Source organism: Peromyscus maniculatus, chromosome 2 (assembly GCF_049852395.1).
Source record: "Peromyscus maniculatus bairdii isolate BWxNUB_F1_BW_parent chromosome 2, HU_Pman_BW_mat_3.1, whole genome shotgun sequence".
NCBI classification, from domain to species: Eukaryota; Metazoa; Chordata; class Mammalia; order Rodentia; family Cricetidae; genus Peromyscus; species Peromyscus maniculatus.
Genome location: NC_134853.1, coordinates 151,294,087 through 151,435,750, shown reverse-complemented (window position 1 = coordinate 151,435,750; position 141,664 = coordinate 151,294,087). Strand labels below are relative to the sequence as shown.

General features: G+C 46.0%; 3 protein-coding genes, 1 long non-coding RNA gene, 2 other non-coding genes and 2 pseudogenes across 9 annotated transcripts; 5 read left to right on the top strand and 3 right to left on the bottom strand.

Moving 5' to 3' along the window:
- Positions 1-12,311: 12,311 nt before the first annotated feature.
- LOC143272090 (U6 spliceosomal RNA) lies at positions 12,312-12,413 on the top strand. The gene has a single exon (XR_013049539.1). It is a non-coding gene; the product is annotated as a U6 spliceosomal RNA (small nuclear RNA).
- Positions 12,414-18,675: 6,262 nt separating this feature from the next.
- Positions 18,676-32,532, bottom strand: LOC143272008 (uncharacterized). The gene is made up of 3 exons (XR_013049372.1): positions 32,249-32,532; positions 24,977-25,562; positions 18,676-19,993 (listed from the first exon to the last, which is right to left on the bottom strand). It is a non-coding gene; the product is annotated as an uncharacterized LOC143272008 (long non-coding RNA).
- Positions 32,443-57,977, top strand: Fam76a (family with sequence similarity 76 member A). Of its 4 annotated transcripts, XM_076565323.1 has the most exons (10): positions 32,443-32,887; positions 34,268-34,332; positions 37,302-37,356; positions 38,346-38,498; positions 43,314-43,471; positions 45,506-45,592; positions 46,277-46,405; positions 51,822-51,957; positions 54,550-54,651; positions 55,830-57,977. In XM_076565323.1, the coding sequence occupies exons 1-10, from the start codon at positions 32,807-32,809 to the stop codon at positions 55,914-55,916; spliced, it is 1,053 nt and encodes a 350-aa protein (XP_076421438.1). In that variant the 5' UTR covers positions 32,443-32,806; the 3' UTR covers positions 55,917-57,977. The 4 variants fall into 4 exon arrangements, with proteins under 4 accessions (XP_076421438.1, XP_076421437.1, XP_006975669.2 ...); XM_076565322.1 differs by lacking the exon at positions 46,277-46,405 and having other exon boundaries at positions 32,449-32,887; positions 51,795-51,957; XM_006975607.4 differs by lacking the exon at positions 46,277-46,405 and having other exon boundaries at positions 32,462-32,887.
- LOC121827726 (U6 spliceosomal RNA) lies at positions 47,895-47,993 on the bottom strand (annotated as a pseudogene).
- Positions 57,978-71,789: 13,812 nt separating the features above from the next.
- Positions 71,790-73,904, bottom strand: LOC102926081 (prostaglandin G/H synthase 2 pseudogene; annotated as a pseudogene).
- On the top strand, positions 73,717-106,952 carry Stx12 (syntaxin 12). The gene is made up of 9 exons (XM_006975606.4): positions 73,717-74,020; positions 88,436-88,505; positions 91,517-91,616; positions 95,823-95,960; positions 96,308-96,351; positions 99,224-99,329; positions 101,213-101,285; positions 103,094-103,176; positions 105,450-106,952. The coding sequence occupies exons 1-9, from the start codon at positions 73,903-73,905 to the stop codon at positions 105,540-105,542; spliced, it is 825 nt and encodes a 274-aa protein (XP_006975668.1). The 5' UTR covers positions 73,717-73,902; the 3' UTR covers positions 105,543-106,952.
- An 8,215-nt stretch (positions 106,953-115,167) lies between these two features.
- On the top strand, positions 115,168-137,073 carry Ppp1r8 (protein phosphatase 1 regulatory subunit 8). The gene is made up of 7 exons (XM_006975605.3): positions 115,168-115,320; positions 117,453-117,513; positions 124,400-124,553; positions 126,116-126,336; positions 128,861-129,005; positions 133,617-133,681; positions 135,738-137,073. Exons 1-7 carry the CDS (start codon positions 115,265-115,267, stop codon positions 136,089-136,091), a joined length of 1,056 nt encoding a protein of 351 aa, XP_006975667.1. The 5' UTR covers positions 115,168-115,264; the 3' UTR covers positions 136,092-137,073.
- Positions 119,695-119,860, top strand: LOC121827764 (small Cajal body-specific RNA 1). The gene has a single exon (XR_006070065.1).
- Positions 137,074-141,664: the final 4,591 nt, after the last annotated feature.

Below are 141,664 nucleotides of genomic sequence, written 5' to 3'. Positions count from 1 at the left end.
CACACCTGGAGCACAGTGACACATCTCCCCCTTTGTCCAAATGGACCGCAGTGAGCATGACTGAGCTCCAGAGTTCCAGCAGTCCTTATGGCAGATCTCCTACTTAGCTTCCAGAGACTTCCCACAGAATTGTTACCTCTACAGAGACCCCAAGAAACTCCTACTCACAGGATCTTAAAATCCAAAGTGCGCTGGGCGGTGGTGGCGCACGCCTTTAATCCCAGCACTCAGGAGGCAGAGGTAGGAGGATCTCCGTGAGTTCGAGGCCAGCCTGGGCTACAGAGTGAGTTCCAGGATAGGCTCCAAAACTACACAGAGAAACCCTGTCTCAAAGAAAAAAAAAAAAAATCCCAAGTGCATCGGCATGTCTTATGATCTGAACTGATCTGAACCTCTTAGGCAGCCCTCTCTTGATACAGGTACCACTCAAAACTGGCACCTTCCAGGCCACCTGATAAAATGGAGAACGATTTCTACATGTAAAAGTTCTGCCTCCTGGGCTGGAGAAATGGCTCAGAGGTAAAGAGCACATACTGCTCTTGCATAAAACTCAAGTTCAGTTCCCACCACCCCTATCAGATGGCTCACAACTGGCTATAACTCTAGCTCCAGGGGATCTTACGCCCTCTTCTGGCTTCTGTGAGTACCTACACTCACACACACACACACTTCCTCCATGCACATACACATCATTCAAATTAAAATATATCTTTAAAAAAAAATCTGCCACCAGCCAAGCATGATATCGAATGCCTTTAATCCCAGCACTCAGGAGGCAGAGGCAGGTGGATCTCTGAGTTTGAGGTTAGCCTGGTCTACAGAGTGAGTTCCAGGACAGCCAGGGCTACACAGAGAAACCCTGCCTCAACTTCCACACCCCCAAAATTCTGCCTCCGACTTGGAAAGGAATGCACCAATCACTCTTTCTTTTTTGAAAAAATGGTTTTAGATTCACTTATTTATTTTTGGTTTTTCAAGACAAGTTTTCTCTGTGTAGCCCTGGCTGTCCTGGAACTCACTTTGTAGACCAGGCTGGCCTCGAACTTACAGAGATCTGCCTGCCTCTGCCTCCCGAATGCTGGGATTAAAAGTGTGGGCCACCACTACCTGGCTAGATTCATTTATTTTTTATGTGCATGAGTGTCTTTTAGCCCCCTTGGAGGCAGAGTCTAAGTATGTCACCCAGGTGAGCCTTGAACTTGCAGCCCTCCTCTGTAAGCATCCTTCAGCACGGCTTCTGTCCTAATCATTTTTGTATGTCTAGACACTGTGACCAAGGCAACTCATAGAAGAGTTCAACTAGGGCTTACAGTTTCAGGGGGTTAGAGTCTCTGACCACCATGGTGCGAGCCATGGCAGCAGCCAGGCAGGCATGGCCCTGGAGCAGTAGATGAGAGCTTACATCTTAATCCACAAGCACAAGGCAGAGATATTCTAGCTAACTGGGTATTGTGCGGGCTTTTGAAACCCCCGAGTCAATGACACACCTCCTCCAGCAAGGCCACACCTCCTAACCTTTCCCGAATAGTTCACCAGCTGGGGACCCAGCATTCCAATCTATGAGCCAACGGGGGCCGTTCTCGTTCACAGCACAGCGTCTGTGTTTTCACAGACCTGGACAGTTCCGACTGTTCTTTTTCCAATCACAGTGACCCTAGCGCTGGCGGAACAGGGTGCCATTTGTTGTCTATAAACGTGGGGCAGCTGCATGTGGTGGCTCAGGTTTGTAATCCCAGCCCTTGGGAGGCGTAAGCAGGAGGACTTCAAATTGGAGGATGGCCTGAGTGACACAGGGAGCACCTATCAAAAGAGGGAGGGTGGGGAGGGGTGGGGTGTAGCTCAGTTGATAGAGTACTTGTACAAAGTACATGTATGAAGGCCTGGATTTGATCCTTAGCAGGAAATAAAGCAGCTGTGGTACATGTGCTTATGATCCCAGCACCCAGGAGGTATAGACAGAAGGACTAGAAATCAAAATTATCTTCCGATTCATAGGGAGTTTGAGGCCAGCCCAGGCTAGCCATCCTATTTTTTTAAAAACTGGAGCTGAGCATGGTGACACACACCTTTAATTCCAGCATTGTGAGGCAGAGGAAGGAGGATTTCTCTGAGTTCGAGGCCAGCCTGGTCTACAGAGTGAATTCCAGGACAGCCAGGGCTACACAGGGAAACCCTGCCTCAAAAAGACAAAAGCAAACAAAAAAACCAACCAACCAAAAAACCAACAAAGATCCTTGGGGCTTAGTTCTTTGGCCGCACAAAGCCTGCCATCTGGTTCAGTTGGTGTTTGGGGAGCTGAAGTGTCCAAGATGTCCTGCTCCTTGAATAAATGGTGTCTCTGCTGGGACAGGTGCAAGATGGGAGCGTGTCTCTGCATGGCTAGCTCCCACCTCCCTCACTGTAGTGCCCAAGCTCAAGTGGATTTCCTCCATGGTGCCAATCCTCCTAAAAGCTCGCCTGGAACTGGAACGCCATTGTGTCTATTGCCTTTTGTTGGTGAGGGCAAGTCATAAGGCCAATCCAGACACAAGGACAAGGAGAAATAGTCTCTAAAGCTCCATCGCTCTATATCACTAGTATTCATCTCTCTCTCTCTCTCTCTCTCTCTCTCTCTCTCTCTCTCTCTCTCTCTGTGTGTGTGTGTGTGTGTGTGTGTGTGTCTACATGTGCATGGGTGTGCTTATCTAAGCACACATGGAGATTAAAGGTTGGTGTTGAGATAGTCCCTTTTTCTCAGAGGTGGAATGGCAAACTGAGGATTGAACCTAGGACTTCACACATTCAAGCCAAGTCCTGTACCACTGAGCTACATCCTGGCCCTAGAGGACATCTCTTGGTGTGGGTGTAGCATGTGCACAGAAGAGAAGGACTTGGCCATCTTTGCAAAGTATCTGTGAGAGGCCAGGCCTAGACTGTCGTGGAATACTCCTTTACACTGTGAAGACATGTCAGTGTGATTGGTTTAATACAGAGCTGAATGGCCACTAGATAGGCAGGAAGAGGTTAGGCGGGACTTCTGGGGACAGAGAGGACTCGGAGAGGAAGAAAAGTGGGGTTGCCAGCCAGATGCAGAGAAAGCAGCGTAAGCAGTATGGAGAGATGAAGTAACAAGCTACGTGGCAGAACGTTGGTTAAAATAAATGAGTTAATTTAAATTATAAGAGTGAGTGGGACAAGCCTAAGCTAAGGTCAAACTTTCATAATTAATAATAAGTCTCAGTGTTGCTATTTGGGAGCTGGCAGTACAGAGAAAGCCTTGATACATATGGTGTCCAATGTGGGGGCTTGAATATCCAAACATAGGACCCGAGAAAGCTAAGGAAAGTTCTGGATAAAGAGCCTGATGTAGGGATGGCCCAGAGGTTAATGAGCACTGGCTGCTCTTCCAGAGGTTCTGAGTTCAATTCCCAGCAACCACATGGTGGCTCACAGCCATCTGTAATGAGATCTCGTGCCCTCTTGTGGTGTGCAGGGATACATGCAGACAGAACACTATATACATTTTTTAAAAAAAGGATTTTAAAGAGCCTGATGTAGCTTCCTAGTCCTGCACTCTCTCAGGCAGGCTAGTGCTCCCCGGCATACAGAGGTGTGGCTACCAGCTGCTGTCTGTGGGCTGGAGCCAGCCTCGAGTGCCAGGCACTGAGCTGAGTCATGTGGTCTCTGACATGGCAGTTTGAAATTTGTCTCACATAGTCAGAGAATACTGCAGATGCTTAGTAAAGCCAGGTCCAGACAGAGAACAATCTCTAAAAAGGCACAGGATGTTTTAAAATGTGCTTAGATGCTGAAGAAAAAAGAAAATGGATATAGACAGTCATAGAAAAGTAGTTTAAAAATAATAGTAGGGGCTGGAGAGATGGCTCAGGGGTTAAGAGCACTGGCTGCTCTCCCAGAAGTCCTGAGTTCAGTTCCCAGCAACCACATGGTGGCTCACAACCACCTGTAATGAGATCTGGTGCCCTTGTCTGGCCTGCAGGGATACAAGCAGGCAGAATACTATATACATAATAAATAAATGATCTTTAAAAAAATAATAGTAAAGTTTTTTTTTCTTTTCTTTTTTTTTTTTTTTTTTTGGTTTTTTTGAGACAGAGTTTCTCTGTGTAGCTTTGCACCTTTCCTGAAACTCACTCTGTAGCCCAGGCTGGTCTTGAACTCACAGAGATCTGCCTGCCTCTGCCTTTCAAGTGCTGGGATTAAAGGCACCCGGTGTAGAGTAAAGTCTTTAAAGAGAGTAAAATAATATTTTTAAAAATCCACTTAAAGATGGGAAATACACAGGGCATCTGGATCCTATATGGTGCTTTATTGACTTCGAATTTTTTGAATGCTATGAACAGACAACAGCTGCTAAGAGAGATTGGATTGTGGAAGGGACTGCTGAATTAAACCAGCCTAGATACTTTAGGGATGTCGTGGCTTCAAAATGGAAGTGACAATGTGTTGCATTGGGGGAGAGGTTGTGCTTTTGTTTCCACAGGAACTGAAAAGCTATGGATTCCTTCAAAGTTAATCGAGATCAGATTTGATCAGGGGAGACCTCCGACATCAGGGAAAAAGCCAAGAAAGACTACAAGACAGGTGATGTATAAACTGATCCCCTGACATAGGAACAGCTTTAAGACTGGATGAGACACAATAAATCTTGTTGGCTGCAGAGTCCTCATGTCTTATTATTACATGCTGTACTCTCATATGGAATGGATAGAGGTTTGTATTACGGTCTGGTTATAGAGTCCAAATAGACTTATAAAGTTAACAGATGCCTTTTACCTGCTCAAACATAAAACAAAAAATCATCTTTAGCTGACATATACACCATACATTCCATACTGTGCTAATACAGATATATATGTTACCTTTAAAAATGTGTGTGTTTTCAGAAAAAAAGGACCAGGCACCAGTAAAGACAAGTAGCCCAGGTGATCCGGCCTCTCAGAATGCCTCTGGCGCAGTTTCCTCAGAATTCTGCTTGCAGAACATCTTCAAAGTTCCTACCTGAGATGATCCAGCCTCACAGACTACTCTTGCCAGGACTTCAGACAAGCCCTGCATTTTCCCATTATGCAGAGACTGGACAACAAATGATACAGCTAGCTCTCCCAGTACCTGACCATTGTCTCAATTTTCTCAGGGTCCCCTAAAGATTCCATTGCCCTCAAACAGCAGGAAGCAATTTTAAGGACATGATGCCCACATCCCCAAGATGTGGGATAGGTAGGTTTTGGTTGCTCACGGATGTTTGTCATCATTTACAGGAGTTGGTTACAAGTTGTTATTGGTCACGGTCAGGGAGGAAACTAAACAAAGGAGATTAGATTCAGGAATCTGATTCTGAAAAGACAAAGGGGGATCAGAAATGATAGGATAAAAGGGTAGATTATTGTATCTACTTTCAAACTAAAAAAGCAACTATTAATCTCAAATATTTTACATTGGTATGGATTTTTTTTTTTTTCGAGACATGGTTTCTCTGTGTAGCTTTGCACCTGGATTTTTGTATATTGATACAAATTTGAGGTTATTTTTGTTATACTGTATATATGTTTCTACCCTTGTTTAAGATATTTTTGTACCCGGGCGGTGGTGGCTCACGCCTTTAATCCCAGCACTCAGGAGGCAGAGGAAGGCAGATCTCTGTGAGTTTGAGGCCAGCCTAGTCTCCAAAGCGAGATCCAGGAAAGGCACAAAGCTACACAGAGAAACCCTGTCTTGAAAAACAAAACAAAACAAAACAAAACAAAACAAAACAAAACAAAACAAAACAAAAAAGATATTTTTGTATATTGTTACAAATTTAAGGTTTTTTTGTTATACTGTATTATGTATTTCTATTTATTGTTTAAGATATTGTATCTATGCAGCTCATTTAAAATGTAATGTAAAATTCTAGTCCTTAAAAGCTATTTAGGATATTAAGAAATACAGGTTAGTAGTTAGTCATCTATAACAATCAAACTTATAATCTTGCTAGGTATATTTTTAAGGTCAATCAGAGACATATTTTAAATAGATAGATGTCTTCAAACACTTCAGAGACTTACAGAATATGGCATTTTAATTTTTTTTTTCCAGAGACAGGGTTTTTCTGTGTAACAGTCCTGGCTGTCCTGAAACTCACTCTGTAGACCAGGCTGGCCTCACAGAGATCTGCCTGCCTCTGTCTCCTGAGTGCTGGGAGTAAAGGTGTGCACCACTATCACAGGGCACATTTTAATGTTTTAAGAACATAAGGCTTTTCTTGACAGTGAGACACATCTGCCCCTGGCAGCACCTATTTACTTCAAAAGAGGATGATGGGCATCGAAGAGCCTCCATATGGAGTTTGCTTTCATTTGTGGCAAAGTTAGGCACTGGGCAAAGAAATTATGCTTGCTTCAACTGCTGACAGTGTGCTATCCAAATTAAACAAGCAGGACACACAAAAAAAAGGTGACTGCTGAACTTTGCCAAGAGGTAGGGCAGTCCTTCAAAATTCCTACTTCACTAAAAAATCTGCCATATATTTCTAGGCCTGTAGGCTGAAGATGGATGCCCCCCCGTGTTAGAGAGGAACCTTGGGCAACTGTCCAGGTAGCCAGCTGTCTCTCTTGTTCCTTAGTTTTGGACGTTACTTGCTTTGCACTTCCTGTTTACTCAGGTAATATTATATCCTTCTTGGGTTGAAGATTAGATAGTTCTCCTTAGTTATGACAGAAAGTGATTTAGGTACAAAACTTTGGACTCAACAGTTCCTCTTTTTTTTTGTCTCAATAATAAGAAAAGGTTTTAACTCGAACATAATAAAACTATAAATAATAAGAACAATTATCATGTAAGAATTACATTCACGCCAGGTGGTGGTGGTGGCGGCGGCGGCGGCGGCGGCGGCGGCGGCGGCGGCGGCGGCGGCGCACGCCTTTAATCCCAGCACTTGGGAAGCAGAGCCAGGTGGATCTCTGTGAGTTCGAGGCCAGCCTGGTCTACAAGATCCAGGACAGGCACCAAGAGAAACCCTGTCTCAAACAAACAAACAAAAAAAACAAACAAACAAAAAAAACGTTTGCAAGAAAGTTGAATCACTGAAGGTGAGTGGTCCCAGTAGATGCCTTCCCTCAGACCTTATCTTAGTCTTATCTGTGCTTAAGGTCTTAATCTGCTTAACTCATAAGTTGCTAGGAACCCAGTTATTTGAATGTGGCAGAAATAGATCTGAAGAAAGACAAATGGCCCCTGCTTTGCACAAGACCACTGTGTACTCTGGGAGAAGAGGAAACTGCTTTTCCCTGGAAATAGGGGAGGAGCTGCCTCTACCACCTGGAAACCAGGAGCCTGAGAGACTTAGGTTTGCCCATGTCAATGTCCTTATTTGTAACCTCAAGGTAAACATTCCCTACTTAAATGTGGCCTTGGAAATGGAAGACCGCAGAGAAAGTCTATTCAGAGTCCTCTGAAGCTACTACAGAGGCCTTTATCAGGAAAAGATTGAGTAATTAGGAGGCCTAGCGGGGTGGTGGTGGTGCACGCTTTTAATCCCAGCACTTAGGAGGCAGGTGGATCTTTGTGAGTCTCAGGCCAGCTTGGTCTACAGAGCGAGTTACAGGATAGCCAGAGCTACACAGAAAGACCCTGTCTTGGGGAAAAAAAAAAAAGATGCCCACTGAAGGTCAAGGCTATTCTCATTCCTACCGTCAACTATGAGGTACTTGTTTGCTTCCAAATTGCTTTTCACAACCCTCAAATCACACCCTGAAGGTCTCTTTTGATGCTAAATGTCAGCCTAGGTCCCCAGGAAGCAGACCCTGAGCTCAAAGGTGTATCTGAATGCTTTCTGGAAGCCGCAACCCTTAGGTAGCAACTCTGCACTTTGGGACTGTTAGCTCATTTCACTGGGCTGTTGCCAGGGAAACCAGTACCTCACAGGTTCAGTTGGGTCAAAATCCAGTGCTGGAGCTGCTTTTTTCGGTCCCCATTGTCACAGGCTTAACAAAAGTTCTTGACCAACTCTAACACTTGACTCCCAGTAAGGCCTGAGATAGCCTGTGCTGCTTGGCACCAAGGCAGCCATGCTGGATGCTGAGGCCTTGGACTGAGAGGTGTCTCTGCCGAGTCGGAGCCAAATGCGTGGTGCTTGTCTATAATCCTAACACTAGGAGGGCTGAGACGGGAGGATTGCTGAGAGTTGGAGGATAGCCTGGGCTCCACGGTAAATTCAGGCCAACCTGGAATCCATAGCGGGATCCTGTCACAAACAAACAGCACAAACAAACAAACAAACAAACAAACAAACAAACAAACCGAAGCCTGCGTTAGTCTAGGGATGGACTTGAGCAGTTACTTATCATCTGGTAGGAGACTGGGATCCAGGGAGGCGGCTCGGTTAGTAAAGTGCTCCCTGTGCAAGCATAAGGACCTGAGTTCAAATCCCCAGGACCCATGTGAAAAGCTGGGCGCCGTAGCAGACCTGTAATCCTGCCCTGGGGATGTGAGGACAGACAGGAAGACCCTGGGGCTCACTGGCCTGCCAGTCCATGGAGCTCCAGGCTCAGGAAGGACTCTTCCTAAAAACTAACAAAAGCAATTTAGGGAAGAAAGAGTTTGCTGGGGGCTTATAGTTCAGAGGGTGAGTCCTCGGCCATCACGGTGGGCAGCATGGCAGCAGGTGCATTGGGCTGCAAGAATATATTATAGAGATTCAGCTGTGTATTAAAGCTATACCTAGAAAAGTCAAGAAGTATTTGGTGTTATTTAGCTTTTAATATATATCAGCTGTCTTCCTCTATGAGATTCTTGTGCGCCCATATACTATTAGGCCATATGATGACAAACAGTTTAGTTTCTCAGACCTGCTGCTGATCCACTAGGTAACATCCCTGCAGGGCCTAGGAGGCAGGCCGGCTGTAGATACATAGCTTTGTTTCTTGTGCAAATGAAGCTCAGACCATCCTCTTCCTTCTGGCCTAGTAGCAGGGCAGAGCGGTTGAATCAGGACAATAGGGCTTTTTGCATAACCAGGCGCGGTAAGACTGGAGCGGAACTCCTGGCCCAGGCAGAGTTGTGTGGCCAGGGAGAAGAGAAGGAGGCAGAGTTTCTCAGAGCCAGGGGTAAGGAGGAAGGAAGGAAAGATGGAGGATGAAGGAACAGAGGACGGAGATGAGGTCGAAAGCACAGGAGCTTAGTTAGGACTATGACAGGCAGGCCCAACAGGCACAGAGAGGAGCTGAGTGTGAGGGTGGAGCTGAAGCTGTGTGCATAGAATTTTGTCTTAGAGAAATAAGCGCATGAAAGAGCATGGTGTACATAGATTATTTTCCCTCAGACAACCTGCCAGATGTAGCGACTTCCCCAGCACCCTGGGAGGGATTCCCTCAGGGCAGGCCCTTGGTAAAATTCCCTTAAGCAGGCAGGCAGGCATGGTGCTGGAGCTCACATCTTGATCCACAGACAGGAGGCAGAGACACTAGAAATGGCATGGCCTTTGGAAACGACAAAACCCACCCCCCAGTAGCATGGCATACCTCCTCCAGATTCTATAAAGGAGCCCTCCAAGCCCACAGTGAAAACCAAAGGACCCCTTTAATCCCAGCACTCGGAAGGCAGAGGAAAGCAGATCTCTGTGAGTTTGAGGCCAGCCTGGTCTACAGGGTGAGTTCCAGGACAGCCAGGGCTACACAGAGGAAACCTTGTCTTTGGGGAAATGGGCAAAGGAGTACAGTTGTTTCTCCAAAGAAGATATTCAAATGACCAAGCAGGAAACCCACCAAAAAGATGTCCATATTATGTGAGTATTAGGTGAATGTAAATAAAATCACAATGCCACACAACTTCACAATAAAGTAGGTATTATCAATGTAAGGATTGTGTCCTTAATTGCATCATCAGCCTGGGACGGCGACCCAACCTCAAAAGTGGGTGGGCCCTCTGTGTCCCCTCTCTTTCCTTTCCGCTCCTTCCTTCCATCTGGACCTCCTTCTTCTCTTTTCTCTCTCTCTCTCCCTCTCCCTCTCCCTCTCCCCCCTCCCAATAAAGCTCTAAAAAGGTAACTATGGCTCGTTGCCGCCAGCAGAGAGCAGCAGTGCCATTTAACCAACATTGGTGCCGTTCAGACTCGGATACACCACCAAACACCGAGGACCTGCTGTGACCGCTTCCTCCTCCATCCAGCGAGACCATGCGCATCCCTTGCCGCCTCTGCTGGACCCCCATACAACTACCACTACTGATACCGCCATGATTCTTCACAGTGAGTCTGCCGTTCTCGCAGCTGTAGTCTGAGCTATATTCTTTGTGATGGACACCCCGGGGTTGTCCTCGGGCTGTGCTGACAAGGGCAGGTACATTTTCGCTCCTGACAAGGAGGTCAATGGTGTCTAGGGTTCAACGGTGGACCAACTGCAGTACAGCCGAGCCCTCACCTTCCCCTGACGAAGAGGAATGGTGACTTGAGCTGATTCATGGATCTCTCTCTACTCTTTGGGGACGCCCAAGATTGTAGTCTGATCCCAGTTTGTTATTTTAATTTTTTATTTTTCTCTCGGCTACAGCCATGAGACAAAGGGGCGGATACATTTACCACTTACATTGGCAGACAGGGGTGGGCACCAGAAAACCTGGCCACATAACAGTGTCGCGGGAACCTCTGCCAGCGAACGGGCAAATAAGAGTTACTTTATCTCCAAGCTTTCTGCTAAAGCTCTAAACCCTTCTCCTTCCCCATTTCTGCCTCTGCCGCGTGCAACCTTTTCTGTCTGACTTCCGCCGGCAGTGGGCGGGCTCAAGTGGGCGGGCTTGGGCTGTTTCTATGACTGGCCCTAACTCACCTTAACTCTGCCCACTCATTCTCACGTGCATACAGACAGGGCCCTGATCTCTGCCTTGTCCCTAATTCCAAGAAATAAGTTCTCATGCACCACAAGCTTTTCTCTTCCCAGTTCCCTCTTCTAACTCACTGTTCAGCCAATGGTTCAGGACCACCACAGAACCAGAGTCCAGAGAGATCATCAACATCTTGTCAAACAGAAAGTTCCCAGCCGCAGCCAAGAGGGGTACATATCTCTAGAGCAAACGGATGACAAACAGCATCCCACAATGTATGTCTACCTCAGAAGACTCCCCCAAAAGCCAACCGACATCCAATTGTCAGCTGGAAGCAGTTTTTGAGAGGAAGGACGCCACTATTCCCATCTACCTGCTTTTTTATAACAAGTGAAAGTCTGGGATGTAAGGATTCGGTCCTTAATTGCGTCATCAGCCTGGGATGGAGTCCCCTCTCTTTCCTTTCCGTTCCTTCCTTCCGTCTGTCCTCTCTCTCCCTCTCTATCTCCCCGCCTCTCTCCCTCCCTCTCTCTCTTTCTCTGCCCCCCAATAAAGCTCTAAAAAGGTAACCATGGCTTGTGACTCTTCCGACCAGCACTCTCTTCTGCCAGCATGGCCCAGCCAGCCACGAGCAGCGCGCCATTTAACCAACAATCAAGGCAGAGGGAGGAAGGAAGGAATAAATATAAGGAGGTATGCTAGTAGGGATGTAAGAAAGACACAACGGCCGGGTGGCAGTGGCACACACCTTTAATCCCATCATTCAGGAGGCAGAGGCAGGGGGATCACTGTGAGTTCGTGGCCAGTCTGATCTAAAGAATGAATTCCGGGACAGGCTCCAAAGCTACACAGAGAAACCCTGTTATGAAAAACCAAACCAACAAACAAAAAACCAAAAAAACCAAAGGACACCCCCCCAAAAAACAACAACAACAACAACAAAAAACCAAAAACAATGACACAACAACTATGTAAAACAGTCTGACGTTCCTCCAAAAGGCACACGTGGGATCCGGCAAGATGGCTCAGTGGGTACAGTGCTTGCCCTGAAGGCCTGACAACTGGAGTTTGATCCCCAGAACCCAGTGGAACAGACTTCTGAAGGTTGTCCTCTGACCTCCGTACAAATGCCGTGAACCACCCAGACACACAGCAATCATAAAGAAAATAAATCCAGCTGGGCATGGTGGCACTTTAATCTTAGCACTCAGGAGGCAGAGGCAGGAGGATCTCTGTGAGTTTGAGGCTAGCCTGGACTACAGAGCGAGATCCAGGATAGTCAGAGCTATACAGAAAAACTGTTTTAATAAACAAACAAATAAACAATTAATTAAATGTAAAGTTCACACCACACACACACACACACACACACACACACACACACACACACACACGACACACAAACTAGGCCCAACTCTGCAATCCCAGGACCTGGGAGGCCAAGGCAGGAGGACTGGGAGTTCAAAGCCCACCCTAGATACTTGGGGAAATCCTACTTCCAGAAAGAAAACTGCTTGCTTTAGGGGTACATTTACTAAAAGTGAAGGGATACGAGAAGACTGGAATGGCCCTCACCCAAGGAAGACCCACAAATTCAAGAAGCATTTGTGTTTTTAAAAAACTGAAGGTTGGGTGTAGTGGTTCACACGCAGGAGGCAGAGGCAGGTGGATCTCTGTGAGTTTGAGGCCAGCCTGGTCTACATAGCATGTTTCAGGCCAGCCAGAGTTCTACAGTCTGACTATGTCTCAAACAAACAAACAAACAAAAAACAAAAACAAAAAAAACTGAAAGAATTTCAGACTTAAACACAACATAGCAGCATTACTCACAGTCACCAGAAGGTGGTGCTGTCGTCAAATGTGTTCCCTCCAAAGGTCAGGCGTTGAAACCATTACCCAGGAGCTAGTATTAAGATGGGTCATGGTTAAGAGGCCATCAGGTCCTGAGGGCTCCCTTCTCTTCGTCTGAATTAAGGGTCTTCTGAAAGAGGCTTCAGCTCTCTGATGCCCTTTGACCTTCTGCTGTGTGATGCCACAGTATTCCTCCTGTCTAGAGAATGCAGCAGCCAAGGGTACAGCCTTCATCAGAGAACCAAGGTCTTCATCTTTGGTGACACCAGTTTCTGTTTGTTTATTCGTTTTTGTTTTTGTTTTTTTGAGACAGGATTTCTCTGTGTAGCCTTGGCTGTCCTAGAACTCACTCTGTAGACCAGGTTGGCCTCAAACTCAGAGATCTGTCCGCAAAGGTGTGTACTACCACTGCCCAGCCAAATTTCTGTTTGTTTTTTTCCTTTGAGAAATTATAATTGTAAAATATGTTTCAAACACAGTTTTTATTATGTTTCCACTAATTGGTAATTATTGGGAAAACTATGTTTTTTCCCCGGTTTCATTATGAGATAAATACAAAGTAAGTGATATTATCATTAGTGGGTGTGATTTATACAATCTGTGCTAGAGTTTTTCTTTGTAATGAAATTCCTTTTCCCCCAAAAGGAGAAGATAGCACATTATAATTCCAAAGAAAAATTTTATTTTTAAAAAATTAAATTTCTTTTGTTTGTTTTGGCCTAAATTTGAGTTTCGTTTAATAATTTTTTTTTCTTTTACAGTCTTCCCAGTCTTAGATGCTTTGTTGCAGTAGGCACAAAGTGGACTAAGGTAGGCGGCAACCAGTCAAATGTCAACATATAAACTAAATACAGTGTATTCATGAATGGAATAGTAGGTAGGTGGAAACAACTCAAACAAAGACATATAAACTAAATAAATACATTGTATTCATGAATGGAATAGTAGGTAGGTGGAAACAACTCAAATGCCACATATAAACTAAATACAGTGTACTCAAAAATGGAATAGGACTTACTGATAATGAAAAAGAACTGAGGTTTGACACATTGTGCTGATATGGGTGGATCTTAGAAATTAGGTTAAGTTTGGGTTAGTGAGATGACTCGGTGGGTCAGGGCTCTCAACCAGCTTGAGTTCAATCAGCCGGATCCACACAGTGAAAGGAGAGAATGGCCCCTACAGGAAGTGTGCTTGAAAACACACACATGTGCACACACACATAAGTGAATGTACGTATTAAAATGTCATTCATTTTTTGTTTTTGTTTGTTTGTTTGTTTTTTGGTTTTTCCAGACAGGGTTTCTCTGTGTAGCTTTGCGCCTTTTCTGGAACTCACTCTGTAGCCCAGGCTGGTCTCGAACTCACAGAGATCCACCTGCCTCTGCCTCCCGAGTGCTGGGATTAAAGATGTGCACCACCACTGCCTGGCCTATTAAAATGTTTTAAGAGGCTGGGGTGATGGTTCAACAGTAAAGAGCATTTACTCATCTTGCAGAGGACCTGGGTTCAGTTCCCCAGCACTCATATCGGGCAACACTGTAACTCACTGTGACTCCATGTATGTGTCTGCAGACAGCACAAGAATTATCAGAGGGCAGGTTCTGGCCTTTCACCTTGTTGAGGCAGGGGGTCCTTTTTTCAGCATATTCCAGGCTAGCTGGCCTGAGAGCTTCCAACCCATTCTTCTGCCTCCAGCTGCCACATCCGTGTAGGGGTGCTGGGATTACAGATGTGCACCATTGCATCCATCTTTCTTACCTGGGTCCTGGAGACTGAATTCAGATTATCATATGTATGCAGTGACCACTTTTACCCTCTGAGCCAACTCTTCAGCCCCAGGATGACAGTTGTATCATGTATGTGAGGGCCTGCACATATCTATGTTCATCACATATGTGCCTGGTACCCAAAGAGGCAAGAAGAGGGCCTCAAATTCCCAGAAGCTACATTTACAGGTGGTTGTGAGCTGCCATGTGGATGCTAGAAACCAAACCCAGGTTTTCTGGAAGAGCAGTCAGTGCTCTTAACATCTGAGCCACCTCTCCAGCTCTATGCCGGAGTGACCTTTTAAAATATGGATTAGGGAGGCTGGAGAGATGGCTCAGTGGTTAAGAGCGCTGACTGCCCTTCCAGAGTTCCTGAATACAGTTCCCAGCATGCACATGGAGACTTCGAATGACCTGTAGCTTCATTTCCTAAGGATCCACCACCCTCTTCTGGCCTCTATAGGCTCTAGGCACGTAGTGGTGCTAAGACAAACACACAGGCCAAACATCCATACATATAAAACAAATAAGAATTAGCCAGGCGGTGGTGGCGCATACCTTTAATCCCAGCACCAGGGAGGCAGGGACAGATGGTTCTCTGTGAGTTCGAGGGCAGCCTGGTCTACAAGGTGAGTTCCATGACAGTCAGGGCTGTTACACAGAGAAACCCTGTCTTGAATTTGAACCGTCTTTAGCTCAATACCCTTCAGTGATCTCCTATAACCCAGAAATCTAAACTCTGTTTACTGTGGCTTTGAGAGTCCCAGAACCTTTGCCTTCTGCCTGCCTCCTGACCCACAGCCTACCTCCTTCTTTCCTCAGGCTACCTACAATGCCTCATAATTATGTCTCATAAATGCATAAATTCTTTCAGCCCCAGGTCCTCAGCACTTACCCTCATCTGGAACACTTTTCCCCATATCCTTCACTTCATTTACTGGCCACCCCCTCAGGGAAGGTTTTTCTCGTAATTCCGATAGAACACCTCTCATCATTCTTTCTCTTATTTATTTATTTATTTATTTATTTATTTATTTATTTATTTATTTATTTATTTTGGTTTTTCGAGACAAGGTTTCTCTGTGTAGCTTTGCGCCTTTCCTGGGACTCACTTGGTAGCCCAGGCTGGCCTCGAACTCACAAAGATCTGCCTGGCTCTGCCTTCTGAGTGCTGGGATTAAAGGCATGCGCCACCACCGCCCGGCCTATTTCTCTTATTTTTTGGTCTCAGCACTTTGGATTGTCTGAGGTTGTATTATACATCTGTTTCCTTTGATATCATCCATCTCCTTGACTCCTAGAGCAGGGACAGGTTAGTGTCTTGGTCATTTTCTTTGCTGTACCTCCAGGGCCTAACACTGTGTCTGATACTTATGACCATGAATTTTTGTCTTTAATATGTTGTCAATTTATTCTGTAACAATTTCATACATGCATATAATATATTTTATTGACACACACAGAGAGAGCACTCCTCTCTTATCCCACACTCACTGGACCTTTTCTTCCTTCCAGCTATTTTCACGTTTCTTTTAAAACCGTTGTTTCTGAGACTGGGTCTCACTGCATAGCGCTGGCTGTTCTGGAACTCACTATATATAGCCATATAGTTATAACCATATAACTCACTTCAACCTCTCAAGTGCTGAGGTTAAGGGATGTGCCACCATATTCAGCTTAAATTAATTTAAAATAAGTTTTATTGCTAAACCAGGCATGACGGCACACGCCTTTAATCTCAGAGTTGAGTGCTGGGATTAAAAGTGTATGCCACCATGTCCGACTCAAAAAAATTTTTTTGAACTGAAAAAGCATTTAAAAATACGTTTTATTGGCTTTAATCCCAGCACTCAGGAGGTTAGAGGCAGTTGGATCTCTGAGTTCCAGGCCAGCCTGGTCTACAGAGCGAATTATAGGCAAGCCAGGGCTACACAAAGAAACCCTGTCTTGGAAAAGAAGAAGAAGAAGAAGAAGAAGAAGAAGAAGAAGAAGAAGAAGAAGAAGAAGAAGAAGAAGAAGAAGAAGAAGAAGAAGAAGAAGAAGAAAAAGAAGAAGAAGAAGAAAAAGTTTTTTTTTTGCTAAGTTGTGTACTGAGAATTCAAGCTATAGAAGCCAGTTACCTTTGTGTGTGTGCGCGTACGTAAGTGCGTGCGTGTGTGTGCGCATGCTCCTGCTTGGTTTATGTTGTGCTGAGGATAGCCCAGGGCTTCCCAAATGTCACTCACGTCACCAGTGTTATTAAATCTGGAGGGCAGGCCGTCCTGAGGATTAAACCTGCGGCCTCCACATGCTAGGCGAGGCCCTGAGAGATCTTCAGCTCTGGGTCACTTTGTCCCTCAGTGGCTAGCAGAAGTCCGTAGACTTTGACAGAGGAACCATCTTTGACCCCTGATCACAAGTTCAAGAGGCCACATGGGGGTGGTTGGGGATTTAGCTCAGTGGTAGAGTGCTTGCTAGGAAGTGCAAGGACCTGAGTTCGGTCCTCAGCTCTGAAAAAAAAAAAAAAAAAAAAGAGACCTCATGGGATTTAGGTGGGACTCATGGAGGCTTCACAAAACCTTTTCTGTGCCTGGCCTTTGGCCCTCCCCTAGGAAAATATGGAGCAGGGCAAACGTCACCTGAGTATGACCCCGTGGGGGATGGTATCTTTTGAACCTTGCCTGACCGGCTGGCCCAGCTTCTGAATCCTCCCTTTTTCCTGTGACTATCTAGAGAGAATTCACTGGCCCTCGGGGTAGCCCACATCCATCCCTGAGGTACCTTTGAGCGGCAGCTGGGCCAAGCTGGACAGTACAGCAGGCAGCCTGGTAAGCCAGAGCCTAAAAGGACATGACAGCGAGACCTTTCCAGGGAGGACATGGCCTGGAATGGCTTGGGTCACACAGAGAAAGACAGACACCAAAACAAAATTTTTTAGACATGTATTTAAGACAGGATGGGTGTTCGGGGTGGGGGTGGGGGTTGCCACAGAGTATGTGCAGGTCAGCGCAACTTGCAGGAGTCTTTCCTTTCATACTGGGGTCCGGGGGCTCAGACCCATGTCACTTGTTTATTCATTAAGCAATCTCCCCAGCACTTGGGAGGCAGAGCCAGGCGGATCTCTGTGAGTTCGAGGCCAGCCTGGGCTACCAAGTGAGTTCCAGGAAAGGCCAAAGCTACACAGAGAAACCCTGTCAAAAAAAAAAAAAAAAAAGCAATCAGCAATCTCACTGAAGCTCTGGCCAGGAGGCCTTAACGTTCAGGACTCTGGATTCCTGAAGGCATTTCCTGGAGCACAGATCTGTGCTGTCCCACTGAAGCCATGTTCACCCAGCTTTTCTGTCACTGAGGAGCTGGTTGTCCTCATTCAGGCACTGCCTCTCCCGTGGCCACTTGAGGATGCCCTGGATGACACACTTCAGCTCCAATGTGTCGAAAGACTCCTCAGTTTCCACAAAGAGTGGTCTTGTGGTGCTGGATTATGAGAAGCACAGGTATTGGTAGCAGAGTCTATCTGGACACCACGGCACCTCTGAAAGACCCCCGAAGGCAGTCTTCCCTCTGGAGAGACCCTCGCCCAGAGATCACACGAGACCACAAGTCAGATGCAAACAGCAAGAGGCTTTATTCAGGAACACGGGTACCCGGGGCAACACAGTCCCTCAAGAAGCTCAAGAGACTGGCGCGCCCCCGGGCTGGAGCGGAGGGTTTTTATAGGGTCGGGCAGCAGGAGCACGAGGAGGGCGGGTTCAAACTCAGGGCAGCTCATGGTTTACAGGGCTCTGATTGGACGATTCAAATGAGGCCGGGTTCAAACTCAGGGCAGCTCGTGGTTTTTCCCCGAGCTTGACACGCCTGCTGTCTGGCTCCAAGCTGTTTTTCTGACCTTTAGTACCCTTTTCTGGGGCCAGGAGGCCGGCTGCAGACACCCTGCGCTTTTTAGACCTTACTTGAAATGGCGTTAGGCTAAGCTAGTATGCTGGGATCTTTCATTCCCCCATTTTCTTATCTCAGGGAATGGAATCCTCCATTCATGGGGAAGAATAGGGATGTGGCTCCATTTCCACCTGGTTGAGTCGTTGGTATTGTTGGGTCAATACCAAGGTCTGAACTATAGAAACACGTTCCCTGATAAATTGGACAAGTCTGTTTAGGATGTAGGGCCCGAGCGTCAGAAGGAGCAATAAAATCAGAAGGGGCCCTATAAGGGTGGAGATGAGGGTGGTGAGCCAGGGGGACCTTCCGAACCATCCTTCAAACCACCCCTGCTGTTCTTTAAAGAGTTCTTGTCTCTGTTCTGGTCTCTTTCTTAACTTAGCCATGTTATCTCTCACCACCCCAGTATGATCCGCATAGAAGCAACATTTTTCTCTAAGGGCAGCACATAACCCCCCCTCCTGCAGGAAGAGGAGGTCTAATCCCCTCCGGTTCTGCAGAACTACCTCAGACAGGGAGGTGAGTGACTTTTCCAAGGCACTCACGGATTCCTCCAGTGCCTGGATATCGGTATGCATGGCAACCTGGAGTTGTCTGAACTGGTTGGTTTCCATGAGGGCGGTGGATTCCGCCCTGTGCCTATTCCGGTGGCGATTCCTCCCATAGTTGATCCATCTAGTATTAGGGCCAGGGTTAGTGAGACTGGCTCTCTTTTTATACGGGGGACCCCTGTTTCATATCGGGCATAGATATCTTTAGGTGTATGATAGACTATCCTGAGGTACAGTTCTATGAGCACACAATAATCGCCATGTGCGGCTTTCCCCTTGGGTAGTCCTTTTTACCCTAATGAGGTCCCAAGTGGATGAAGGCTTTCAATAGGTATTGCCAGTTGCTTCACATCCCCATGCTTTACAGAAGTAACTTTCATAACCCCCACATTGGCTAATCAGCTTTCTGTCCCTACCATCCCGGGGGCAGACGTAGAAGGATAGTTGTGACAGGGCTGCCCTGGCTTCAGGGTGGCCACATCCGTATCTCCCGTCACTACATTTGCAAGTTCCCTTACCATCCTGACAGACGTCTGGTGCTCTGGGGTTCATGGGGTCAGTGGTAGGGATGTCCCAGTCCTCTGACCCTGCTGCTAATTGGCAGAGATCTGGATGTAAGTTAGGCCACCATGTAAAGGGGGTGTGAAAGGCGGTCGTTTGCCAGACCGTCTCCCCAGTTTGTGAGATGACCTGCCAAGTGAGCCTCTTAGCTAGGTGCGGGCTCTTTGCCGCCCTAGTCCCCTGGGGGTAGGTAGAGATTAAGAGGAGGGGGAGGAAGAGGAGCCGCGGGTCAACCTTATTTTTAAGGGGTTTCGTGTATGGCGCACTGTCCATGTTGACTTTCTGGATCCTGCTGGGTCGGGTTCCCTGGCAGCCTTCACATGAGAGGCGTGGATCCATGCAGCAATCCCGTCGACCTTGAGTGCAGTGGGGATGGTCAGCAAGACAGTATAGGGCCCCTTCCACCGTGATTCCAGGCTCTTGGTCTGGTGTCGTCGGACCCAAACGGAGTCCCCGATCTGGAAGGGGTGGGGCACCACCGGCTTGTCTCCTTGGCCAGGGGCTTCCAGACCTCCCTCTGCACCAACTGGAGGGCTTGAAGATGTGCTTCTAAAGTAGGGGTGGTGGCAAGAGAGGAAATATCAGGATGGAGAAAGTTTACAACAGGAGGTGGGGCCCCATATATGATCTCAAAAGGGGTTAGGCCGTGTGGGCCGGGGGTATTTCGGGCTCGATAGAGAGCTAAGGGAAGTAGGAGCACCCAATCTCTAGTGCCAGTTGCAAGCGTTAATTTGGTTAGAGTCTCCTTAATTGTTCTATTAGCTCGTTCTACCTGTCCTGAGCTCTGGGGGCGGTATGTACAATGGAGTTTCCAATCAACCCCCAATAGTTTGGCCACCTTCTGACTTACCTGGGAGACGAAGGCAGGCCCGTTATCCGACCTCAATATTTGAGGCATCCCATACCTGGGGAAGATTTCTTCCAACAGTTTCTTTGTTACCACGTTAGCCGTCTCATTCTTGGTTGGAAATGCCTTGATCCATCCAGAAAAGGTGTCCACGAAGACCAGGAGATAGAGTCCAGGTTTTACTTCTGTAAAGTCTATTTCCCAATGAACACCAGGACGATGGCCTCTTTGGCGGGCCCCCTTGTTTAGATGAACCTTTTCTGCATTGACTTGAGCACAGGCTGGGCAGGTGGAAGTTACCTGCTGGAGTACCTGATCCTGGTTTAGCAGCACTGCCCAGGTGTTTTTTCTGTCTAATAAGGTCTTTATTTTGTTTTTGCTCAAATGGGTCAATGCCTGTCTTCTTTGTTCCCAGTCCGCCCCCATTTTCTTTGCTAGCTCATGGTCTTCTGGGCTATAGGGCACGGGGTCTCTCTCAGGCTGTGGTCCCGAAATTTACCCGGTCTGAGTCCAGCAGTAAGGCCTGATAGTTAGTCATTCTGGCGTTAGAAAGCCATCTGTCCGGTGGTTGTCGGACCAAGGCCTCCACTGCATGGGAGGCCAGCACAGTCAATGGTTGTCCCAGAGTCAGTTTTCCGGCATCTTTGAGTAATACGGCAATGGCTGCCACCATGCGGAGGCATGGAGGCCATCCTGTAGCCATCGGGTCCAATCTCTTGGACAAGTACGCTACAGGTCTCCTCCAAGGTCCCAGTCTTTGCATCAGTACCCCCTTGGCAACACCTGAGTTCTCATCCACAAACAGCTCAAAGGGCTTGGTTAGATCTGGCAGACCCAGAGCCGGGGCCTCGAGTAAGGCCTTTTTGATCTGTTGAAACGCTTTCCGATGTTTCTCTTCCCATTGGAACATGGTCCCTGGTTTAGTGAGGGGGTATAATGGGGCTGCCAGTTCGGCAAAGCCAGGAATCCAAAGGCGGCAGTACCCAGCCGTATCCAGGAATTCTCGAACTTGGTGGGGGTTTCGAGGAGGGGGGATGGAGATTATCGTCTCCTGTCCCCGGTTTCTTAACAGGCAAGAGAGGGGTGTTCCAAGGTAACTGGCAGGGCTTTAACACCCCTTGGTCCAGGAGCCTCCGAATATGGAGCTTGATCCCCTCATGAGCTTCCCGTGACATTGAGTATTGTCTGATTGAAACGGGAGTCGCGGAGGCCTTTAGTGAGATCATCAGCGGTGGCTGATCGCATGCCAACCCCAAGCCCCCAGTCTCTGCCCAGGCCTGAGGAAACTCCCTCAGCCAGTTCTGTAGCTCCTCAGGTGACTTCTCCGTGGGTTCTGCCTCAAACAAACGGTATTCTTCCTCTAAACTGAGGGCAAGGATTTGTAGGGGGTCTCCTTTAGGACCTGTGACTCTTGGTCCCTTCTTCTTACAGTAAGCATATTGATCTTTATCAAGGGGTGGCCTCCTTCGCTCTCCCAACCTATCTCCCTCTCTCTGCTGTCCCTGAGACACAACGGTGGCCAAAACCTTTTTTATCTCCCTATGTTGTTTTCTTGTCCCTTTCCTCACGTTTCTGCCATCTCCTTTTCTCATTCTCCTCAAGAGTTTCTCTCTTACTGAACACTTTCTCTGTTTCCTTTAATAAATCTGGCAAGCCTAGCGCTTGCAAACTTTCCAACCGCTGCAATTTGGTTCGGATATCTGAGCTAGACTGGTATCTGGATCATACGGAGTGTACATCCTATAAGCCTCCTTCAGCTTCTCTAAAAATGCAGCGGGTGATTCTTCCTTTCCTTTCCTTTTTCTTTCCTTTCCTTTCCTTTCCTTTCTCTTTCCTTTCCTTTTTTTTTTTTTTTTCCTTTCCTGAGCCAAATTGGTAGGCCTTCTGGCGGCCGCTCGGAGACCCGCTAAAAGCAACTGGCGATAGAGACGTAGATGCTCCCTACCTTCAGGTGTATTGAAGTTCCAGTCTGGGCGGGTCAAGGGAAAGGCGGCATCGATGATATTTGGGAGTTGGGTTGGCCTCCCGTCATCGCCCGGAACCTGCTTCCAGGCCTCCAGGAAAACTCTCTGTTTTTCTTTTTCCTCCGAGTCCCCAGCGAGCGGGGTCATCATGGGGGGAGCGGCCGCTGGGAAGGTCGCGGCCGGCGCCGTGACAGGAGGCGCCGAGAGCGCAGCCGCCGGGATCGCGGCTGGCCCCATGACAGGAGGCGCCGCGAGCGCAGCCGCTGAGGTGGTCGCGGCTGGCACCGTGACAGGAGGCGCCGCGAGCGCAGCCGCCGGGATCGCGGCTGGCGCCGTGACAGGAGGCGCCGTGAACGCAGCCGTTGGAAGGGCCGCGGCTGGCGCCATGACAGGAGGCGCCGCGAGCGCAGCCGCCGGGATCGCGGCTGGCGCCATGACAGGAGGCGCCGCGAGCGCAGCCGCTGAGGTGGTCGCGGCCGGCGCCATGACAGGAGACGCCGTGAGCGCAGCCGCCGGGGTTGCGGCCGACGCCATGACAGGAGGCGCCGCGAGCGCAGCCGCCGGGGTTGCGGCCGGCGCCATGACAGGAGGCGCCACGAGCGCAGCCGCCGGGATCGCGGCTGGCGCCATGACAGGAGGCGCCGCGAGCGCAGCCGCTGAGGTGGTCGCGGCCGGCGCCGTGACAGGAGGCGCCGAGAGCGCAGCCGCCGGGATCGCGGCCGGCGCCGTTACAGGAGGCGCCGCGAGCGCAGCCGCTGAGGTGGTTGCGGCTGGCACCGTGACAGGAGGTGCCGTGAACGCAGCCGTTGGAAGGGCCGCGGCCGGCGCCATGACAGGAGACGCCGTGAGCGCAGCCGCCGGGATCGCGGCCGGCGCCATGACAGGAGGCGCCGCGAGCGCAGCCGCTGAGGTGGTCGCGGCTGGCGCCATGACAGGAGGCGCCACGAGCGCAGCCGCCGGGATCGCGGCCGGCGCCATGACAGGAGGCGCCGCGAGCGCAGCCGCCGGGGTTGCGGCCGGCGCCATGACAGGAGGCGCCGCGAGCGCAGCTGCTGAGGTGGTCGCGGCCGGCGCCATGACAGGAGGCGCCGAGAGCGCAGCCGCCGGGATCGCGGCCGGCGCCATGACAGGAGGCGCCGCGAGCGCAGCCGCCGGGATCGCGGCCGGCGCCATGACAGGAGGCGCTGCGAGCGCAGCCGCCGGGATCGCGGCTGGCGCCGTGACAGGAGGCGCCGCTAGCGCAGCCGCTGAGGTGGTCGCGGCCGGCGCCATGACAGGAGGCGCCAAGAGCGCAGCCGCCGGGATCGCGGCTGGCGCCATGACAGGAGGCGCCGCGAGCGCAGCCGCCGGGATCGCGGCTGGCGCCATGACAGGAGGCGCCGGGAGCGCAGCCGCCGGGATCGCGGCTGGCGCCATGACAGGAGACGCCGTGAGCGCAGCCGCCGGGGTTGCGGCCGACGCCATGACAGGAGGCGCCGAGAGCGCAGCCGCCGGGGTTGCGGCCGGCGCCGTGACAGGAGGCGCCGAGAGCGCAGCCGCCGGGATCGCGGCTGGCGCCATGACAGGAGGCGCCGCGAGCGCAGCCGCTGAGGTGGTCGCGGCCGGCGCCATGACAGGAGGCGCCGAGAGCGCAGCCGCCGGGATCGCGGCCGGCGCCATGACAGGAGGCGCCGCGAGCGCAGCCGCTGAGGTGGTCGCGGCTGGCGCCATGACAGGAGGCGCCGCGAGCGCAGCCGCTGAGGTGGTCGCGGCTGGCGCCATGACAGGAGGCGCCGGGAGCGCAGCCGCCGGGATCGCGGCTGGCGCCATGACAGGAGGCGCCGCGAGCGCAGCCGCTGAGGTGGTCGCGGCTGGCACCGTTACAGGAGGCGCCGCGCCTGGATGGAGAAGGATTAGACAAAGAACGCAAAACAAACCGACACCACAAACAAGAAACATTTTCGCTGCGCGGCTCCGGTGTAAAACCGAAAGCAAAAACTCAGATGGGGACACGGAGTGTTTGAATTCTCCGCCCCCTGCCAGCACCACGTATCCTTCTGATACGGGGGTGGCCCCGAAAAACCGTGCCCCAGAGGGGACTTCCCGTGCCCCAGAAGGGGACTTCCCGTGCCCCCGAAGGGGACTTCCCGTGCCCCCGAAGGGGACTTCCCGTGCCCCAGAAGGGGACTTCCCGTGCCCCCGAAGGGGACTTCAGAGACCCGTGGAACGTCTTCCAGGGTCGCAGTGGCGAAGTCCGAGCTCGTCAGCTCCTTCAGCCCCACTGACTCCAGACCGATTCAGGCGCGCAAACAGATAACATTTAACATTCAGACAAACCGACAACAATTTCCGTGCCCCCGAAGGGGACTTCGCGTGCCCCAGAAGGGGACTTCAGAGACCCGTGGAACGTCTTCCAGGGTCGCAGTGGCGAAGTCCGAGCTCGTCAGCTCCTTCAGCCCCACTGACTCCAGACCGATTCAGGCGCGCAAACAGATAACATTTAACATTCAGACAAACCGACAACATTTTCCGTGCCCCCGAAGGGGACTTCCCGTGCCCCCGAAGGGGACTTCCCGTGCCCCAGAAGGGGACTTCAGAAACCCGTGGAACGTCTTCCAGGGTCGCAGTGGCGAAGTCCGAGCTCGTCAGCTCCTTCAGCCCCACTGACTCCAGACCGATTCAGGCGCGCAAACAGACAACACTCTGACAGGACAGAAACGACATACACCAAGGCCGGCTTACCTCCTGACAGTGGGTCGGTGGTCCCGAGGTGGGGTCTCAGATCCCGGACGAGCCCCCAAATGAAAGACCCCCGAAGGCAGTCTTCCCTCTGGAGAGACCCTCGCCCAGAGATCACACGAGACCACAAGTCAGATGCAAACAGCAAGAGGCTTTATTCAGGAACACGGGTACCCGGGGCAACACAGTCCCTCAAGAAGCTCAAGAGACTGGCGCGCCCCCGGGCTGGAGCGGAGGGTTTTTATAGGGTCGGGCAGCAGGAGCACGAGGAGGGCGGGTTCAAACTCAGGGCAGCTCATGGTTTACAGGGCTCTGATTGGACGATTCAAATGAGGCCGGGTTCAAACTCAGGGCAGCTCGTGGTTTTTCCCCGAGCTTGACACGCCTGCTGTCTGGCTCCAAGCTGTTTTTCTGACCTTTAGTACCCTTTTCTGGGGCCAGGAGGCCGGCTGCAGACACCCTGCGCTTTTTAGACCTTACTTGAAATGGCGTTAGGCTAAGCTAGTATGCTGGGATCTTTCACCTCCTCATCTGGGTTTATAGTTCTGGCTGGTCTGGAACTTGCAATGTAGTCCTGGATGGCGTGATCCTTTAAGTAATTCAGATTTTTCTCAGGTTCAGTAGAGAGATATGCTGAGATGGAGTTCAGGCAAAATATCATTTAGTAACGTCTAGGACCCTGGGCCGGAGAACCTGGGGGGTGGGTATGGAAATCTACAAGTACCTAGAATCCCATATTTTTATACACTTTAGAGGGGAGGGATTTCTGAGCTTAACAGATTAAAGAAGGTGCTAGACAGGATATAAGGGGTGGCTGATCGCCTCTATAATTGGAGCGTCTATTTTGACACCAGGAACTTGCTGTGTAGCCAAGGCTGGCCTCCAACATACAGGGATCCAAGTGCCTCTGAGTCCTGATGGATGGGATTCCGGGCATGCACTGCCACACTAGGGTGTTTGTTTCATTTTTCATTTTGAGACAGGGTCTCATTAAGCTGCCTAGAGTTTCTTGAACTCAGTCTATAGTCCTGACTGGCCTGCAACTCTCCTGCATCAGCCTCCAGTGTGCTGGCATTGAAATTGTGTGCCACCAACTCCAGGGTCAGTCCTCCTCAAGCCTCTGTAGTGGATGGTGTTACGAACTTTGCATCACCAGGCCCTAATATATACGTGTATGTATATATGTGTATGTATACAATATATGTATATATACATGTATTTTTTTCTGAGATAGGGACCTTGCTATACAGCCCCAGGCTGATCTTGAACTCACCATCCTCAGCTTCCCCAGTGCTGAAGTTATAGTCCCTCATGCTACTATGCCTAGCTCACCAGTTGTGATTTCCATCAAGTCGTTGTCTTCCACCTGAGACCCACCCTCTTTAATATGATGACTTTCTCGAAACTGTGACTAAGGATGTAAAGCTTGAAGCTTGGAATTGCTGACCTACTGGAAGCTGAAGGTCTCCCCTCTGAATTTTCATGGTACCTGGACCCCAAACGATGTATTCACTCACTGACCTGTCACTGGACAGGTGTTTATTCAGAGACATGGTGTCCCACTCAGGTTGCCTTTGAACTCTCACCTGAGGATGATCTTGGACTTCTGATCCTACTGCCTCTACTTCCTGAGTACTACTACTCCCAATTTATTAGGTACTGAGGATCAATGCAGGGTTTCAAGCTAGGCAGGCACTGTATCAATGGAGTCATACACTCAATCCAATCTTTTTGTTTCTGTTTTGTTTTATTTTTGTTTTTTTGAGACAGGTTTTCCCTGTGTAGCCCCGGCTGTCCTGGAACTCACTTTGTAGACCAAGCTGGCCTCACACTCACAGACATCTGCCTGTCTCTGCCTCCTGAGTGCTGGGATTAAATGAGTGTGCCACCACCACCCTGCTATATTTTTATTTTTTTAGGACAGGGTTTTGCAAAATATCCCAGGCTGGCACCAAACTCACCATGATCCCGCTTCAGCCTCCTGAGATTACAGACAAGAATGACCACATCTGGCTTGGTATTTGCTTTCTTTACCCTTTTATCTTGCCTCTCTGAACAAAACCAATAAAACCTTTTTCCGCCAGTTTCCTCAACGGTACATCCAGCCATTGTTGCTAAAGACACAGAGAGGCTGGGTGTGGTGGTGTACATCTTTAGTCCCACCATACAGGAAAAGAAGGAGGAAGCAGGCAGATCTCTGTGAGTTAGAGGCCACCCTGGTCTACAGAGCAAGTTCCAGGTCAGCCAGAACATAGTGAGACCCAGTCACAAGACAAAACAAGACAGGATGGGTAAGGTCAAACTTTGACAGCCTAGACATTTAGCAAACACAGGCCAGGCCGGAAAACATCAGGCGCTATCTCAGTTCAGCCTCCAAGTAGCTGTTAACAAGGTTGACTGATATCTCTTGCTGTTCTCCTGGACTCTGACCGACCTTTTGTTTCGTTGTTCTGAGGCAGAGTCTGATGTCTTCTGGACTCTGTAAAACCAACTAACATCTCTTTCTGCATCATCTTCTTCTTAACTTATTTTATGTGCATTAGTGTGAAGGTGTCAGATCTCCTGGAACTGGAGTTACAGACAGGTGTGAGCTGCCCTGTGGGTGCTGGGAATTGAACCCAGGTCCTCTGGAAGACCAGCCAGTGCTCTTAACCACTGAGCCATCTCTCCAGCCCTTGCTGCATCTTACTCACAGCTCCTCTGTGGGTGTCTCCTCTCCAGCTGGACCTCTAACAGTTGGATAGAGTTACTTTTGCTTCTGCGATTTTATGATTCTATGATTCCTTCTATGATTCCAAGGTCTTATTTAGTTTCAGGACATTAAATTCCACATGCAGATTGATAAGCCCCTCAAAACTCTATCTTTCAGGGGCTAGAGAGATAGCTCAGCACTTTAGAGCACTTGTTGCCCTTACAAAGGACCCAGGTTTGAGTCCTAACATGATTATAGTGGGTCACAACTGTCTGTAACTTCGGGGGAACCAACACCCTCTCCTGGTCTCCAAGGGCACTAGGCAAACATATGGTATAGAGGCATGCATACATGCAGGCAAAACACTTATACACATTAAAAACAAAGACTTGGGGAATGTAGCTCAGTGGAAGAATGCTTGCCTAACTGCATGGAGCCCTAGGTTTGACCCCCAGCACCATATAGCCTGAGCATAGTGACTAAGGCCTGTGGTCTCAGTACTTAGAGGCAAGGAAATCAGAAGTCACTGTATGTTTTTGGTTTTGTTTTTTATTTTGTTGTTATTGATTTTTGTTGTTGTTTTGAGACAGGGTTTCTCTGAGTAAAAGCTCTAGCTGTCCTGGAACTTGCTCTGTAGACCAGGATGGCCTCAATCTCATGGTGTGTGCCACCACTGCCTGGCTCAGAGGTCATCTTCGACTACATAGAGTTTGAGGTGAGCCTGGAATACATGAGACCCTGCCTCAACACACACACACACACACACACACACACACACACACACACACACACACACACACACACACCTATCTCTGGCTGGGGATTACTAAAGGGGTTGGGAGCCTCCTGTGTACGAGACCTTGGGCTTGGTCCCTAGCACTGAAAAAATAAAAAAAACAACCCCTTCCGTCTCCATCTCACTTATAAGAGATTTAAAGAGCTCCTGAACTGGAGCTGGAGGGATGGCTCAGCAGTCGAGAGCACTTGTTGTTCTAGCAGAGGACCCAGGTTCAATTCTCAGCACCCAATGAAGTGGCTCACAGATTACTGTAACTCTAGGTCCAGGGGATCCAACATCCTCTTCTGGCCTCCTTGGAGACCAGGCATACTCATGAAGCACCTATATACATGTAAGAAAAACACTCATATACATATAAAATAAATAAAATCTTTTTTAAAAAAAATGAAAGAATCTACTAAGTAGATAGTCTCTCCATGGACGTCCCATGTGATCTAGGGTTTATCATGTCAAAATCTTTTTTGGGTTGGCACTAAAGTTACCTCTCTAATCTTCCCTTTGCCACAAGTACCACAGCACTCTTAGATGGGTATAGCTGGAGCGTTTCTCTCCAGCTCCCGCCAAGCCCCGGCCGTCCCACAGCCCACTTATAAAATACACACACAGACGCTTATGTTATTTAAACTGTTTGGCCTAATGGCTCAGGCCTCTAGCTAGCTGTTCTTATATCTTAAATTAACCCATTTCTATTAATCTATACCTTGCCACATGGCTCGTGGCTTACCAGTATGTTACATGTTGTATAGCATGAACCTTATTAATAATAAGTTCTTATTAATAAAATCAAACCTGAGTCAGGTATTGGGGTGAATGTTGGAAGATCAGAGAAGCAGAACAAGCCACAGCCACCTCACCTCGCCAGTTTCTTAGCTGATCCTGTTTCCTCAGACTGGAAGCCTCTGAGTCCTTATCTGAATGGGTCTCAGCTGAACTGCTGCTCAAAAGCCTAAAAGCTTTACCAGCCAAATGCTTCTAGTTTCTGGACTTCATCCCTTATATACCTTCCTGCTTCCTATCATCACTCCCTGGGATTTAAAGGCTTGCTTTCTGGGATTAAAGGCGTGAGTCACCAAGCTTGGCCATTTCCAGTGTAGCCTTGAACTCACAGAGATCCATGCCTCTAGAAGGCTAGAATTAAAGGTGTGAGTGCCACCATTTTCTAACCTCTGTATCTAGTGGCTCTTCCGTTCTCTGACCCCCAGATAAGTTTATTAGGGTGCACAATATTTTGGGGAACATAATACCACCACAATGTTGCTCGTCATGGCAGTGTCTGACAACGTCTCCTGACTCAGCCTTCCTCTGCCCAGAATTCTCTTCTCTGCTTGTCCCACCTATACTTCCTGCCTGGCTACTGGCCAATCAGCATTTTATTTATACAGAGATAGCCACAGCAGATGGGCATGTTGGCCATGATACCTTCTTTTCCCTCACCACCTCCCAAATGGAATCCATTGTGTACCCTGCTGATTCTAACACCACATATGTCTCGAATCCATGACTTTTCTCCACTGTAACCTTTAAACCATCACCTCTAGCCTAGACAACTGTGAGAGACTCCTAAAATGCTAGCTCGGCATTAACTCTAGCCTGGGGCAATCTGTTCTCTTCCTTGTTGCCAGGCAAGGTCTTATGGAAGCCAAATTAACCTCAAATTCACAGTGTAAAGGAGGATCATCTTGAATTTGTAATCCTCCTGTCTCCACCTCCTCAGTGCTGGGATTAAAGGCATGCACCGCTATGCCTGGTCGTTTTTTTTTTTTTTTTTTTTTTTTTTTTTTAAGTCATGGTCACAGCCAGGAGGTGGTGGCACACGCCTTTGATCCCAGCACTCGGGAGACAGAGGCAGGCGGATCTCTGTGAGTTGAGGCCAGCCTGGTCTATAGAGCGAGTTCCAGGATAGGCTCCAAAAGCTACACAGAGAAAACCCTGTCTCAACCACCCCCCCCAAAAAAAAACAAAGACTGGATCACAAGTATCTTAAGCTTGGTATGTATCCAAGGATAACTTTGAACTTATGATCCTCCTGTCTCTAACTCCCATGTACCGGGATTACAGGATTACTACTGTGCTCAATCTGCATTCTGTCTTAACTTTTCATAGCCCCTTTTGGCTGATTTGCTAAACCAAGGAAGAGATCATGTCTGCTTTTTGCTGTGGTTTTGGCTTTTGTGGTTGTTATTGGTTTTTTTTTTTTCTTCGAGACAGGGTTTCTCTGTGTAGCCCAGGCTTAAAGACGTGTGCCACTACTGCCCAGTGATCATGTCTGTTTCACTGACTGTGTGCCTAAGCCAGAATCGTCACATAGTAAGTACTCAATAAACACTTACTCATTGAGTGGCCAGAGAAATGGCTCAGTGGTTAAGAATGCATACTTTCCTGCCAAAGACCCTAGTTCTGGTCCCAGCACCCATGTCTGGTAGCTTACAACTGCCTGTAACTCCAGCTCCAGGGGAATCCATCTGGACTCCATAGGCACTGCACTCATGTGCACATACTCACACACATAAAATTCAAATTAAAAATAACACATCTTTGCCGGGCGGTGGTGGCGCACGCCTTTAATCCCAGCACTCGGGAGGCAGAGCCAGGCGGATCTCTGTGAGTTCGAGGCCAGCCTGGGCTACCAAGTGAGTTCCAGGAAAAGGCGCAAAGCTCCACAGAGAAACCCTGTCTCAAAAAACCAAAAAAAAAAAAAAAAAAAAAAAAAAAAAAATAACACATCTTTAATCTCAGCACTTGGGAGGCAGTGGCAGGTGAATCTCTGAGCTTGAGGCCACCATGGTCTATAGAGCGACTTCCAGGACAGCTAAGGACACACAGTGAAACCTGTCTTGAAAAACCAAATACATAAAATACATCCATCCATCTATCTATCTTTTTGTTGTTGTTTTTTTTTTTTTTTTTTTTTTTTTTTTTTGGTTTGTTTTTCAAGACAGGGTTTCTCTGTGTAGCTTTGCGCCTTTCCTGGATCTCGCTCTGTAGACCAGGCTGGCCTTGAACTCTCAGAGATCCGCCTGTCTCTGCCTCCCAGTGCTTGGATTAAAGGCGTGTGCCACCACCGCCCGGCACCATCCATCAATCTTTAAAAAGGTTTATTGTGTGAATGATTACCAACACTTTCTTTTCCTTTCTCTCTCTCCCCTCCCTATATTTTATTCCCCTCCCTTCCCCCCCCCCCTTTTTTTTTTATCAAACCAAACCCAAAGTCTCATACGTGCTAGGCAGTAGTGAAGGAACAGATCAGTTAGCTCTGTATTGAGGGAGAGACAGAGATGATTCAAACGGACATTGCCAGGGGTTACTATGAAAGGAGCAGTCTGATGAAAATGGTGAGCAAAACAGCGGAGATCTGGAGCTAGAAATAGAGGCACCAGGAACACCCTGGACAAGCAAGCGTATGCTGTGTAAACATGGAGGCCCTGTTTACACGCCTCAAATTCCTTTTTCTATTATATTTTACTTAGTGTATGAATATCTGCAAATGCACGTGAGGGCAGGTGCCTGCAGCGTTCAGAGGCATCGGGAACCCCTGCTGCTGGAGTTACAGGCGGTTTGAGCCACCTGATGCGGGTGCTGGGAACCAAACTCCTCTCTGCAAGAGCAGCAGCCCCTCGGCGCCACCTCTCCGCTGGGAACCAAACTCCTCTCTGCAAGAGCAGCAGCCCCTCGGCGCCACCTCTCCAGCCCACGGAGGAGACTCATCTTAATATCCTGTTTTCCCTCTTAGAGGGCTGAGCAAACAGCCTGCTCCGAGAATAGAATTTCCTTCTTGGCTGCCCACCTGGTTCAAACTCAGGGCGGCCGCAGAGTTCGAATCCGACGTCGCAGCACGGTCACCCCGATCCCGCCCTCTTTCGCCCAGCAGGAAGCTCCATGGCAACCCAAAACATCACAACTCCACGGAATATCGCGAGAAGCAGGAATGCGCCCGCGGCCCGGGAGAGGCGGGGCGAGGGCGGGGCCGCCGCGGGAGAGTGGGCGGAGCCAGGGAGCTTCCGCGATTCCCGGGGTCGGAAGACGCTGTCTTCAGGCGGCGCCCCCGCGTGACTGCGCTTTACATAATCGCGGCTCAGAGCGTCACAGTGGCGTAGCCCAATCTAGACCGAATCAGAGCGGTCGGGAACCCCACGTTCCGCCCCCTGCCGCCTGATCGACGTCTAGGCGGACCAGCGAACGGCCGCTCAGCACCGGAGAGCCCGCCCCCGCGCCGGCGGCCCGCCCTCGCCCGCCCGCCCTCCGCAGCCCGCCGCCGGCCGCCGCCGCCAGGTTGTGCCTGAGACTGTCAGATAAAGCGGCGGGCCGGCGGGCGGGGCGGCGGTGAGCACGGCCCGGGCCGGACATGGCGGCGCTCTACGCCTGCACCAAGTGCCACCAGCGCTTCCCCTTCGAGGCGCTGTCTCAGGGGCAGCAGCTGTGCAAGGTGCGCGGGCTGGGGCGGCGGCCGGGAGCTGGGGACGCTCCGGGCGCGGCTCGGACTTTCTCGGTCCTGCGAGGACGCCCGCCGGGGTCCCCTCGGGCAGGGTGTGGCCGGCCCGCTTCGCCGAGGCACGGCGCTCCGCTGTTCCGGGACTGCGGGGCACGTGGGGGAGCCCGGGGCCGAGTCCAGGCCCTGGCAGCCGGCGTGTCCCGGTGCTTAGCAACGGCGGGGTTCTCTTCTTGGACCCGGTGGGGTCTCGGGAGGGGACGGCGAGTCTCTTGTTTGTCCCCGACTGGCCCCCGGCAAGATCTGCCTGGACCGCCTTCTCTCCTGCCGTGATCGCCCTGGGTGCAGAAGGAGGGCCCAGGGACCTCCCTTGTCCCTCCTGAGATTTGAACCCCGGAGTCGGGTGCTGCCTGTGAGGAGTGTCTCGAACTCGGACACTTCATGGGTACTTTTCAGCCAGTCTCAAAGTTGGAGGTGGCAAGGCTTTACTAGGGAAAATGAAAAGAATTCACCAGCGTAGCCTTGGAACACACGAATCAGATGACCTTTTAACACCTAGTTGGTAGCCTAACCATTTTTTTAACCCCTGAAATGCCAATGTTTTTATTTGTTTCTTCATCCCACTTTGTTCAAGTGACTAGAGCAACAATTAAGTCACCAAGCTCGTGTGAAGTGGCGGTTGACGAGTTCTCAGATATCTCAGAATGTGTCTGATGTGTGTCGCTCACAAAAAAAGAAAGAAAAAAATGTTTACCTCTTTCCCTCAGCCACTCGTGTTTACCGAGTCTGAAAGACAATGTTACAGTATCCTTTGGACATAAAAACTATTATGTATATTTTTCTTTTTGTTTGTTTTCGAGACAGGGTCTCACTTGAAGCTCGGGCAGCCCTGGAACTCGCAGAGATCCGCCTGCCTCTGCCTCCCAAGTGATCGTATCAAAGGCATGCGTCAACAAGCCTGGCTTTTTTTTTTTTTTTTTCTCTCTTTTTAAAAAGGAAGTTCTATAAACAAAACGACTTTAATCTGTTGCCTTCATACCCCTCACCCCCACTCCCCGGTTATCCTTCTTGGTATCCCACAGTGGCAGATAACCAGCCCTGGAATCTGGAGACTGGTTACCAATCTGGAGCTTTATTCATGCATATATTTGTTTTACAATTTATGAGTAGTTCATACAAATTCTTACTCCCACACCAACAGCAGGGAAGTGATGCAGCTATTACAGAGGAGGAAAATCAGGTCCAGAAAGTTAAATGACTCACTTCAAGTGTAGTGGCTGTGCTAAGGGATAGTTAATACCCAGCTCGGCTGCTTCCTGTTGTTGGCTCTTTCCACTCCCCAGTGCCTTTCCAAATCATCACCTCCTTTCGTTTCAGGAATGCCGGATTGCTCACCCTGTTGTGAAGTGCACCTACTGCAGGACTGAGTACCAGCAGGAGAGGTAGAGTTCTGGTTGGCCGGGAAAGAGGTTTTTGTTTTTCTCGCTGTTTTGTTTTTAGTGTATTTGAGACAGTAGCCCAGGCTAGCTTTCAATTTGAGACAGTCTTTATCTTCAGCCACTCTAGGGCTGGGATTAAAGGCATGTGCCACCATGGCCAAGCTAGAACACACATTTTAAAAAATAGTAACATTAAAAAAAAAATAGGCCAAGGCTGGGCGGTGGTGGCGCACGCCTTTAGTCCCAGCACTCAGGAGGCAGAGGCAGGTGGATCTTTGTGAGTTCAAGGCCAGCCTGGTCTGGAAAAACCAAAAAATAAAAAATAAATGCCAAGCGTAGAGGCACAGGTCTTTAATCCCAGTGCTCAGGAGGCAGAGACGGGGATCTCTGAGTCCAAGACCAGTCTGGTCTAAAGAGTGAGTTCCAGGACAGCTAGGGCTACACAGAAAAACCCTTTCTCAAGAAACCAAAACAAATAAAATTTTAAAAAAATGCAAATAGACTTATTTCTTAAAGTTTCTTCTTGCATTTCATGTACACATAGGGCTATAATTATAATTAATTGTAGTTTTTTGGATGAGATCTTACTATGTAGACTAGAATAGTCTTTTTTTTTTTTTAAGTTTTATTTTTATTAAGTGCATTTGTGAGTTCAGGTTCCAGTAAAAGCTAGAGGTATCAGATGCCCCTGGAGCTGGAGTGAAAGGTGGTAGTGAGCCACCCTACGTGGGTACTGGGAACTGAACTCAGGTCCTCTGGAAATAGAGAAAGTGCTCTTAACCAGAACCATCTCTTCAGTTCCAGGATGGTCTTAATGCCCAGAGATTCACTTCCCTGTGTCTCCATAGTGCTGAGATCAAAGGCATTCACCACGGCACCCACCTAGAGCATACAGATTTGTAGTCAATTACATTATACACAGATTATATAGTTTCCTGTATATTAACGGGTATATAGTGTGCATGTATATTACCCATTTTCTGCTTAGATTTTTATTTTATTAGTGCAATTTCCTGCCACTTTGAAAGAGAAGTGGGAGCAGAGCATGTGGAGGTGCCGGTCTGTAGTCACAGGGACCGGTGAGACCCTGCCTCAAATAAACACCACATGTGAAATGATCAAGGATCTGAAAAGTGAATGACATGTGACTGTAAACATTTAAGCAGGCTGATTGAGCACACACCTTTAATCCCAGCACTCAGAGAGAGACCCTGTCTCTCTCAACACCCACCTCCTACACACGATAAGATACTGGCAGTCCTTTAATTGCAGCACTGGTCTGCATAGTGAGTTACAGGCCAACCACTAAAGCTATATAGTAAGACCTGTGTACAAAAACAAACTGTAACTCCAGGAAATGAGGGCCCCCTGAGGGCCCCTGCTCGCCCCTGCTCTCACACGTACTTACCAACACGGAAGACACACACATACGTGCAGATAGTTAAAAATTGCCCCGGCAAATTTTGGTTTGCATATCATCTCCTCCTCCTCCTCTTCCTCCTTCTTTTTTCTTTTTGAATGCTTGGGATCAAACTCAGGGCCTTACATATGGTAGGCAAGTGGTCTATCAGCTATGTCCATACGGCCTCACTGGGATTACAGACCCACACCACCATGTCCTGAGTTTCAGTTTAATTTAAATGTTCTCGACTCTGAGGTGTTTAATTTTTCTTTTTGTTCTTTTCTTTCTTTTCTCTCTCTCTCTCTTCTTTTCTTTTGGTTTTTCGAGACAGGGTTTCTCTGTGTAGCTTTGTGCCTTTCCTGGAACTCACTTGGTAGCCCAGGCTGGCCTCGAACTCACAGAGATCCGCCTGCCTCTGCCTCCCAAGTTCTGGGATTAAAGGCATGCCCCCACCATCGCCAGGCCTGACTCTCTCTTTTTAAGACAGGGTTACTCTGTGTAATTCTGACTGTCCTGGAACTCACTCTGTAGACCAGGCTGGCCCCAAACTCAGAGATCATCTGCCTCTGCCTCCCAAGAGCTGGGATTAAAGACGTGCACCGCTGTGCCTACCTTGTTGTTTTCTCTTTGAACTTTATGGTCCCCTCCCTAGAAACGGTATGGCAAAATAAATGACTCAGTTTTTATTTTGGTCTCACACCATTTAATATGTCTTTATATATCAATCAAACATTCTTTTGTATAAAGGGTTAGAGTGTGTGTGTGTGTGTGAGAGACATACTTTTACTCTGTAGCCCTGGCTGGCCTGGAACTTGCTATGTAGACCAGGCTGGCCTCTGACCCTGAGTAGTGGGATTAAAGGCATGTGCCACTATGGCTAATTTGGCTTTATCTGAAGATGGAGTTTCTGTAGGCAGATTGCTTAGTTCGAGCACTTTGGTCATATCATGACCTTTAGATCTTCACAACGCAAACGAAGTGTTTATCTGGTCAGTGGCTAACTTAGAGAAATCATAGATTAAGTGTTTGTCCATAGCATCTATTTCCCTGTGTCTGCTTTTCATACTCGTCCTTACAACAGAGAGTGTAGTCTTGAGTTCATATCCCAGACACACACATCTGATTCCTCACCTTAAAATGTTTCAGATACTCATCTGAAGTAGAGAGAATTCACTTCTTTTCTGGTATTTCACCTCAGTGTAACACCATGTTTTGAGGGCCTTTTAGTTTTATTTAGGGATACTTACAGATGTTATGATGAAAGCTGGGCACGGTGGTCTCACGTCTGGAGCCCTCCCGCACAGGAAGTCAAAGCTGTTCTCAGCTGCATAGTGAGTTTGAAGCCAGCGTGGGCTACATGAGTAGAATACCAACCTGGGGTGGGGGTGCGGCGAAATCTGAAGTAACTTATTCTCTCTTTACACTGGGGTTTCCTTATTAGTTTATCAAATGTCCAGTCTATACATCACCTAGCCCCTAGCGCCCTAGCAATGACAAATTCCTTTGACTTCAGAGGAATAAGGTTTCAGGTGTTCTAAGAGAAGTCTTGTTTCATTGTTTTCTTTAACAGTAAAACCAATACAATATGCAAGAAGTGTGCTCAGAACGTGCAGCTGTATGGAACGGTGAGTGGGATTTCTCTGGACCAAAATCCTGACAGGCGTGAGTACTCAGATCTCTTAGAAGCCAGCCTTCCAGGGCGGAGTGAGGGCTCAGTGGTGGAGAGTGCTTGGTTCAGCGGGGCTCAGTTCCCAGCTACTCATACGGTGGCTGACAACCACGTGTAACTCCATTTCCGGGGATCTGACACCCCTTTCTCTCATCTGCATGCAGTGTACCCAGGTAATGCACATACATATATGCAAACACCCATATACATTAAAAGTTTTAAAGTCTCTCTCTCTCTCTCTCACACACACACACACACACACATACACACCTTTACCTCCCCCCCCCCCCCCCCGCCCCCACCTTCCCTTTCCCTTCCTTTCTCCCTGCTTTCCTGCCTGCCTTCCTGAATATTGCTTATTGGCACGCATGCGTGTGAATGTCTGAGGAGCTCTGTGGAGTTGGCTTTCCTGCCTCTGTTCTGGGGTTGGCAGGCACCTTTGCCCACTGAGCCGTCTCTTGGGCTGGTGTTTGTTGTTTTGCATCAAGGGTCTCGCTGTCTGGCTCTGGCCGTCCTGAAACTCGTTCTGTAGACCAGGCTGGCCTGGAACTCAGAGATCCACCTGACTCTGCCTCCTGAGTGCCGAATTAAAGGCGTGTGCCACCATGCTTGGTCTGTTTTTGTTTTTCTGAGACAATGTCTCATGTATCTCCCAAGCTGGCCTCAAACTATGTTCTATTGGATTTTTGTTGTTGAAGTTTCATCATAGACACTAATGAGCTTTGGTTATTTGTTATTTTATTTATTTAAAAAGTTTATAATCATATGGGGATTACTTTTTTATGACGCTAAGGATTGGGCTTCATTTGAACACCGTAGGGCAATGCATGATGTTGGGAATACTGTGTTTGCCACGTGTCATGGGCTACAGAGTAGGACGTACGACCGTGAAAAATGGGCCAGTATGTTATGATATACTTACTTGATCTTTTTCTCCTCTTTAAGCCTAAGCCTTGTCAGTATTGCAACATAATTGCAGCATTTATTGGCAATAAATGCCAGCGCTGCACGAACTCAGAGAAGAAGTATGGACCCCCATATTCTTGTGAACAGTGCAAGCAGCAGTGTGCGTTTGACAGGAAAGACGATCGAAAGAAGGTAAATTGCTGGTTTGTCTTCTTTAGCTTCTTTTTTTTGGGGGGGTGGGGGGGGAGAGTAAATCAGGTGGGCGTGATTCAGAGTTCCTGTCCTGCTCCTGTTACTGACCTTAGAGAGTCAGATTGTGTTCTTCATTTATCAAATCTAGACCATTAGTCTAACACTTCTTTAAATTTTCTTTTGTTACATTTATTTATTTTGTGTGTATGAGAGGGACGCTTATGCTTGCCACAGTGTATGCATGTTTGCGTGGGGAGCGGTGGATAGGCTCTCTCCTTCCACCGTGCGGGTCCCAGGGACCAAACTCGGTTGGACAGGCTTGGTAGCAAGTCCCTTACCACTGAGCCATTTTACCAGGCCCATTTCTTTTTCTTTAAAACAGAAAATGGTTTTCCTAGCATTATCCATCTTTATTTGTATGTGGCCTGCTCTGTATATGTGTATCTTGTGTGTGCTTGGTGCTGGACAGGGTCAGGAGTGGGCCTGATACCCCTGGACCTGGAGCGGTGTGGGTGCAAGTCACCACGTGCAAGCTGGATTCTCTACAAGAACAAGGGTGCCGGGTGGTGGCGTCGGCGTCATTGTCGTCGTCGCATCCCTTTAATCCCAGCACTCGGGAGGCAGAGGCAGGTGGGTCTCTGTGAGTTCGAGGCCAGCCTGGTCTACAGAGTGAGATCCAGGAAAGGCACAAAACTACACAGAGAAACCCTGACTCATAAAATTAAAAAGGAAAAAAAAAAAAAAAGAAGTAAGAACAAGGGCTCTTAACCACTGAGCCATCTCCCCAGCCCATTTTCCTCTTCTCTTTTTTTTTTTTTTTTTTTTTGTTTTTGTTTTTTTGTTTTTTTGTTTTTTTTTTGAGACAGGGTTTCTCTGTGTAGCTTTGCGCCTTTCCTGGAACTCGCTTTGGAGACCAGGCTGGCCTCGAACTCACAGAGATCCACCTGGCTCTGCCTCCCAAGTGCTGGGATTAAAGGCGTGCGCCACCACTGCCCGGCTTCCTCTTCTCTTTTTAAGACAAGGTCTCTTTGTATCTGGTTAGTCTGGAACTCACTGTATATAGACCAGGTTGGCCTTGACTGTTGAGATTAAAGGTGTGTGCTCCCGCCGGGCAGTGGTGGTTTATGCCTTAACCCCAGCTCTCTCTTTTTTTTGATTTTCCAGACAGGGTTTCTTTGTGTAGCTTTGGGCCTTTCCTGGAACTCACTTGATGGTCCAGGCTGGCCTCGAACTCACAGAGATCCGCCTAGCTCTGCCTCCTGAGTGCTGGGATTAAAGGAGTGCACCACCACCGCCCAGCAACCCCAGCTCTCTTAATCCCGGATCTCTGTGAGTTCGAGGCCAGCCTCGTCTACAGAGTGAGATCCAGGAAAGGTGCAAAGCTACACAGAAACCCTGTCTCGAAAACAAAAAACTAAAACACACACACACACACACACACACACACACACAAAAGGTGTGTGCTCCCATGTTCCCTCTCCATGTCTTATTACAGTTACACTTCGTATATTTACGTCTGGGTTCATGTACCACAGGTACCCTGTGGAGGTCAGAGGACAACTTGCAGGAGCTGGTTCTCTCCCACCATGTGGTTTCCAGGTATTGAGCTGAGGTCATCAGGTTTGGCAGCAAGTGTCTTTACCTACCGCGCAGTCTTGTTGGCCCCTAACATTTTTTATTTATTTACTTTTTTTTTTGGTTTTTTCAAGACAGGGTTTCTCTGTGTAGGCCTGGCTGTCCTGGAACTTGCTTTGTAGACCAGGCTGGCCTTGAATTCACAGAGATCCGCCTGCCTCTGCCTCACGCGTGCTGGGACTAAAGGCCCGCGCCACCATGACCATCTTCCTGTAACACTTCTTAAGAATTTAATTGGGGCCTGTGAGATTGTTCAGCGGATAAAGGTTCTTGCTACCAAGGCTGATGACCTGAGTTCATCTCCAGAACACACGTGGAGGAAGGAGGACAGTGGCTTCTGTAAATTGTCCTCTGAGCTCCACATGCATAAATAAACCTCCTCCACATGAATAAATAATAATGTAATAACCTTTTAAAATAATTCAAATTATAGTGAGAAGTGCCTCATATGAGTGGTAATTGGCCAAAGTCTGTGTAAGTCTAAGAAGTAGAGATGATGATGGCGTAAGTGAGGCCATGGTGCCAGTACTACTGTGCAGCTCCAGACGTTTCTGTGTTGAAGTTAAAGATCCCAAGATCACATCACATAGAATGTGCCTGTTGAGTTCAGTATCTTGATGGATCAAAATGGTTTAGAGTTTGGTCATACTAATCTCTCTATTCTTAAAACCCCCTAGTGGCTTCCTTTTTTTTTTTTTTTTTTTAACTTTTTCTTTTGGTTTTTCGAGACACAGTTTCTCTGTGTAGCCCTGGCTGTCCTAGAACTCACTCGGTAGACCAGGCTGGCCTCAAATTCACAGAGATCCGCCTGCCTCTGCCTCCAGAATGCTGGGATTAAAGGGGTGTGCCACCACTGCCTGGCTGTGGCTTCCATTTCTACTTGGATAAAGCCCAAACTCTCCTCTGCCATGCTTGCCAGGTCTTACCCAGCGCTCAGTTTCGCCCTGCTCTCTCCTCGCCCGTGACCACCTTTCAGTCCTCAGGCCTCCCAGTTTTCTTCTCTCTCCTCTGCTGGTTCTTCTTTGCTTCAGGCAGCCTTTTCCAGAGAGTTCTGACTGGTTTCTTTGGTCTTAATTTGGATGGCCCCTCTTTACAGAGACCTTTTTCGGAGGAAGAGGAGGTGAGACAGGGTCTCATGTAGCCCAGGCTGGCTTTGAACTCCTTGTATAGCTGAGGAAGAATTTGAATCCTCTTGCCTCTGCCTCCCCAAGTGCTGGATTACAGAGGTATACCACAGCACATGCTGGAGACAGTCTTTAATTCCCTTGGTTACAGTTCCTATCACTCCTTTATTGTCTTGGAAATGTAGCATTATGAAACATTATCTTCTGTATTCTGTGTTTCTCACCCCATTAGGCTGTGAGCTCTTCCTTCATCTTTTTTCTCTGTGGCAGTGGCCTGGACATCGTCTGTGGTGGTCAGGAAATACTTAGGAACAGAGAATGTGTTACAGTCCTGAAACTCTGTCGATGCCCAGAGTTCTTGTGTGCTCAAGGCTGACTCCTGTTAACCAGAGGGACAATAGTGGAGGGACATAACTTTCACTGATGAGAATATTCCCGCCTGGCAGCTGAGACACCTTTCCCTAAACGAGATGTTGGAAAAGCTGTGTTAATAATCAGGAGGTCCCTTTAGTAGTGTTTTTCCCTGGGCTGCAGAGATGGCTCAGTGGTTAAGAACACTGGCTGCTCTTGAACCAGATTTGATTCCCAGTTCCCACGTGGCAGCTCACAACGGCCTCTTAAACTCCAGTCCCAGAGAATCCAAGGCCGCCTTTGGCCTCCGAGTGCACTGCACATCACTGGTACACAGACACACAGGCAGGCCGAACACCCACACATAAATAAAGATAAAGGGAAAAACTAGTGTTCTGTCCATCTCCAGGGGTAGGGGACAGTTTGGGCTTTGTAGTACCCTGAGTCCTTTCTTGTTCCTGGGGCTAGCTCAATGATCTTGGACAAGTTGTTCTCATTATGTGTCCATTTCTTTATCTTTTCTGACAAGAATAACAGCTATGTCAGAGAAACAGAGGGAGACTGAATGAGGTAGTTACAGAAAATACCTTTTTTGTTTTGTTTATTTGAGACAGGCTCTCACTGTGTAGCCCTGGATGGCCTGGAACTCTGTAGATCAGGCTGGCCTTGAACCCACAGCTGTCTGCCTGCTTCTGCCTCCTGAGTGCTAATGTTAAAGGTTGTACCACCACATTTGGCTTTTGTTCGTCTTTGGAGATAAGGTTTCCTGTAACCCAGCTAGCTTTGGACGCACTCGCTGTTTAGTGAGATTGGCCTGCACTCCTGGTCTCTGGGCCGCACCTCCCGAGTGCTGCTGAGATAGTAAAGATGTCTTACCACACTGAGATAAACATTTTTTAAATAAAATTTTATTTTTTATTTAAAAATATTTTAAATTATGCTAGACAGTGGTGGCACACACCTTTAATTTCAGCACTCTGGAGGCAAAGGCAGACAGATCTCTGAGTTTGAGGCCAGCCTGGGCTACCTAGAGAAATTCTGTCCCAGAAAAAAAACAAAACAAAAATTTAAACTAAAATATAATTACATCCCTTCCCTCTCTTCCCTTCAGCCTCTCCCATATTCCCTGCTCTCTTCCTCCTCCAAATTTCAGGCCCTCTTTTTCCTTGTTGTTAAGTACATACTTATAAACACACAAATATGGAAGTACACCTGCTCAGCCCACCAGTGCTGTTTGTGTGTGTATGAATTTAGAACGACAACTTGGTATTGGATAACCAGTTGGGGGGCTCATCCCTGGGGAACACTATTTAATTCCTGCTCTCAGCATTCCTTAGTTGCATGATAAAAATATGTATTTATTTATTTATTGTTTTTTTTTTTTTTTGAGACAGGGTTTCTCTGTGTAGCCCTTGCTGTCCTGGAACTCACTCTGTAGCCCAGGCTGGCTTTACACTTTCAGATCCACCTGCCTCTGCCTTCCGAGTGTTAGGATTAAACACTGCACTATAGAGAGGTCAGTTTTTATGTGTATGGCACCATACTGAGTGGTCTCTGTCCATTGTCACTACAGTCTGTGACCCGCTCCAGGCTCACACAGCTTGCAGGTGGCAGGGCTGGAGCTAACCTGAGTGGGTCTAGCCCAGGGTTTTAGGGGTCACGGTTAGCACAGACCTCACCTCCTGAACTGTGTCTCGTCTTTCAGGTAGATGGGAAGCTCCTGTGCTGGCTGTGTACGCTGTCCTACAAGCGCGTCCTTCAGAAGACCAAAGAGCAGAGGAGACACCTGAGCAGCTCTTCTCGAGCCAGCCATCAGGAGAAGGGGCAGTTCAGCCGCCTGGGTGGTGGCGGCCATTACAACAGGTAACCAGGTCCATGAGGGGACTGCAGGAGCCGGCAGGCCGGGAGCCCCGCTCCTCAGGCCGTCGAGGAGGGCGGCATCTCAGAAGTGTTCCTGTTGCTACAAGCCTTTAGGAAGTCTGGCTTGCCATTTCTGTAGTTCCTGCCTGCAAGGGCCAAGGAGGTTTCTGTATTAAGTCTTTAAGGTGTGAGGAACTTGGAAGTGGGATTCTCAACTCTAACTGTGCATACTCCCTTGGGGATTGGACGTTTTGTTTCCTGGCTATAGACCACATTTTAAATATATATATATTTGGACAAATAGTTGATTGGTATTCTAGACTTTTTCAGGGTGGGAGCCAGTTGAAAGATGTCCTTTTGTTGATGGCTGAAGCTTCTTTTAAGAGTATATACAGTGATGTTGAGAATTGGGCTCAGGTTTAATCCTGTCTCCAGCAAATTTTCTCGACAATGAGAAAGAGAATAGCTTTACCTCATGGGGTTGTTGTGAAGGCAAATTTTATAGTCCATGAATAGCAGTTTGTTTTCTAATGGCGGTATTCAGTGGGTCTTAGCTGTTTTTTCTTATTACCGTCATTATGGTTTGTTTGCTCACTAGGCATTATTAAGTACTCTCATGGGCCAGGGACTCTGCTGGGAATTCAGAGATGAATAAAAGCCATGCTGCTCTCAATGGTATGCCTTCTGGTAGAGAAGACAGATTTGTAATCAAGTCATCACAGTCTAATGCAATGGGCACCACTTTGCAGATTTGTCAAGATTCAGGTAGAAAGGCAGGAAAGCTGACTTGGAGAAGAGCTTGCTGTAACTGTCCCTCTATGGACTGAACTTGTCAGATGAGGACAAGGCAGGGGCTTCCTAGGAGAGGGACTAGCAGAGGACTAGAGGGCCTGGGAGCACACAGAACCCAGGAGAACGTCAGACCGTTTGTGTTGTTGGAAACTGGAGGAGGAGGAGAGGGTCTGCACACACGTCGGGGGCCTATGGGCACTACTGAGGGGCCTATGCAAGGGAAAGACCCAGCCTGTGTGGGCAGCAATACCCTGGCTAGTAGAGAAGGCACTGAAAGAAAGGGGAACTGAGGACTGGGGATGTCGCTCAGTGTAGTGTTTGCCTAATGTTTGCAAGGCCTTGGTTTATAGCGCTTCCCATCGGGGCTGCTCTTTTAGTGCAAGTATAGGTAAGCTAAGAAATGTTACAGAAACTTCATCTCGGCCTGGAGGTGGTGGTGCACTCCTGTAACACCAGCACTCTGGAGGTGGAAGCAGAAGGGTCAGGAGATCAAGGCCAGCCACGGCTACATAGGGAGTTCTAGGCCAACCTGAGCTACATGAAACCCTGTCTCATCCTCACATACCCCAACTTCTCCCACCCTCACCCCCACTACACACATGTAGAGAACCACCCTGAGGCACTGAGGCATTGAGCCCCTTGCGTGTGGCATTGGGACATCGTCCGAAGGAAGGGATTTCATGGCAGGGGCAGGCTCCGGGCTTTGGTGTTAGAGCCAGCTGTGAGTGACGGTACTACATCTAAACCTAGTTCTTCTGTGGGACTGCGGTCCAGCGTGCATTCACAGAGATGTCATGAGAAAGGCTAGGAGTTCAGGCGTGCCTGCTTGGCTTTTGTTACAGCTTTCCTGCTGACTCTCCTTGGGTAAGTCAGGTACTGACTTGTCGGGGGATGACTTGTCGGTCCTTCCTAGCGCTATGAGATGGAAGATGCATGGGGGATAGGAAATGGAAGAGACTTTCTAAACCAGAAAAGACATTTCTTACAGTTTGATCAGTTCTGTTTTCATAACTATTAATCAGTCAGGAAGTAAGTAATTAAGATCAAAATGGTTTTTGACCCTGTAGAAACTGGCTACCCATGCATCCAAGCATCCAAACCTATAAAGTACCTTGGAAGATTTTACAAATCAAAAATAATAAGCCGTTGCCCAGAACATTGTTGGCCCACTTGACAGACTTTCCTTGGAGTGTTTTATTAATCTTTGATTTCTAATGTGTCTCTCTCTCTTTTTGCCATCAAAAGCCAGAAAACACTTTCTACATCTTCAATTCAAAATGAAATCCCAAAGAAAAAATCCAAGTTTGAGTCAATCACAACTAACGGAGACAGGTGAGCCAGTTGGAGTATGAGTGCTCACGCACTTGAAATGCATACATAGTTCTTGACTACACTTGAGGTTACCTCAGAGCTAGCCAGGGTCCTGAGTGGACCTGTTACGGGTGCTACGCTAGTCACTTGATAGTTACGGATAAGCGCTACTGATAGCTGTTATCAGGTGAATATAAGAACTTAGTGGGCAATGCTGGCCTTGCCTGTAGTCCCAAAACTTGGGAAGTTAGTCAGAAGGGTGGCCAGGCCACAGAAACAAGATAGTGTGATGGCATACTCTTTTAATCCCAGCACTTGGGAGGCAGAGGCAGAGGCATATAGATCTCTGTGAGTTCAAGGCCAGCCAGGGCTACATAGTGAAACCCAGTTCAAAAACAAAAAATACATATTTAGAACTAGTAACTGGATTAACTGTAGTTATTCTTCAGTCCACTAAGGAAGTCTAAGAAGTGAGGAGATGAATGTTTTTCTGTGTGTTCTGGGCCTGTAGCCTCCAGGGGGAGTTGATTTAGAGAGAGCAGGGGCAGGGTGAAGGTAGGGCTGCATGTCTGCCCGGATATTCCCACTTCTTTGGAGTCTTCCAGGACATGCTGGGACAGACGAGAAGGAGATGGAGTTCAGTGGTTTGTTTCATTTGGGCCTGCCTAAATGCATATTTTCATTGCTCCTCTCCTCTCCTCTCAACGATGCTTCCTCTCATGAGCTGCTTTGTCCTAATACCCAGAGCCCGGCTGCGTTGGTGCAGTGGGCTGCCTCTCAACAGAGTCTTGGAGCCATCCATTTTCCTGTTCCTCCAGGCCCAGGCATCCTGAAGTGAGATCACCTGACCCTTCCCCAAAGTCCTTGGACTCTTCTCCATTCTGAGAACATTCGCAGCCCTCCCTCCCAGCCAGCGTGGCTGTGGGAGCCACCAGCCAGGGCCGTATCAGGGCCGCCTGTTGCTTTACCTCCCAGAATGCAAATCGTCTGTGGAGTCTCCTCTTCCTGCTGCATTTTTATTTATTTGATATCAGATCCTACCAGGGCAGTGTCTGTCAACACTAGTTTAATTGGTTTTCATCTTCTTGAACCTTCTGGAAATGCTTAAGTTTTTCAGGTTGTATGTGGAAAGAACCATGCAGACCAACTTTCTGGTCTCTTCGCCCATTCCTTTGAGCAGCCAGTTGGGCTGTTGTGAAGAAAACAGATGTGTCCATCACCTTTGCGTGATTCTGTAAAAACTGCTTCAAGGAAGGCATTTTTTTGAAAGTCCTAGAAAGCAGACCACTAAAGCCCAGCCCTGTACTTTCAGATCCACCATTCCCATCCGCTTCCTTATCCCCAGGCCGTGCTGATGGTCCCCGGAAGCTCCTTCAGAGCTGCATCTCTGCCGGCCCAGTCTCTAGCAGCTTTACCTTGGCCAGCTTGCTTGTCTTGAGGTTTCGCTGCTAGTCTACTGTCTGTTGCCTGAGATGTGCCAAGCTAAAACCTAGGTTGGCCCTGCAGATTGTTGACTCACATCCGGCCACAAGTAAGGATGGTTTTGTTCAGTGGGATGCTAGTCTTTCCTTAGGTACATGGTCTTTTATTATGTCCTCCAGAGAAGACATTAAAAGATCATTTTTCCCATACTGTTTTTGTGTGTATGTGATATTGGGGATTGAACCTAGGGCTTCCTATTAGGAAAGTGTTCTACCACTAGGCTGTATCCCTAGCCTCATACTAATTTTAGAAAGTTGTTGTTTTTGTTTTATTTGTGCAGGGAGGGGAGGGTTAGAGATAGTCTCACTGTAATTTTGGTTCTCCTGGAACTTGGTAGTAGTCCAGGCTGATCTCAGACTTGAGGTAGTCCTCTTACCCCAGCCCACTGATTACAGGATGTGCCACCATGTTTATCTGATAGTTTGAAAATGTAGGTAATTTTTTCTGCTGCCACAGAAATGTTCATCCATGAACACATTTCTTTTAAATGTCCCTGCATTATTAGTGCTCTTAATAATTTAGTCAACTTATTTGCATTTCTTTTAAATATTCATAACACAACATAAGTTGCATTTTGTTATCCTTTTTACTTTTTTGTGGTTTTTTTCCTGCTCTTTTTCTTTGCTTTGAATAAAGCATTCTGAAGCTAGGCTGGTGTCACCCGCCTGTCATCCCAGCACTTAGGAGGTGAGGCAGGAGAATCAAGAGTTCAAGGTTATCATCAACTACATAGGGACTCAAATAAGGCTGGAATGCATGAGACACTGCTTCAAAAAACAGTAACAAAAGAGGCATTTCTATAATTTTTATCCTCCTTTTTAATATTCAAACTATTTTATTTATACATATGAAATGCTTCAGGAATTTGCATGTCATCTTTACACAGGGCCCTGCTGATCTTTGTATTGTTCCAGTTTTAGTATATGTGCTGCCCAAGCAAGACTTCATATAGTGTGTATGAGTGTGTGTGTGTGTGTGTGTGTGTGTGAGAGAGAGAGAGAGAGTGAGTGAGTGAGTGAGTGAATGGGGAAGTGTAGAGAGGGTTTCGTGTATCCCAGGCTGGCCTCAATCTCTGTGTAGTGGAGGATGACCTTGAGCTTCTGAGTACCCCATCTCCCTCCTGAGTCCTGGAATTACAAGCAGGGACCACTCTTCCAGGTTTCTGTATTACTAGGGATCTGGCCCAGGGCCTTGTACATGCAGGGCAAGTACTGTGGACTAAGGTGCATCTCTAGCCCTGAAGTATGAATGTACTTACATGCTCAGGGCTGGAGCAGCCGGGGAGTCACTGGTGAGTGCTTCCTTAGCACAAGGCCCTTAGTTTCTATCTCCAACACTATTTTTTTGTTTTTGTTTTTTGAAACAGGGTTTCTCTGTGTAGTTTTAGTGCCTGTCCTGGAACTCACTTGTAGACCAGGCTGGTCTCGAACTCACAGAGATCCACCTGGCTCTGCCTCCTGAGTGCTGGGATTAAAGGCATGTACCACCGCTGCCTGGCAACACTAACTTTTTAAAATTTATGCTTTTACTCTTTAAATTTTATTCCTTATGTCTTCTGTATGTTGCCTCATGACAGTTGTATGTTGATCTTTTACTGCCATAATCTTATTTAATATTGAGGCACATTCTCTCTCTCTCTCTCATTTGAGACAGGGTCTCCCTATGTAGACCTGGCTGGCCTGGAACTTTCTATTAAATTGATAAGAATATTACTGCTATACTTAGCCTTTGCCAACAGACTAAGAAGCAGTCCTGGAACTTTCTGTGCAGACCCAGGCTGGTTTGGAACCCAGGGATCTGCCTGCATCTACCTCTGCCTCCCGAGCGATAGGATTAATGGAGTGCACCGCCATGCCCCGCCTACCCTCCTATTCATTGTCCCCCAGCTTTTCACGCTGTAGAACACATTATCTTAGCTTTCTCTGATGTTTTATACCTAGAAGGTGGCTTAGTCTATTTGTTTTTCAGTTGTCTACGAAGTCACAGCCCCCGCCCAATGTTTTCTAATTCCCTAGTTAAAATTGTGACCAGAACTTTCTGATTTGAGGAATAGGAGTTAGACAGTGTTTCTTCCTTGAGAAACTATGCCGGTCACTCTTCAGTCATACTGCTAAGTGCTCCGTAGGCAGTCCAGAATCCAATTTAGCAACGGGTGGCAGCCAGGCACCTACAGTTTGTCATTTCCAAAGGACTTTTTAAATTTCATTTTATTCTCTGCCTTTGAGCCTGCAGCCTTGGGCTTCCTTGTGGCCTTTGAAGATGGCCTCTGGGCAGTGTGCTCGTTACTGCAGCCCTGTTTTGCTTCAACTCAGGAAAAGAGTTGTTTGTCTTGAGGGTGGGCCTTGAATCTCCGATCTCCCTGCCTCAGCCTGCCTCAGCCTCTTAGCAGAGACCCTGTTCTTATGCTAGAAGCTTTCAGAAAAGGCAGGAAATGTCTTGGAGCAGCACTAAGTTCCCTGTGTGTGGAGGTATTGGAGAGACTAGCTTTCTGCCTTGGTAACTAGTCCTTGCTTTCTCTTCTAGTGTTGAGTGAGCTCCTGGCTTCAGAGGGATCAGGCCCATGCAGGATACACTGGGCTGGTTTTGCCAAGAGTTGATTGGTGTAAGATTAATTTCTATGGCTGGTGCTTCAGCTCAGTGGTAAAGCGTTCTAGTCTCATGCAGGAGGCCCCAGCTTCAATCCCCAGCACTGCCAACAGCAGCAAGAGAGAGAGAGTCTCCTGAGAAGCAGGCAGAGAAGAGCGTTTGGAGCTTTGGAGACAGTGGAGAGTTACACCACCCCCACCCCCACCCCCCACCCCCACCACACACACACACACACACACACACACACACACACACACCCGTCAGCCAGTACTATGCCCTTACTTGCTATAGTTAGGAGTTTAAATACTCTGTTGGGTTGAGGGAAGACATGTTTTGGTGGGTATTGAAACAGATACAAGGGAACTTCTAGATCTGAACTTGGAGAAGACTGATGGACCCTTATCCTGAACACCTGTTGTCTTAGTTTGCATTGACTCTTGCTCACCCCGAACTTGCACTTGGGGACATTCATCAGTTAGGAGAACATCAGTCCAGTCTTCCTCCAGTGCTCTGTTCCAGATGCTGCATGTGGATGGGCTCCAGCCCAGCCATAGGAGTATCTGACTTGGTAACCATGAGGGAGCGTGTGCAGTCGGAAGGCTGGTTGAGTGTCTTCCAACACTGCTTATTAGCTGCCATATAAGATTCCGGAAGGAGTCCTGTTGTTGCTCTGTTGACAGAGGATTGAGATCAGTATCCAGAGTTGTGTATTGCTTTAAAGATTGTGGAGAAAAGTAAACTTTTGGGAACTCCCTAAAAACAGACCGGAAGTGACCTTCTGGCAGTGGTTCCTGGTTTGTTCTGAGGCATCTCGGAAAACTTTGGATCCTCACCCAGAAAACCTCCTGTTGTAGACGCAGAAAAGATTTTGCATGTAATCTCAAGGCCTTACAGATTTCCTGAAATGGGAGAAATGAGGAGGGTCTGCTAAAAGGACATGAGCGTCACCAGTACTTTGACAAAGTGGAGAGTCGTGAAAAGCATGTGATGTGACTGGAGTTTGTCCCCTTTGTCCCTTCCTCCACTAAGCATCCCAAATTCTTTTTGTTTTTTTTTTTTTTTTTTTGGGTTTTTCGAGACAGGGTTTCTCTGTGTAGCTTTGCGCCTTTCATGGGACTCACTTGGTAGCCCAGGCTGGCCTCGAACTCACAGAGATCCGCCTGGCTCTGCCTCCCGAGTGCTGGGATTAAAGGCGTGCGCCACCACCGCCCGGCCAAAACCTCTTCTTTTTTTTTTTTTTTTTTTTTTTTTGGTTTTTCGAGACAAGGTTTCTCTGTGTAGCTTTGCGCCTTTCCTGGAACTCGCTTTGGAGACCAGGCTGGCCTCGAACTCACAGAGATCCGCCTGGCTCTGCCTCCCGAGTGCTGGGATTAAAGGCGTGCGCCACCACCGCCCGGCTCCAAATTCTTTTTGTTGTTGTTTGAGACAAGTCTCATACCGGAGCTCAGGCTGTCCTGAAATTCACTATAGCCTAGGTGGGCCCCAGACTCAGAAGTCCTCATGCCTCAGCCTGCTGAATATTAAGATTCTAGGCTGCCTTTGCAGCACAGAAGCTAGTCTTCCTGTACACCCCATCTTTTTAGGGGAGACTGCGTGCTTCAAGGTGGGAGCTACAGTTTCTTTTCTTTTTTTGAGACAGGGTTTCTCCCTATAACAGTCATGGCTGTCCTAGAACTCACTTTGTAGACCAGGCTGGCCTCAAATTCACAGAGATCTGCCCACCCCTGCCTCCCAATTGCTGGGATTAAAGCTGTGCACCACCACCAGCCAGGTGGTGTCTCAGTTTCTTAGGAGCTGAACCTCATCACAGGACTTTAGGGCTGAGCGTGCGCTCATAATAGATAGTCTATCGAGGATTCTAGGACAGTTCTCTAATCACAAATGTGGCTGGAGATCTTCAATGAGCCTGCGGTAATAAGCTTGGCTTTTGGGATCTCATGTTAATTTTGGTCCCACATATGACAGGTTGTGGGGTTGGTTTGGGGTTGGCATCATTTTCTGATGACCACCTTTCCTGTACTTAGTTCAAGTCCAGCAGACACTGGTGAGTCTGATGTGGACAGAGTAATGAACCTGACGGCAGGAATTCAGATAGTCACCGAAGCCCCGACGGCCCCCATCAGGTGACCTGGAGTACAGCCTGAAGTAGAGTTAGGAAATGTCTCTCTCCACTTCTACCCAGCTTTTCCCCAGACCTGGCTCTGGACTCCCCTGGCACCGACCACTTTGTCATCATTGCCCAGCTGAAGGAGGAGGTGGCCACTCTGAAGAAGATGCTGCATCAGAAGGACCAGATGATCTTAGAGAAAGAGAAGAAGGTAGGGTTTCATGACCGCCTTTCGGGCCAGGTTTACAGAGGGAAGGAAGACCATGGGACGGGGAATGATGCTCCCCTCTGTTAGCTACTTAGCACTGGTGCTCTGCAAGGGAGCCTGTGGTCAGCGTGGGACTCCCTGAGAAGAGTGTGTGTCTGCCAGGTCGGCTCATGGGGTGGCATTGTGTTGGTCCGTCCACCTCAGCCTAGGGGTTCAGAACGCTGATTTTTCTCAGCATTGCCAAGGAGTTCCCACTTCTCAGACAGGACATCAGTTATGAACCCAACAGACACAGTGTATAAAAGCCACGGGGAAGGCTGAGGGTGTAGCTCGGCTTCAGAGTGCTTGTCTAGTATGCACCAGGCAGTCCAGCAGGGAGCATATAACAATATACTCTGTGTGTGTGTGTGTGTGTGTGTGTGTGTGTGTGTGTGGGTGTGTGTGTGTGTGTGTGTGTGTGTGGGTGTGGTGAGGAAGGGGCCGGTTACTGGGGACTAAACCCAGGGTCTTGTGTGTGCTAGGAAATTCTGTGCTACTGAGCTACATTCCTAGTTAACACACTACTATACAGGACTATACAGAGAAAGAAACCCTGTCTCCAAAACAAACAAAACCATCTAATAGTATGAACTGTAATGTAAATATTTTTGGAGACAGAGGTTTGCCCAAGGGGTCTCAGCCCACAGGTTGAGAATGCTGATTTATACCCTCTGAACCACCTCCTTGACCCTTGTCCCGATTTTTTGAGAGAGGCTTGCTGTAGAGTCCTCGCTTTCTGGAACTTGCTAGCAGACCAGACTGTCCTTGAACTTGTGGCAGTTCTGCCTTTGCTTCTCAAGTGCTGGTTTTATAGATGCATGCTAGGATTGTGTATAGCCCAGGCTGGCCTTGAATTCATGTGTGGCTCAGGATGACTTTGAACTTCTGATCTTCTGTCTCCCTGGTTCTGAGATTACAGGTGTGCATCACCATGCCTGGTTTAAATTTTGTAGAAGTTCTTGTGTTTGTTTTCATGCATTTTGGGGGGAGTCCTAGAGATGGAAACCAAGGCCTTGTGCGGGTTAGGCAAGCACTTAACCATTCACATCAGCCCCCAGTCCCTGGATTTTTTCCATTCTTCTGTGTGAGTGACAGATGACAGACTCACATGTCTTGGACCAGATGAACACGGCACAGGCAGACTTCTGCACAGTAGGGGCCAGAAGAGCGCTTGCTTCCTCCTCGCAGAACTCAAGTCTTGAAAAGAGCAAACCAACTAAACTTAGTCCTGTAGCTTCCAAGACGACAGTCACACTGCCCAGTTAGGGTATTGTCTCTGCTGTGTCGTGGCCGCCCATCCTTAGCCCCATCTGCTGCTGTGAAGTCGTCAGCCGTTGGTAACAGCCCTTGGTGGCCTGTCTTTGTGCCTGTGTCTGGACTCTTCCGCTTCCCTGCCTGTTGCTGGTCTGTCTCGACTCAGCTCACCAGTCACTGTCTGTTAGCCGCCCTCCTCTGAACCTGCAGTCAGTAGATAGGAGTCTGCAGTTGGATCAGCACCACGTTAACACTGCTGGTCCTCGTGGCATACTTAACCTTTTAGACCTCAGGCTATTATAAATATAGGACAAAGTGTGAGTTAATTTTTAAAAACAGTAGGGCCAGTGAGGTGGCCACCAAACCCAATGACCTGAGTTTGATCCCCAGGATCTCCATGGTAGAAAGAGAGAGCGGACTCTTGGAGTTCTCCTCTGACCTCCACATGCACACTGTGGCGCACACACACACTCACGTGTAAGTGGATAAGCAAATGTAACTCACAAATGTTTTTAATAAACCAAACACTAGATGCAGTGAGCTGGCTGGGTCGGTAAAGTGCTGCCTTGGAAAGCCTGACACCCTGATTGGCTCCTGGAACCCACTGTTGAGGAAAGGGGAGAAGCAGCTCCCCAGGGCTGCCCTCTGACCTCCAGGGACACATGTCATACACAAATAATAATAGAGTTAAAAGTTAAATAAAGTAATAAGTGAAGATTGAATGGGTAATAAACAGTGTTTTTGGAATTGAGAGCAATGATCACTTGCAATTCTTCTCTAGCTTGTAAACGAGCATTCAAAGGGTTTTCAGAGCTATCAAATCTTCAAGGAAGTAGTAGTTTAAGTCAAGTTTTTTGTTGTTGTTTGGGTGTGTATTTGAGACAATCTCACTATATAGCCTAGGCTGGCCTTGAACTCAAGGTAGCCCTCCTGCCTTGGCCTCTTGAGTGCTTAGGTTATACTTATGTACCACCATTGTGGCCAACCAGAACGGTTTCCTCAGATTTGGAGGGAGGTATTGAGCAGCTGTAACTGCAGCCACTGGGGAGCCTGAGGCAGGAGAATTCTTGACCTTGGGACTTGGAAGATGGAGGGGAGAGGGGCAGAAAGGGAGAAGGGTAGTGAGCTCCAGGTTTGTGAATCTTCAGAAAAGCCTCAAGGAAAAAGGATGCTGTGTGGCTTTGATGGCTGTGTGGCTATGCAGGAGAGCCCTGGGTCCCAGGAAATTGGAAGACTGTAGATCTCCAATACCAAACATTGACTATTATGAAGGAGTTGAAGTCACTGATTCTTTTCCTTCAGATTACAGAGCTGAAGGCTGATTTTCAGTATCAGGAGTCTCAAACTCGGGCCAAAATGAACCAAATGGAGAAAACCCACAAAGAAGTCACAGAGCAGTTGCAGGTGAGTGAGTGGTGACCCGCTGTGCTCATGATTGTGTTTGGTAACCATCCCTTAGATTTTTTTCTCTGTTTACAGAGTACAGAAACCCCCTTCAGACGTCTTTCATTGTTTCATTTGAGTGTGTTTTCATCTTTTTCTCCCAAGAACTGGAATTAACAAATGTGCTCTTTTATTTCTTTAATTCACCAGATGTGAGTCCAGATGTCTGAATTATAGATGTACTTATTCTGCTCATTAAGGCTCCCTGGTTGGTCTGTGTTGCACACGTCATCTTCTGTAACAGTGGTCCCGAGAGACCAGGCTCACCAGTGCGCTTCACTGTTTTACTCAAGCAGGTGTCACGCCCCAGAACTTCCTGTTATTCTCCTCCCTGGACCAGTGCCTGCCCCTCGGTGTCCCCTCCTTTACGTCTGCAGACCGCTGCTCTCACATTGTTGTTATTATTATTATTACCCACTAAACTCACTCTGCACAGAGACCATCTACTAACCATCTTTTTTTTTAAAGAGTGAAGGAATTTATTAGGGGATAAAGACTCATTACATCATGGGAGATTTATCATAGGGTCCTGGAAAGCCGAGTTATAGTCCCAAGCTGTTCTTAATATTGCCACGCTCTTCTTCCATCTCAGCATCCAAACCCAAGAGGGAGCAGAGAGGAACTGCCTACCTGTAGCTCAGGTCTTTTTTTTTTCTTCTTCACTTTTTTTTCCCTTTTATTTATTTATTTTTCTATTATCAGCTTGATACAGTACAAATTCTTATCCTAATAGTGAAATGTTTCACTGAGGCTTGCCCAGTAATTGAGTAAAACCAAAACTTATTCTAAGCCACAGTCATCCTAGGGTCCCCCCTGCTATGTAGCCTCCCTGGATCTGTGGGTTGCAGTCTGATTGTCCTTTGCTTTATATCTAGAATCCACTTATGAGTGAGTACATACCATGTTTTGAACCATCTTTTTTGTTGTTGTTGTTTTGTTTTTCGAGACAGGGTTTCTCTGTGTAGCTTTGCGCTTTTCCTGGGACTCACTTGGTAGCCCAGGCTGGCCTCGAACTCACAGAGATCCGCCTGGCTCTGCCTCCCGAGTGCTGGGATTAAAGGCATGCGTCACCACCGCCCGGCTTTGAACCATCTTTTGAAGGCTGTTCTTGCACTGACTTTTTATTTTTATTATTTTAGGCCAAAAACCGAGAGCTTCTCAAACAGGCAGCTGCTTTGTCCAAGAGCAAGAAGTCCGAGAAGTCAGGCACCATTACGTCTCCGTGAGGACCACAAGAAGGCTCCCAGAGACAACAGCCGGTGCTCCTGGTCAGGGTTGGCCACCTGGCTGTTCTCTGGGAATTGTGCTTTCTTACAAAATCTCTATTTTCTTACCATTACCCTTTGTGCGAATGTAGTGGGCTGAATGGACACACCTGGTTTGTGCCGTGTTACGACTGCATGCTGAGCATTTGGGGCTTCAGGCCCCCTCCTCCTCCCCTCCCTCCTCCTCTCCCTCCTCCGCTCCCCTGTACTCCTCCCTCCCTCTATTTTAGTACTCGGTGTTTTCCATAGTGGTCACTGCTCAGTGTTCTGTGCAGAGTTTCTGTCCACCGGCACACCTGCCATCCCCACGCCAAGTAGTCTGTCACCCACTGTGCATCACTGCCGCCCTCTGAACCTTGAGAACTGCCACCTTGAGACTTCGTGCGCTGAGAGAGGCTTTCTCTCGCCAATAAACTTTTTGCTTCAGGGTATACTCTTGGGTTTTTCCAGGTATATTATGTATGATCTTTGTACTATGTATAGACAGAGTTTTATTTATTTTTCAAAAAGGAAACCTTTTCTTGATAAAGGAATGATGGTAGGCTGGCTAGTTCTTGTAAAAGCAATGCCTCTTCAAAAAAAAAGAAAAAAAAATCCAAACCTGTTTGCTAGCTTTTAGTAAAAGAATCCAATCATTTTTTTCTCGTTACCTTAGAGTCTTAAGGCTAAGGTAAATGCTGGAGGTGTAAGTGTGGAGCTAAGTGCCTTTGGAGGACTCTGTGGAAGAGCATTTGCGGAGATGCTTAGGGTGCAGAGACTTGACCAGTCTGTCTTTCAGTAAGGGCAGAAAGAACGGTTGTCCAGGTTGTACTGGACGCTTCCCTTCCCCCTCCCTCTTCTTTCACATAATGTTAAATTCCCACACTGCCACTTCTTTTTTAAAAACATCCGCTCGTGTCAGCTGTCACGCCAGGCTGTCAACAGAGCACGGTTTTTTTGTTTTTGTTTTTTTTAACATGAGCAGATCAAGTGGGATGAGATTTGAACTCTTGTGTGTTTCCCGGGGTTGGCATGGACTGCTTAGGCATGGGCTGTGTGATGGGGAGGAGTCTCACTGAACTTCCTCCCTCTGTCCACCCCATCCTGTGAGCTCCCTGTTCTGACTGAGAATGTCTAGAGAGCAAGGATTCCTGGCAGCAGCGGGGTCTCCCCCAGTGTGCCCTTCGCCCATCGTGACCCAGTAGGCAGGTGGGAAGGGAGAGGTTCGGATGTGGAGCCTCACTCTTGGATTTTTGTGAAAGAAACTAGAAATGGGTTGTATGTGCCCTGACCCAGAACAGACCTTGGGATCAGTGCAGGTGCTGCTGGCGTTAGAGCAGATCATGGAGACAGGTGACATTTATACCACAGTCCACCAGCGTCAGAGCAGTCACGGTCACTTGTCCACAGTGCTCTCTAGTGTGCGGTGGCATTCTCAGACAAATGGACAGAGGTACGGCCATGAGGGCTCTTTCTGACAGGAGGCTCGAAGGACATGTTCATAAAGTACTGTGGTAGGGAACGCAGCTTTCCCTTCTAAGCAGGGAAAACTGCCTTGCTGAATCGTTTTGTAACTTTTTGAATGAGAAACTTTTAGGTAAAGATAAATTACCATACGATATATTTCAGGTCATTTGTGTTGGCTGTGGGAAAAAGTTGGTAGAAAAAGAATTACAGTCCTGGTCTCTTAAACAAAAGGTAAAACTGAGAACTCGTGCGTGGGAAATGAGACAGTACACAGACGCTCATTTAGTTTTATACTAAATCTTTTTTTAAGGTCTTAGCATTTAATATTCAGCAAACCTATACATTTTCTAAACTACCATGAGCTCCTGAACGGTAAAGAGGAAACCTCAGTCTTGAAATGTTGATTTTTTTAAAAAAATCATGACAGCATTTTACCATGAAATTGAGTAACTTTTGGTAACACCTTCTGTTTCTTTGTATGTTTGTAATAATGGACATTTTAAAACATAGGAATGTTTTGGTTTGTACAGACTTTGACAGATGTGTGTTAATAAAATTCATATTGACTCAGATGACTATTTGGATTCAGTTCCTGGGTTCTGTCTCCCCTTCTCCTCTCCCTTCCTTTGCTCTCCCCTCCCCTGCTCTTCTCTGTTCTGGTTCTGGGGGTGGAACCCAGGGCCTTGCTCAGGCTGTGCACACACTGACCCACTGAGCTGCACCTGGCCCATGTGTTTATTTCTTGCTGATTTACCTGTAGACATATCATACTCTTCTTGCACCCTAAGTTTATCCTATTTGTAGACTAATGGGGAATTTAAAACCCGTCAGCAGTAACGGGGTTCTTGTTACTATTACTATAAGATAAATGACCAAATTTTAATGACTCAAAACCATTTCAAAATGCCTACAGGTCCTGTTGGATAATTTCAACAGAGTAAGGACAAGAATTGGTTTCTGTTCCACATCTAGGTTTTCAGCTAGGAAGATTGAGAGGTCATGGCCTGGAGTTAGCCTGCTCAGTGCTCATTTACCTGCACTTGGGCTGGGCGAGGTGGAAGCAGAACAGTGCTATCAGTCACTTGTGTCCCTTCTGTCCCTTCTGTAGAGCATAGCCTTCCTTGGCATGGTGGCCTTGAGGTAATCAGACGTAGGCAGCACTGGAAGACTCCAAGCAGCACTGTTACAATGATAAGGCAGTAGCTGTGTTCCGTCTCATCTGCTCCAGAGGTCACATGCCCTCATGGCCCCTGTACAAACACTCATGTTAAAGTAGTGGGATGGGAGCTGTGCTGACTACCACTGCCACATGGAGTAGCTTCTGAAACTAAAACAGACCCAAGAGCAAGGCAAAAGCTCCAGAGTGTTTTATGTCCTGGCTTCAGACAAGACATTCCCATACTTTCTCCACTATCCTATTGGTTGCAGAGGCAAAATCACCAACATTCCAGCATGAGAAGGGAGGGCCCACATATGTTCACTGCAGGAGCAAGAATCACGGGTTTAGGTGTAATTAGAGGGGAGTTTCTATCCTGCCAGCAACTCCCAAATACCCAGCAGCCGCTTCCCAAATTATCACACAGAGGCTTATTACTAACTAGCTAGCTCTTACACTCAAATTAACCTGTAAGTCTTACCTATGTTTAGCCATTTTCTCAGTACGACATTCTTATCTTGCTTCCTCTGGGTCTAGCTGGTGACCTACAACTCTGCCCTTCCTCTTCCTGTATTTCTGTTGGCTTTCCAAATCAGCTTTTATTATCAACCACAATGAGAGCTACATACATTCACAGTGTATAGAAGAGTCCTCCCACAGCATTGAGGTGGAGAGAGTTGACTCAATGGTTAAGAGCATGGGATATTCTTCCAGAGGACTCAGGTTCGGTTCCCAGCATCCACATGGTAGCTCACAATCATCTATACCTCCAGTCCCGGGGGAGTCTGACCTCTGAGGGCACCTCTGCCTCCTGAGTGCTGGGATTAAAGGCATGTGCCAACACTGCCCAGCCAATAAAAATATTTTTAAAAAGTGAATCCTGCTCTTTTAGAGGACATGGGTTCAGTTCCAAGCACCAACATGCCATCGAACAACTGTCTGGAACAACAGTTCCAGAGGATCTGAGACTCTTTGACTTCTGCAGGCTCCTGCCCACACATGGTACACATACATACACTTCGGTTACACATACACAATATTTAAAAAGAGAACTGCTATTGTCCATCTTGGAGGTGGCTTACACACTGATCTCAGCTTGTGGGATTAAGTTCTGAAATGTAGTTTATATTTTTTAGCTATCACTGGAATTGATGACTTCTCTGTTTCTCAGCAGTTAGAGGGCAGTCCCAGCATATTTTCAATCTTGCTTGAAAAGTGAGGTCATGCTGGGTATGGTGGCACATGCTAGTAATCCCAGCACTCGGGAGGCTAAGGTAGGAGGATCATGAGTTCAAGACCACCCTGGGCTATATAGACTCAGTTGCACACCTTTAATCCCAGCTCTCTGGAGGCAGAGGCAGGCAGAGCTCTGTAAATTTGAGGCCAGCCTGTATACAGAGAGAATTCCAGGACAGTCAGGGCTACATAGAAAAACCCTGTCTTGAAAAATTAAAAATCTAACAAAGCAGAACTTTATTTTCCAGCTAATATCTTTTCATTTTAGCTAATTCTTTATAGCCAATTAATTTTCCAAATAATTAATTGTAATTGTTCTCCATTTGGACCAATTGGAGCCCCAACCATGTTAGAAAGTCTCAGTCCTTGATGGGTATAAAAAATATTGTCTATTTTTTCTCTTTCTCACTTTTTTTTTTGGGGGGGGGTGGTTTGAGGCAGGGTTTCTCTGTAACAGCCCTAGCTGTCCTGAAACTAGCTTTGTAAATCAGGCTAGCCTTGAACTCAGAGAGATCTGCCTCCTGAGTGCTGAGATTAAAGTCATGCACCACCACACCCATGTCCAGACTTAACATTTTTTCTTTTTTCCACAATTTTATAGTTTATCTTCCCTGAAAGTTTGCTCTCCTGCCTGCTCCCTCTCCTCTCCTCCCTTCCTCTCCCTCCCGGGCTTCTCCGCAGAGCTCCACTCCAGCCCTGGTTACTGTTTTGATATTAAGTAATGCTCACTAAGCCAAATATAAAATCGCAAGTGTTTTTCCTCAACAAATAACCATGAAAGTTTGTCAGAAGGGATCAGGCTGGGGTGGCACTCTCAGCACCTAGGCAGTAGGAGCTTGCAGATCTCTGTGAGTTTGGAGCCATCCCTGAGCCTTGTCTACAGAGCAAGCTCCAGGGCCACATAGAGAGACTATGTCTCAGAAAAACAAAATAGAAACCAATTGTCAGAATAGGAAAAAACAAACAAACAAAACCGCTTGGAGGGAGCCACCAGATGTATTACAATAATGATAACATGAAGCTATAAAAATCAGAAAGTGACATCTGGTGGCGGAGGGCAGTTGGTTAGAAGGAACATAAGCTGGAAGTTTCCGGGGTGATGAGGCTTCTGTCTCGGTTTGTCTGGTACTTACAGGAGTGGACAACTCTTGACACATTGAACAGAATACTTTCTGTCTGCATTCTAGTTCAATAAAACAGAGTCTGGGGAAATGCTGTTTAGTCCTGGAAGCTGCTGCTGTGAGCTGCAGCTGGTTTAAGAACACATGCATGCACATCTTTTGGGCAGGACTGGTAATCCTGGGCTACAGAGGATGTATGAATTCTGGCTGCCACTTAACAGCTGTATGACACTGGGCAGGGACCCAGAATCTCAGAGCATGCCAATTCTCTCACCTATACAAAGAAGCAAATCATATCTTAATGGAAATGCTGGGGAGACTGTTTTTGTTTGTTTGTTTGTTTTTTGTTAATTAACCAAAGGACTAATGCTGAGAGATCTTACTCTCAAAGTCCTAGACTGTCAGAAATGTGGTTTGAAATATCTGTGCAAATGGAATGTTTTACTCTTACCTGGAAGGTTTGGGTGATTTGAACACCGAGGAGCATCCCTGGTGTCTGAGACAGGTGCAGAGCTTCAGATAAGGTTTCCAATGACAGCATCCCACATCTATCTTCACAAGGTAGTTTCCAAGGAAACAGGATCCTGAGCCCCCCTGATAGCTCAGGCCTGCTGATAATCCCTTTACACAGCCCAGTGCGCTTTGAAGCAATCAAAAGGCCGCTTCTGGACAGGAGACATGGCTCAGCGGCAGAGTGCTCACCTGGCTGGCTCACCCTAAGGGCTCATCCACAGTACTACAGAAACCAAGGCAGAACAAAGAGGTGAAGCCCACGACTGTTTCTTTTCCCCCAAAACATAAATAACTTTCCCTCATCTGGTGTCTGGTGAGAGCCCACGGTTCCTCCAGTGTAAGGTTTCGATTGCAACCTCAAGTCAGCGAATGTACTTTGTGAAACCACTGGCGGTCTTCATTGAGGACACGCTATCTTAGGGGATCTCTGATTGTGCACACAAAATGTGTTGCCAATGCTTGGCATCTAAAAAGCTCTTAAGAAATGATGAAGTTAGGGCTGTGGTGGGAGAAAGCTTCAGTTGGTGAAGTATTTGCCTTGCAAGTGTGAGAATTGGAATTTGAGCCTCAGCACCTCCGTTTAAAAAGTCAGCTGTGGCCGGGCGGTGGTGGCGCACGCCTTTAATCCCAGCACTCAGGAGGCAGAGCCAGGCGGATCTCTGTGAGTTCGAGGCCAGCCTGGGCTACCAAGTGAGTTCCAGGAAAGGCGTAAAGCTACACAGAGAAACCCTGTCTCAACCCCCCCCCCCAAAAAAAAAGCCAGCTGTGGCGGGGCTCCACCGAGGAACCCTGTCTCGAGAAACCCAAACCAAAGAGCCGGTGTACTAGCACATACTTACAACACCAAAGCTGGGAAGGCAGAGACAGACGGATCCCTGGGACTGACCAGACAGACAGCCCAGCCTACTTGGCAAGTTCAGGTCATTAATGAAAAATCCTGATTCAGAACGAATTTCAAAGAGGCAGAGGAGTCTAGGGAGTTGTCTGCTGTGTTGGTAAATTGTTGCTCAAGTGTGAGGACCTGAACTTGGATCCCCAGCATCCACCTAAAAGCAGGGTGTAGACTACTTACCTGTAATCTCAGTGCTGGGAGACAGGGTCCCTGGGGCTCACTGGCCAGCTAGTTTAGCCTGAATGGGTGGCTCCAGGTGCAGTGGCCCCTGTCTCAAAAAATAGGTGGAGAGTGACTTCAGAAGAGACCCGATGTGGACCCCTGGTCTCCACACTTACACACACATGCACACATGTTCACATGAGTGCACAAACATACACACACAAACACACACTAGAGAAATTAAGATGGTCAACACTGGAGGAATGACACTGAAGGGCTGTCCTCCACATATGTATGCGCACACACACACACACATACACGACAGTAAAATTAGCTATATGGTGGCATCTGTAATTCCTTCACTGGGGAGGCTGAGGCAGGAAAATTGTGGTGGAGTGAGACTTTGTCCCAAATCTCAAACACTCCCACCCCCCACCCTCCACCCCCCCACCCCCGACACACACACACACACACACACACCAGTACACAAGGGCTGGAGAGATATCTAAGTATTTAATTCCAGTTCAATTCCAAGCACCTACATGGCAGCTCACAGCTGTCTGTAACTCCTGTTCCAGGGGACCCAACACCCTCACACAGATATACACGCAGGCAAAACACCAATGCACATGAAATAAAAATAAGTCAAAACAAAACACAACACAATACACAAGTTAACAGTTTATTGAAGTAAATTTATACATTTAAAAAAAATGACCTGGTTCTGAAGCAGAGTATATTTAATCTCCTTAGACTTTTATCATTTCAAAGGAATTAGATGTAATATTTCAAGTGGCACATCCTATGATTATGAATATAAAACACATGCATGGGGGCTGGAGTGATTAAGAGCACTGCTATTCGTGCAGAGGACCTGGGTTCAACTCCCCTCATCCATGTGAGGGGAGTTGCTGCTAACTCCAGCTCCAGAGGATGCCCTGCTGAACTCCTAGGGCAGCTGCACTCAGGTGAATGTACCCACAGACAGACAGACAGACACACAGACACACACACACATTTTTTAGAATAAAAATAAATCTTAGCCAGGTGGTGCACATCTTTAATCCCAGCACTCGGGAGACAGAGGCAGATGAATCTCTGAATTCGAGGCCAGCCTGGTCTATCAAGTAAGTTCCGAGTTCCCAGGACAGGCTCCAAAGCTACACAGAGGAAACCCTGTCTCGAAAAACCAACCAACCAATCAATCAATAAATCTTTAAAACATAAAAATTTTAAAACACACTAATTAATTATAAAATCTCAATAAGTCAATGATTAGTGTTCTAATACTCATACTTGTAGAAGGATTTTTCTTTGGGACTCCAGCTCACAAATACTGACACTGAGACTTATTATGACTAATTATGACAAGTTGGCCTTAACTTAGGCTTTTTCCCAACTAGCTCTTATAATTTAATTAACCCATATTTAATCTCCTTAGACTTTTAATCTGTTTTGCTTCATGGCTCGGTTTCCTCTGATCTGTACCCTATGTCTGACTTCTTCAGAGTCTGATTGGCGTCTCTCTGCCTCTCTTCTTCCCAGAGTCCTCTCTGTCCCCGGAAGAGTCTGTCCTCTCCTGCCTAGATATTGGCCATTCAGCTCTTTATTAAACCAATCACAACAATATATCTTCACCCGGTGTACAAATATCCCACAACGCATACTGTCCGTCCTTTTGTAAAGAACAATATAAGGAAAGTACCCAGTTACATGTTAATTTACTCTTTTTTTTTTTTTTTTTTTTTTTGCTAGGCAAGTGCTATACCGCTGAGCTGTATGCCCAGCTCTCTTTTCACTTTTTTTCTTTTTGAGGCAGTTCTATACAGCTCAGACTAGGCTTGAACTTGCCCCATAACCAAGGATGACCTTGAGAGTTTCTTCTCCTTCTCCTGCCTCGTCTACTTCAGGAGTGCTGGGATTACAGGGATGTTCCACCAAACCAGCTGTTTGTGTGCTTTAAAGTTAACTTAAATGATATATTTGAGTGTCTTGCTTACCTACACATCTGTGCACCACCAGTGTGCTTGGTACTTTCAGAAGTCAGCATTGGATCCACTGGAAATGAAGTTAGAAATGGTTGTGAGCCACCATGTGGCTGCTGGAAATTGAACCTGGGTCCTCTGCAAAAACTGGTCTGGAACTCACTATTTAGTCTAGGCACATTTGCAGCTTGCGACCTTCCTGCCTCCCCTCCTAAGTGCTGAGAATACAGTCTTGCACCTTTGCACCCAGCCTTCTCTGACCACAGGAGGCACGTATGCCTGTGCAATGATGACCTTAGGTAGACTTCCTAATTAGCCCTTAGACTGAGCTACAGGAAGTCACTGAGGCTATGCAGCATGAGGTCAGTGTTGTGGTCTTTGGCTGCTTATTTTGTGGTGCAGCTTCTCCAGCAGGTTGGTGTTTCACAGCTGAGTTAGGAAAGATTGTTTTCCTCCTCCTCCTCCAGTTCCTCTCCTCCTCCTCCTGTTCCTCTCCTCCTCTTCCCTCCTCCTCCTCCTTCTCTCCTCTTCTTCACTTCTTTCCCCATACCCTTTTAATTTTTTATTTTTTGGTGTGTGTGTGTGTGTGTGTGTGTGTGTGTGTGTGTGTGTGTGTGTGTGTGTGTTGCCTACATGCATATCCGTGCACTATGTGCATGTCTGGTTCCCTTGGAGGCCAGAAGAGGGCGTCAGATTCCCTGGAACTTGAGTTACAGATTGTTGTAAACCACTATGGATGCTGGGAATCAAACCTGGGGTCCTCAGGAAGAGCAACCAGTACTGCTAACCACTGAGCCGTCTCTCCAGCCCCCGGAAGGCTATTTTATCTGGATTCTTCACCTCTTGTTCTAGGATCTGGTCAGGGACTTGGTGTGTTCTGCACACCTCTGGTTCTATCCTTTTTCTCATTATTTTGAAGTTTGTTCAGGATGTTCTCTGGGAAGATCTGGAGCTCCAGGAGCTAGAGCTGATTCTCAACAAGCAGGTGTCCTCTAGGATGAGGACATCACAGGAGGACTTGGGGACATCTTCTAGACCTTGTGTCAGCTGTTCCATCCCACTGTGAGACCGGGCCTAAGCTTGGAACCATGTACTTCCCTCCTTATACAGTCATATGATCAGTGTTTATTGGATCTTTAGTATTTGCTCTGTGAGAGATGCAGAGGTGGAAACCACTTTACACTTTACACGGAATGAAGAAAGCAGCAACTATATCTTCAATTTCTGGGAGAAAGAGACTTTCACTGAGCTTCAGTTTAAACAGTATCAAATGTAAATGAAAAAAGGCTCAAGGCTTTAAAATTTTTTAAAATTCTTTTATATATATTTTTAATAATTTATTTAACTTTATTTTATGTGCATTGGTGTGAAGGTATCAGATCCCCTGAAACTGGAGCTACAGACAGTTGGGAGCTGCTATGGAGGCGCTGGGAATTGAACCTGGGTCGTCTGGAAGAGCAGCCAGTGCTTTTAACTGCTGAGCCATCTGTCTCTCCAGCCCTGGTTCAAGGCTCTTTTAAAGGTTAAAAAAAAAAAAAAAAAGGGCAATTTAGGGGCCTGGAGGGATGGCTCAGTGGTTAAACAGCTTGCCTTGCAAGGGTGAGAAGTGGAGTTTGGATCCTCAAAAATGCACTTATGAGCATAGTGACCCATCCACCTGTGACTCCAGCCTGTGATGGTGGAGACAGAGGAGCCCAGCAGCAGTTCTGGGTTTGATGAGGAGACTCTGCCTCAGTGAAGAACATGCAAGAGTGACTGAGGATGATTCCTGAGCTCAGCTTTGGGTCTCCACATGCAGGAATACACATGTGTACCCCCCATGCAGCCATGCATCCACACACATGCAGGAATATACATGCGCACCCACACATATGCAGCCATGCACCCACACACATGCAGCCATGCAGCCACACATATGCACACCACACAGGAAAATGAAAAAAGAAAAATATAGGTTACTAAAATATGCTGTGGTGATGCATTATGATGAAATTATTTCTTACATGCTGAGAGACTGGAACTTTTGCTGGACCACAAGGCCAAAGTTAATAATACACTTGCTACTTAAGAGTAGCCGGGCAGTGGTTGTGTACGCCTTAAATCCCAGCACCTGGGAGCCAGAAGCAGGGGGATCTCTGAGTTCAAAGCCAGCCTGGTCTACAGAGTGAGTTCTAGGATGGCCAAGACTGTTTCACAGAGAAAAAAAGAAACTCTTGTCTCAAACAGCAGCAGCAGCAGCAGCAGCAGCAGCAGCAGCAGCAGCAGCAGCAGCAGCAGAGTCTTAACAGTGCAGCTGGTCGTCATGGTGCACGCCTTGAGTCTCAGTGTTTTGGAGTTCCTGACCCCTGGGAAAAGACCATAGACTCAATCCAATTATAATTCAAAGATTTATTGATTACTGTTAGCAGGACCACAATCTCTGAGCCAGACTTGAGATTGCTGTGAGAAGGAGGTGATGGAAGAATTTTTAAGGGGGGGAAAATCACAAGGAGACCTTGAGTATCTGCACAAACAAGCCAGGAGCTGTTTTGCTCTGCCAAGATTAGGTAGTCAAGGCAACCTGAATGTATGAATAAGCAGGTTACAGAAGCCAAAAAGCAGTTAGTCAAAACAGAATAAGTAGATGGTCACGGCTGTACATTTCTGAGTAGGTGGATGGGGTCACTGAGTCAGGGTTACTGGGAACTTATTTCCCAGAGACTGGAGTCAGAGATAAGTGGCTAATGGTTACCTAGATGGATGCCTAGCAGAAAATGGAGGGGTTTTTGGCCACCACTCCAGCACTTGGGAGGCAAAGGCAGGTGGATCTCTGTGAGTTTCAGGCTAGCCTGGTCTACATAGTGAGCTCCAGGACAACCAGGGCTAGAGAGCGAGAACCTGTCTCAAAAAACAACAACAAACATAATTTTAAAAACATTAAGACTGTTAGACTATTGTGTATTCAGCCTATTCGTTTAGCCTATCCCTATGAGAACAAAGTAACAACCAGCCTTATTTGTCATGGATTTTCCATGGAATCATCTTTACAACCTGAGCTGATGCACAGCTGCAGTCTTCAGTTATGTACTCTCTCATGCCCCTGGCCCAGAGCCATGCATGTGTGTTATGAGAATCATTAGCTGGGAACAGAAAATGGGCTGAGAGTGGCCTTAGAAAATGAATATCCACCATAAACGACGGAAGCGGCACTGGACAGTGCTTGACAGTGTCTGTTATCTGGTCAGTTGGGGTCAGCTGGAGTCAGTGGTTTAATCCCTTGTAAAACTCTGTTAAAGATTCCTGTAAAGCGACGCTCGTTCCTCGCCGCCTGCTCTCCGTGCTGTTCAGTAAATACACAGCAGAAGCCCTTTGTGATGGACAATGGAGGACACAGGAGAGCTGTAGAGAATCCAGCCTCGGCTTGCTCTAGGTTAAACGACACAAAGGGGAAGTGTTTCAGTTCTGTCCTTCAGTTGTGACACCAGTATTGGTGACTTTGAGTTTATTATTAATGCATTCAAACTGATACATTTTAGTGCTTTATGTGAAGAATTACTAATGCATTAAAACTGTATGTATATCAGTGTTTTGCCTGCATGCATGTATGTGCACTATGTGTGTGTCTGGTGCCTGAAGAGGGAATCAGATATTCTGAAACTAAAGTTAAGGATGGTTGTGAACTACCATATGGGTGCTGGGAACCAATGGAACTCAGGTCACCCACAAGGACTTCACTCTTGACTGCTAAGCAATCTCTCCAGCCACTATGTTCAGCTTTTGACCTGGGTGCTACTGGGATTCAAACTCAGGTCCTCATGCTTCCAGAGCAAGGGCTCTTACCCACTGAGCCATCTATCACCCCAGCCTTTATTGTGTGTGTGTGTGTGTGTGTGTGTGTGTGTGTGTGTGTGTGTGTGTTTGTTTTTTTTTTTTTTTGAGACAGGGTCTCACTGTGTATTCCTGGCTGGTCCAGAACTTGCTATGTAGACCCAGTTTGCCTTGGCCTTGCACCCACAAAGATCCACCTGCCTCTATCCCAAGTGTTGGGATTAAAGGTGCATGTCACCACATAATGATTTTATTAGAATTTTCATAACCAGAACAAGAGCATTAGGCTAGGCATAGTAGAGCACATACATGTAAGCTTCCAAATAGCCGACACAGAGGCTTGATATTACTTATAAATGCTCAGCCAATAGCTCAGGCTTGTTACTAGCTAACTTTTACATTTAAATCAACCCATTTCTATTAATCTATGTATTTCCACATGGCTTGTGGCTTATCACCTCATTTCTACATGTCCTGCTTGCTCAGTGGCTGGCTGGCGACTCTCTCTTGACTCCCCTCACTCCTTCCCATCATTCTCAGTTTGGCTTTACCATCTAACTTCCTGCCCAGTTACCAGTCTGTCAGCTTTTTATTAATCAATGAGACTAATACATAGTCATAGTGTAGAAAAGGATTGTTCTACAGCACATATGTAATCCCAACACTCAAGAAACTGAGGCACAAAGTGTTGGAGCCCACTAGGTTTCCTAGTGTCTGTACCCAGCAGGACTGCATATGAGGTTGACTGGACCACAGGCTAGGTACCAAGTATTTGTAAGGGTCTACACTTGACTATAACTAGCAAGGGGGAGGTCTTTTGCTCTACCCCTTGGCATTGTTATAAATAGAACTTAGGAATCAAGTTCTGGGCTGGTGGATAAGGATCCAGGCCCATCTGAGTCTATCCTGTGTTTTCTCCTGTTTCTCTCCCCTCTATTTCTAACTAAGTCTCTTATCCCTCATTTCTCAAGAGTCCCTGGGGTAAATAAGTGGGGGGGGGGGGGCTGGTCCTCCACAATGAAGATGAAAAGTTCAAGGCCTGCCTGAGCTGAGTGAGTTCAAAGCCATCCTAGGCAATTTATTGAGGACATGTCTCAACAGGATCGGGGAGAGGCTGGGTCTATATTTCAGTGGAAGAGTATTTGTTTAACATGACAAGTTGTTTGTTTTAGAGACAGGGTCTCATTTGGCCATCCTGGCCTCTAATTTGCTGTGTAACTGAGGATAGTTTTGAACTCCTATCTTCCTGCCTTTAGCCTCCAAGTGGTGGGATGACTGGCATGTACCACCATATCATATTTGTTTTTGTGATGCTAGGAATTGAATTCAGGGTGTGTCTGTCTGTCTTCCTTTTTTTCTTCCCTCCCTCCCTCCTTTCTCTTTCTCTTCCTTCCTTCCTTCCTTCCTTCCTTCCTTCCTTCCTTCCTTCCTTCCTTCCTTCCTTCCTTCTTCCTTCCTTCCTTTTTTCCTATCGTTCTTTCCTCCAGCCACCCCCCTCCTCCTTTCTTTAAAGACAATGTTTTGCTGTGCAGTCCTGGCTGGTCTAGAACTCTCAGCCTCCCAAGGGCTTGGATTCTAAGTGAGTTCTTCCATGCCCAGCAAACACAAGGTCTACCCCTTGTAGTAGTGAGTGCTCCACTACTAAGTTAAAATTCACAGACCTAATCTGTCCCTTTCTATACAAGGGAAGAACTGTCATAAATGAATTCCAACAAAAGCTAGAGATAGCTTTGCTTTAAAAATCTCTAGAGGTGGGGGCTGCAGAGATGGCTCAGTGGTTAAGAGCACTGGGTGCTCTTCCAGAGAACCAAGAATCAATTCCCAGCACCCACATGGCACCTCTAACTATCTGTAGCTCCAGTTCCAGAGGATCTGACAGGGGATCACACCAATGCACATAAAACGAAGTTTAATAAATTATTTTTAAAGACCTCTAGATGTGGATACAGGCTCATTCACATATTTGCAATCCCTAATGCCACTCACAAGCTGCTTCCTCTCCTCTCATTTCTGAGAGACTAAAGTGGGCTGGAGAATACAGGCAACTGCAGTTCCCTTCATGTCTGGCCATCAGCATCCCTCCAGGGAAAAATCCTGTCCATGTCTTCCCTTTTACCAGGTGCCCACAAAATGCAATGAAATGAAAGAGCTTTTGCAGCTAGATTCTAAACTGCTCAAATCCTCAGGAGTTATCTAAGAAATTCTTGTTTGAGATCTAGGAGGCAGTGGCAGGTATGAGTTTGAGGGCAGCCTGGTCTACATAAGGAGTTCCATGCCAGCCAAGGCTACATGTTTGATATAAATGAACAGACTATTTGGAAAGAACTTCTGCAGATAATGAATTTGGGAAAATGGGAATGAGGATTTTAAAAACATTTTAAAATTAATTACATTTTTTGTTGTTTTTGTTTTTCGAGACAGGGTTTCTCTGTGTAGCTTTGTGTCTTTGCTAGAACTCACTTGGTAGCCCAGGCTGGCCTCGAACTCACAAAGATCCGCCTGCCTCTGCCTCCTGAGTGCTGGGATTAAAGGCGTGCGCCACCACCGCCTGGCCAAAATTTTTATTGTGTGTGTGTTGCTTGCCACAATAGGTATAGGAGATCAGGGGACAATTTGCTGGTTGTCTCCTTCTACCGTGTAGATCCTGGGATTTGAACTCAGGTCTTCAGGCTTGACAGCAGTACCTTTACCTGCTGAGCCATCTCTCTAACCTTGGAAAAGGGTTTAGGGAAGTAGTGAGATGGTGATAAAGTTACCTTAGTGTTTGGGTTTCCGATCAAACCTCAAAGCGATCAATACTTTTGGTCTTAATCTTCTCATAATGCTTACTTTTTTTGTGTTAATTTATGTTACTTAAAAAAAAAAATCTGCCAGGTGGTGGTGGCGCACACATTTAATCCCAGCACATGGGAGGCAGAGGCAGGAGAATCTCTGTGAGTTTGAGGCCAGCCTGGTCTACAGAGCAAGTTCCAGGACAGGCTCCAAAGCTACACAGAGAAACCTTGTCTCAAAAAAAAAAAAAAATCTACTTCAGGGGCTGGAGAGATGGCGCAGCCTTTAGGAGCACTGACTGCTATTCCAGAGGATCCAGGTTCAATTCCTAGCACCCACATGGCAGCTCAGCGCTATCTGTAACTCCAGTTCCAGGGGACCTGACACCCTCACCCAGACACACATGCAGACAAAACACTAATGCACATAAAATGAAAAAAACTTAATTTAAAAAATCTACTTTAAAGATAAAAATGGGGATGCTTCCTTGGTGTGCCGTGACCTACAATGAGGATTCACACACAGTATGTCCCCAACAAGTATTATTACTTTACTGCTTAGATTAGTAGTGAAGGGAACAAGAAAAGTAGTTTGAAACCCCTAAGAGTCACCGACTGGCCACAGTTCTGAATCTCAAGGTTGCTTCATTCTCTGTATTTGAGCCTGGGTTCTCAGAATAGAACAAAATAGGAAGTAAGGGTTGAGGTAATCTTGTACACTTTTTGCAGATCAAAAATTCTTGTGTGGTGTCAGTGAACTGTGGAGAGACACAGCATGGCTGAGAAAACTTATTCAACTTATCCCCAACTCTCTGATTATTTGATGTCATTTGCCCTGTCTAGCATCCCCCAAATCTGGAGGGATCTGATATCTAAGTCACTCTCTGTCTGGAGTCAAAGAACTTGCACTAATGGTGGCTGTTTGGGGAGGCACTGGACGTGGGACACTGAATGACGTGAAAGGACAGCCCTTGATGTCATTGCAGATGAGACACTGGATTGAAGCAGCGTTGACTACCTTAAAACCTCCTTCTCCGAAAGTGCTTGGCTTCCAGTAGTAAGGAAAACAGGTTAGACATAAGTCCTTCCAAGGAGAATGGTGCCCCATTTCCATTAGGGTCTCCCCCCAAACAGCATCTGGATGAGCTTTTTCTATCATCAGGGCAACAGTTCTATGGCATCAATGTCACCATAAAGAGCTTCCAACTCAGCAGCCTCTTTCTCTCCTGTGAGTTCTTAAAATGATTTGTAGGGCTTCGGTAGGAAGCCTTTGAGGTGCCCGTTCAGAGCTTGGCATTTCACCTGTCTGCTGTGGTCAGCTGAGGCTGTGGTGGCTTGTTATACTGAGTGGAAGATTCCAATGACTGGTAAACCATTGAGCAGATGGCATGGTGAATGATTCAGTGAACTGGCTCAGTCCATGCTCTACGAATAATAGAGTTGTAGAGAAACTGATCAAAGGTATACTTCTTGGCCTTTAATTTGAAAAGCGTCAGGCTCCAGAGGGTGCCAGTGACAGGGTGTGTTAGAACTCAGCAGCGACGAGGTTCTGATACCGGAACCGTTGATTGGAAAGCTGGGTCAAACTTTACCAGTAATAAAGTAATACTTTGAAGTAACAGCCACTCAAGGGCTGTACCTGGTCTTCGATCACCGTCTTGACAGTCTCTCCCATCAGCGTGAACCTGCTTGTCTGCAGAGGTACTCATCAATCCACTCTGGGTGCTCCTTCTTGGCACACATCATCAAACATTCCCTTATATTCCCACAGCCATACTGTAGTGTACACCAGCAGACTAGGCCGCAAGCCGAAGATCTCCCACCTCACAGCCAACTGCAGATGTTCAGAGGTGTGAAGTGGGTAGATCATGCCCACCTGAGGATCTCTGGCCTCTCTGATGGGAGGATAGACCTCTCCATCAATTATCTGATATTTAATTTTCCATCCTTGAAAAGGCACAGTTAATACCGTCTATTTAGAGTTTTGCCTTAAACATGGCTTAAGACTACTCCGTGGCCCAGTCCTCTGGTGAACACAGATCCTCATCCATCATGAACCAAGAAGCCCTTTCTCCCTTACACACCATGGGAGTTGGGCAGTCATCTGCTACATACAGGAAGAGAGGCTCTGATGTAGCAGGAGAGGTTGGAGAGGGCTTCTCAGTTTTTGTAGGGGTGGTGTGCACCTTGTAAGTGGGTGGGCTGTCAATCAAATGCGATCTGGCGGGCAACCCATATCTCATGACCGAATTCCGCAGGAAGGAAATGTTACTGACAATGTTCCAGAATCCCGTGAAGTGGGTAAGCACAGAGTACACGGTGCTGGCGGTAGGTTTTAGCAGTAATTTCATTCTTGCCAGAAATTTAGGTGTTGAACAGTTTTCACCATAGAATCCTGTCCGGGTACAATCGCATTTGTTTTGCTCCAGTCCCACGCTCATGCCTTCACCTCGGCTTTGACAAGGGTTGGAAAAGCAAAGATTTGCAGGGTGGCTAAGCGCCAGTGCCGCGCCGCGCCGCGCGGCAGGATGCGGGCCGGCATGTCGGCGGCTGGCACGAGGCCGAGCGTCTGCAAGCTGCTAGCTGCGCAGCTGGAGGAGCTCGGTCCTGCGGCGACGCTCTCTGCCAGCAGTTTGAAAACTCTCAAGTGACAGCGGCGCACGCGCACCACGGGAAGGGGAGGGGGGTAGAGCATGCGCGTGCGCATTGTCAGTGGGTGGGGTCAGTGCGCACGCAGTCGCGGCTCCTTCCCCCCCCGCCCTTTCTCTTCCCGGTTTTCCTCTCAGCTGCGGGGCTCGGCTAGTGGCAGCTTCCGGTAGGAGCGCCGTGAAGCGCGACCCCGGTCCCTGCTCCTTGTCATGTCCTACGGTCCCTTAGACATGTATCGGAATCCCGGGCCCTCGGGGCCCCAGCCCCGGGACTTCAACAGCATCATCCAGACGTGCAGTGGCAACATCCAGCGGATCAGTCAAGCCAGTGAGCCCGGGGACCCAGCCGGGAGCGGGGGGCGACCTGCGGGACAGGCCTGGGTGAGGGTGCCAAGACGCGGAGCCCGGTCCCGGCCGCAGCCCGGGCCACTCCTGAGGCCGCCGGGAGCCTCCACTCCGGGCGCGGCGAGCTGCCTTCCCCGGGTCGGTCAGGCTCGGGCCCTTCAGGTCCACACCCCTGTCTTAGGCGATGTGAGTTCGCGGTGTTGGGTCGACCGAGCCGACTTGACAGCCCGAGGGTGGGAAGGGAGCGTGTGTCATCTCCTGGACTGTGAACAACAGTCTTGACTGGGCGCAGTGGTCAGCCGATTTTTTCCTGTCATCGCCGTCTCCCCACCCACCTCGCTTTCCACAGTTTGGATCAGGGGTGGCTTCCTGGTTGAGGCTCTAGGTTCACATTCTGCTCAGCGGTTGGGTCCTCAGACATCATCAGCAACTTTCAATTAAGGGAAGTGGCGAATGCGTGTGTTTGGGTGACTTAATACACTGTGCTTCCTGTAATTAATTTGGAAATCAGTGTCAATGGCTGGTATTTAAGGGGTGGGAGGACTCCTGTTTTATTACAGAGAATGCACCGGGAACATTTTAATTTACGTTGTCTTTTGTAGCAAAGAAGTTCTCAAAATTTTAAGCATGAAGATTTCATCTTCTGTCTCTTGTATAAATCTGATACACGGAGACGCTTGGCTACAAGTACATACCGAGTGGTACAAGTCAGTCTGTAACTGCTTGTCTCAAAACTCACTCCTCGCCATTAGAGTCTCCTCGACATTAGAGTCTAAGATTGTAGATGACAGTCAAATACAGGCTGTTTCCAGGGATTCAAAATCAGCCTAGAGCCTTGTAAACAGAACAACAGAAGCAGCTTTTCTTTAAAAATGGCGACAACCATCAGTGTTATTATTGTGTTTTTGTGAGCTTAGCTATACTCTGTTAATAGGTAGGGTCAGTTCTGAATTACAATTACGTTGTATACTTTAAAACATAAGCTACCACTTTGCTTCGCTTTTATTTTATTTTTGAGACAGAATTTCTCTGTAACCCTGGCTGTCCTGGAACTCTCTCTGTAGACCAGGGTGGCCTTGAACTCAGAGATCTACATGTCTCTGCCTCCCAAGTGCTGAGATTAAAGACCTGTACCACCAAACCCAGCTTGTCACTTTGCTTTTCAATTTAAATGTATATTGTAGAAGCTGAGAGATAGATTTCTGGTGGGAAGGGTTGGCACTGGGTGTTTGGAGGTAGGAAGAATATTCGGGTTGTTAAACCCAGATACTAAAAACAGAATACTGTGATCGATGGTTAGAAAGCATGGTACTTTGTGTTCCAGTTCCCTTTTGTCAAGGGAACTAGAACTGATCTACAAGTTAGATCAGAAAATCCAGGTTCAAGGGGCAGGCAAGATGGCTCCAGGTAAAGTGCTTGCTATGGAAGCCTGATAACCTGGTTTGCACCCCAGAGCCCATGTAAAGGTGGAAGGGGCAAATTAACTCCACAGAGCTGTACTCTGACCTCCACACTCTCTTCCCTGGCATGTGTGTGTTTGCGTTGGTTTGTATGTGTGTTCTACATATCACACACACAATAATGATACTAAATAAATAAGTTTTAAAAGAAAATTTTGTGCTGGGTGGGGTTGGCGTATGCTTTAATCCCAGCACTCTGGAGACAGAGGCAGGCGGATCTGTGTGAGTTCCAGGCCAGCCTGGTCTGCGGAATGAGTTCCAGGACAGCCAGGGATACACAGAGAAACTATGTCTTGAAAAAAAGAAAGAAAGAAAGAGAGGGAAAGAAAGAAAATTTCTTTTCAAGGCTGAAGTTTTTGCATCAAGACTAAAGCTAATTTGAATGACTTTCTGTGGAATATTCTGGATTTGAGTATTAAGCCATGTAGTAAGCATAGGGACTGGCATATATTCTTTTAACAGCAAATTTGTGTTTACTTAAATCGAATTAGGTTTGAAGCTGGGTATAGTGGAGCACACTTATAGCATCTGAGAGGGTGAGGCAGGAGGATTGCCATGACTTAGACAAAGCTAAACTGCATAGTGAGTTCAAGGCAAGCCTGGGATACATAATGAGACCCGTTTAAAAGGAAAAGGGGAGAGAGGGAAAGGGGAACAGGAAAAAGCCAAAACCTAGGATTGATGAGTCAGGCCTGTAATTCCAGCTCTCAGGAGGCTGAGGCAATTTTCCATGAGTTCAAGGCCAGCCTGAGCAATAGAGTGGGTCTTAAAACCAAACAACAAAAAAAAGGTGTGTGTATGTGGGGGGGAATAGAAGCAGTTTCCTTGGTGATAGATACTGATTTAGATGTTGATTAGGCATTGGACTCAAGGGAATTATTAGAGTCAACAATTAATATGTTGCTAGCTACGGTTTAAGTACATAGTGTGCCAGGCAGTATGAAAAAAGTACATGTGGCATTTTTTTTTTCTTATTTTTTCAAGACAGGGTTTCTCTGAGTAGCCCTAACTGTCCTGAAACTCACTCTGTAGACCAGGCTGGCCTGGAACTCAGAGGTCCACCTGCCTCTGCCTCCCGAGTACTGGGATTAAAGGCTTTCCGCACTACCATGGGGAGGAGGGTGGTATATGTGATATCTTAATTCGTAACAATCCCGAGAAATAATTATCCCTAGTCTGTGGGTTAGGAAACAGACTGAGAAAGGTCAAAGAATTGCCTAGCTGAATGTGTGTGTGTTTGTATGTGTGTGCTGTGGAAGCTGTGATTTCTTTTCTTGAAATATGTCCATCTTCCTGCTAGATTGTTAACTCATTTGAGGTAGGAAACATGGCTTATTCATCTTTATTTTCCTGCTGTTTGCCTCAGTCCCCAGCATAGGCTGGGTTCATTCATTCAGAGTGCAACAGGCATTCCGTTCACCGGCGATAGAGCAGAGAAGGAGGTGCTGCATGGTGCTGTGTGGATGTTTGCATGCATGTGTGTGTGTACATACAAATAGTATCGGGGAGTAGCAGGTGCTTGAGGGGAAGAAAGCAGGTAAGTGTGTAAAGGGAAGGGAGAAAGGAATGGATGATAGGCTGGTGAGGAAGGCCTCTCTGAGGAGATGTTTGAGTGAGCAGATACCAGAATGGAGGGAGCTTTGTGAGCAGTGGAGAAAGGCAGTGTGTGCTGAGGGTAAGTCCAAGGACTTTGACATGACAGAAAATAGCAAGGAGGCAGGTGGGGCTGGATTAAAGATAAGGAGCAAAGTAGGAAAAGAAGTCAGAGAGGCAGGCAGCGGTCAGGCCACATAGAGTCTTGAAGCTTACTAATTGTAAGTGAGAAAGTCGTGGCCAGAACGCCCAAGTCCTCTCTGAGAATGGGTGTTCAAAAGCACTTGTCCACTCACCCATGAAGATCTGAGAGTGGCGGTTCCTTTTTTTGTGAACTGTTCGACCACAGCTTTGAGTTTGGGGTTGGAGAACACATCAGCCTGGAACAGGGCAGCCCACTCGGTGGGTTAAAGGTGTAGCTTGCGTTGGCTGCCTGGTATGGGCAGTTCTACAGTACATGTGGGGGGCCGGGGAGAATTCTTGACCCCCCTACTGTGTACTGAAGAGTCTAGACAGATGCTTCTGAGGCAAATGTAGGAAAATACCCGAAGAACTTCACAGTTAACTGCCAGTCAAAGAACAGCATTTCTTATGTGGCTGATTTATTTAATTTATTTGTTTTAAGGTAGTGTCTGTGTAGCCTTGACTAGCCTGGTACTCACAGATATTGCCTGTTTCTGCCTCCCCAGTGCTGGGATTAAAGTTATGTACCATCATACTCAACCTGGACTTTTTAAAGAAAATTATTAAAATTGGGCCTGGAAAGATGGCTTTTTGGGTAAGAGCGTTTGTTGTTCCTGTAGAGGACCTGGGTCCAGTTCCAAGTACCCACAGGCACCAAACACACAGGTGGTACACAGACATACATGTAGGCAGAACACTCATGTAGTTGAAAGGAAATTATAAAAAATTATCATTATTATTATTTGAGACAACGTATCACTCTGTAGCTCATGCTACCCTTGAACTCCTAGAAGTCTTCCAGCTTCAGCTTCCTGAGTACAGGGGTTATAGGTATGAGGTACTAGCCTCAACTCTGACATGCTTTTTTGTTTTGTTTTGTTTTGGGTTTTCAAGACAGTTTCTCTCTGTAGCCCTGGCTGTCCTGCTACTTGCTCTGTAGAGCAGGCTGGCCTGGAACTCAGAGATCCTCTGCCTCCTGAGTGCTGGGATTAAAGGCAGGTACCATCACCGCCTGGCAATTTTTTTGTCTTTTGAGACGGAGTGTGTAGCTCTGGCTGGCCTGGCTAAGAGACCAGGTTGGTCTGGAACTCACAGATCTGCTTGCCTCAGCCTCCAGAGTGGTGAGACTAAAGGGGTATGCCACCACGCCAGGCTCCGCTTGTTTACTGAAAGACTAGGAAACTTCATTTAAATGTTCGAGAACTAAGTTTGCATTTTCCCTCGGCTTCTTACCAGTTTTGTAAGTGTTTTGGTGAGTTTTGCTTTTCCCCTCCTGCTCAGTTTCCTCATCTGTGGTCTTATTTATTTCATAGGGTTTTGAAGACTGAGATAACTTTATGTGTGTGCTAAAGCAGGGCTTGCTACAAAGGGGATGTCTGTAATCCTCACCCTTGGGAGGTGGAGGCAGGAGTTCAAGGCCAGCCTTGGCTACGCGAGGCCCTGTCGAAAACAGACCAACAGTGCCTGCTACCTACCTACTGAACACATAAGACACGCCGGCTGTCATTAGGTCCCTTTTCCGTAAATGTAACACGCAGTCTCTCCTGGCAGCTGAATCTCTGCTTATATTCTGTGTTCCTTAATTAAGCCGAGCTTTCCGACCTTGCCACTGGAGCAGTGCTCTTTTGTTGGATGAAGGACCGTGCATTATACATTTCTCTTTCGACCGTGCCTGGCTCAGCAGTGGCTATGTTGGCATTCAGTATGTACTTAATTGATTTTTATCATTGCTAAGTACATTTTTCTTGGCCTTGGGTTTGATAATAGCTATCCTTAGTTGAGTGCTTTTATGTGCCAGACAGCATTCTAAAGTTAGACTCCTGTTAGCTCATTTCATCCTCATATCAGCCTCACGAAGCTTCTCTTGGTGCTCCCACTTCTTAGGTGAGGAAACAGACACTGTCATCATTTCCCCTAGATCACTCAACTAGAAAGCGGTGGAGCCAGGAATCAAACATAGGCAGTCTCGCTGGACATGGTGGTCCAACCTGTAATTCCGTCACTTGAGAGGCAGAGTCAGGAGGATCAACACAGTGCGTTCAAGGCCAGCCTGGGCAAATAGCAAGTTCCAGGCTATGCAGGGCTACACATCAAGAAAAGCCAAGAGCACAGTCTTAGTTTAGAGTCTGTGCTCAACAACCACGTGTTGTCACTCTTGTATGAAGTGGAGTATTATACCTTTAATTGTTAGTCCTCACTTTCAGTTTAGTTTACAGATTTACTACTTAGTGTAGTGACTGGAATTTTGTTTTGTTTGTTGGTATGGGGGAGTGGTGATACAAGGGCTCATGTAGCCCAGGTTAGCCTTTAACTCCTGATTTTCTTGCCTCTGCCTCTCAAGTGCTAGAATTGTAGGCATGCACCACCACCACTCTTTGAGAAGCTGTTTTTTAAAAGGTAAATCCCAGCCTTCAAGAGACTGAGGCAGGAGGATCAGGAGTTTGCAGCTGGCCTGAGAATAAATAACTTGTTCCATGTATAGAGAGACCCTGTCTCTGTAATGAGGATCGGGGATGTAGCTCAGCTCTCAATGAATGTGTGTATATATGATGTGTGTGTTTGTGTGGTAGGCGGTTTTCACTGTCTCCATGTAGCATCAGAGTATCAGAACACCGAGTTGGCCATAATCAGTACAAAAGCCTTTCGTGCTTGGTGTAGGTAGTTTTCTGAGTTTGTGGATTTCTTTTGTTTTATTTTCTATTTATTTATTTTTAAAAATGAAACAGGATTTCACTGTGTAGCTTTGGTTGGCCTGGAACTCATAGAGTTCTGCCTGCCTCTGCCGCTTGAGGGCTGGGATTAAATGCATATGACATCACACCTGGCCTTGTTTTATGTTTTAGTATAGTACTTTTGTCATTGAATATGTTTGTTTATGAGTTTGTTTTCCTGTGTGTATGTATGTGTTTCATGTGCATGCCTGGCACCCTCATAGGTCAGAAGAGGGGAGTCAGATTCCCCTGGAACTGGGGTTACAAATGGTTGTAAGCTTACATAGGTGTGCTAGGAACCTAATCCAAGTTCTCTTCAAGAATAACAAAATGTTCTCAACTGCCGAGTCATCTCTGCATCTTCTGAATGTTTTTAGTGTATTGAATTAGAGCGTGAGATTGTCTCACATAAGGAGACTTTTGTCCCATCCACCCGTGTGATGGAAGGTTGCTTTCACTATGATTGAATAGATTTGGACTATGGTTCATGGGGACGTGTAGATTCTGCTGATATCTGCTAAAAAGTGCATAAAGAGTGTTCAAATTAGAATAATTCTTGGTGTTGATGTTAGCCGTAATATACAATAAATTGATTTACTTCATATTCTTTTTTTTTTTTTAAAGAGTTTTAGCCATGGGGCTGGAGAGATGGCTCAGTGGTTAAGAGCACTGACTGCTTTTCCAGAGGAACTGGGTTCAATTCCCAGCACCCACATGGCAGCTCACAACTTTCTGTAACTCCAGTTCCAGGGGACCTGACACCCACTGCAAAACACCAATGCACATCAAATAAATAAATAAATAAATAAATAAATAAATAAATAAATAAATAAATAAATGAGTTTTAGCCAGGACATTTTTAACAATGAGAGGTCAGAGATAGAAGAGGTTAAGTCTAGTGTTTTTATTTTTTGTTTTTGTTTTTTTCCCCCAAGTTCTATAGATATCTGAGATTGGCCTTGAACTGATCCTTCTGCTTTTATGTCCTAAGTGCTAGGATGACAGGCTTGTGCTACCATGCTAGACCTAGGCATCATTACAAAATTGCTTACACAGAACAGAAGGGTTTGTCTTTACATTTGGCAATGTAATGTCTTTACATTAGTTTCTAGTATTAGGTAGCATTTCAAAGGAGGTTCTCAATTGTCTTTATCCAAAATATTTTTTAATTTATTTTATGTGTATGAGCATTTGTATGTATGTGCATGCCTGGTGCCTGAAGAAACCAAAGAGGGTCAGGTATTGGGTCCCCTAGAACTGGAGTTATAGACAGTTGTGAGCTGCTGTATAGGTGCTAAGAACTGAACCTGGGTCCTCTGAAGAACAGCAAATGCTGTATCTTACTGGGCCATCTCTTCAGCCCATATCCAGAGTATTTTAACAAGGGTTGGGGATGTAGCTCAGTGGTAGAGCACATGCCTAGCTAGTAAGATCCTTGGTTCACTCCCCAGCTGATCTGCACATACAAAGTTGTATTATAAAACATTATAAATGTCTGTCTACTTCATGTGCTGGGGACTGAGCCCAAGCCTTTACGTACAAGTGGTAGGTAAGCATTCTACCACCGAACCATCTTCCTAGCAATAACATGTCAATCAAAGGGGCTGAAGAGCTAGCTTATTTGAGGATCTGAGTTTGATCTTCAGAACCCAGATGTGGTACATGAAGTGCCAGAGAGACTGAGATAGGTGGATCCTTGGAGATCAAGGGCCAGCCAAGCGGTGTGGCAGCTGAGGAATGACACCGAAGGTTGTCTTCTGGCCCCCACACTTCCACACCATTCTCCTCAACCCTCCCCCCCCCCCAATAAAACTTTCATTTGCTAGAGTTCTTGGAAAAGGAATGTTCAGGTCTAGAGAGTTAGCTCAGGGGTTAAGAGAATTTGCTGCTCTTCTAGAGATCCTGGGTTCAATTCCCAGAACTCACATGGTGGCTTGCAACCACCCTTGACTCAAGTTCAGGAGATCGATGCCCTCTTCTGGTCTCCTCAGGCACCAAGCACACAATCAGTGCATAGTCATGCATGCAGGAAAAATACCCATTCACATAAAATTTTTTAAAAGTTTATTGTTTAAAGAAAAGGAGTGTTCATGTTAACCAAGTGGACAGAAGATCCTTTTAGATTTAACTCATTTTGATAAAAAATATTTTCAAAATTTGTCATTGTGATATTTTTAAGCACACTCAAAGTGAAAATATGTGTAAATGTTCCTGGTTTGTGCTTTACGCTTTCGGAAGGCTGCAGCTCTTGGGTGTGAGCTGTGTGACCAATGGTCGCTAATCATTAGTCACAGTTCCTCATGCTGTGCTCACAGAGGGCCGTCTGAAAGAACTCTGCCTTAGCATCTGGTAAATGGAAGACCCTGTCATCCTTATGGCTTGGATGGTTTGGATTTTAGGATGTCTCATGGTCTGGATGGAAGCTTGTAGGAAGATATCTTAGTTCAGAAATACAGACAGAGCCAACGAAGGCTTACATTCATTCTGGTGCTTAGTAAGCAAATGACTCCAAAGTTCCCAGCCCTACTTCCCCAAACTTCGTAACTTGGAAGTCCAGATGATTTCCACAAAGGAAATCAGAAAAGTCTAGATGGGGAAAAAAAAAGTTCTGTGTCATCTGAAAGTACACAGAAAATAATGGTTATTGACTTTTTCCATAGTCTATGAAATCTCCACAGCTTTCTAGAGTATTTAATGTTTTCATAGGTAATGAATAACTAGCTACATATTTTGATATGTATTTTAGATAGTCTCAGCTTACTTTTTTTCTTTTTTTCCAACACAGGGTTTCTGTGTGTAGCTTTGGCTGTCCTGGAACTCACACTATAGACCAGGCTGGCCTTGAACTCAGAGATCCTCCCGCCTCTACTTCCTGAGTGCTGGGATTAAGGGTATGTGGCATCTCTGCCCAGCATCAGCTAACTTTCAAACAGAGTCTCACTCTCTAGTCCAAGTTGGCTTGAGGTTCAGATCCTCCCCATCCTGAGTGCTGGCTAACTCAGTACAAGTGTATGCCACCATGCTCAGCTGTCCCACTTTGTGTTTCGTTTTATTTACTTATTTGGTTTTCTGAGACAGTCTTGACTATGTAGCCCTGACTGGCCTGGAACTCACTCTGTAGACCAGGCTAGCCTTGAACACAGAGATACACTTTCCTGTGCTTCTTGAGTGCTGGGATTGAAGTAGGTGCCAGCATGCTCAGTTTGCACCTTGCATTTACATGATTAAGAAAGTCACAGGCTGGGCTGTGATGGTGCACACCTTTAATCCCAGCACTCTGGAGGCAGAAGCAGGTAGATCTCTGAGTTTGAGGCCAGCCTGGTTCTACAGAGCAAGTTGCAGGACAATCAAGGCTACACAGAGAAACCCTGTCTCAAACAAACAAACAAACAAACAAACAAAGCACATGCAGACCATCTCTGAGCCATACTTTTGGATTGCAGAAAGGCTCCCTGTTTACTCACCATCTTTCTGGGACTAAAGCTGTTTCATTGTTACTGACTTTGTGATTCGGCAGCGTGGGAGTACTTGGAAATCACTTAGTCCTCAGTATTAGCAGTGTCAAATGGGAGGGTTGGGCATGTAACTGAATTGACACAATACTTGCCCAACATGTACAAATCCTTAGGTTTAATCTCTAGCAACACAAATACTTGGGCATGGTAGCCTATGCCTGCGAGGACCCCAGCACTCCAGAGGTGGAGGCAGGAAGATCAGAAGTTCAAGGTCATTCTCAGTTATGTATGAAGGCCAGCCTTGGCTAAGTAGAACAAATTACAAGATTTAATGAGAAAAAGTGAAACCCCACACACATAGTAAGTATTTAATAAAATTAGTTAAATCTGGTTATAATCTGCAAGTGGTGAAAAAGAGGCCCAGCAAAATAAAACAGCATGCCCAGTTCTGAACATCTAGTTAATAGTTTAGTCTGGCTTATATGTTAAGTCTCCTTATTCCTGATTTACCTTAATTCACATCTTTTGCCGTAATGTGAATGCCATAAAGTCGAAGGGAAGAGGCTGACTCAGCGGTGTCTTTGTACCCACTGAGTGCCTGGTACTCTGCTGGACTCCAGTGAGTACAGAGGCATATTCCCAGTGGGAGGGCACTGGGGAAGGGAGCAGGTGAGAGCAAGGACATCAGTCTATCTGGAGTTAGGTTAAGGCACTGTCAGATAAGCAGGGTGGGGCAAAGTGGAACCCTGGAAAATCCAGACCAGCCCTGTGTGACTGCATTCTATTTCCTTTAAGAGTCAGCCCTTTGAGAGCAACACTCTCTGACTCAAAGCATATAGCCTTTGGAACCAGCCCTGCATTTGAATTCTAGTTATGGCATGCTATTCATAGTCCATCAGGGGCTTGCCATTTAATTAAAATCTCATCATAATTGCACAAGGTCCTCTATAACCTGGCTTCCCACTACCTCTTTGGCCAACACTTTTATCTCTTGCTACTCAGCTCTAGCACCACACCACTGGCTCTTGTTTTGAGGACTTTGCCCTAGTTAATTCCGCTTTGTCTGGATTACCTCCCTTCCACAGGTGCATTTTCTTTATCTGTGTTCATTGTCTCCTTATCTGGCCACCACTGTGAGTGACTACCCTCTGCCTACTCCTTCACCCTTACTTGAATTTATTTCTTTTGGTAGGACTATCACCTCCTGGTGAGTGTTTATTATCCACCCTTGAGAATGTAAGCTTCCTAAAGTAAGTGCCATCTGGGGTCTAGGACAATGTGGAGTAGGTACTGTCCTCCGAATGAACAAGTCAGTCCTGTCACTCTTGAGCATCTTTTGCCCACATGCAGCAGGAGGATGCTAATGCTTTAGCATTGGTTAGGGTCAAATAAGAAAATACCAAATAAACTAGCCCAGTGTCTGCATAGTGAGAGCTAGTATTCATGTCTACCTTTCCCCTCTTTTTGAAACAGCGTTTCATATGACTGAGGCTGGTTTAGAGAGGATGACTCTAAACTCCTGCTTCTGTTTCTCAAGCACTGGCATTACAAGAATGTACCACTTTGCCTGGTTGTTTATGGTGCTGGTGATTGAACTCAGGGCTTCATGCACACTCAGCAAGAACTCTACCAACTGAGTACATCTCCATCCCTAATGCCTGCCTTTCATAAATCATTGTTACAGCATACAGTTGATAGCTTTAGTGATACCTTAATTCTTACTGAATTTGGATAAGGACCATCTACATGTTAGTGATGAAGAAAAATGGCTGTTTGTATTTTAGTAGAATATAGTAATTACAGTCCTGATGTTTTCCTATGGAATTATTGAGGTATAAGTAACCTCTACTAAAGAGAATAGAATAGAAATATCTTAGGAGTCTTGTCAAAAGGTAAATTGCTTGGTCTTGTTTTTGGGGGGACAGGAGTTCAGGTAGCTCAGGATGGCCTCAAACTTGATATATAGCTGTCTTAGAATTTCTGTTGCTGTGAAGAGAAACCATGACTATGGGAACTCTTATAAAGGAAAACATTTAATTGGGTGGCTTACAGTTCAGAGGTTTCTATTATCATGGTGGGACATGGCAGCATGCAGGCAGACATGGTGCTGGAGAAGGAGCTAAGCACTGTATATCTTGACCTACAGGCAACAGGAAGTGGTCTAAGATAGCTTGAGCATATATGAGACCTCAAAGCCCACCTCTACAGTGACACACTTCCTCCAACAAGACCACACCTACTCCAAAAAGGCCACACCTCCTAATAGTGCCACTCCCTGTGAGTTTTTGGGGGCCATTTTCCTTTAAACCACCACAATAGCCAAAGCTGGTCTTGAACTCATGATCCTCCTCATGCAGGCATGTGCAAACCAGCTCAATTTTATTTTATTTTTTTAGAAAAGATCTGGCTATATAGCCCCAGGCTATTCATACATACCCTCAGTATGTAGACCAGGCTATTGACTGGTCTTCTTGCCTCAGCCTCTTGACTGCTGGGATTATAAGCATGGGTCACCACACTGGGCTTAACATTTTGGTATTTTAAAGGACACCATTACTGAAATACGAATTTGGGACATTTATTTATTTATTTATTTGTTTGTTTATTAGACAGAGCCTCATTATGTGGCTCTGGCTATCCTGGAACTCACTATGTAGACCAGGCCGGCCTTGAACTCACAGAGGCTCCACCTTCCTCTACCACCTGAGTGGTGGTATTAAAGGCGTGTGCCAGTATGACTGGCTAAGTGGGTATTTTGTTTTGTTTTTAAATTATTCACTTATGTGTGTAGGGAGGGTGCATGTGTGCTACCCATTGGCAGTTAGTGGATGGAAGTTGTTTCTTTCTCCCATGTGGGTTCCTGGGTTCAAACTCAGGTGTCAGACTTTATAGCAGGTGCCATTACCCACTAAGCCATCAAACTAGACCTAGAAGGATTGATCCTTAAACCTCAAATTTGGAGTAAGTGGACATCCTTCTTGGTTAGCTCTGGAAACACTATGTGTGTATATGGAAGGTGTATGTGCGTCACCTGTGTGATATTAACATACAGCATTGGCTTCCTCAGTTGCTTCGCTAAGCCTGTCCTTTTGTAGCCTGAGAGCATGAATGAAGCTTTGACACTAATTCAGAGGGAATAGGAAATGCACTCGCTCACAGAGGAACTGTCTTTTGTCTGTGCTGTATTATCTGTTGAGATTCTGCATCAACCTGAAAATGTTCTCCTACTCGTTAAGTGATGCGGCGATAGTGGAGAAGGAACAGAAGAATATCTAACTGGCTGGAACCAATCAGTTGTAAACATCAGCCAGCATGGTGGTGCACACTTTTAATCCCAGCACTCAGGAGGCAGAGGCAGGTAGATCTCTGTGAGTTCAAGGCTAGTCTGATCTACAAAGTGAATTCCAGGATAGCCAGAGCTACCAAAGAAACCCTGTCTTAAAAAAACCAACCAACCAAACAAACAAAATTAGTTGTAAACACTACTTCACTCGGACCAACTAAGAATAGTCTATTAATAAGTTCTGTTCTTTAGATATTGTAGGTTAGCATATGTAAGGTCCTGGGTTCCCAAGGAGACAGACAGTCATCTCCTTGGGAACCACCCCCCAAAAAAAAAAAAACATACAACTATCCTCCAACTTAGTAAGTCTTCCCTCACCTTCCCTGACAACCTGAGAAAGAAAATAGAAAGCAAAGCAAGAAGAAGTCAAGAGCTCTGCCTCTGTTGCAGAGACTAGTGAGGGACAGGGACAGGAAGGTTCCAGGAAGACCAGTACTAACATAGTCCTTATTGATAGGCCTGGGGGATTCAAACATGAGCATTCCCAGGCTGCCAGATACCTAGGAGAAGGAAAGGGCTGAACAAAACTGTTTTTGGCTGTGATGCCATATAGGAAGGAGCACTCTCCATTGGAGTCTCTTTGCCTGGGATTGAATATTTTACTTTGTCACTTACTGTGTGTGCACAGATATTGTATGTGCTAAGTGTTCACCTGTCATTAAAAATAAATGTTCATTGTCTTTCTAAAAACCATTTGCTGTTTAAAAAAAAGCTAGCTTGTATTGATGGATAAATTTTCAATGATGTTGTTTTTGAGACAGGATCTGGTGTATTCTAGGCTGGCTTTGAACTTCCTATACCTGAGGATACCTTTGAACTGAAGGGCTCGTACCACTCTGTTTTTTCATGCAGTGCTGAGGATTTGAACCCAGGGCTTCATGCATGCTAGGCAAGCTCCCTACCAAGTAAACTACATCCCCACCCCACGGACTTAAATTGTTTGTTGCAAGATGGTGTAGTGACTCATACTTGTGATGTCAAGAAAAACGTGATTTTTAAAAAAGAGAAGAATCAGGAGTTCTCCCACCAGACCATTTATTCTCTCCCTTATGATCTCTTTGGGTCACTGAGAATAATTTTTCTTCATTTATGGTTGGAAATCCAACTAGACTAAATCATCAGGAATCTAACTTATAGGCTCAACGTTGAGGCAAGAAGATAGATAGGAGATTGAGGGCAGCCTAGGCTACAGATTGAGACTGCCTCTCAAAAAACCAAGTTAGAAGATGTTGTTGCAGATTGTTGTAGCTTTGAGACTCTTTGGAAGGTGGTGAGTATTTCCTTCCCTTTTTTGTGCTACTGGGATGGAACTCCAGGCCTTGGGTGTGTGCACTACCAATCTACCGCCTTCCCGGTCTTAAAGGAGATGAAGTGTGTAGTGTCAGTTTAGATGTCTAGAGACATCTAGAAGTATTGTCCAGTTCTATGGAGATGACAAACAAAACCACTTTCTGTTCAGTGACATGCTGGGTAGGAGAAAAGTGAACCTGGAAAGCACTGTGGAGGAATGTGTCTGTCAAGATTTTGGTCTTAGCGTGTGGTTCCTGTTAGTTGCATGTATGTGGGATATGGGGTGACCAGTGCTCTGAGGAGTAGGATGCTCATGATGAATGTGCTTATTTTTTAAAATAAGTCTTTTCCCCTTCTTTCTAGCTGCTCAGATAAAGAATTTGATGAGCCAACTTGGAACTAAGCAGGACTCAAGCAAGCTCCAGGAAAATTTGTGAGTAGCTTCCCAACAAGGTTGAATTTTGTGAGGGCCCTTTGAGAACATAGTATCCTTCCACTTCAGATCTGTGAGGTCAGAACAGGAGGCTGTGGGTCAGGGGTACTAGCTGGACCTGGAAGAGGGGAGCAAAGTGTATTAATGGATCCAGATTTCTGCCGCCTTGAACAGTTTCTTTTCTTCCCTTGGTTAGGCTTGCCAAGTAAGTTAGGGAGGTAGAGAAGGAACTCCCTCTGCTCCTCAGTTGTCTCAAGGAGCTCTATCAATGTATCCCTGTGTCGATGACCCTCCTGTTGACACAGGACTCCTGATGATTTAGTTTGGTTGGATTTCCAGCTCATTCTCAGTGATGGAAAGGGACCACAAGTGAGAGAATAAATGGTCTGGTAGGAAAACTGATTCTTTTGTATTAATCACATCTTTCTTGATTTTATTTTTGCTTTTAAAGTTCTATTCTTGGGGCTAGAGAGATGATTCATTGGTTAAGAGCACACCCTTCTCTTCCAGAAGACATGGGTTCAATTCCCAGCACCCACATGGTGATTCACAACTATCTGTAGCTTCATTTCTGTGGGATCCAGCTCTGTTTTCTGGCCTCTGTGGACACTGCTCATATGTAGTGCGTAGACATACATGCAGGCAAATCACCTATCTACATAAAATAATAAAGTAAAAATTTTATTCTTGGGGCCAGCAGGATGCTTCACCAAGTAAAGAGAAGTGCTTGCCATTGAGCTGGGGATCTGAGTTTGATTTTTGTAACCTACGTAGTAGAAGGAGAAATTTAAATCTGGAAAATTGTTCTCTGATGTCAGCATGTCCCACATGCATCCTGGTACACCTGTGCCCCCCGCCCCATACAATAAACAAATAAAATGTAATTTTTAAAAGTTCTGTTCTATCTATCTGTCTGTCTGTCTGTCTGTCTATCTTATCTATCTATCTCCCTGAGATAAGGTCTCAGGCTGGCCTCAAACTCATGGAGATTCTCCTGCCTGTGACTCCTAAGTGCTGGGATTAAAGGCTGTGCCACCAGGTTCTATATCTTTTTTTTTTTTTTTTTAAAGATTTATTTATTTATTATGTATACAGTGTTCTGCCTGCATGTGTCCCTGCATACCAGAAGAGGGCACCAGATCTCACTACAGATGGTTGTGAGCCACCATGTGGTTGCTGGGAATTGAACTCAGGACCTCTGGAAGAGCAGTATTATTTACGTGCTCTTAACCACTGAGCCATCTCTCCAGCCCAGGAGGGGGAGTGTATCTTTTTTTAAATTTATTTAATTTTATTTTATGTGCATTGGTGTAAAGGTGTCAGATTTCCTGGAACTGGAGTTACAGACAGTTGTGAGCTGTCATGTGGGTGCTGGGAATTGAACCTGGGTCCTCTAGAATAGCAGCCAGTGCTCTTAACCACTGAGCCATCTCTCCAGCCCCCAGGTTCTATATCTTTAAAGCCTGCTGAGCAGCATTACGTTGTGAAGTGAGAGAGTGACCTCTGTCACAGGAGCTGTTCTAGGGAAAGGTGACATGTCTGCATATGTTTGTGTTTCTGGAACGGTCTGGCTTCTGATTGGCTCCCTCTTGCTGTCTCTCTTACTTTCTAATCCTAGACGCCTGCTTGCAGTGAAAAAAAAAAAAAAAGTGCTGTTGTAGCCATTAAGGCTGCAGCAGCAGTAGATAATAGGCTAGGTAGTTCATAAGCAATCAGACTTTATTTCTCATAGTTCTCACGGCTGAGGGGTTGAAGATCCAGTTTCTGGCAGATACAGTGTCTGATGAGGACCCTCTTTTTCATAGATAACACTTGGCTTTTGTTTTCCTTTTGAAATGGTGTCACTATATGGCCGTGGCTGCCCTGGAACTCCTGGAGATCCACCTGCCTCTGCCATCTGAGTGCTGGGATTAAATGAGTAGCCCCCGAGCTAGGCAGTTGATGCTTTCTTCCTGTGTCCTCACAAGAAGAGCTAGTTCTCTGGTGCCTCGTCGGGCATTAATGCACTCATGGAAGGCCCGCACAGGCTGGTCATTTTCTAGTCCTTCCCCCTACTAACATCACTTGGGAGCTAGGATTTCAACATGAATTCAGACCATAGCATGTGACTTCTCTGTCACCCCTTAAAACCTTTGTAGAAATGGCCAGGGAGTAGAGGAAACCATGATGGGAAGAACCTTCTGTCTGTCTGTCTGTTTATTTCCATAGCATCACTTTCATATTTCATGTTCTTCCCTCTTGGATTTCCTTCCTTCCTTCCGTCCATCCATCCCACTATGTTGTAGAGGCTGGCCTCAAACTGCTGGCCTCAAATGCTCCTCCCATACCAGCCTCAGAGGAGCTAGGACTAGTGGTGAAGTCCACTGTGCCCAGCACCCAGCTCCTTTATATCTATAGTTTTGGTGGTTACTTTTATGGTGCTAGAGATTGAACCCAGTATCTTGCACAAGAGGTAAGTGCTCTAAACGGTATAGGGCTTTATTTTGGAGGAAGAGCTAGAAAGTCGGGCATAACGAGCAGGGGAGGGAAGCAAAGGATAAGTCCGCAAAAGAATCAGCTTTTAAGCAAGAACTTGGGAATGATCTTCGGAGTTTTTTTTTCTAGGTATGTAGGAAGCTATGCTTTTAATAGGTTTCATCTAACCACCCTAGTCAGTGGACTGTGCTAGGTACTGACCATGCACTGACCAGCTACTGAGCACCTGGGAAATCAGTGAGAATTTTAAGTGAGTGCAGTGTATTAAGGCCATTAGGTTTGGGTGTAGGTAGTAATTACTCTTATGTTTCTGTCAGAATGCTTTTCTTCCCAAACCATTGAACTTCCTGGTCTGTGCTTCCTTCATTGGGTATCACTGAGTGAGTGTCTGCCTGCTCAGGGGACCTTGCTGCAGCAAGGCCTTGACGTGGGTCTGTGAACACAGGCATTGAAGCGCCTGTGTGAATGGCCCTCCGTTCCTTGCACTGGGAGTCCCTGAGCATAAAGCATCCTGACACCTGTCTCTTCTCTCTTAGGCAACAGTTACAGCACTCCACAAATCAGCTGGCCAAGGAAACAAATGAGTTGCTGAAGGAATTAGGGTCCTTGCCCCTACCCTTGTCTGCATCAGAGCAGGTTGGTGTTTTCTGTTTTGTTTATTAAGAAAAAGACTTTGTTCTGCTAGAGTAGTAGTATGTAGAACATAAGCTAGGAGGGCTCTGGTCTCGATAGATTTCTCTGAACCATGATTTCCTTACCACATGCCATAGTTTCATTTCTGTTGCTATGATAAAATGCTATAACAAAGCAACCTAGAGGAGAAGTTTTTTTTTTTTTTTTTTTTTTTAAGTTCACAATTCCAGGTTACAGTCTATTTCATGGGAGAATCAAGGTAGCAGGAACTTGAAGAAATGAATGCATGCATGCTTGTTCTCCTCCTGCTGTGCTCAGCTCCATTCCTTCACTCTACACAGCTCATGATTCCTGCCTAGGGAATGGTGCTGCCAACAGTGGGTTGGATCCTCCTGTACTAATCAGTTTAATTAAGGCAATCTCCCATAGGCATGCTGACAGGCCAACCCAGTGTAAACAGTCCCTCATTGAGACTTCCCAAGTAATTATAGGTTGTGTAACGATGACCACTAAGGGTAACCATGCTGCCTGTACAGAGAGGCAGCATGACTGTTGTGGCAATAATGTATATGCCAGGTGTAGCAAAGTGCCTGGCATTCAGCATGTACTGAGTGTGTGACATATTACAGTGTATTTAGCTAAAGAGGAATCTCAGTGTTTGTGTCTCTCTAGGGTTTGGTATCAGCTGTGTTTGCAGGCTGGGTCCTTAGCTTGTTTTTTGTCTATAAATTTCGATTAAACATCTTTCATACTTTGCAGTCATTTCTGAATCTCACCAAAGGTCACCCATAGGTCTTAGGACAAAGGAATGCTCAGGGAAGAATTCTCTTCTCTGGCTGGAGATGTTCTGTAGTGCTTGCATACAGTGCCTGTATACAGCCTTGGGTTTGATCCCCAGCATCACTGACAAAAAGCTCTCTTAGTGAGTGTCTCAGGTCATCTCTGTGTGACTGCTTCGGTGTTTACTGATGCCGATACTTCAATGACGGGCCTGTCTCCCTTCGTCCAGCTTGTCCAGCTCGCCTCCACATTGTCCCTCTCCCTCTCCCAGCTGTGCACTGGAGGAGGACACGTTTGCCGATGCTGATAGTTTCATAGTAACGAGAAAGGAGTCTAAAGGCATGCTGCAGGCAGAGTATTATAATGCTTAAGAATTAAGTAGTAGCCCAAGCAAAATATAAATAGAAAGTTCGGTCTGCTACCAAAAAATTCAGCTAATGTGTTCCAAAGCCAGAGACAAGTATATTTTTGAATTATAAATGCTGCCCTCCCGTCCATTAGCCTGGATCATTAAGGACACAAAATAGCACTGTGAACGTGCTCTCCTCAGTGAAATACAATTCCACTCCCTCCTGCTGTGCTGACTTCCCGTTGTTGCCGTTTTTGGATCTAATCTGGCTCAGCCCATCACGCATCTTTTCACCAGTGCCCTGTACGTTAGTTAATCCATACGCCCTGCTTCCCGTTTTCCATGCCTACCTTCTGTTAGCAGAGAATACCAGTTGCCAGCTCCTGTGGTCTTTTTTGAGCCCCCTTCTTTCAAGATGGCGTTTCACCAGGCAGCCCAGTCGGCTCTAGAATTTGCGGCAATCCTTCCACCTCTGCCTCCCGTTGCTGGCTTCCAGCACCCAGCTTTTTGTTTCTTCTGACCCTCTCGCTTGCCCTGTCTCTTCTGAAACTTGCTCTTCCATGACACTCTTTAGTTCTGTGCCCCAGCTCTGATGGTGCCCAGGATGAGCGTCAGCTTTCTTCACTGTTTCTTCCTCGAAGTTGGCACACCCCAAAGCTCTGCTGTTGATCCTCTGATCTCCTCACTCCATCCTTTCTTCTTCAGGAGCCTCACTACAGACTTCAGTGCTGCCTTTATAATGATGGGGCCCAAATATTTCCCCAGATTTAGCTCCAAAGCCTCCAGGTATCTGAGTGTGCTGCTAGCTGCTGTTGACAGCACCTGTTCTGTCTGTTCTGTGGTGCTGGGAATGGAATCCAGAGCCTTGCATATCCTAGATATCTGATCTACGACCGAACTGTATCTCCAGCCCTTGGCATCTCTTGAATATACTACCTCCCTATAAAGTATAGTAATAATGATCTTCTGAATTCCTCATTCAAACCTATGAGATAAGTTGATCGATTATACTTATCATCATAGAAATAATTTACACATAAGGGCTGGGTACATAAAGCTCAGTGGTAGAGCACTTAGCTGGCATGTGCAAGGTCTTTGGTTCCATCTCCAGCACAGGAAAAAAAAAATGTGCTTTTGGATTTAATCCCTAAGGAAAAAATTCTGATGGGGGAAAATGTATCTGCTTTGGAGTCAAGTTTCATAAGAGACAGGGCAAGCGAGAGGATCAAGAGAAACAAAAGAGCCGGGTGTGTAGAAAAGCAGAAGATGTTTATGATATATTTTAAAAATAGCATTTTGGGCCCGGCGGTGGTGGGGAACGTCTTTAATCCCAGCACTTGGGAGGCAGAGTCAGGCAAATCTCTGTGAATTCAAGGCCAGCCTGGTCTACAGATTGAGATCCAGGACAGGCACCAAAACTACACAGAGAAATCCTGTCTCGAAAAACCAAAAAGGAAACAAAAACAAAAAAGTCCCCAGCATTTTGAGACTGAGGATAACTCAGTGGTAGGGTGATTGCTTGGTATGTATAAGGCCCTGGGTTTGAGCCGGTGAGCATTACTTATTTATTTGTTTGTTTGTTTGTTTATTGGTCTTTCTGTATAGTCCTGGAACTCACTATGTAGACTAGACTGACCTTGAACTCACAGAGATCCTCTTGCCTCTTCCTCCTGAGTGCTGGGATCAAAGGTGTGTACACCATCATGCCCAGCATCAGTAATTTTAGATGGCAAGGTTGGAGGTGATATCCCTTCCCTTCTTACAGTAGTCCTCCTGCCTTTGCCTCCTGAGTGCTGGGATTACGGCCCACAAAATTTTGGGGGGTGGGGTGGGACCCTTGTTTGTTTGTTTGAGACAAAGTCTCACTGTGTAACTCTGGCTGGCCTAGAACTGACTTTGTAGACCAGGCTGGCCTTGCACTCACAGAGGTCCACCTCCCTCTGCTGGGATTAAAGGTGTGTGCCACTGTGCCAGCCTGTTACAATGTTTTTAATGCAAAGATTAAAATCCCAGAAAGAAGAAAAAAATGCCTCACCTAAACTTGCTCCCAAGATTGCCATCACTTTCTCAAGTTTGAATCTGAGTCATTCTTGATTTCACCCTCTTCCTCCATCCCTAGTTACTAAGTCACAATGTTTCTTAAACTCCTTTTTGTGATCCAATTACTGCCATCATGTCCTCCTACCCATTAAACCTAGATTGCTGCAGTAACTGTTCTCCCTCCTCAATTCCAGCTCTTGTGCCGTCCCGGCTAAGTTCTCTAGTTAGCAGGTTGTACTTGTCAGGTTGTGTTCCCTGATCATTGCACTGTTCCGTTCCTTAGGGGTGACCACTGAATGCACTAGTTTGTCATTTAGAACTGCCTGTTAGCCCTTCCTTGCTTTTCCAGGTTTAGCTTCTCTTATTTAGTTACCTTTGGATCCAGCCAAACTACTCCCTTTTTTTAAGTGTTGGTATTTTCTACCTTTATGATGTGGGAAAATAAGCTATTTTAAAAATGCAGTATTTAAGTCAGGCATGCCGGTGCACACCTCTAATCCTAGGGCTGTATCTCTGTCACAGTTTTCTGTATCCTGTGGACAAGTGGAGAGCACTGTTGACTGGGATGCTCCTCCCATCGATGTCTAGCCCAGCACAGGTTCTCTCAGTTTGTGCTTTTGAGAGATATGAGTGGTCAGCTTAGTGAAGGTAGCCTGTACATAATTAAATAATGGTTTTTAAGTTCTTGAAATATAAACTTCAATGTTTTCACAAAAAATAATCCCTTTAGATCCAGTCTGAGCTCAAAGGCCTTTACTATGCATTTAGAATCTCCACGGAACAAGTATCCCAAATTGCAGTTTCTTTTGAGTTTTGGGATGAATGTGTCCTCAGGTTCCTCAGTGTGCCTTGACCTGGGCCATTGAGTTAACTGGGTTCGCTTTAGGAAGGACCAAACTTCCTAACTGAGGAAGAGCCTATGTTGTAATAATTTTTATACTTTGAAATCTCTTAGGTATATAATTGTGCTTTTAACAGGTATTAAAACCAAATGATTCCGAGTTTGTTTGAAATTTCAAGTTCTTGCTTGATTTCTTCAGCGCCAGCAGAGGCTCCAGAAGGAGCGCCTCATGAACGACTTCTCGTCGGCCTTGAACAATTTCCAGGCTGTGCAGAGAAAGGTGTCTGAGAAGGAAAAAGAAAGTATCGCCAGAGCAAGAGCTGGATCTCGTCTTTCTGTAAGTTCATTCCCACGAGAAGGCCTTTACGAGCCCAGAGAGTCTGCCCCAGGCATTTTCCCTTCCCACCACTGGCCTGTTCACTCTGCACCAAGTCAAGGTCACCAGCCTCGTCCTGTGCAGAGTGCTTTATGTTCTTAGGTCTGTACTGAGGCAGATTTGCTTTCATCCAGTTCCTACTTGTTTCCTACTCAAGACAGATTGACAGAGTCCTGTGTCATCTTACAGATGCTGTTAGAATGGACGTCCTGTAGACTCCTTGGTCCTATAGCTAAAGCAACTCTTATTTTGTGTGTCCCTGGCATGTGTTTTGGATAACAGCAGTGATAATGCCATCTGCTTTCTAGGCAGAAGACAGGCAAAGAGAAGAGCAGCTGGTCTCATTTGACAGGTAAAGAATCACTCATCCAGCCTGCTGGGTAGCTACTGCAAATCCACATCTTTGTGTCTATTATTAGTGTCACTCTTTTTTATGTTTATGGGAGTTTCGCTTGCATGGAATTCTGTGCACCGCATGAATGCCTGGTGCCCACAGAGGCCAGAAGAGTGCTTTGAATCCCTTGGAACTGGAGTTTGAGATGGTTGTGAGCTACTGTGTAGGTGCTGGGAATCAAACCTGTCCTCAGCAAGAGCAACCAGGGCTCTTGACAGGTGAACCATCTCTCCAGCCTCATTGGGACTATTTTTACTTTTACAAAAAGAATTGGGGCTGTGTGTAGTGGCGCATACTCTTTAATCCCAGCACTTGCAAAGCAGAGGCAGGTGGATCTCTGTGAGTTTGAGGCCATTCTGATCTACATAGTGAGTTCCAGGACAGCCAAGGCTACATAGTGAGACCCTGTCTTTACCAAACAAACAAACAAACAAACAAAAACAACAACAAAAAACAATAAATAAGATCAGGGAGTTGAGCCAAGCATGGTAATGCATACCTATAACCCTAGCACTTTGGGGATGAGGCAGGAGAATTAAGAGAGTTGGAGGATAGCCTACACTACATAGCTCAAGTAAGTAAATGAATAAAGAAATAGAATTGGAGAGATGACTCAGTGGTTAAGAACACTGGCTGCTTTTGTAGAGGACCAGGGTTTAGTTCCCAGTATTCATCATGGCTCACAACTGTCTGTAGTCCAGTTCTAGGAGATCCAATGTTATCTTCTAGCTACCAGGTACCAGGTACACATATGGTACATATACATACATGCAGACAAAAAAAATCTTTAAATAAAATAAGAACATAGAAAGTAAAATAAAAGACAGCTGGATATTGGGGCTGGAGAGATGGCTCAGCAGTTAAAAGCACTGGCTGTTCTTCCAGAGCACTGGAGTTCAATTCCTAGCACCCACATGGTGGCTCACAACTCTCTGCACCTTCAGCTCCAGGAGAACTGTTACCCTCCTCTGGCCTCCTTGGGCATGGTACCTAAAGTAAGCTGTCTTCATATATACTGACCTGTCTCCAAAAATGGGGAAAAGAATTACACAGGAACTCACTATGTAGATCATATCCATTAATTTGGAACTTAAGTGGCTTATCATAGGTACGTATTCATCTCTCCCACTACATGGTGCACACCTCAAAAGCCTGAAGGAGATGCTTTAAATATTACGTAGGTGAAATATGATTATACATATTGTTGAGAAAATGCATAAGGGCTAGAAAGATGGCTCAGTGGGTAAATGCTGAGCTGCCAAGGCTGACGTCCTGGACACCACCTGGTAGAAGGGAAGAATGGCTCCTATAGGTTGTCCTCTGACCTCCACTCACTTGTGCATGCACATGCACAATTAAAGTAAATGTACTGGGCATGGTGGCATAGGCCTTTAGAGAGGCAGAGACAGGTGGATCTCTGAGTTCAAGACTACGGTCTACATAGTGAGTCTATGTAATTTCCCCTTTATTTTTGGAGAGAGGTTATTATGTAGCCCTGGCTGGCCTAAAGTTTGTTTTGCAGATCAGGCTGGCTTTCAACTCACAGAGATCCAACTTCCTCTGCCATCTAAGTGATGGGATTAAAGGCATACACCACCAAACCCAGACTATATACATGTAATGATTTTGATTTTTTTTTTTTGGTTTTTTCGAGACAGGGTTTCTCTGCATAGCTTTGCGCCTTTCCTGGAGCTCACTTGGTAGCCCAGGCTGGCCTCGAACTCACAGAGATCCGCCTGGCTCTGCCTCCTGAGTGCTGGGATTAAAGGCATGTGCCACCACCGCCCGGCTATGATTTTTTAAAGTTTATTTTAATTTGATGTACCTTGGTGTTTTGTCTGTATGTGTGTCTACGTGAGAGTATTAGATCTCTTGGAACTGTTGTTATGGTTACAGACAGGTGTGAGCTGCCATGTGGGTGCTGGGAATTGATCCTGTGTCCTCTGGAAGAGTAGTGCTCTTAGCAGCTGAGCTATCTCTCCAGCCTGCAATTTTTTTAAAGAATATTTATTTATTTATTTATTTATTTATTTATTATGTTTACAATGTTCTGCCTGCATGTATGCCTGCATGCCAGAAGAGGGAACCAGATGCCATTATAGATGGTTGTGAGCCACCATGTGGTTTCTGGGAATTGAACTCAAGACCTCTGGGAGAGCAGCCAGTGCTCTTAATCTCTACAGCCCCCCATAATGTTTTTTTAAAGAGTCAGAAACTACATAATATTGAATTTTCCATTTTTTAAAAAATTTAATAAATAGCACACTTTTCTTCTAAGTGCCTAAAAAAAGTCAAGTTGCAAACATTTTATTATTTTTTAGTTTGGTTTTTTGCTAAGTGGGGTCTATCCAAGTCTCAAGGAAGTTCCTAGGAACCAGATATGGTTTTCACAGATGAGTTGGTGAAACCTTGCTTGGTGGCCAAGTCTGCTTTCCTCCATTCACTTACTGCCCCTGTACACAGCTCGTACTTGGAGAGTGCCCTGGAGAGCTGGGTCAGTACACTTCATTGAGTTTAAACCTCTGAATACTTCCCTGTCTAGCAAGTCCTAGCAAGACTGCAAAAAATACCCCGAAGTGGAAAAGACAAGGAGGCCTGTCCTCTCTAATTCTGCCTCATCTCAGTTTTGCCTATGGCTGAAATGTGATTTTTCTTGATATTATGTCCTTGTCTCTGGAGAGGAGATATGGCCCTCAGGGATTTTGTATTGCTAGCATAAGAGTTGGGTCCTGGGTAATGTCTGTCTAGGTCCTGCTATCAGCAGAGATGTAGTTATGTCTCCTCATACCTTAGAGAGAAGGAATCAACTGGAGTGCTTGTCTCCCTGTAGCCATGAGGAGTGGAACCAGATGCAGAGCCAGGAGGAGGAGGCAGCCATCACTGAGCAAGACCTGGAACTTATTAAAGAGAGGGAAACGGCGATTCGGCAGCTGGAGGTAAGAGGCAGGCTGTGGCTTTTGTTTGGCTTGGGTGTCTACAGGTATTTGGAAACTTTTTTGCTGGATTACTATGAAAAGGACTGGATTGAGTCTTTGTATATTTGATATAATCTGTCAGTTTAGTCATGGCACCATTGAATTATGCTGCTGGCCTGGGCACTCAGGAGCACCCAGATTCTTTCTCAAACTCCACTTAGCACATGGTCTCTGGGAGAGATACAGACATGGAAACCAGCAAGGCAGATGATACTGTGTTGCTTCCTAGAACTTCTCCAGCTCAGTAGCAGTCTTCAGGTTAAGCAGGGTTCTGTGGAAAGCTCCTTTCCCTAGTCTGAATAGCCTAACAGAAAGGCAAGCCAAAGCTCTTGCTCTATTCGTGTACATTAAAAAGTCCACGCTGGGCGGTGGTGGCACACGCCTTTAATCCCAGCACTCGGGAGGCAGAGGCAGGCAGATCTTTGTGAGTTTGAGGCCAGCCTGGTCTACAGAGCAAGATCCAGGAAAGGCTACACATTGTATTTTTACAGATTGAAGGTGTGCACCACTGCTGCCTGGCATAAAGACATTTTTTAAAAATGCTATTAAAGGTATGCTCAAAAAAAAAAAAAAGGTATGCTCATATGGTGTGGTTTGAATATGTATTGTCCCCGTTAGAGGAATGTTTAGGAAGGATTATAAGGTGTGATTTAAACTTTTAAATTTTTTTAAATTTATTTTTTATTTTTATGTTTATGAGTACTCTTAGGGATTAGAAGAAAGGGTAAATCAGGTCCCCTGGGATTAGAGTTCTGGGTGGTTGTTAGCTGCCGTGTGTGCTGGGAACTGAACCTGGGTCCTCTGTAAGAGCAATAAGTGCTCTTAACTGCCGATCCATCTTTCCAGGCCCTAAAAGAAAGCATTTAATTGGGAGCTTGCTTACAGTGTCAAATGTGGGTCCATGACCTCATGATGGGGAGCATGGCAGTGGGTGGGGCGGCATGGCGTTGCAGCAGTAGCTGAGAGCTTACATCTCATGTACAGGTTGGAGGCAAAGAGAGCGAGCGACACTGGACCTGGCATGGGCTTTTGGAACTTCAAAGCCCACCGCCAATGAAACACCTCCTCTAACAAGGCCACATCTCCTAATCCTTCCTAAACAGTCCACCAACTGGGACAATAGTCATTCAAACGACCACACCATATGGCATACCTTTAACAGGCTAACACGTTGCTTTTCTACCTGACATGTGGCAGGCTATGGCTTATTACCCATGAGTAAGCAAAAACCTGAACATGGAGAATCTTATTTTCATCACTGCCAGGAAAAGTGCACAGTTTAGACCACCAAGTTGACTTGTCATGAAACTTTTCCAGTCAGAACAGCAGGCTTCCAAATGATGTTGTCCTTTCACCTACCACCTCTTCTCCACTATCTAAGCTCTTTGTCAGTCAGTTGAAAGCTGTTTATAGGCATCATCCAAGTGACAGTAGAATCCAGTAGTTCCTCACATAGACCAGCCCCTGGTTGTTTGTCTTCCATATGTTCCCCAGGCAGCACAGTCCTATAAAAGCCATTTGAATTCTCTAGTCCAGAGTCCTAGTGCTCACTGGCATTGGTGTGCTCCATGTAGAGCTGTCACACGGAGTTATGTCCACTCCAGCACTCCAGTGTAGGCTTGATGATCTTACTTGTTCTCGGGTGACATGTGCAATTAATATTGCTTGATGGGTGGATTTCATGCCATCTATACTATACAGTATTAGGAAAGCAGCAATAGATAGTTTTCTGTTCATGGAAAAAGCTATAAAACACATGATATGTTAATCTTTAGGGAAAGGAAAGGAAAGAAATCTTTTAACATGTTTCTTAATGTGAGTTAATTGGTTTTTGTCTTCCTCAGGCTGACATTTTGGATGTCAATCAGATATTTAAAGATTTAGCCATGATGATCCATGACCAAGGTGACCTGATAGGTATGTACTAATTAATACCTCTAACCTTGGGGTGAGTACAAAGATCAATAAGATGGGTTACCTATAGACTTAAAAATTAGTAATATCTTTTTTTTTAAGTTACTGAATTCATTTTCTAGTAGAGTCAACTATAGAGGTCAAAGGGGGCCCTCTGTGGCCAGTCCTGTTCACTTGTTATAGCCCATGAGTCCATTAGAGAAAGAGCTGTCAGCACCCCAGCTTTCAGCTCCAGACTCTTGCAGGATTGTGGTGTTAGTAACTTTCAAAAGCTTTTTAATGTGGAAATAATCTCATTTATAAAAAGCTGCAAAATAAAAACAATACAAAGAATCTTTTATATCCCAACCCAGAATTTTCTCTAATAATAATATTTTGCTCCACTTACTTTTTGATGTACTCCCATATGTAAATGTTTGTGTATGCATACCCCCACACACAAGTTTTTTTTTCTTAAACCCTGTATAAGTGAATTGCATTCTTAGTAATCTCTTGCTATGGAATATTTCAGTATTTCTGAAGAATGGAGCTGTTCTCTTATCAAGTTAGAAACTTGTAACTCCAAAGTAGCTGGTAGTGACAGTGGCACCTATAACCTGGGCACTCAAGTGGAGGCATGAGGGTCAGGAGTTGAAGGCCAGCTATATTGCATGTTGTTGAGGACATCAAGGCTGTCTTGGGCTACATGAGACCCTGTCTCAAAAAATTAAATGAAAAGAAGTAAATTTTGATTTCCTGGCTGGAGGGTAATAGTGAAACTAAGGGCTTGGCATCAGATTTTTTAGGGGGCTGGAGAGATGGTGCAGCAGCTAAGAACAGTGGCTGCTCTTCCAGAAGGCTCAGGTTTGATTCCTAGCACCTACACAGAAGCTCACAGTCATCTGTAAGTCCAGTTCTAAGGGATCCAATGCCCTCTTCCAGCTCCAGGCATGCACATGCCTGGTACACAGACATATATGCAGATAAAACACCCATATATGTAGCTAGAGTTTTCCTGCCTTGCCCACAGTCAGGACAAATCTTTGTCACCCGCCAGTCCCACAGCCGCTCAGACCCAACCAAGTAAACACAGAGACTTATATTGCTTACAAACTGTATGGCCGTGGCAGGCTTCTTGCTAACTGTTCTTATATCTTAAGTTAATCCATTTCTATAAATTTATACCTTGCCACGTGGCTGGTGGCTTACCGGCGTCTTCACATGCTGCTGGTCATGGCAGCGGCTGGAAGTGTCTCTGCCTCAGCCTTCTGCTTCCCAGTATTCTCCTCTCTCCTTGTCCCACCTACTTCCTGCCTGGCCACTGGCCAATCAGTGTTTTATTTATTGACCAATCAGAGCAACAGATTTGACATACAGGCCATCCCACAGCACATATACATTTAAAAAAAAGAAAGAAATTGTAAATGGACATTTCCTGTCCCGACTGCCCAGTCCCAAATAATCACTCAGAGGCTTATATTAATTATAAATGCTCAACTGATAGCTCAGGCTTGTTACTAGCTAACTCTCACATTTAAATTAACTCATATTTTTATTTATGCTTTGCCACATGGCTCATGGCTTGTTACCTCATTTTCTACATGTCCTGCTTGCTCAGCTGCTGGCTGGCATCTCTTCTGACTTTCCTGACTCTGCCTTTCTTCCTCCCATCCTTCTTTCTGCATCAGGCTGTCTCACTCAATCTCTTCTTGCCCTGCTATTAACCAATCAGTTTTTTTATTAACAATGAGCGTAACCCACAGCAAGAAATTGTTTTGTTTGCAGTATTGAAATTTCTGAATGTGCTGAAATGTGCATTGTATTTTTTACAGATAGCATAGAAGCCAATGTGGAAAGCTCAGAGGTCCATGTGGAAAGAGCCACTGATCAGCTGCAAAGAGCTGCTTACTATCAGGTAAAAGTCAGGACCCAAGAAAGTCTCTCTGTGCTGTAGACTCAGTGAACACCTAGGCTGTGTTGATACACTGCAGGCTGTTGCAGCCTTTTGCCTGGGTTTAAGCTGGAGGCAGGCAGTTATAATTTGCAGCCCCAGTCCCATTTTTAGTATTTATCTTTACAGCCAGATCACCAACACCATCAAATCTTGAATAACTTATACAGAAGCTGTGTGGGTGCAAAACTAATCTCATGAGCTAGCTTGATGCCTAAATCTAGCGTGATGCTAATCTTATACCCTAAACGGCTGGGCTGTGTACCCTAATAAAATTTGCCTGAAAATCAGAGGCCAGGCAGTGGTGGCACACACCTTTAATCCTAGCACTTCAGAGGCATTTGGATCTCTGTGAGTTCAAAGCCATCCTGGATTATATGAGATTGATTTAGTCTAGGAGAGAAACAGAGCCAGGCAGTGGTGGCACACATCTTTGATCCCTGTACTTGAGATCTCATGCCTTTGCTTGGGAAGCACACACGCTTTTAATCCCAGCACTAAGAAGGAAGTGATATGGCTGGGCAGAGAAAGGTATATAAGGTGCGAGGAGACAGGACTAGAGACCTTTTTGGCTGAAGCCTTTCGGCTGAGGAAGCTTTTTGGCTGAGGACAGAGAGAGACATTCAGTTTGAGGATTCGTGGAGACAGGATTAGCTGAGGAGTTAGCGTGGTGAGAGTTGCCTGTGTCTTATTCCTTTGTCTCTCTGATCTTCAGGCAAATTTTATTAAGGTACACAATATATCAGCACAGGGCTATTGGGAAAGTAGAGCTTCAGAGACACGTATGCCGACTGTTAACTCAGCATCAGTGTCTTAGAATCAGCTGTGACAGCTCTGTGTAAACAGGACCAGTCATTATGGAACTGTGCCCATGATGGGGATTCTGCTGGCTTTATGACTTCTTTTTGTTTGGTTTTGTTTTATGAGATAGGGTCTTGGGGTTGGGGATTTAGCTCAGTGGTAGAGCGCTTGCCTAGCAAGCACAAGGCTCTCGGTTTGGTCCTCAGCTCCAGGGGGAGGGGGACGGAGATAGGGTCTCACTGTGTAGTCCTGACTGGCCTGGAACTCACAGAGATCCTCCTGCCTCAGCCTTCCGAGTGCTGGGATTAAAGGCATGTGCCACTGCACCCAGCTCTTTCTCTGAGTCTGTAACCCAGGTTTTAGATATTGAAAATGAAATCTAATTTTCCCTCATTTGCTGTTGCATGCCTCTTTAGAAGCAGCTTCATTTTAGTCATGTTCTGTATTCCTGGGGTAGCTGTATTTTACCTGTGATGCTTGAGGAAGTTGTGTTTCATAATATTTTCTTGAAAAACTGATGATTTTAGTTTATAGCAGCAAAGGAGTAATTACATCTATTCAGTATTGTGTTATGTGGGAACTAAGAGACGTTAAAGAGGTTATAGCAGAAAAGGAGAGTTGGTGCTAAATGTTAAGTGAGAAAAACATCAAACATACAGTATGATCCAGTTAGAACATATAACAATCCAGGAGTGTGCATAGATGAGCGAGCAGAAGGAACACAAGCATCAGGAGGCAGAGGCGGTAGATCTCTGTAGATGAAGCTAACCTGGTCCTTAGAGAAAGCTCCAGGCCAGCCAAGCCTACACAGTAAGACCCTATCTCAAAAACAAACAAACAACAAAACCAAGAGAGAAGAAATAGAATATGTTAATAGTCTTATCTATGGGTGATTGTTTTCTTTCTACTGCCTGTATGCTTTACAGTGAATATACTATTTGTGCTAGGTATAAAGTAGTTTTTAAAATACACAGGGCCTAGTGAGAAGACTCAGTGGTGAAAGCCAACAAGAGGCCTGGCCTTCAAATCCTCCGACCCTTGTAACTCCAGCCATGGTAGAGGGGGATCCAGGAACAAGCTAGCTAGTGTGAGACAAGTGGGATCAGCAAATGACAACCAGAACAAAGGCGTAGCTCCTTTGCAAAACTGCATTTGTGAACAATTTAACTTGCACTGCTACTTAGGACTGGTGACTTGGGATTTCTAAGAAGATGTTTTCACATTTGTGCATGGTAAGAGTTGATTAGAGGCTGGGGGTGTGATTCAGTAGGGGGAGTGAGTACCTAGTGTGTACTAGGACCTGGGTTCAGTCCCAGCAGGGAAATATAAAAGTGTTATTATGAATTCAAGGAGGCAGATTATGATGCACTCTTGGAATCTTAGGTATAAGAATTTTTACTTGCCTCATGAGTGTCTTTAAATATTTCTTTCCTCAGAAAAAATCTCGCAAGAAGATGTGTATCCTGGTGCTTGTCCTGTCAGTGATTCTTACGGTCTTGGGAGTGGTTATCTGGTTTGCTTCTAAATGAGCTGTGGTTGCCTCAGAGCCTTCTCCTGATGAGTTGTTACCAAGGGCAAGTGCTCCATGGAGTCTTGCCAGAACAAACTGACCACAGAAGAGAGCGTGTACCAGAGTGTCCTGTGATAATTTAGCTAGAAACTAACTACTAACTAGTCCTTGGAATTAGTGACCCATGGAGACAGTATTTATCATTTATGCATACACTCTATTGATTTCTCAGATAAGGAATTAACTTATGTGTGTTTTCCTTTCTCTTGTATTTTGATTGCCCTTTATCACAAGTGTTTATTGCCAGTTCCATTGTGGATATTCTTTTTGACAGGTGACACTACAGTCTCATAATATTTTTTTTTTGTATATACACAAACTTTACCTTTTTATGAGCATCTGAGATAAATTTCCTTCAGGAGCCAGCCTATTCAAGTCTGAGAAACTGTACAATATGCCAGCAGTTTTTATTTAACATTTTGATATGAGTTTCCAAGGGGTCTGCTCTCTGTTTTGCAAGATTTTGGCACTATATGTAACTGGGGACTAACTGCACCTGTGACTTCAGGGGAAATGAGAAGAACCTGTCTGTCAGAGTGGCCCTTTGCCAGGGAGTGTATGAAAGGCTGGGTTTAAGTTCAATTGACGTTATTGTCTCCTGGTGTCATTTACAGACTCCATCCCTGCACACTAAGTCATCCCACTCCTGTTTTAGAGAGGTTCGTTTCATTAACATTGTTATAATCAGATGGGTCCCTCTTCAACCTGTCTGCATAGAAAGGGAGAATTAGGCACAGCATGATTTTGGAAAGCAAATAGGGATTGTTTGGAATGATTCTATCTTGTTCACGTGTGGCTTACATTCCTGGTGAATGATAAATGTTGCTGTCAAAGACTGTTCCTGAGCCTTATAAGGGTTGCCTGGCTTTGATAGCAAGATTTTAAAGTTTAGACTGAAGTGGGGTTTAAAACTTAGGTCTGTGACCCTATTGATAAAGCAAAGAAAAGGTTCATTTTTGTAAATAATACTGGTTTAGTGATGTTAGACTTAGCCTAATTTATGAACAAGAGATCAAACTCGGCGTAGTTTTAGACAAAAACAGTTTTAATAAAAGGTTGCTGTCTTGTAATATAAATGTTGTCCACTGCCCTTTTTCACAGGCCTAGAAACAGGTAGAGAGAGTGTAATTGGTTTAGGCTTTCAGATAAATGTGAATCGAGTCCGAAAATGTCAGCTCGTCCTTCACTGAATTGGAGGATTTGGCTACTGTTGGCGTATTTATGTTTATTTCTTCTATTCCTCTTAATGTTACTTAATCTTCTTCTACACTAATGTGATCAGTAGGGAAATAAGGGCCCAAATGCATAAGTTTCTTTGCACTTTTGCACCATCCCGCCTACTTAATACAAATAAACATTTAAAAGCTTTTGTAGTTACTTTTATGTGTTAACATCCTAATGATGTAGGTGTTAGGTAATGTGCTGCCATGAGAAAACAGACCAGCAAGAAGACTGGAGAACAGGTAAGGCTTGGCTTGCGAGTGGAATAGACATTGCTGCCTTTCTTCGAAAAACAGGACAGAGAGCAAACTGTGGTTTGCACATACTTCTAATCCTAGTACCTGAAGAGACAAGACAGGAAGGTTGTGAGTTCAAGGCCAGGCTGGGTACATAAAAGGTTTGAGGTCAGGCTTTGTGTTTAAGAAAGAGAAGGAGAGGAAGAAGACAGCTGTCTGCATGACACGGGGCCACGGGGCAGCTTCAGAGAAGCCCCTGTTCTCAAGTTGTAGCTTGACTTGGATAGGTCATTTGTGATAGTCCAAGAAGTAAAAAAGTGATGTGTTGTGGCAAACTATTGAGAACAACAGAGTGGCTGTAATCCCGTAACACTGTGTCATTGATTGAGTGGTGTTATCATGATGGCTGTGGGAAACAGATAGGAACTTGGTATAGAGTTTGTAGCAGTTGTCCAGAAACTCTAATAAACCTATTCCCAGAATCCTGCTTTGTGCCCGGTTATCTTTTGGCACCATGATTTGGGACAGCGACTCTTGCCTTCATATTAGAAATGTTTAAAAAGAGGTGAAGCTGTAGTCCCTGTACCCAGAGATTCAACTTTCATTAGTTTGGTATATTTCCTAGACACAGCAATCTGTCAAAGCCCCACATGCGTACTATGTGTAGCCAGGGCTGAGGAACCATTGTTTGCAAGTCAAAAACTAGACTGGAGTATGAAAGACCTGAAGAATCCTAGCCCACCAGTCACTAGATGAGGCTGTTTAGACAAGTCGCTTAGCCCATAAGACCCATGTTTTCTCAACTGCTCTTTTAAAACAACAACAACAACAAAAAACCATAATTCTTTTACTGATTCTTTGGGAATTTCACAACATGCACTGCAATCCCACTCATCTGCTAGTCCATCCATATGTGCCCTTCACCCTTGTAGTGATCCCCACCCAAAGAAAATTTAAAAAAAATAAAAGTATTAATTTAAAACAAACAAACAACAAAACCTTCGCTTCTCTATCTTTCCTGCCTCTCATCATCCCTTTGTTCATCTAAGTGGCACTGGGAGCCATGGTGTGTCATGCAGTATGCACCCTTTTTCCAAACAGCTTTACTTGGAAAAGTTCATTGTAATGAGTTGTTGGTCAGGTCCAAGGCCTCTGGCTTCTGGTCCACCATCAATATTGGACCCTCACCTAAACTCCTCTCAGATACCCTGCTGTTGCACAGAGTCATGGAGATCCTGTGGCTGTGGTTCCACAGGACCAGTCCCTTCACGAGTTCCCACAGCTCATAGATGGTGGGCTAATTCAAAGCACTGGATTTGTGCCTGGGTGGTAGCTGAGTTGGTCAGTTAAATCTTTTTTTTTTTTTAAACTATAAAACCCCTAAGACAACAGCTGTATAGTCTGAACATACAAATTGTAGATATGTTTCTGTATTTCTTTCCACTTTACACCTCCTGTTCAGCTTCCTGTACTGAAATTGAAATAGTCTAGGAGTACTGGGTACACTCTAGCACTCTCTTTAAAAAGAAAAATAATAGGGGTTGGAGATTTAGCTCAGTGGTGGAGTGCTTGCCTAGCAAGCACAAGGCCCTGGGTTCGGTCCTCAGCTCCAGTAAAAAAAAAAAAAAAAAAAAAGTATAAAAAAAATAATAGATTTTTAAATGTTATTTTATGTATATGAATGTTTTGCCTGCATGTATGGCTGTGCACCATGTGCATGCCTGGTACCATCTGAGTTAAAAGCAAGGGTCAGGCTGGGCAGTGGTGGCACACGCCTTTAATCCCAGCACTTGGGAGGCAGAGCCAGGCAGATCTCTGTGAGTTCAGCCAGCCTGGGCTACAGAGCGAGATGCAGGACAGGCACCAAAACTACAGAGAAACCCTGTCTTAAAAAACCAAAAAAAGAAAAAAAAAAAAAGCAAGGGTCAGATCCCTGGAACTGATGTTACGGACGATTGTGAGCCACCATATGGGTGCTGGGAACGAAACCTTGATTCTCTGCATGAGCGACAACCACTCTTAACTGCTGAGCCGTCTTTGCAGCCAGCCCCTCTAGCAGTAGTGCTATGTAGAGAAAATAAAAGTATTCTGGCCACTTCATTGGTAATGTTTCACAATGAGAATTTGATCAATGTTAGATTGGTGCTCTCAGAGCAGGGGTGTGTGCATAACACGTTATTTTTACTAAGGGAGTGCCTACCCACTCAGTGTGCAGTCTGTAATGAACCTATACTGCTTTATACCATTGGGCAGAGACATCAGGGTGAAATTACCAGGCAGGCCAGGTGCATGCCACGAATCCTAGCACTCAAGACATGGAGGCAGATGGATCTCCATGAATTCAAGGCTGTCCTGGCTTATACAGCAAGTTCCAAGCCAGCCAGGGCTATGTAGTAAGACCCTGTTTGTTGTTGTTTTTGGTTTTTTGTTTGTTTGTTTTTGGTTTTTTGTTGTTGTTTGTTTTATTTTTTGTGTTGTTTTTTTTTTTTAAGGAAGGAAGGAAAAGAAGATAAATTATTCAATTTGTGCAAAATAAACCACTAAGCCCCTCACATTCCACTATTCTCTCTTCAGAGACTGCTTAGTCATGGGAATGAAGCTTTTGCTTTGGTCACTTGGTGCAGCCTGCACAACTCAAGTCATGTCTCAGTCCTTCTGTTTCCTAGGGCTGGGAGTCCCCTGCTTTCTTTCCCACTTTTCCAGACATCAATAGTATAGGCCTAACCTTCAAAGGATTCTTTCCAGTATTGCTTTCTAGCACTACAAAGTACTACTACTTTAAAATCTCCATCTAGCTAGGATATAATTTAGAAGATTTGTGTGTGTGTGTGTGTGTGTGTGAATGTTTGGCTCACATGTATGTCTGTGTACCTTGTGTGTGCCTGGTGCCCAAGGAGGTCAGAAGAGGGCATCAGATCCCCTGAGACTGGAGTAATAGACTGTTGTGAACCATCATGTGGACACTAGGAATTCAGATTCTGGTCCTCTGCACACTGCTGCCGAGCAATCTCTCCAGCTGAGCACTTGATTTTTAAAGAATAAATTTAGGCTGAGCGTGGTGGCACACACCTTTATTAATCCAGCACTTGTGAGCCAGAGATGGGTGGATCTCTGAGTTTGAGGCCAGCCTGGTCAACATACTGAGATCGTGTCTGAAAACAAAAAAGGAAAGAATAAATTTGTGGATTGGCAAGCCGGGCGGTGGTGGCGCACGCCTTTAGTCCCAGCACTCGGGAGGCAGAGCCAGGTGGATCTCTTGTGAGTTCGAGGCTAGCCTGGGCTACCAAGTGAGCTCCAGGAAAGGCACAAAGCTACACAGAGAAACCCTGTCTCGAAAAACCAAAAAAAAAAAAAAATTTGTGGATTGGCAAAATGACTTAGCAGATAAAGACATTTGCTGGGAAGCCTGGTGTAACAATAGGAATAGACTGGTAATGATACATGTAGAGGTGGATTATGATTAAAGACCAAGGATTTTTTTGTTGTTGTTGATGGTTTTTTTTTTTTTTGTTTGTTTGTTTGAGACGGTTTCTCTGTGTAGCTTTGGAGCCTTTTCTAGAACTCACTCTGTAGCCCAGGCTGGCCTTGAACTCACAGAGATCTGCCTGCCTGCCTCCCGAGTGCTGGGATTAAAGGCGTGCGCCTCCACTGCCTGGCAAGACCAAGTTTTCACCTGTGGATAAATAAGAATAATGCTGACGTGAGGTTTTGTTTCATATTTTTAATTGTATCTGAGAAAATATCCTTTCCAAATGTTTTTGTGTGGGGGAGGGACTGAGGGAAGCTCATATGTATGTGTAGGTGTGCATATGCCTATGTGTAGAGGTATATGCATACTTGGAGGGGTTATGGGAGAACCTTGAGTATTGTTCCTCAGGTGTCTGTTATATTTTGTTTGAGACAGGGTCTCTTGTAAACTTCGTTTGCCCAGTGGGTGAGACTAGCTGGCTAGTGAGCTTGCAGGACTGTGCCTGGCTCTGCTTCCCATCCTTCACCACTGAAATCACAGCCATGCGTCACCAATCGTGGCCTTTGACTTGGGCTTTGAGGACCTAAACTTCATTCACGTTTTTAGTGACGCTGTGGAAAAACCAGGACTTCATACATGTTACGTACTGGACCTGGATTCTGGGTTGAAGCCTCTGTGCTACAAAACCAAAAAAAGGGAGATATTTAAGTATTATCCAAACGAGAAGATGAAGCTTGGACTCCAGCTCAGGTAGGGTGCTTGTTCAACATAGGTGAAGCCCTGAGTTCAATCCCAAGTGCTGACAAGAAAAGGGGACGTTAGATGGCAGCTTCATTTGTAACTCCGATGTCTCAGTTGGCAAAATAAAAATTGACACGCCCACCCCCACTGCCCCAAGGTCCAAGGCGAGAATAGTGGCCTGACACAGGAATTTAAAGGCTTGAGGTGCTTTGCATGTGGGTGTCATTTGTGGACTATTTGTGCCTTTAGTGCCAGCAAGCTGCTGCGCTAGACTCTTTACACTCAATGTGTGAAGCTGTAAAGCAAAGCTACACAGAGAAACCCTGTCAAAAAAAAAAAAAAAAAAAAAAAATCTTCTCTTTGGCCAGATACCATGACAGCAGACATTAGTCTTCATTTCAAAAGGTTAACTGTATTGCTGTCCTCCAGTTTGCTGGTCTACACTGACACCATTGCCACTCAAAGAGCATTTTGCTTTGTAAGGGCCTTGTTAAGTGTAAAGTGCTGACACACCAGAAGCTGTGCTGGGCTGGGGACATTACAGTGGAGTGGAGAATTATAGGGGTGAGAATACACCTCATAGGTTTCTTATGAATGACAGTAGGTAGACCACACACAGACTGAGAAATTGAAAGTTGAACTTTAGCTAAGATTTTGTCCAGTCACTGATAGCTAGAAATGACTTCAACACGACCTCACGCTTGAAAGGGGTTTCAAAACTCAAAAGCTCACACAAGTTGCCAGATAAAAGTACCTTTGTATACGTGTGTGTTGCTATGGAAGCCTTGCATAAGCTAGGCAAGCACCCTACCACTGAACCAACCACACTCTCAGAAGTGTTTTCTTTTAGAGAGGTTGAAGAGAGAACTCCACATTTAAGAGCATTTGCTGATCTTACATTCAACCCAGGTTTGGTTCCTAGCACCCACAGGGCAGATCATAATTGTTTGTAGTTCCAGTTCCAGGAAATCTGACATCCTTTCTTCTGGCCGCTGATGGTTCCAGGCATGCATGTGGTGCACAGCTAAGCCAGGCGTCAGTGGTGCGCATACCTTTGATCCCAGCACTTGGGAGGCAGAGCCAGGTGGATCTCTGTGAGTTCAAGGCCAGCCTGGTCTACACAGCGAGATCCAGGACAGGCACCAAAACTACACAGAGAAACCCCGTCTCAAAAAACAAAACAAAACACACACACACACACACACACACACACACACACACACACACACACACACAAACACACAAAACAACAACAACAACAAAGAAACAAATGTAAGCTGGCGTCAAACTCGGAGATCCACTTGCCTCTGCCTCCTGGGTGCTAGAATTAAAGGTGTGTGGCCACAACACCTAGCTCAGAACATTTTAAAACAATTTTTAAAAATATGGTTTACTATGTTTCATTCAAAACAATTTTGCAATTCTTTGATTTCTTCTTAGAAATCAAATCCTGTCCTCCAAAATAGGGAGTCATTATTTGCTTGCTTGAAGTCAAGTTTAGAATTGGGATTTTTTTTTTTTTTCTTATCAGTTTGGTCTTTGGGATCACAAAGCAGAAAAGGGGTTTTGTTTTGTTTTGTTTTTTGTTTTTTGAGACAGGGTTTCTCTGTGTAGTTTTGGTGTCTGTCCTGGATCTCAGTCTGTAGACCAGGATGGCCTCGAACTCACAGAGATCCTCCTGGCTCTGCCTCCTGAGTGCTGGGATCAAAGGTATGCATCACCGCCGCCCAGCTGAAAGGGGGTATTAATAGTCTTTTTGTATTTTATTTTATTTTACTTTTTGAGACAAGGTCTCTCTACATAGCGCTGACTATTCTGGCTTGGGGCCTGGAGAGATGGCTCAGCTGTTAAGAGCACTGGCTGCTCTTCCAGAGGTCCCAAGTTCCATTCCCAGCAACCACATGGTGGCTCACAACCATCTGTAGTGAGATCTGGTGTCGTCTTCTCGAATAAAGGTGTACATGTAGATAGAGCACTCATATACATAAAATAAATAAATCTTTTTTTAAATCCAGCTTGATGTTACATTGCAGTTGCATCTTGAAACGGGGAGACTCATCCAGAGAAAAAGTCTCTTAAATAGGCTTATTTAAATTTAACTGTCTAGCAGAGCACGGTGATACATGCCTTGAATCCCAGATCTCAAGAAGCAGAGGCAGGTGGGTTTCTTGTGAGTTCAATACCAGCCTGGTCTACATAGCAAATTGCAGGCCAGTTAAGGTTACATAGTGAAACCTTGTTCTCAAAATAAATAAATAAATAAATAAATAAATTAATTAATTAATAAAAAATAACAGTATGGGGGGAGCAGTAGCAATGATTCAAGAAAATAATTACTTTCTTTTTTTTTTTTTTTTTTTTTTTGGTTTTTCGAGACAGGGTTTCTCTGTGTAGCTTTGCGCCTTTCCCAGAACTCACTTGGTAGCCCAGGCTGGCCTTGAACTCACAGAGATCCGCCTGCCTCTGCCTCCCGAGTGCTGGGATTAAAGGTGTGCGCCACCACCGCCCGGTCGAAAATAATTACTTTCATCAGAGTCCTTCACTTATTGAACTCTATGTTGTGTGAGTGCTCAGGTGTGGATGTTGATGTGTATGCATGTCTGTGAAGACAACACGTCAACATCACGTACATGAGTTCAGTGAATCTGTATGCGTTGACCAGCAAGCACCTAAGATACACCTGTCCTAGGTTTTCCAACACAGATTACAGCTGCACCTGGCTTTTTAACATGGGTGCTGGGCATCTGAATTCAGGGCCCCGGGCTTGCACAGCTCACCTGCTGAACCATTTCCTTGGCCCTGAACAGTGCCTTTCTTAGTGAACAGTAATTCTACAGAATTTTGGGGATAGGATCTCAAGAAGCTTAGACTGTGTAGTTGAGGCTGTCTTCTGGAATTCCTGATGCTCCTACCTCTACCTCCCTAGTGCTGGGACTTCAGGCATGTGCTACCACACCTATAATATTTCTTAAAAAAGAAAAACTGCCTGATCATCATGCCAGGTTTATTGCAAATGTGTAAAAGGGACATCAGCTGCATACTAGTAAGAGTGTGTCTGTCAGAAACCTATGAGACTAGTGACAGAGCCTGGCCTTTGGCTTTATATATACTCAGGTTAAAATTCCACTCCTTGTTTTAGGGTGAGGCTGGACAACTCACTCTGAGTGTCTCTTCTGGAATCAATCCTTCTTGAACATTGGTAATACCATGTGAGATGACCCATATAAAACACATACTTCCCAGTAAGCACTCAAAAGACAAAGCCATTACAACCAGCAAGCTAGGGGCTGAGAGGAAGATGGCAACCCTCATGCTTCCTTGTGCAGTATAGTCACTACGACCCAAGTAGAAAAATCCTTAAGGGGCTTTTATTAATCATTTGACCTATGCCCAGTGAAAACCTGGACACCTTTTTCTGTTCGGGCCTGCGCCTGGCTGCAGTTTCTCCCAAGTTTTCATAAACAGACTATAGGATCTCTGACACAGACCCTTAGTCACCTATAGACGCCCTCAAGCCTCAGAACTATTGGTGCTGGAGAGTGAACCAGTGGCCTCATTCGTACATGTTGAGCCCTCGCTGGAGTGTTGCGCTGTTAACACTCCAGACTTGGACTAGAAATGAGTACGGATGCGGTTTTGGATGCAGCTTTCCAGAGGCGGGCTGGAAGGAGAACGGAATGAGCAATCTCTTCTGTCTCTAGCGATCACTTATCTCTAGATGAAGCGCGAGAGGCTCGGGTGCTGGGAGCCTTTGGAGGAGAGCCGAGCGGGAAACCGACCCCTCGGTGCAAGCCACTTCTGACACTGAGACCAAGGAGAACCCCTAGCCTCGCAGCAAACACCGCAGACTTCAAAATAAAACTAACCACCACCAGAGGCGCCCCCCGCCAGCGTGCTTGCGTCGTGCGTGCGTGCGTGTGCGCGCACAGACTGCTGGGATGCCGCCGCTTCCCTCTCGACCTCCCAGTTTCCCGGCGTGCCTCGGGCCCGCCAAATGGGAGGGGGAGACGCAAGATGGCGGCAGCCGCGAACTCCGGCTCCAGCCTCCCGCTGTTCGACTGCCCGACCTGGTGAGTGGCGGGGCTGCTGGGGCTGGCACGGCCTGGCGTGGGCTAACCGGGGCGAGAAGGGAGGCTGGGTTTTTTTCTTACTTTCTTTCTTTTTTGAGACGAAACGGGCGGCTCCAAAAGAGCCTGGAATGATTGAGGGAAAACTGTCCGCTGTGAGGGGCCGGGCGGCGTGCGGAGGAACAGGGGCCCAGGCTGCGAGGAAACCCGAGGTTTGGGGGCTCGAAGGCGTTCACTTTAGGCAGCCCCTGGCTGGTCAGCCGCTCGCAGAGGTGCCTGAGGCCTTGGCCCCTAACTTGCTCCAACTCCTCATTGAGTGTCTGGTGCTCCCAGGGAGCATCCCACCTGCCCCCGGTGTTGAACGTCCCGGGCGCGCACGAGCTGGCTTCCCCAGCCCAGCCCAGCCTGGTGCTGCATCCCTCCGTGGCTGCTGCATCCTCCGAGCGGTGCTTACCCTTCTCCCGCGGACGGGGGGCTCCTCGAGGGCAGGGATGGCGCGGAACTATTCCCCTTGTTCTCTGTGACCAGACCAGCTCGTAGCCCGGTACAAAAGACACCAGAAGTTGTTAGAATACATCATTTTCCTCCCTTGGGAAGTTCCTAGGAGTAGGAAGGTGATTGAAGCCTTGAGTAGGGTACAGGATGAATAAATGCGCGTTGCTTTGCACGAGGATGCATCCGAGTTAGCCCCTTTCTGCTTTTGCGGCTCCTCACGGTTGTTAACATGTTACTTCTCGGTCTTCTGTTACATTGAGACCTTCAAGGGCAAAAACCCATGCATCATTTCCAGCTCCTAGGCCCGAGTCACGCACATGATAGGATGTTCAGAAAATATATTTTGGTCTTAATGTTCATTTTTAACCTGTTTCTCGAACAAAATGGGCTTTTGTCCAATGCACTGTCCTTTTAGCTAGTGCCATAAAATGTTGGAGCAGAACCGTGAGATGACTGTGTTGAATCTTCAATTAGATAGACTGCAAATGTAAGGGCCCTGGAAGGTCTAAATGAGCAAGCCCAGGAAGCAAATGAATGTTTGGCTGTTTTCTGTATTTCTTTATACTTCTAAAAAAAAAAATATCCATTTGCTTCAGCCTACAAATTCTTTATCCACACTGGTCCCTGCACCGATTTCAAATTTGGGCCAGCCAAATATAAAGAGACTCTTTGAGATCACCTGTCATTAAATGTCAGGTGACTTGATATGCACACATCCCCCTTGAATGATAAAGCAAAGTACGGAGAAAAGTTCAACGAATTGTGTTTTTTTTTTTTGTTTGTTTGTTTGGTTTTTTGGTGTTTTTTTTTTTTTTTTCAGAAAGACCTGTTCAGGGTACTTGGTTTCATGGGCATGGTTTTGATTTGCCCTAGTTCCCTAATTACACATCTCTGATTTGGTCAGAAGAGTTCATCTGGGTAATAGTTTCTGATTATTTTGTGATGAGACACATATCGATCAGTCCCCAAACAACTAAGATTTGTTTATTTGTTTTGGGGCAAGATCTGTATATGTAATCCTGCCTGGTCTGAAACTTGCTGTATAAACTAGGATGGCCTTGAAGTTGGAGTGATCCCTCTGATGGAAATTCAGATGTGTGATGTGCACAGCAAAACTGGTTTATTCTGTCCTTATATCAGGAGTAGCAAATCTTAGATTAAAACCCCAGGTTAAACCAGGCATGGTGGCATACACCTGTAATCTCAGCACAGAGAAGGTGGAGGTAGGAGGCTCAGATGTTCAAGGTCATCCTCAGATACAAACCCACTAGGGATTAAGGCTAGCCTGGGATGCATGAGACTGTGTCTCAAAAAACAAGCAAAGAGAACAAACCTCTCCAGGTGACAAGACATGCTTATACACTGAACTCTTTTCTCTCTGAAGTGTTAAAATGCAGGGGTTTTTATTTATTTAATTTGACTGCTCTAAATACAGATCTGCCAAGATCTCCTCTAGAACAATTGACTCACTTGGGAAGAAAGTGTCAAAGGTAGAAAAGCTCTAACAGTGAAGGACGTGACATTTCTCTTTGAACTAATGATAGGCTGGCAGGAGAGCCCCGATGTCGAATGGGATAGAGGTTGTAAAAGACATTTATGGACTAATTCCTGAAAAACGCTTTTTTTCTGCTCTTTTCCAGGGCAGGTAAACCCCCACCTGGCTTACATCTGGATGTAGTGAAAGGAGACAAACTAATCGAGGTATTGAAATGCACCCCATTCTAAAGGGTTTTCTTAGTGACTCTCCTCTGCTCTGTTTTCAGCCATGTTATTTTTCTTCTTTGTTTTTGTTTTTGTTTGTTTGGTTTGTTTGTCTATTTTAAGACGGGGTCTTTCTGTAGTCCTGGCTGTCCTGGAGCTCCCTGTGTAGACCAGGCTGGCCTTGAACTCACAGAGATCCACCTGCTTCTGCCTCCCAAGTGCTGTGATTAAAGGTATGTGCCACCACACTGGCTTGTCCATGATTTTTTTTTCTTCTTTTTTTTGGGGGGGGGGTCCCTCTGTTAAAAGCTCTAGGGACTGGGGATGTAGCTGTGCAATGGAGTGTCGGTCTAGCATTCAAACAACCCTTTTGGATTTGGTCTCCAGCACTCAATACTCCTCTCTTCCACAGACACTCAGTTTTTTATTATTTCTCTCACTTTCCAAATGAAGATAACTTTTAACAGTTCATAGGTCTGCAGGGCTCAGACAAACTGGAATATATAGTTTATTATAAACTGAGGAAGTTTATGATATAAATTGAGTTTAACATTTAAGCTGCTTCTATGAGATTAAAGATTAGTTCCATCAGAGTAGTATTGTTAGGTAGGACACTGTCAAAAAAGAAAATGAAATGGAGCTGAGATCTATTCATTTAAAACTAAGGGGAGAGGCAAGGTATGGTGGCGTACACCTTTAATCCCAGCACTTGGGAGGCAGAAGCAGGCGGACCTCTGTGAGTTGGAGGTCAGAAGGGCTGTATACTGGGTCCCTATCTGAAAAAAACTAATGAGAGAGACAGAATCACACACACACACACACACAATTATAGTTAAATGTTACAAAGGAAACGTTTAGTGGAATTACAGCTTTTGCATAGGTTTCTAGAGTCTGTGTCACATCAAACTTAGAGTGCAATGATTAGCTATTAGATTATAGTGGGGTTTTGTTGTTTGATTGGTGTTGACAAGATCTCATTATGTAGGCCTGGTTGACCTGGAACTCACAGAGATCCACCTGCCTCTGCCTCCCAAGGGCTGGGATGTTGTTCTTTCATATTTGAGATAGAGTTCCACTCTGTGACCAACACTGGCCTGGAGCTCACTGGAATTAACCCTGGCTGGTTTCATTGGTCATCCTACCCTGGTCTCCCAAGTGCTGGGATTATCTGAGTCACCATATCTGCCTTATTTGTGTGTGTATATATAGTTATTTACCAAGAAATGGAGGCTAAATCCACTAGTTTCATAGTTAGAAATTGGATTCAAAGCTCTATTATTAAGTGTAATTATTTTTCCTTGGTGTATATAATAAAAAAGATGACATATAGATACTAGCTTGGAAAGGGAGGGGTTTTGGGGGTCAGATGGAGTTGCAGAATTGACCCAGTCTCACACAGCCCCTTTGAGTTCTTTTCTGGAAAAGAACTTTCATGGGTTCCTTTATAGGGCAGAGAGGACCTCAAGTGCTTATTAAAAATATCTAGGAACTTCTTTTACTCCAGGTGGTTCCATAGGAAAAAAATTTGTTGCTCCATAGAATAGTGTGAAATTTGAAGACGTAAAGAAATCTGTGTTGTGGGCTGGAGAGATGATGTCTCATCAGGGAAAAGCTTTGCTATGCAAGCCTAACTACTTGAGCTGTACCCCTGGAACTCACACGAGTGTGGAAGAAAAGAGCCAACTACACAAAGTTGTCCTGACCTCCTCCACTGCCTGTTTCCTCCAGTACACACAGGCACGCAGAGGAATAACAATAAACTAAAAGAAGAAATCTTTTACTAGAATTTAGTAAGTCTTTAGTTTCCAATAAGAATGAACAGGCAGAAAGGTTCAGTGATAACATCACATTCCTTGGTGGGAGATGTATATTTCAAAGTATTTTACCTTACTCAGCACCCTGTGATTATTGGTCTCCACCTGGTGCTCATGCTCTTATCTTTCATTTCTGCATGTGCTGAGTTGCACACCACTTCAAATTATTATCCATAGCTATCTCTATATGGCTCTTAATAGAATAGGCCTGAGAAGTGTTTCCGTGTGTGTGTGTGTGTGTGTGTGTGTGTGTGTGTGTGTGTGTATTTATTTTGCCATGCTAGTGATCAGACAAGGGTCTCATGCTTCTGGGCAAGTATTCCACTCCTTAGCTTAGGTGTATGTATTTTAAAGCTTTAGATTTGATCAGCACTGGATACTAACCGAGCTATCTATATCCTAGTCTTGTTTCAGAGGCTTGTGATATGTCGTGATAGTTGGGTTGAAGAAGTGCGATATTAAAGTAAAAGCCATGAGTCTTTTAGGCCCAGTGTGTAAAGACACATTCTGAGTTATAACTCAGAGGCACATCTGATAGTGGTTGGCTGTAGCTAGCCAAAAATCACAGCTGTAGTAGCCAGAAAGAGCAGTGCATGATTCATTCACTTTTAACATATTTCCTTAATTCTAAGAGGTATGATTTTCCATTAAAATTCCCTTTTAACATTTCTGTGGTTGTTGATAGTGAATGTGTGCCTGTAACATGAGAATCCTTTCGCTCTTTTTTTGGTCTAACTCAATCTCTGATACGTCTTTTGCACCCTAGAATCATTGCTTGTGACCCACTATGAACACTGTGGTTATTAACAGACAAGTTAGTGAGGATGCCATATTTATAAATAAAAATATAAGTGAGACATACAGTGAGATTCAACCTGCATAAATGCTATCTTACATTGTTAATGTTTCAGAGCTCTCTGTTACAGCCTGTAACTCACTATGTAGATCAGGCTAGCCTCATACTCACAAGAGCTCTGCCTCTGCCTCTTGAATCACCATTGCATTCCCCAATCACCATTTTGAGAGAGGGTCTTTAAGCTGTTCTGGAACTTACTGTGTAGCTCAGGCAGGCCTTGAATCTATAGTGGTCTTTCTGTCCAGCCTCCAAAGTGCCGGGATTTTAGGCAGGAACCATTACACCAGACTTCCAATTTCCAATGTCTTTTTCGTAACAAGAGTCTTTTTCTGTTTTTTTTTTTTTTTTTTTTTTTGGGGGGGGGGGTGGGTGGGTGTGGTGTGGTGTGGGCAGGGTGTTTTTGTGGTTTTGAGTCAAAGTCCCAAAAGCTACCCCCTGACTTTCCCTGGAACTCACTATATAGACCACACTGGCCTTCAGTTTATTGTGATCCTCCTGCCTCTGCTTCTTGAATGCTGGGGTTACAGGTGTGCATAATCACAGCCCACCTTAATTTGTGTTTTAAAATGTAACACTGGGGTGACTTATTGGCTGTCAGGCCTTTAACAAATCTGGGTGCTCCGAAGTATGGCCCTGAAATGATCTATAGCGGCAGCATGTGGGCACTGCTGGATGGAATTCCCCAGAAGTGACCCACAGATCTAAGCTGCTTGAATTGATTGAATCATAGAGCTAAGCTTGGGAGAAACTGAGTAACTGGTTAAAGGGAAAGAAGATTTTTTTTTATTTTGGGGCATATGACCTATGATACATACTTACTCTTTAAAATGTTCGTTCCCAGCTGGTTTACCCTTTAGTACCAGTGCATTAAAGAAATTATATAGCAGAGGTGTTAAATGCTCAGACTGGGGGATGGAGAGGTGGCTCAGCAATTGAGAATCTGTGCTCTTCCAGAGGACCTGAGTTCAATTCCTTGCATTCAGATTGGGCCACTTGCAGCCACCTGTAACTTGGGATCTGGGGGATCAGATGCCCTCTTCTGGCCTCCACAGGTACCTGTACACAGCACTTACCCTGCACACAAACACAAAATGAAAATAAACTTTTTTTTTTAAGACTAGGTCCCACTATGTAGCTCTGGCCTGGAACTCTGTAGACCTCTGTAGCCTTGAACTCACAGAGATCTGCCTGCCTCTACCTAGAAGTAAAGGTATTCACCACCATGGCTGGCATTTTTAAATGCTCACATTTAAGTGGGCTTTGTGGTACGTGCATGTAATCTTAGCATTTAGGAGGTAGAGAAAGGCAGGAGGGTCAGAAGTTCAAAGTCACTCTGAGCTACATAACAAGTTTGAGGCCAGCTTAAAATATATGAAATCTTACTTTGAAAAAAAGGAAACAAAATATATTAAACTGTAAAATCAAATAAATTTTAATTTTATTTTTCTTTTTTAATAATTTATTTTTATTTTATGTCATTGGTGTTTTGCCTGCATGTATGCCTGTGTGAGGTTATTAGACCCTGGAGTCACAGACAGTTGTAAGCTGCCACGTAGGTTCTGGGAATTGAACTCCAGTCCTCTGGAAGAGCATCTAGTGCTCTTAACTCTGAGCTGTCTCCCCAGTTCCTTTATTTTACTTTAAAAAAAAATTTATAAGGGAGGGTGGTATATCTGAGAATGGAAAGGATGTCAACCCTAGGGGATTGTCCTCACCAGTGATACACTGTAAAACTCATGGCAGGAGTGTGGCAGGTAAGTGCATAGCAGTTGTTGCTGCTAACAGTGCCAGAAGTCTTGAATGAGATGTGGAGACACTGATGCATATGTCCTGAATGGTGAGCCCCCTCCGTGGGGCATTATCTACTGTGAGTTTAATGACTTATCCACGGGTGAATAGTTCTTGGTTTCTAGCCTTCTACTTCATTATACATCTCTTCTAAGCTTTGTGCTAGCTTTTCTCTGGTTTGTTTTGTTGGTGTGTGTGTGTGTGAGAGAGAGGGAGAGAGGGAGTGCGGGAGAGAGAGAAAGAGAGAGAGAGAATGAGAATGAATGAGAATAGGAGAACAGGGCCTTACTATGTGTAATCTAGGCTAACCTTGAACTTGCAATCACCTTGCCTTAACCTCTGAAGTTCTTTGTTTGTTTGTTTGTTTGTTTTCTGAGATGGGGTTTCTCTGTGTTGTCCTGGAACTAACTCTGTAGAAGAGCAGGCTGGCCCCAACTTGGGGATCCCCTGCCTCTGCCTTCCAGGTGCTGGGATTAAAGGCGTGTTGGTGCAGCACGCCTGGCTTGAAGTTTTAAGAGAATAGGTGTTGCTATTCCTGGCTTCTCGAGGATTTTAGGAATGTAGGGTGGAATGTGAACCAGAGCTTAATGAGACCTTATATTCAAAGGAAAAGGCAGCATATTAAATGATGGTCATCAGGTGCTCATACTAGATTACTAGACCACTAGCATCAGGCTAGAAATAGGAACTCGTAGGTAATGATTCCCCTAGTGTCCTTCCTTCTATGACTAGTTTATAACAGTCTGTGACAACAATTGAACTTTTCATAGAGCATGATTCAGCTCAAAGAAGGCACTTTCTTTTTCTGCCCTTCCTACTCATTTGCTAATCAAATGATTTTTTTTAAGAAAAAAAGATATTTTTACTTTATGTGTATGAGTATTTTGCCTATATTTATGTGCACTGTGTGCATGCCTGATGCCTGTGGAGACTAGAAGTCATATTCCCTAGAACTGGAGTTAAAGACAGTTATGATACATCATGTAGGTTCTGGGGATCCGAACCTGGGTCCTCAGTAAAAGCAGCCAGTGTTCTTAACCGCTGTACCATCTTTTCAGTCTTCTGTCTTTTTCCTTTGAAACAGGGTTTTACTATATAATAGCTTTGGCTCTATTGGAACTCACTGTATAGACCAGGCTGGCCTCCAACTCTGAGATCTCCCCTGTCTCTGCCTCCTGAGTGCTGGCATTAAAGGCATTCAGCTACCATTTCAGCCCTTAGTAAAATTCTTATTTCAGCAATGTATGGTGGCTTACACCTTTAATCCCAACACTTAGGAGATAGAGGCAGGGGGATCTCCCTGAGTTTGAGGCTAGCCTAGAGTTCCAGGCCAGCCAGAATTACATTTTATTTTATCATCGTTAGTGTTTTGCCTGCCTGTGTGTCTTTGTTGGGTCACCTGGAACTAGAGTTATAGACAGCTGTGAGCTGCCACATGGGTACTGGGAATTGAACCCAGGTCCCCTGGAAGAACAGTCAGTGCTCTTAACCACTGAGCCATCTCTCCAGCCCCCAGAGTTACATTTTAAAAAAGAAGAATATAAGAATTATCTCACAGGAAGAGGCCACTTAAGTCTAATGGAATTAAGAACAGTTTTGTTTTGTTTTTGATACCAGCTCTACACAGTGGAGGATTGTATTTGGAGAGATGAAATGTAATCCTCCATCAAAAAGTTTTAGCTTAGTAAACTGCTATTTGAGTACATAGAGGTGGGCCTGTACATAGAGCATTTGGGGGGAGGTGCGCTTCAAGGCAGGGTTTCTCTGTAGCCTTTCCTGTCCTGGAACTCTTAATAGATCAAACTGGCCTTGAACTAATAGAGATCCACCTGTCTCTGCCTCCCAAGTACTGGGATTAAAGGCATGTGCCACCACTGCCTGGCTCATAGAGCATTCTTAAGGTAAGTTTGTGCCAGTGACTTGAAATAAATACTTAGAAATAGGCAAAGACACATTTTTCCCTGTTCAGTAGTCCAGATCCCTGTTCTTCAGCTGACAGTTCTGCCCTGAAGACATTTTTGTTGAACTTCGATGAGTCCATTGCCCTGGAGAAGAGGTCTATCATTTGGAATTTCAGTGGCATGCATGGAACAGGGGTAAATAATGTCCCTCAGGAGCCAGGATGAACTAATGGAACAGTATGTTTTTATCTTAGCTAGAAGTGAGAGGAATGCATGCTGGCCGTTTAGGATCTAGTATGCATCACATGTGAAAGATGTTCCCTGTTTGGATCTTACGATGGTTAGAAGCTTGCATGGGAAACCCCCCATGCTGGTCTTGTTAGACCCTAGAACTTGACAATGGGAGATGCTTTTCTCGACTGCCAGAAATTTTACCTATTCAAGATCCTCCACTTGTATGATGGGAAGTTTTTGCTAAACTTGGTTGCAGTAGGAATGAAGTAATATGCAATTTCATGTTCATTTAGAAACTGATTATTGATGAGAAGAAGTATTACTTATTTGGGAGAAACCCTGATTTGTGTGACTTTACCATCGACCACCAGTCTTGCTCTCGAGTCCATGCAGCACTGGTTTACCACAAGCACCTGAAGAGAGTTTTCTTGATAGATCTCAACAGCAGTAAGTGCCTGCCTCCTGTCCCTGCTCCCCATGGGGACTGAAATGCTGTTTGGGGTCTTGGGCTGGGGGGACCTTTTTTTTTTTTTTTTTTTTTTTTTAACCAGCTCTTTATTTCTGAGATTTTCTTGAAATAATTGACTAAGGGGAAAAGATAGTTTGGAGGACTCTTCTGAGAGACATTTGTATATAGAGAGAATAAAAATGGCATGAAGGAACTCATGAGTATTGATGTTCAAGTACTTGTAAGACTGTGGCAAACTCGGATCCAGTTTAAGTTGAAATCATGATAGTGTCATTGGTATGCAGCAATACAGGATGTTTACAAAATACTTGAGCAACATTTATTGTTTATAATAGGTTATTTAGTTATTTATCCCAGATATACTTGGCTTTAACTGAATTACAACAATTTTAATTTCATAAGTACACTGCAATTTAAATTAATTAAATTTTAAACTTTGCTTAAAATAGTCTACAAAAATGCAGTTGAGACTGGATGGTGTGGACTGCTAAGGTTTGCTTGTTTGTCATGATAAATAGAGTCAAACGTACAAAGTTGTACTTTCTCTGCTCATCCTGTTTGGCCCTCCCCACCTACTTGAGCACACACAGACACACACCTTCCCAGTCTGTTTACATAAGGACTCGACGAGCCTTGTCTTACAGGTACTTACCTTTTCTTTCCTTCATAACATGCAGAATGCTGACATGGAAAAATTCACTCTGGTAGGATTTTGGCTTGCCTTGGCATTGACATTGCAGCTGTGCTGGCCAATCTCCTCTCCTGTCCTGGGGAAAAGCTAAAGCATAATGCCACCAGACCAGCAGTTTTCATGTTGTTAGAGTTGGAGCTAGAGAGGGCAGACCATACCGATGCTTGCCTTGTATGTGCCTTGGAGAGCAGAGCATGGCTTCTGCTAGATTGGAGGCATTCCTGCTGGACCCAGAATGCAGCCAAGCCTTTCTGGCAGCAGAGAACAGGCAATGGTGTTCGTTGTGGAGATCAGCAGATTTAAAGGTGTGTAAGAGATCCACTTAAGAGATTCAAAGCTTGCTATAACACAGGACAGGATGAAGTGAACTAGTGACATTTCCATCCTAGAAAGTTTTTTTCTACAGACATAGTGGCACATGTCCATATTTCCAGCACTCAGGAGGATGAGGCAGGAAAATCGTAAATTCAAAAGTCAGTATGGTTAACATAGTTCGTTTGAGTCCAAACTGTCTACATAGTGAGTTGAAAGCTAGCCCTAACTACATGGTGAGACCTTGTCTCAAAAACCAAGGGCTGGGGTTGTAGCTTAATACATCCTAGGTAGAGTGCTTGGGCCTAGGATGGATAAGACCCTAGTACTAGAAAAAGAATCAAACAAACAAAAAAGCTGCTTTTTGAATGTAATCCTGAATGTGACATTTATTGTCATTAGAAACTAACGATCAGAAAAACAAAACGGAAGTGCTCTGGGAACTGACTTCCTCAGAGAGGCAAAGATGATGCCCCCCTCTGAGAACGCTGGCTGCTTTTGATTTTCTCCTTACAGTTCTGATTTGGTTATTCCCAGCTCATGGCACTTTCTTGGGTCACATTCGGTTGGAACCTCACAAGCCTCAGCAGATTCCCATCGATTCCACGGTTTCATTTGGTGCATCCACAAGGGCATACACTCTGCGAGAGAAGCCTCAGACATTGCCCTCGGCTGTGAAAGGAGACGAGAAGATGGGGGGAGAGGATGATGAACTCAAGGGCTTGCTGGGACTTCCAGAAGAGGAGACGGAGCTTGATGTAATTCCTGTCATTTTTGTCTTGGGGACCCTTGTTTTTGCAGTGTGTAGCCGTTCTTCCTGTTCGAAATGACAGTCTGTAGTAGCAGGAGGCTCTTCAGTGTGGTGATGAGCCCTTGACAATGCGTATGGCCAGCTGTGACCAGGTTTCCCTGCACATGTGGGGGGACCATGTGCTTCTTCACTGGCTGTTAGAGGCCGAGACTAAGAAATTGCATTTTTCTGTTTTAGTTTTTGTGGGTTTGTTAGATGTTACCTATTTTATATGTTTGGTGTTTTGCCTGCATAAATGTATGTGCATACCACTGAGTTCAGAATATGGAGTTGGATCCCCAGGAACTGGAGTTATAGTTGTGAGCCGCCATGTATGTGCTGGGAATCGAACACAGGTCCTCTGGAAAAGCAGCCAGTGCTCTTAATTGCTGAGCCATATCTGCAGCCCCTGTTCTCTCTGTTCTTATGACTGCATAGAGCTGCATCGTCCAGTGCAGTAGTCACTAACCACATTCATGTATTCCGTCTTCACATATGTAGTGGGTAACATGTTGAGAATTCAATCACCTCTATCTCATGAGAGTCTCTGTAAACAGCATAACTTTATACAACATTGACATTATTGAGGCTATAGATATTCTCATTAAGTATGATCTAGGGAGGCTGGAGAGATGGCTCAGAGGTTAAGAGCACTGGCTGCTCTTCCAGAGGTCCTGAGTTCAGTTCCCAGCAACCACATGGTGGCTCACAACCATCTGTAATGAGATCTGGTGCCCTCTTCTGGCCTGGAGGCATGCATGTAGGCAGAATACTGTATACATAATAAATAAATAAATCTTTAAAGTATGATCTAGAGCTGATAGAAAGTTTGTGGGAGCCTGCATAGACACCTAAGGATCTTCATATTTTGCTATCCATGGGAAGTCCTTGAATGTGTACACACGTACACACACACACACACACACACACACACACACACACACACACACACACTCACACTCCTTGGATACCCATGGAAGACTCATTTCTGTTATCACAAAAAGTTGTGTTGAATAACACCAGCTTAGCAAAGCCAACAGTCACTCGTTTGGCCTTTTTGGTGCTGACCAGACAACCTAGGAATCTAAGAACTAGGCTGCTTTGGGGCTGGAGAGATGGCTCAGTGGTTAAGTTCACAGGCTGTTGTTCCAGAGTAACCTGGTTGAATCTCATCACCCGTGTGCTGGCTAGCAACCATCTGTAACTCCAGTTGCGGAGTTTTGGTTATGCACATGGTGCAGAGACATGTAGGCAGGCAAAACATCCACATACATAAAATAAAAATAAATAAATAACAAATTAAAACAAATAAGGACAAATAGCCTCTTTTCGTTCTTATAGATATGGATGCCTCTATGGCCAGGCATTTTACAAAATTTAATTTCAAAGTGGTGAAAGTGTTGTTATTTTAATCTTTCACTTTATTTTGGTGTTGGGAATTAAACTCAGGGCCATGTGCATGGTAAGCACTCACTCTACAACCATCCTGTATCTCCAGCCTGTTTTCAAGAGACTGACCCCAGTAATTTGTGATTTTACATGTCTGTTACTACAGTGCCGTAGTTTGTCTCTCCACATAGACCAAATGCAAATATGTTCTTAACCAGCCCTGGCATTTACTATTTCTATACACTCCAGCAGCTTCCCAGGTTTCTGGAAGAAAAACAATAGCACTTAACAGTGCAGACATCACTTCCTTCTGAAGTAGCCTCCTCCTATCTGGGGCCTTGGTGTCTCTTGTCTGTTCCCCTCCAGGCTGTTGTGCTTCCCTGTCTTCTGGTGAGGTGTTAGGTCCTCCGTGGTGCTCAGGCCAAATTAATCACGAGACAGGTGGAACTGGGGCCAGATGCAGGAAGGAGAGGAACAAGATATTAATGCCCAAAATTAAGTGCTGCCAGTGGCCTTCAAACTTTTAAAGGAGAAAAAGCCAGGTGTGGTGGCTCATTCTTGTGATTTCAGCACTTAAGCACATGAAGTTGAGGCAGGAGGATTGTTATAAATTTGAGAAGAACCTAGTCTATATAGATCTTGTCTGTCCCCGCCCTCCACCCCACACACAGGACGGAGGCTGGTTTACAAGGAGGCCAGCTACTGAGAAGATTTTATTGTCTTTTTCATCTGTTTTGTTACTTTAAAATAAATCTTAGTATTCCTCCCAGATAAATTTCCATTAATTCTTGGCATAAAGTCGTGGTAGCACTCCTTCAAGACTAGCAAAGTAACCAACTGTCCCCTCAGTTCAAGGGCGACCTGTTCTCTCAGAGCCTTTCGCCTCCTTTTAAATGACACTTTCATGGTCGGTGAGGATGGTTTATGTTCTCTATTAATAGTCTTAATTAGGACAGTAGGAATCCTCTGAATGCAGAAGGCATTCTCACTGGCCTTGGAGGTCAGAATAAGCCCCAGGTGCCTTCTTGCCCTTTATTTAGTATTTTCCCCATGGAACTCCCTGGGTACTAATTCTAGTCTTTGTTGTGTGAACCTTGGCTTAGAACCTGACAGAGTTCAACACTGCCCACAACAAACGGATTTCAACCCTCACTATTGAGGAGGGAAATCTGGACATTCAGAGACCAAAGAGGAAGAGGAAGAACTCACGGGTGACTTTCAGTGAGGATGATGAGATCATTAACCCAGGTAAGAGTCCTCCCTAGTTTCTTGTTTTTAATATTATTTTATCTCATGTGCATTCATGTTTTGTCTGCATGTATGTCTGTGTGAAGGTGTCATGTTCCCTGAAATTGGAGTTATAGGCAGTTTTGAGCTGTCATGTGGGTGCTGGGAATTGAACCTGGGTCCAGAGAGGAAGCCACTGCTCTTAACCACTGAGCTATCTCTTCAGCTCCCTAATTTCTTTGATGGAAAGGTTAAGGTCTTAGTAGCAAACACAATCAATGTATGGGCCATTGGGGTGCTATATTGCGGAGAGATATTCTCTATAGTTCATCAGTGAAGTCCTGTGGACCTGTAAAAGGAGGGGCTGTGGGGGGCTCTGGGTAATGTGGTATATAGAGCAAAGCTGGTCCTCTGCTGACCCAGTGTGCTGGGTTATGTGAAGGGTTAAGTGAAGATGGCTTTTGTTACCTTCACTCTGAACAGCATCCTTGTCTCTGGGTTCTGAATGGGTTTGGTAGCTCAAAGGTTGGAGTGCCATCTGCTGCCACCATTAATGACATCGAACACTCCTGTAAGGAAGTCACCTGCAGTTGATGTGGAAATGACAGGAAGGTGAGAGCGTCGGTGTGTAGGGAAGGATGCTGCTCTCTTAGTTAGAGTTTCTGCTGCTGTGGAGAGACACCATGACCACAGCAACTCTTAGAAAGGAAAACTTTTTATTGGGGCTGGTTCACAGTTGAGAGGTTTAGTCCATTATTGTCATGGCGGGAAGCATGGTGGCATGCAGGCAGCCGTGGTGGGTGCTGGAGAGGTAGCTCAGAGTTCTACATCTGGATCCACAGGCAGCAGGAAGTGACAGTGACACACTGGCCAGGCTTGAGCTTCTGAGACCTCAAAGTGTCGTCGTCGTCCTTGTTGTCCCCCCCAGTGACACAAGGTCACACTTCCTAATGGTGCCACTCCCTGTGGGCCTATGGAGGGCCAGTTGTTACTCAAGGCACCACGGACTTTTCTTTTTTTTTAAGATTTATGTATTTATTATGTATACAGCATGTATGACTGCAGGCCAGAAGAGGGCACCAGATCTCATTACAGATGGTTGTGAGCCACCATGTGGTTGCTGGGAATTGAACTCAGGACCTCTGGAAGAGCAGCCAGTGCTCTTAACCTCTGAGCCATCTCTCCAGCCCCCACCACAGACTCCTAAGTTTACTGGCTAGGTGACTACTCATCTTTTGAGCTCATGTTACCTCTCAAGTGCTCTGATACAATGGCAGCACCTGCCTAGTGTGTACAGATGCTGTGAGAATCATTCCATTTCTACATTCAGGTTCAAATAGCAGTTATTTAAATGAGAGCTCTGCTCCACTGACAGCCCGTGGTGGGTGTGGGGTGGGGAATGACCGGTGACTTAGGGGATTTCACTTCATTGAAAACAACCTGGGCCATCGGGGTATGGAGAAACCAATCAAGTGCATTCAGAGAAGGTTGGGGATAGTCATCCCATTTGCCCTTGTGCTGACAGAGCTCTTGTGCTGTCCTTAGCACCCGAGCCCTGGTTCTCAGCCATGTACAGAATCCTCTGGATGCCGGGGGTATAAGGAAACTGTGTGAGGGGAGAAGGGGAAGCCCAGCTCCAGTAGGCCAGCCCCAGAGCCTGTGGGTACCAGGGAGTTAGCCTGCATAAATAGAGAACCAGCACATCCAAGGCTTATGTTTAGAGAGACAATTCAGAGAAATCCTGGGTCATCAAAATAGCTTGCCAGGTGAAGACATTTGCTGCCGAACCTGAGTTTGGTCCCCAGACCCTCTGTATTGGAAGAAAAGACCTGGTTTCCATAGACTTATCATGGGATGTGTGCATGCACACATACACTTACGCGCACAGAGATACACAGACGCGCGCGCGCGCGCGCGCGCGCGCGCGCGCGTGCGCACACACACGTACTTAAATGAGAAACCTTTAGGTGAAAGGGATTCCTGTGATAGATACTGGGACATCTGTTCAGTGACAAGTACATGTTGATAGTGCATGTTGGATTGTATTCTTTCTCACAATTGTGGGTATTAAAGGAAATGTTCAGGCAGAGACTAGATGTTCAATCTGAGAAGCCTGCTCATGGGTCATCCTAGTTTTCAGTACTAGGGATGAAAACTGCAATGTTATATATTCTAGGCTAGCTAGAAATCAGAAAGCAGCACCCTGCACCTTACCATGCAGTGTGTTTAAGCAAGGCATTGTAGTACTTAAGAGCAGGGACTAGGCAGATGTAGTGGTACACACCTGCCTGGGAGGCAGAGCCATGCAGATCTTGATGAGTTTGAGGCCAGCATTATCTACATGGTGAGTTCCAGGCCAGCCAGGGCTACACAGTGAGAGCCTGTTTCAAAAAAATGTACAGGAATTAGGGGGCTGCAGAGATGGCTCGGCCATTAAGAGCAGTGGCTGCTCTTCCAAGGGTCCTGGGTTCAATTCCCAGCAACCACATGGTGGCTCACAGCAATGGCACACAATATATAGTGGGTACTGATGTGTACATGCAGATAAAACACATACACACACACACATATATATATACACATACATATATATAAAGATACATGTATATATACATATATATAAATAAAGATATATCTACATCTTAAAAAAAAAGAACAGAAACTGGAATTGGGCATAGTGTGATCCCAGCACTGAAGAAGCAAGTAGAGTATATGTTTGTTTTTAAGTTTTATTTGTTTTGTATTGGTGTGTCCGTATGTGAACCTGCATGCAGATATATATACCACATGCAGGCTGGAGGCCAGAAAGGAAGTGAACTTCTGTGAGAGCTTTGAACACAGTTAACTGCTTACTGAGACATCTCTCCAGCCTCGAGCAGTTTGTTTTGGAGACAAGGCCTCTCACTAGCCTAGATGCTGATTAAGCTAGGCTAGCTAGCTCATGTACCACCATGGCGGGGTTTTTGGGTTTTGAGTGTGTATATATGTGTATGCACATGTATGCATGTACATGTACACACGGATGTGCTCTATGTGTACTGTGTGTGCAGGTACCTGCAGAGACCAGACGAGGGCATTGGATCTCCTGGAACTGAGTTCCAGGTGGTTGTGAAGTTACCTGATGTAGATACTAGAAAAATGAACCCACATCCTCTTGAGGAGCAGCAAACGTTCTTAATCACTGAGCCATCCCTCCAGTTCTCTTGTTTTCTTTGCTGCTTTTCATTTGGATTAGGATAAATTTCTTTTTATTTATTTAATGTGTGTGGGTGTTTGGCCAGGCTGTATGTCTGCAGAAGCCAGGAAGGGGTCAGATCTCCTGGAGCTGGACTTACAGTGGCTGTGAACCACCATGTAGCTCCTAGATGGAATCTGGCTGCCCCAGCCAGTGTTCTTGTTTTGGCTGAACCGACTCTCCAGTCATGCCCCCACCTCTTTCTTAAGACAGGGTCTCATGTAGCCAAAGCCAGTGCTAAATTCCCAGTTTCTCCTGCTACTTTCTGAGTGTGTGTGCCACAGTGCCTGGCTTATATGTCCTGTTTTAAAAGTTTAAAGTAGATGGCACGTGAGAAAAAACACTCTTAGGGAAGCAGTTCGTTTTCTTTGATGATATTAAGCTAATGATTGCTTGAAGTGTTTGATGTGCTTTCTACTCACTCAGCCCTTGGTGATGTAACTCTTATATTCATTGTGGAGCAGCCCAGCCACCTCTCTGCGTCGAGAGTATTTGACACTTTGGCGTTGGGGCTGGAGAGATGGCTCAGCAGAGGACCCAAATTCCATTCCCAGCACCTATGTTGGCAGCTCAAACCACCTGAAACTCCAGCTCCAGAGGACCTGACATCGTCTTCTGTACTCTGTAGACATGCACTCACACTTGTACTGACCCACACATATACACAACTAAAATCTAGAGTTTTCTAGGTTATGGGGTGTGTCTTCAGCCAAGAAAAGGAGCTGCTTTGACGGGCTTCTCAGACCCTCTAGTGAGTTTTGAATGGGAAGCCCTGGTTCTAATTCCTAACTCTGATCTTTACTGATGAACAGACATGGCAGTATATGTGGTTATGGCCACTTGTCATTTTATTTTATTTATTTTATATGCATTGATCCTTAGCTTACATACATGTCTATGTGAGGATGCCAGATCCCTGGAACTGGAGTTACAGACAGTTGTGAGCTATCACGTGGTTACTGGGAATTGAACCCAGGTCCTCTAGAAGAGCAGGCCGTGCTCTTAACCTCTGAGCCATGTCTCCAGTTCCATGTCATTTTATTTTTACCACTAAAATAGTCTGCTGTTTTATCTCCCCTCAAAAGAGAAATACATAGAAAAGAAAAAACTCTGGGAAAGCAGTGCATCGCACAGGCCTGTTTCTGGTTGCTTGGATTAAAGTCTTGGCTCTTCCCTGCTCCAGCAGCTAGACTGGCCTAGTGCTTTGACTCTTCTGAGCCTTGATCTGTTTCTCATCTACTTGGTGCAGTTCAGCAGTCCCTGCCTTATGGGGTTGTTGGGAAGGCTTAGCACATAATATTTAGTATTAGCTGTATCTTCCCATTTGAACAAGCTGGTTGTTTGGTGTGCAGCTGAATCCCTTACTCTCGCAACCCTACCCTGGTCTCCTTTTGCAGAGGATGTGGACCCCTCTGTCGGCCGCTTCCGGAACATGGTGCAGACTGCAGTGGTTCCAGTCAAGGTAGGAAGCACCTTCGAGAAAAGGGTGTTTGAAATGCCAAGTAGTCTGTGCTCAAAATCCCACCTGGATTTTGGGATATGATGCAGTTGTGCCACATATGCTTGGTTAAGTCCAGGCCCTGATCTCCAGCATTACAGCAACCACCAAAAACAGTATAGATGAATGCTAACCTGTGCGTAATTTCAGAACACATCCTGTGCTTCTCTCCTGTTAAAAAAAATTCTGTATAATTTATGTTTCTTTATATGTATGAGTGTTTTGATGGCATGTATGCACGTACACCACATGCATGCCTAGTGCCCTAGAGAGCCTGGGGGAGCATTGGATTCTCTGGAGCTGGAGTTACAGTTGTGAGTGAGCCACTGTGTCGATGCTGGGAACTGAACCTGGGTCCTCAGGTAGAGCAGCTAGTGCTCTCAATTGCTTAACCATTTCTCCAGCACTTCTCTCCCATTTTTCATTCTCTGGGAATACCCTTCCCCTCACCCCTCTCAGAAATCCTGGAGTCCCCACAGAAGGACTTGAGGTGGCCAGCCAGAATACAGTGGACTAACAATTTGCTCTGGAAATGTAGTCATCTTTCCTAAGGGTGTGGACGGGTCTACCTTCCTTTTATCTTCTCTGCTGGCTCGGGATGAAAGAGAAGCATTAACATGTGGCATTTGCCATGTCCTTTTAAAAATTATTTTGCCACCGGGTGGTGCTGTCCCACGCCTTTAGTCCCAGCACTCGGGAGGCAGAGCCAGGAGGATCTCTGTGAGTTCGAGGCTAGACTGGTCTACAAAGCGAGTTCCAGGACAACCAGGACTATTACACAGAGAAACCCTGTCTCAAAAAATAAAACAATTATTGTTATGCCTTTTTTTAAAGATTTATTTACTTAAATTGTTTTTTTATATTTCCTACATGTATGTATATGTATGATGTATGTCTGGTGCCTTCAGATGTTCGGAGAGTGTGTCTGATCCCTTGGAACTGTTGTTACAGATGGTTATGAACTGCCATGTGGGTGCTGGGAATCGAGCCTGGGTCCTTTACAAAAGTAGTAGGTGCTGTTAACTACTCAGCTCTCTTCAACCCCAGCCCTGTGTATGCACAGGAGTGGCACTGACTGAGGTCCGTCTAGATCTCAGGTTTAAAGTCAGGTGTGTTTAGGAATGGAGAAGCAGAGGTTACCAAAATGCCCTGATTCTCAGCATATTGAGCTCCCTAGTGGGTAGAACTCCCTTAAAGGATATGCATTGCCCCTTACACTGACAAGATCCCTGTACAGAGGTGCCCAAAGTGGTTCCAAGAGACTGATCTGCAATGCTGGAGGAAGTTTGAGGTTTTTAGTCTGTAGAAGGCAGTCATCTTTGATCCCTGTAAGGAATGCATTCTAGACTACTCACACTCAGCCAGGTACTAACATCCACAAATGCTTAGATTAGTTACATAAAATGTGTATTTGCTGGTAACCATGCATGCTCTGATGCTGAGGATGGACCCAGAGTACTTGTACTCTACACAAGAGCTCTCTCACTTTAAATATCTAAGTGACTTTTTTTTTTTTTTTTTTTTGAGACAGAGTTTCTCTGTGTAGCCCTGGCTGTCCTGGAACTCCCTCTGTAGACCAGGCTGGTCTCGAACTCACAGAGATCTGCCTGCCTCTGCCTCTCGAGTGTTGGAACCACACACATCCTTACCACACACATTCTTGACACAAATTTGATTACTCTTGGACTGTTTAAAAATTGGGCACCCAAGGCTAGGCAGGTGTGGTGGTGCACACCTTTAATCCCAGCACTTGGGAGGCAGAGGCAGGTGGATCTGAGTTGGCTGTCAGCCTGGTCTAGAGTGAGTTCCAGGACAGCCAGGGCTGTGTAAGAGAGACTGTCTCGAAAGAAATAACAAGAGCCATTGCTTAGATGACATCAGACCCTGAGAGTTCAGAAACATTGGCCTGCAAGGTGACACTTTCCCCAGATGTTAGCTTTCTAAGGCTGGAATGGAGAGAAACTAAGGCTTCATCTCATGTCTCCTTTCTCTTTTTCCCCTCTCCTGTGGCAAACCACAGAAGAAGCGGATGGAAGGCTCCGGCTCTCTGGGCCTGGAGGAGACCGGGAGCAGGCGCATGCAGAACTTTGCCTTCAGTGGAGGACTCTACGGGGGCCTGCCCCCCACACATAGCGAAACAGGCTCCCAACCACACGGCATCCATGGGACAGCACTCATCGGTGGCTTGCCCATGCCATACCCGAACCTCGCCCCTGACGTGGACTTGACTCCTGTTGTGCCGTCGGCGGTGACCATAAACCCCACACCAAACCCTGCCGTCTATAACCCTGAAGCTGTAAATGAACCCAAGAAGAAGAAATACGCAAAAGAGGCTTGGCCGGGCAAGAAGCCCACACCTTCCTTACTGATTTGATATTTTTGGCTATGGAGAGGGTGGGATGGGTGGGGATGGGTGGAGGGCTGACTAGGGGAGCTAATGAACTAGGGAGAAAACTTTCCATTGTGCGGTATTGTCTTTCAGAAAGTCTCTGGGGTCCTAACCATGTACTATTGGGACTGGGGTGGAGCCAGAGTACCAGTTAGAGACCTGAGTCAGAACACTTGAAGTGTGGAGAAAGGCTTCCCAGGCCCCAAGAGACTGCCCTGGCGCTCTCCCTGTGCCGCCGCCTCCTAGGACCATTTTCATACGAAGTCGCACACATAGATGGAATCCAGAGCTATGGAGGATGCGGCAACCTCATTTAAATCCATTTCCCTTGTGAGTCCCAGGTAGCAAAATGGTTGCCATGGATCCCAGGTTGGTGGGCATTCTTCATTTAAACCAAGGTGTAAACTCAAGTGTTCTCTTTGGTCCGTGGTTTTGAGGTCCAGTAGTTAGGCCTTTCTCCTCTGTCACTTCTGCTGGAGTCAGACCATTTTGACTTGTCAGTGGCCAGCGTCACAGGCAGGGCTATGGTTTTTAACAGTATTGTTGGACTTGACCTGTTTCCCTTGTCCACACTGAACACTCCACTTGCCTAGTTCTCATTTAGTCCGGTGCTGCCCTCATCGTGACATCACCTTTTGTGTGTGCCATGAGGCAGTTTCTTAAGAATATGACCAGTTAGGGTGGCTTACGTTGAACAGGAAAAGACTGCTTTGCAAGGACCAGGTTTGTGTCAGGAGGACATGCTCAGCTGTTGGTTTGGAGGCTCCCCCACCCCCCCACCCCCAGTGGAGAGTTCTGGTTATTCAGAGCTCCAGGCTAGACCTGGCTAACAGGAGACGAGGGAGGAGCCCTTGTCTGGGCTTTGTACAGACTTGTACATTTGTGTAATAGGCCTTTTCTGCTTTAGTGTAGCTTTTTACCTGTAACCTTTATTACATTGTAAATTAAATGTAACTTTTGTCATTTGGGTGCTGTCTGGAGTCTTGTTGCCAGGAGACACTTGTCAGGGGCGTGGCTGTTGTCCTGGGAGCTGGTGCTCTGCCCCTGTTAATTACCACAAATAAAAGTAGCCCCCAAGGAATGTGACAATTCTCATTAGAGACTCCTCTTCAGACTGAGACCCCAAGGATCAGGGTTCAAGAGGTGCTGTTGCAGTTGGTCAGAGTCCAGAACAGCTGCTGTGTGCTGACCAAGCAGGGGGTGTGGGCAAGGGCAAGGCTGCTGGGTCCTGGAGTCTCAGTCACTGCAGAGACATGGGCTTTCTAGGAAGGGACCAAATTCCAGTCACACGGGTTGATGTGGGAAGCAGCGACAGCAGGACCAGGGACAGAGGCGTCTTTGGCTGCATAATGAGTTCAGGGCCTGTCTGGGCAACTCAAAGGCCAGCAACAAAACCCATGGTTAAGAGGGTTGAACGTGCAGCAGAAGCAGCCTCTAGAGAAGAGATGGGGCACCATAGTCAGAAGGTTGGCATCTCCAGTCTGCACGGGGGAGTCCTGTCTCAGGAAGACCTTCACAGCAAAGTCTTAGCACTCATCCCCCAGGCCCTTCCTACATGCTGTGGCGCGACTCACAGCACTTTGAGTGGTCTGTCCTAAGGAGAGTCGGGCTCAGATAAATAACTTGTCCGTGAGCACCGTGGCACGGGAACTTCCAAGCACAGGTTACATGGCTGCTTGGACAGCGGACATGAAGAGATCTGAATTGTCTATTGTCTCTCTGTTATGCCTGCTTGTGTCTCCGTGTTCTCCTGTTTTGAAGTTTTAAAATGTCCAATAGAGGCAAGGGTGTTGGCATACACCTATAATCCCAGAATTCAGGAGGCAGAAGCAGGGGGATCCCAGAGTTCGAGGCCAGCCTGGTCTACAGAGTGAGTTCCAGGACAGCCAGGGCTACACAGAGAAACCTACCCTGTCTCAAAAACAAAAACAAAATAAGGGATGTCTCAGTAAAGTACCTGGCATACAGGTATATAAGTCAGAGTTCGAGTCCCTAGCACCCCAAGAATCACGCTCCATGACATAGCTATGTAACCCCTAACATGGGGACTGTTGTGGGGAGGCAGAGACAGATGGGTCCCCAGAACTCAGCCAGTCTGGTCAAGTCCAAAAATGCAAGTTTTAGTGAGACACCTCAGGGAATGACTTGGAGAGCAGTGGAGGAAGACAGTCAACAATATGAGCACACATCCACAGGGGTGCACATACCCACAAAAGGTTCTTAAAATGTATTAAAAATAAGACAGCTGGATGTAATGATACATACCTGTAATTCTGGCACTTGAGAGGTAGAGGCAGGCGGATCATGAGCTCCAGGCTAGCCTCAGCTTCGTAATGAGTTTAAGGCCTAGCCTGGGATAGGTGAGGCCTTGTCTCAGATAAGCCAGAAAGAAATGGCCACACTGTTGCACTGTCTAAATGGGAGGGCTAGATGAGGTCAGTAAGCCCTGACTTAGGAGGCCAGCATGGCTTCCAGGGGGTAGCACTGTAGCTGAGCACTTAATAACTACCCAGAGCCAGGTGGTGGTGACACACACCTTTAATCCCAGCACTAGGAAGGCAGATCTCAATGAGTTCAAGGCTAGCCTAGTCTACAAAGTGAGTTCCAGGATAGCCAGGACTATTACACAGAGAAACCCTGTCTCAAAATAAAAAACGGGAAAAAAAAAAAAAAAAAAAAAAAAACCCTTTACCTGCTGTGGGATATCCTTCTGTATGCTTGAATGTGTTGCTCTGATTGGTTGATAAATAAAGCCATTTGGCCTATGGCAAGGCAGCTTAGAAGCAGGCAGGAAATAAAAGCAGATCAGAAGAGAGGAGGGAGAGACGCCAGCCTGCCGCCCAAGGAACAACATGCCAGCAAATCAGTAAGCCACAGAACACGTGGCAAAACATAGATTGATAGAAATGAGTAATTTAAGATATAAGAGCTGTCTAGAAAGAGGCCTGCCATAGACTGTACAGTTCATAAATAATAGAAGCCTCTGTGTATTTATGTGGGTCCCGGTGGCTGCAGGACCAGGTGGGACACAGGGAAACTCCTGACTACGTGTACCCAGAAGGGGTGGACCAAGGTTTTCCAGGAGGAGGAACTGCTGAGAGAGCCCTCAAAAAAGGAACTTGGCACAGGGATGGCCAGTGGCTGGAGGGGAAGAGAGGCCACCACACAGGCTTTGTTGGGGCATTCGAAAGCACTAAAAAGGTTACACACACACACACACACTCACGCACGCGCGCGCACACACACACACACACTTAAAAAAATTCAGCTGGATATGTAGCTCATACCTGTATGGCATGGGAGTCTGAGTTGGGAGGATCTCAAGTTCCAGGCCAACCTGGGCTACACAGCAAGACTGCCTTAAAAACAAAACAAACAAAAAAACGGGCAGTGGTGGTGCACACCTTTGATCCCAGCACTCGGGAGGCAGGGGCAGGAGGGGTCTCTGAGTTTGAGTTCAAGGCCAGCCTGGTCTACAGAGTGAGTTCCAGGATAGCCAGAGCTACACCTGGCTCAAAAAAACCCTCTCTCAAAAAAACAAATAACAAGGACCTAGAGATGGCTCAGTGGTTAAAGGTACTTGCTGCCCAAGCCTGGTGTGAGTTAATCCCTGAAATCTACACACAGCTGTCCTCTGACCTCTAAGTGCATGCTGAGCTAAAAGCATTTGGTACACATGTGCACACGTGTGTGTACACACACAAATAAATACAAAAAATTTAAGGCCAGGGTTGGGAGGCAGAACTCCAGAGTTCAAGGCCAGCCTAGTCTACATAATATGTTCTAGGTCTGCCAAAGCTAATGAGATTCTGTCTCAAAAAACTTTAACTCAAATGTTTTGGAGAATCCAGAAAAAGATGTAGCACATGTCATTTCACCCAGACTAGGGAAGAACTTTCTTGAGGAGATTTGAGGTGGAGCCTGATTCATTTTCAGGAGTAACACCCTGGGAACAGGTAAGGCTGGCCCTGGCCTCTGTGAGTTTCCCAAGTAGGGGACAGGCAGATGTTCTAGATCCTTCCACATCTGTCTGTCTTGCAAATCTAGATATAAGTTCAAATACTGAGATTATTTTAAATTCTATCTGGCGGGGGGGGGGGGGGGGAACTAAGTAGAGAGAGTTGTGAAATCTTCCAAGGAAGGTGACACTTTCTGTCATCAAGAAGTGGAGGAAGGGCCACTTCAATGCAGAATCAATGATAGGGTGTGGTGGACATGAGCCCTGGCATGTGAGGGTGGGAAGTGCTGGGGATGTCTTTCTGTATGCTGTGAATATATGTTGTTCCCATTGGTTAATAAATAAGCTGCTTTGGCCTATGGCAAGGCAGCTTAGAGGTGGGGAGAAATCGAAGGAGAGAGACAGGAAAGAGAAAGGCAGAGTCTAGAGAGACGCCAACCTGCCACCCAAGGAACACCATGCCAGCAGACCAGTAAAGCCATGGAACGCACAAAGATGAATAGAAATGGGTTAATTTAAGATGTAAGAGCTAGCTAGCAAGAGGCCTGCCATAGGCCATACAGTTTGTAAATAATATTAAGCCTCTGGATGATTATTTTATAAGCAGCTGCGAGACCACAGGGCCAGGCGGGACCAGAGAAAACTTTCAATTACAGGAAGGTCTCACGGTCTGTGTCCTGAAGGGACCTGTACTGGAATGGGATGCAGTACCTGCTTCCACCACCAGGAGGGGCCCTGTATTCACCAAAAAGCCATTCCACAAGCAGCGAGGTTCCTCCAAGGGTGATGGGCAAGGACAAGGGGGAGGACTCAATGTTGAGCACCCTGCCGAGCACATTCTTTGTCCAGGATGGCGCATCTCCACTTTACAGATGGACAACTTGAGGCTTAATGCACACAGACTGATGTGGTCCCACTGTAGCTGAAGTTTTCTCTGATCGCGCTCAGACACACAGACCCTGCAGCCACTTATAAAATAATCACTCTGAAGATTATATTAATTAAAACTGCTTGGCCATTAGCTCAGGTCTACCACTGGCCAGCTCTTACATTTAAACTCAGCCCATTTCTTCATCTATATGTTTCCATGAGTTCCGTGGCTTTACCTGTGTGCTGTTACATTCTGCTCCCTGGACTGGCATTTACTGACTCAGCCTTCCTCTTGCCAGAATTCTCCTTGTCTGCTATCCCGCCTATACTGGCTACTGGCCAATCAGTGTTTTATTAAACCAGTGTACAAAAGCACTATGTAATGGGACGCAGAAAATGGGACATACAAAAGAAAACTTCAGCTACAAATGGCGCCCAACAGCTTGAGTTTCCACCTGAAACCTGAGAATATTTAATAAGCAATTCTAAATGGAGCCCAAACCAGGTTCCTGCTTCATGTCTCATTCCAGCAGTGAGATGCCGCAACATGCAGGCTTGAGCTACTCAATGGTGGGTTCGTAGCATGTGAGCTTGACTGGCAGCATGGTGGGAATGAGGTGTCTCCAAGCCACACATTATGCTATGTGGTGGATTTGGCCTTTGCTAATACAGACAAAAAAAAAAAAAAAAAAAAAAAAAAAGTTTCTGGGCTATATGCTGCTTTGATAGA

What these genes read in the sequence shown, in the direction of transcription:
- Stx12 (XM_006975606.4), top strand. Translation starts at nt 73,903, where the DNA reads ATGTCCTACGGTCCCTTAGACATGTATCGGAATCCCGGGCCCTCGGGG. An exon ending in AGCAAGCTCCAGGAAAATTT is followed by an intron (nt 88,506 to 91,516) that starts GTGAGTAGCTTC and finishes CTTCTCTCTTAG; the next exon opens with GCAACAGTTACAGCACTCCA. An exon ending in CGGCGATTCGGCAGCTGGAG is followed by an intron (nt 99,330 to 101,212) that starts GTAAGAGGCAGG and finishes TGTCTTCCTCAG; the next exon opens with GCTGACATTTTGGATGTCAA.
- Ppp1r8 (XM_006975605.3), top strand. Translation starts at nt 115,265, where the DNA reads ATGGCGGCAGCCGCGAACTCCGGCTCCAGCCTCCCGCTGTTCGACTGC. An exon ending in CTTGATAGATCTCAACAGCA is followed by an intron (nt 124,554 to 126,115) that starts GTAAGTGCCTGC and finishes GGTTATTCCCAG; the next exon opens with CTCATGGCACTTTCTTGGGT. An exon ending in CTGCAGTGGTTCCAGTCAAG is followed by an intron (nt 133,682 to 135,737) that starts GTAGGAAGCACC and finishes GGCAAACCACAG; the next exon opens with AAGAAGCGGATGGAAGGCTC.
- Fam76a (XM_076565323.1), top strand. Translation starts at nt 32,807, where the DNA reads ATGGCGGCGCTCTACGCCTGCACCAAGTGCCACCAGCGCTTCCCCTTC. An exon ending in AGGGGCAGCAGCTGTGCAAG is followed by an intron (nt 32,888 to 34,267) that starts GTGCGCGGGCTG and finishes CTTTCGTTTCAG; the next exon opens with GAATGCCGGATTGCTCACCC. An exon ending in CCAGGCCCAGGCATCCTGAA is followed by an intron (nt 46,406 to 51,821) that starts GTGAGATCACCT and finishes ACTTCTACCCAG; the next exon opens with CTTTTCCCCAGACCTGGCTC.